This window comes from Panthera pardus, unplaced genomic scaffold, assembly GCF_024362965.1.
Source record: "Panthera pardus isolate Hobbes unplaced genomic scaffold, ASM2436296v1 HiC_scaffold_12, whole genome shotgun sequence".
Classification (NCBI taxonomy): Eukaryota; Metazoa; Chordata; class Mammalia; order Carnivora; family Felidae; genus Panthera; species Panthera pardus.
In genome coordinates this window covers 19,169-156,252 of record NW_026526677.1, presented here as the reverse complement: position 1 = coordinate 156,252, position 137,084 = coordinate 19,169, and the positions used below count along the sequence as shown (strand labels likewise).

Below are 137,084 nucleotides of genomic sequence, written 5' to 3'. Positions count from 1 at the left end.
CCTTTATCTGATATGTATATGTCATTTGCAAATATCTTCTCCCATTCTGTTGGTTACCTTTTAGTTTTGCTGATTGTTTCCTTGGCTGTGCAGAAGCTTTTCATTTTGATGAGGTCTCAGTAGTTCACTTTTGCTTTTGTTTCCCTTGCGTCCGGAGACGTGTTGAGTAAGAGGTTGCTGTGGCCAAGATCAAAGAGGTTTTTGTCTGCTTTCTCCCCGAGAATTTTGATAGCTTCCTGTCTTACATTTAGGTCTTTCATCCATTTTGAGTTTATTTTTGTGTATGGTGTAAGAAAGTGGTCCAGGTTCATTCTTCTGAATGTCGCTGTCCAGTTTTCCCAGCACCACTAGCTGAACAGATCATCTTTATTCCACCGGATATTCTTTCCTGCTTTGTCAAAGATTAGTTGGCCATATGTTTCTGGGTTCTGTATTGTGTTCCATTGACCTGAGTGTCTGTTCTTGTGCCAGTACCATACTGTCTTGATGATTACTGTGATGCCTCCTGGTTTGGTTTTCTTTTTCAAGATTGCTTTGGCTATTCGGGGTCTTTTCTGGTTCCATACAAATTTTGAGATTGTTTGTTCTAGCTGTGTGAAGAATGCTGGTGTTATTTTGATAGGGATTGCATTGAATATGTGGATTGCTTTGGGTGGTATTGACATTTTAACAATATTTGTTCTTCCTATCCAGGAGCATGGAATCTTTTTCCATTTTTTTGTGTCTTCTTCAATTTCTTTCATAAGCTTTGTATAGTTTTCAGTGTATAGATTTTTCACCTCTTTGGTTAGATTTATTCCTAGGTATTTTATGGTTTTTGGTGCAAATGTAAATGGGGTCGATTCCTTGATTTCTCTTTCTGTCGCTTCATTGTTGGTGTATAGGAATGCAACAGATTTCTGTGCATTGATTTTATATCCTGCAACTTTGCTGAACTCATTAATCAATTCTAGCAGTTTTTTGGCAGAATCTTTTGGGTTTTCCATATAGAGTATCATGTTATCTGCGAAGAGTGAAAGTTTGACCTCCTCCTGGACGATTTGGATGCCTTTTATTTCTTTGTGTTGTCTGATTGCTGAGGCTAAGACTTCCAATACTATGTTGCATAACAGTGGTGAGAGTGGACATCCCTGTCTTGTTCCTAACCTTAGGGGGAAAGCCTTCAGTTTTCCCCCATTGAGGATGATATTAGCGTTGGGTCTTTCATATATGGCTTTTATGATCTCAAGGTATGCTCCTTCTATCCCTACTTTCTTAGGGTTTTTATAAAGAAAGGATGCTATATTTTGTCAAATGCTTTCTCTGCATCTATTGAGAAGATCATGAGGTTTTTGTCCTTTCTTTTATTGATGTGATGAATCACGTTAATTGTTTTGTGGATATTGAACCAGCCCTGCATTCCAAGGTATATATCCCACTTACTTGTGGTGAATAATTTTTTTTAATGTATTGTTGGAGCCGGTTGGCTAATATCTTGTTGAGGATTTTTGCATCCATGTTCATTCAGGGAAATTGGTCTATAGTTCTCCTTTTTAGTGGGGTCTCTGGTTTTGGGATCAAGGTAATGCTGGCTTCATAGAAAGAGTTTGGAAGTTTTCCTTCCGTTTCTATTTTTTGGAACAGTTTCAAGAGAATAGGTGTTAACTCTTCCTTAAATATTTGGTAGAATTCCCCTGGAAAGCCATCTGGCCCTGGGCTCTTGTTTTTTTGGCAGATTTTTGATTACTAATTTGATTTCCTTACTGGTTATGGGTCTGTTCAAATTTTCTATTTCTTCCTGTTTCAGTTTTGGTAGTGTATATGTTTCTAGGAATTTGTCCATTTCTTCCAGATTGCCCATTTTATTGGCATATAATTGCTCATAATATTCCCTTATTATTGTTTTTATTTCTGCTGTGTTGGTTGTGATCTCTCTCCTTTCATTCTTGGTTTTATTTATTTGGGTCCTTTCCTTTTTCTTTTTGATCAAACTGGCTAGTGGTTTATCAATTTTGTTAATTCTTTCAAAGAACCAGCTTCTGGTTTCATTGATCTGTTCTACTGTTTTTTTTGTTGTTGTTGTTTTGTTGTTTTTTTTTTTTTGGTTTCGCTAGCATTAATTTCTGCTCTAATCTTTATTATTTCCTGTCTTCTGCTGGTTTTGGGTTTTATTTGCTGTTCTTTTTCCAGCTCCTTAAGGTGTAAGGTTAGGTTGTATATCTGAGATCTTTCTTCCTTCTTTAGAAAGGCTTGGATTGCTATATACTTTCCTCTTATGACCGCCTTTGCTGTGTCCCAGAGGTTATCATGTTTCTTAATGAAAGTGCCTTTTAAATCAGAAAAAAAAATTATAAACAAAAATACATTTATACCGTTGTTTTACATTTCCAAATATAGTTACTTCTATGGATGCCTATACTTCTTCCTGTGAATTTGAGTTAGTGTCTACTGTTCTTTAATTTCAGCCTAAAGAACACCTTTTAGTATTTTTGTAGGCCAGTTCTGCTAGCCTAGAATTCTTTCTGGTTTTGTTTATCTGGAAATGTCTGAATTCTCCTTCACTTGTGTGGCTACTTTGGCTGGACATAGAATTCTTGATTGACTGTGATGCATCATGCCACTGCCTGCCGGTCCCTGTTGTTTGGATGGGACATCACTTCTGGTCTTCCTGAGGATCCTTATACAGGATCCTCCATTACTTCTTTCTTGGGGCTTTCAAAATTCTCTGATTTTTCTCTCAGGAGTTGATTGTGTTGTGTCCAGGCCAGATTTCTTTGCACTTACCCTTTGTGGGCTTGTTGCACTTATTGGATATGTTTTTTACCACATTTGGTAAGTGTTCAGTCCTTACTTCTGCCTCTCTTCTATCACTCCTCTCCTTAGGGGATACCCTTATGCATGTGTTAGTATGCTTTACGGAGCCCTCCTCCTTCTTCTTCTCCTCCTCCCCATCTCCCTCCTCCTCCTCCCTCCCCCATCCTCCCCTCTTCCTCTTTCTCCTTCTCCTCCCCATCTCCCTCCTCCCCCTCCTCTTCCTACTTCTACTCCTCCTCTTCCTTCTTCTCCTCCTCCTCCCCATCTCTCTCCTCCTTCTTCTCCTCCTCCCACTCCTCCTCCTCCCCCTACTCCTCCCTCCTCCTCCTTCTTCCCCTCCTCCCTCTCCTCCTCCTCCCTCTCCCCTCCTCCTGCCCTGTCCCCCTCCTCCTCCTTTCTTCCCCTCCTCCTTCTCCTCCCCCTCCTCCTCCCTCCTCCCCTTTTTCTTCTCCGTCTCCTTCTCTTCTCCTTCTCCTTTTCCTTCTCTTTCTCCTTCCCTCCTTCTTCCTGTTTCTCAGGCTGGATAATCTCCATTGACTTACTTTCAAGTTCACTGACTCTTTGTCTACTGCCTCTATTATGCTGCTGACCTCTTCTGTGAAATTTTCATTTTGGAGGATACTTTTCCACTCCATAATTTCTATTTGTTTCTTTTTTGATGACTTGTATCTCTTTACTGATATTTTCTATTTGGTGAGAGTTCCTGCCCATACTTTACTTTGTTTGATATGGTTTCTTGTAGTTCTTTAAACAGATTTCAGATAGCTGATTTATAGTCTTTTTTTTAGTAATTACAATATGTGGAGTTCCTCAGAGACAGTTTCTTTCTTTTTTAAAATATTTTCTTTTAATTTTTTAAGTGTTTATTTTGAGAGAGAGACAGAGAGAGAGCAGTAGAGGGACAGAGAGAGGAGACACAGAGTCCAAAGCAGACTCCAGGCTCTGAGCTGTCAGCACAGAGCCCAACCCAGGGCTCGAACCCACAAACCGGGAGATCATGACCTGAGCCGAAGTCAGATGTTTAACCAACTGAGCTACCGAGGTGCCCCTAAATATTTTTTTAATGTTTATTTATTTTTGAGAGAGAGAGATAGCATGAGCAGGGGATGGGCAGAGAGATGGGGAGGCACAGAATCTGAAGCAGGCTCCAGACTCTGAGCTGTCATCACAGAGCCTGATGTGGGGCTCAAACCCACGAACTGTGATATCATGACCTTATAGCCAAAGTCAGATGGTTAACTAACTGAGCCACCCAGGCACCCCGCTCAGAGACAGTTTCTATTGACTACTTTTTTCCCCTGTGTATCAGCCATAGTTTCTTGTTTATTTGCATTTATCGTGATGCTTTGGTTGAAAACTGGATTTTATTATTTCTTTTTCACAAAAATTGGACTTTTAAACTAATATAATGTGGTAACTTGGGAAACCAGATTCACCCCTTCCCCAGGGGGGCTATCTCCCCCTTTTTGTTGTTATTATTGCTGTTGGTACTATTGTCTGAAGCGATTCTGTTAAGTCTATTTGCTTTGTCCTCTACGACCACAGATGTCCCTGATGAAATCTGTGGTGAGCTAATGTTTGGACAGAGATTTCTCACACTTCTGGAGCCAGTAGGGCCCCTGTCTTTGTCAGGAGCCCTGGGAGCATGCTGGAGCCTGCCTGGCTCCACGTTCACTTCCTCCTTGAACACAGGTGAGAGTGTGGAACCCTGCCAGGTCTTTCTTGAACATGAACATAACCCTACCCATGTTCCTGGCTTCTAGAATCCTTGGAATATGTTGGAGATTTTGTTGATTTCTTTCTGTTTTTTTTTCTCCATTGAGGTGAAATTCACATAACATACAATAACCTTTGAAAGTGAACAATCTAGCAGCATTTAGTGTATTCACAATGTTGTGTAACCACCACCTCTCTCTAGTTTCAAAACTTTTCATCAACTCCAGAAAAACGTCTTATACCCATTAAGTATTCAGTATCCACTCCCCTTTTCTCCATCCCCTGATAACCACTAACCTGCTAGAAAGGTCTCCATGGAGTTGCCTGTTCCAGAGACAGCACATAAAAGAAATCATACAATATGCAACCTTTTGTGTCGAGCATCATGTTTTTGAGGATTTGTCCCTTTTTATGCTGAATAATATTCCAGTGGGTATATGTATCATGATTTGTTTATCCCTTCATCTGTTGTTGGGCATTTGGGTTGTCTCCACCTTTAGGATAATGCTGCCATTGTCACAGGTGTATAAGCTTCCTCTTGGGTAATTACCTAGGGCTGGAACTGCTGGGTCACATGGTGACTCTATGTTAGGGTTAATGGCAAGGGTACCACTTTACATTCCCACCCACAGGGCATGAAAGTTCTTGTTCTTTCACATCCTCATCAACAGATGCTATTTTCAGTTTTACTGGTAAAAGCCATCCTAATGGGTATGAGGTGGCATCTCATTGTAGTTTTGATTTGCATTTCCTTAGTGAGCAGTGATGCTGAATATCTTTTCATGTGCTTGCTGATCATTTGTTTATCTTCTGGGGAGAAGTGTTGGTTCAAGTTCTTTGCCCACTTTAGAATTGTTGGAAGTTTTCAAAAGATCTCCTATAGACATCTCGTCCCCCAGCTTCTCCTCTGAAGCTCTCTGGTTACCTTACTGTCTGCCCCCTAATACTCTGTGCTGCCTCAAGCAGCCATGATGTTAAACAATTAATTGCTCCTGAAGTTTTTAAACAAACGTCCAGGGAGAAAATGTGTTCACACTGTGCAAATTCTGAGTTAGTCCAGAAGAGAAGACCACTGTGACTAGTGTATCCCAGGGCGTCATCACAGTGCTCAAATAGCGCCAAGTCTCTGGAAAGAAACTCCAGACTTCTTTCCAGGTGCTATGGTCACCTGGGAGGTTTGGGGGCTGTTGGATTTTGTGAAACTGGGCAAAGGCAACCTCACTAACCTGGCCAGCAGGGGGAGCTCTCGCCACCACCCCCACTCTGGGCGGCCCTTGGCATTCCCAGAGGAAGAAGGGCACCTTGCTTGTGGTTTTGACATAACTAGCTGTCCTAGATTGCAATTCTCTGCTATTTTGCTGGTAAAATACTGCTAGTTTTATTTTTAGGGTCAGCATTTTTAAGTTACCAAAGGGTTGGTAGGAGTGGTTGATGGGATTATGGAAAGTTAAAACACCACAAAGTTCACTGTTCTTATAAAGATTCAGATTTTCTTTTATTTTTGTTTATTTATTTATTTTGAGAGGGAGAGGGAGAGTGCACTAGCATGGGAGGGGCAGAGAGAGAGGGAGAGAGAATCCCAAGCAGGCTCTGCCCTGTCAGCACAGAGCTCGATGTGGGGGCTTGAACCCACAGACTGTGAGATTGTGGCCTGAGCTGAAGTTGGACACCTAACCGACTGAGCCTCCCAGGTGCCCCAGATTCAGTTTTTTTCTTGATTAGATCATACCCAGATAGTGCAAACATTTTGCTAATTTCCAGAGTCCTAAAATGTTTTATTCTTACAAGTTTTGCTTTTGCTCCTTCTTTTACAGCAGAGAGGATTTGGAGTGGAAAGTGTGTTTTACTTAAGCATTCTAGCTGAAAGCACCCTCTATATGTTTGTAACCGTGTCCACCTTCAAATAACAGGTACTGCTTCACTGATGGTGCAGGGAACTCATACGATGTGTTCCTAACTCCTCCCTCCCATCCCTCAAAACATTGCCATCATTCATTTTGCCTTGTTTATGCAATAATAACCAACTATTGTCACCACGGTCACCGTAACCTAGGAGCTACTCTTGGTTTTAAGTTTATTCATTTATTTTGAGAGAGAGCGTGCACGTGAGCAGGGGAAGGGGAGAGAGACGGGGAGAGAGAGAATCCCAAGCAGGCCCTACACTATCAGCACGGAGCCCTATGCGGGGCTCGAATTCACGAGCTGCAAGATCAAGAGCAGAGCCGAAACCAAGAGTCAGATGCTCAACCGACTGAGCCACCAGATGCACCCTCCCCCCCCCCCACAGTAGCTACTCTCAATTTTCATTCAACTAAGAACAAGAATTAATGTTTTATTTTACCTTTGTTTATTCCTTCTCTGAGGTACTTTCTTCATGGAGATTAAAGTTTCTAACCTATATAGTTTTATTTCTGCCTGAAAATTTTCTTTTAACATTTCTTACAGGGTCTGCTAACAAATTCCTTGTTTTTGTTTGAGAAAATATATTTCACCTTCACTTTCGAGGAATAATTTCACTATATGTGGAATACTCCAGGTAAACGGATTTTTTTTTCTTCTTTCAATGTTGTCTTTTCTATAGATAAGGTGTATTGGTTGTTTATCTGGCTGCTTTCAATACCTTTGCACTTTGAATAGGATATGTCTTGGGCTGGGTTTGTTTTTTTTTCCCATCCTGAAATATCCCCTTGTAATGCTTCTCCCCTTAAAGTCTATGTTGTCCAGTATTAGTATAATAATTTTTTTATTTTATTGTTTATATTTATTTATTTTTTTTTTATTTTTTTATTTTTTATTATTTTTTTTTTTAATTTTTTTTTTCAACGTTTTTTATTTATTTTTGGGACAGAGAGAGACAGAGCATGAACGGGGGAGGGGCAGAGAGAGAGGGAGACACAGAATCGGAAACAGGCTCCAGGCTCCGAGCCATCAGCCCAGAGCCTGACGCGGGGCTCGAACTCACGGACCGCGAGATCGTGACCTGGCTGAAGTCGGACGCTTCACCGACTGCGCCACCCAGGCGCCCCTATATTTATTTATTTTTGAGAGGCAGAGAGAGACAGAGTACAAGTAGGGGAGGGACAGAGAGGGAGACACAGAGTCCGAAGCAGGCTCCAGGCTCCGAGCTGTCAGCACAGAGCCTGACGTGGGGCTCGAACCCACGAGCCGAGAGATCTTGACCTGAGCCCAAGTCGGATGCTCAACTGAGCCACCCAGGTGCCCCTCGACTTTTAAATGGAGTACTCCCTCAATTTGCATTCAATATAATTATTATTATTTTGGGTTATGTTCCTTATGGTCTGCCTTTTCACATTATGTGTATTGTTTCATTTTAGCTTGTATTTTTAAATATGATTTTAGCTATTGCAAAATAATGCCACTTAACAAAAGCCTCAGTAGCGCAGGAAGACACATTCACTTCTGGTGTACCACACCGTGGGTCAGTAGTCATGGCTTTGCCTTAGGGTTGGTGCCGGCCGGGGGCAAGCCGCCTTCCTAAAGCATGTGGTGGCTACAGCAGAGTTGCAAGAGGGCAAACCCCATACATAAACACTTTCAAAACACTGCTCACTTCGCATCTTTTGATTTTTCATTGGCCAAAGCGTGCCCTGTAGCCAGGGCTACGGCTGGGAGACCCTTCAAGCCTCAGACAGGACCGACATGGGCCTGAGAAAGGCCCCGGGGACAAGCATGGGAACAATCTGGGCACCAGAGCAACTCCCAGGCCCCGCTCTCATCCCTGCCCTCACACCTGCAGCTCCCAGCCCTGTGTGCCCAGACTGCGGGCCAGGGGACGGCACTTGTGGGCGTGGGGAGTCTGTCAGCAGCAGCGAGCAGGCTGCACGTAGCGCGGAAAGGGCTCAGGTGGTGTTTATGGACACAGTGGCTCCGGACGGAGCTGAGAGAAACGAGGGTCCGCACGGGAACTGATCCAACTGTGAAGGGCTGAAGGGGCTTCAGCCTCCCTCCTGACGGGATCTGGACCCAATGTGAAGAAGGACCCACAGGAGCCATGACCCACGGGCATCGAGCAGTCACTTGGAGAGGGAATAGCTGGGCTTCCTCACATTTCCATCCACAAGGAGAGCACAGGCGTGTTTCACCTACATTTTCTCAGCGTGTGGAAGAGGTCTGGGACTGCTAAGATCTGAGGTGTTTCCCATTTTGTTTGGGCCTTGACATGAAGCTGGCTCCTACATTCTCTCCTCTGTGCTCCAGATGAGCTGATGTAATTGAACCTGTGGAAGCATTTTAATCCTGTGTACCGTGTGGCCTTAGCATGAGGCTGCTCTACCCCCTGAGTTCCCAGAGCCGCCATCTGGAAGCTCGCTCCGGTTCCTGGGTGGAGGTGAAGATCTCAGACTGCCTCTGGGCACAGGGCGGGCTCCCGGAGCCCCAGCTTCCCCAAGCACCAATGAGTGGGAAGGAGAAAATTAGCGAAATCTCACAGAGAGTCTGTTTTTGCCGATTCTGCAGGTACGCCTCCTCCCATGTTCACCTACATTTTGGATAATTAGCCTGTAGGTAGAGACAGTCAGTTGTATGCTTAACCAAAGTTAAAATTTTAAACGTAAATAAGGTACATTTTATGTTATATACACTTTACCACAATAAAAAAATTCAGTTGACTTTGGCAGTTTATTCATTGATTCAGTGGGACGATAGATTTTGGAGTTCCTAACAATTTTCCTGCATGATTTAATTTTAACAACAACTGTGTTTCACAATTGGGACAAAAAAATCCCTTGATATTTAACAATCAGCTCTTACAAGTTGGTAGGAGCTAAATGCAACACACTTCACTACAGGACATTCATCAGGCCATAGAAGACTCATAATCAGGGACCAACACATTGACATCTTTGTGCTTGCCTCTAGATCCCGGGCAGGAGCAGAAGGATGGGTGTCGGGCATCGGTGGTAGATGACATGGGGTAGTGTAAACTGTTTGATCTGGAATGTTCCGCTCCATCCTCTAATGCATTGGTGCTGGGCCCACTCAGAGCTCTGTCTGACTTGGCAGGTCTTGTACAACCCTGCTCACATGGGCAACTCTGCTGCCAGGTGACCTGGTGGCCCACGTCCCCACCTGGCTGGCCCCACCACTCGATGGCTCTTACCCAGAAGGCCACTGATCCAGTGCAAGGATGAGCCAACCACCGTTTATTTCTATTCCCTTTCCTGGCATGAGGAGTGGAAGAAGCCAGTTGGGACGGCCTGGGGCCCACTGAGAGTTTTGATTTGGGTCAAGACCCCTTTAGAACTTGGCTTCCATGTGCCCTCATGCAGTAACATTCTGCCAGTTTGTCATCTGTCATTCTTTTTGTCATTTTTTTTGTCCCTCTTAGCCCCCATTTTGTTGCTTTTACGTGTTTTGGCTGGTGTTTACACTGACATGCACAAGTCTTAGCTGCTCAGTTTTTTTTTTAATTTTTAAATGTTTTTATTCACTTTTGAGAGAGCAAGAGAGAGAGAGATAAAGCACAAGTGGGGTAGAGGCAGAGAGAGAGGGAGACAGGGGATCTGAAGCAGGCTCTGCACTAAGATATAACTGATATATCCCTTATGACTATACACGGAAAATACTCAATGAATTTCTAGCACTCCGAATCCAGCAACATATCAGAAAGAGTATACGCTGAGACCAAATGGGATTTCTCCCAGAAATGTAATGATAGTTTAAGAAGTAAAAAGCAATTATTATATTCCTCAAAAAATTAAAACAGTAATAGCATGTGATCCAGTAAGTCCCCTGGGATCCCACCGGGTACTAACCCAAAGAAAATGAAAACACTAATTCAAAAAGATACATGCACCCCTACGTTCACTGCAGCATTATTTACAGTAGCCAAGTTACGGAAGCAGCCCAAGTGTCCATCTGTAGGTGAATGGATAAGGAAGATGTGGTGTGTATAGATGATGGAACATTCCACAGCCATAAGAAAAAAGAAATCTTGCCATCTGTGAACATGGGTGATCTAGAGGGCATTATACAAATGAAATAAGCCAGACAGAGAAAGACAAATAGCATCTGATTTCAATTTCACTTACATGTAGCAGCTGAAAAACAAAGGAGGGGCACCTGGGTGGCTCAGCCGGTTAAGCCTCTGACTCTCGATTTCAGCTCAGATCATTATCTCACAGTTTGTGAGAGTTTGTGTCAAGCCCTGTACTGACAGAGCAGAGCCTGCTTGGGATTCTCTCTTTCCCTCTCTCTCTGCCCCTCCCCTGCTCTCTCTCTCTCACAATAAATAAACATTTTAAAATATAAATAAAAGAAAATATTTTTTTAATTCATTTTTTGAGAGATAGAGCGTGAGCAGGGGAGGGGCAGAGAGAGAGGGAGACACAGAATACGAAGCAGGCTCCAGGCTCTGAGCCGTCAGCACACAGCCCAACCCCAGACTCCAACTCATGAACCACCAGATCATGACCTGAGCCGAAGTGGGACACTTGACTGAGCGACCCAGGCACCCAAATAAAAGAAAATCTTTAAAGAAATAAAATAATAAAATAAGATAACATACAAATGAACAAATAAGCAAAAAGCAGAAACAGACTCATAAATACGGAGAACAAACTGATGATTGTCAGAGGGAAGGGAGGTGGGGGTGAGCAAGAAGAGGGAAGGGAGGTGGGGGGTACAGGCTTCCACTTATGGAATGAATGAGTCACGAGGATGAAAAGCACAGGATAGGGGATACAGTCAATGATGTTGTCATATGTTGTGTGGTAACAGATGGCAGCTACACTTGTGCTGAGCCCAGCATAATGGACAGGCTTGTGGAATCACTATGTTGCACACCTGAAACCGGTTAACATTGTGTGTCAACTCTCCTTCAGTTTAAAAAAATCAATCAGTATAATACTCCATATTAAAAGAATGAAGAAAAAACACCATGTGATCATCTCAGTTCCTGCAGAAAAAGTATTTGACAAAATCCAACAACCTTTCCTGATAACACACACACACACACACACACACACACACACACACACACACACAAAACTAGAAATAGAAAGGAAATTCGTCAACCTGATAAAGAACATCTATGGACAACTCACAGCTGACGTTACACCCCATGGTGAAAGACTGAAAGCTTTTCCCCTAAGATCCAGAACGAGGCCTCATCCTGGCTTCTTTTTCAGGTTGGGCACATCGGGTCCAAAGAATCAGGGGCTCCAGGCCCAAATCAAACTCTCAGGGGGGCCCCTGGAACTCCCCAGGAGGGAGGCAGTTTCCACTCCTCAGACGAGTTACCGGAAAAGAAAGAAAGGGTGGTTGGCTCATCCTCACATTGGATCAGTGGCCCTCAGGGTCAGAGCCGTGGTGGTGGGGCCAGCCAGGTGGAGACGTCTGCAATTGCACCCCCCCCCCCCCCACCGGGAGACAAATAAAGAACAGTGTCTCATCCCGAAGGGCAGCAGAAGTCAGTGCCACCCTCGAACCTAACGGGTGCAGCGGTGCTGGCCCCCACCAGAGCCCCATTTCATTCACCAGTCTGACCCCCAGACCCAGGACCTTGGCAGAGACAGTGGAGTGCTGCAGACCGGCCCGGCGGGAGCCCCGCGTCAGCTGCTGTGCCAGATGTAGACCCAGTCGTCCTCAGGGCTGGGGTGTGTGGACAGTGACCTGCCCAGATCTCTAAAGACGCACACGGGCCACCAGGTGGCAGACCTGCCTACCACGAGCAGAGCAGAGCAGGGCTGTCTTGGCCCCGCCAAGTCAGCAGGGATGCGTGAGAGGGTGGAGGTGGAACGTTCCAGATCAAACGGGCAGTTTGCACCACCGTGTCACCCACCACTGCTGTGCACGCCTGTCCCTCTGCTCCCACCAGGGCTGCGGGGAGAGCCCCTGCGAACCAGATGATGGAAAAGGACAATTTCCCAGCCTGGTGCTCCAGGGGTCAGCTCAGTGTGAGCAGAGATCTGGACAGAGCTGGGGCTTGTACCCACACCCATCCAGGGTGTCCTGCGGTCTAATGCTCTACATACCCCCTCGCTCAAGGGTGTCCTGAGGATCCATGGGAAGGGAATGGTTCCTGGGAGCACAGCTGCAAGCCAGTTACTTTCTCTGGGCCCTTCGCTCAGAGGGTTCAACGCATTCCCGGTGTGGTTTCCTTCCCTGTTCTCAGTCTTCAGCCGGCACCTCCCGAGGTCTCAGAGTGTTGACCCCGATACACGGTCCCATAATGTGTATCATACTCCATGTTGGGTATGCAGGCTCAGGTCTACCAGTAACACACCTCTCCCCAAGCTGCCCACTTGAGCAAGCAGAGCAGAGGCGAGATCCAGAAGGTAGCCACCAGATCAAAGAAGTGTATGAAGTGCTGTGTCGCCGTGGGTAGACTACACGGGGTAGGATACAGGGCCCAAGGGCAGGCCTGGTGGTTCTGCCTTTCCACACATACACAGCCTCCATCCTGCTACCGTGGGTTCTGTGAGTTCAGAGGTTCCGTTTCCCAAAGTGGGAAAGCTTCCATCACGTGACCCAACCAGCTACTGTTGACCTACTGGCTCTAGATGCCACATGGACACCGGTTTTCTCCCAGCAGGGCCACAGACAAGGTCCCGGAGATGAGGGAGGGCTGCTGCTCCACATGGGGGTGGGGAGCACGCCCCCTCTTGCCCAGTTTTGACGGTAAATGGGCATGTGCAGCACTCCTGCCCCAGGAAGAGTGTGGTGACCAGGCCCCAGGTCTGCCAGAGAAGGGCTCACATCACACAGTCATCTGCTGGGCCTAGCAGAGGTGGTGGCCGAGGGTGAGGTGAACGTGGGACGGATTCCAGCGGAGAGAGATGGCTTTTGTGTGGCCCTGAGACCAGCGGCGGCAGCAGAAGACAGCCCTTTCCACTTACCTCCTTCTGAGTCCCCCCCTAGGATGAGGGGACTACTGAGACCCTGTAAAGACCGCCCCAGAGCCTGTACCAACACCATGATGCACATTCAGACCCACTATGGGGAAGGAAGGGCTCACTGCCCCGGCTTCTGGGGGGGTCACACCTCCTCTGAGAGGTATCCTGCTTCCCGTGTCCAATCAACACAGTGGTGTACACACGGGGCCCTCTGCCCTGCTCCGGACATCTCGCAAGGGCCACCCGAGCTCCAGAGAGCCTGAGGGTTAGCTCCGGGCTTCACTGTGGCTTGGCTTCCCCTTCTCCTTCTGCCCTACCCTGCTTCAGCCCCTCCCTTCCAAGGGCTCGACCCCAACAACGTTCCTATGAAGCATCCTACACACAGATCTCCTTGGGGTCTGCCTGGAACAACCTCGCAGGGCCTTAGCCATTAGCTATTAATCAGCCAATGGCCATTAGCCATTGCAATGACTTCGGATCTCACTGGGAGTGAGGTGGGAGCCACCGCAGTGTTCTGAGCAGAGGGAGGATGGGACCTGTCTTCTGTTGTAACAGGATCAGTCTGGTTTCGGTACTGAGAAGGGGGGGGGGCGGCGAGTGTGACCTGGTCTCAGAGGTCATTCATCACAGGGTGATGACACTCGGCCTGCCCTGGGAGACGGGCCACATGGACTTGGTATGGGTGACAGAGGGAGAAGGGGGGTAAGCCAATGCTTTTTGCCTGAACAGCTGGCTAAGCAGAGCCCCCGTCACCTGTGCTGGGAGACTGGGCAGAGGGAGAGCAATGGACTGAATGTGTCCCCCACAATTTATTTGCTGAAATCCCAGTGCCCAAAGTGATGATATCACGAAGCCGGGGCTTTGGGAGGTAATTGGGTCACGAGGGTGGGGCCTCATGATGGGATTGATGTTGTTATAAAAGGACCCCACAGAGTCCCTAGCCCCTTCCAACACAGGAGCACACCGTGAGAAGTTGGCCATATTGCAACCCGGAGGGTGGTCTCCCCAGAATCTGTCCACACCGGCACCCTGATCTGACCTCCAGCCTCCAGAAGCATGAGGAACAAATCTGGTGTTTATGAGCCACTCAGTTGGTGGTACTTTGTTGTAAGGACTCCCACTGATGAAGACAGGAGGTTGGGGGACAGGAACCTCTGGTCTCTTGAGGAAAGGTAGCTTGGAGACCTTTCTGAAAGCCCTGTTCCCAGGGTCGGCACTTAAGCATTGGAGTGGGGGGGGGGGGGGTGGGTTTCAGCAGTGAAGTCTGGTCCTGTGATGAAAATGCAGGTCATTGGTACACAGGTGGCATTCGGGGGGTTGCTGGACCCTCCAGAGGGAGAGCAAAACAGACCCTGAGCTCATACCTCCAAACTTCTGAGGACTTGTGAGGACAGGAGCCTTGGAGGCTGAGAAGCAGCTGTGTGCCCACCAGGGGAGAGGGTTCACTGCCGCACGTGAGGCAACCATAGGGCCGGTGCTGGGGCCTCCTGCATGCCTGACCCCCTAGCATGCCACAGCCCCTCTTCCGTCCCCTTGTGGCTCGTCTCCTCCCGCGGGTACATGGGCAGCGACTTCTGTATTCCACCCCCCCCCCCCCCCCCCCCCCCCCGCGCCGCTGGACGCTGGCGGCCCGAGGTGAGAGGGCAGCGCCTGAGCTCTGGGTTCTGGGGATAGAGTCCAAGCCCGGGGGTCTCCAGCCCGGCTCTGCAGCTGAGGCGGCATCGCGCCCACCCACAGCCCCGAGGTGGCAGCAGTTCCGAGGGGCGGGGTGGGGGGGGCGGTCTGCAGCCGGCGCTCGCCCCTTCCTTTCCGTAGCTCCGGGGGGCTCCCGGGGGCGGGGGGGGGGGGCGGGGGGACGGGGCTCGCGCGGGGAGCGGGGACGGCAGGGGGTGGGGGGCTGCCGGGGTGGGGGGGCGGGGGGCGGGGCGGGGCCGCGCTCCCGGCGGCGCCGGGCTGTAATTTGTCGTTATATTTAGCGGGCGGCGCCGGGCCGGGCCGCGGGAGGGCGGCGGCGGGGCTATAAGCGGCCCTGGGCGCCCACCCTCGAAGCGGGAGCCCGAGCGAGGAGGAGACGGCGCTGGAACCCATGGACACGTCGTACCCCCGCGAGGACCCCCGGGCCCCGACGCCCCGCAAGGACGGCGCCGCCCACACGGCCCTCACTGTGGGGGCGCCGCGACCCCCACCTCGAGACCACCTGATCTGGTCGGTGTTCAGCACCCTCTACCTGAACCTGTGCTGCCTCGGCTTCCTGGCGCTGGCCTACTCCATCAAGGTGGGCTGTCGGGGAGGGGTGGGGCTGGGGGGGCGCTCTCCGGAGGACCTGAGGGGCTCGTGGGGGGAGGGGGTTGGCGGAGGGGGAGCCGCTTGTCAAAGGGCCACTCCATGAGCGAGGCGCTGGACAAGCTCTCCACCTCGTGAGGGCTTCTCCTTTGAGGTCCCTCAGTAAGAGTCTGTCCTGCGGGGGGGGAGGGTCTAGTCCACGCAAAAGAACAGAGTTGGTGGGGGCTTCCCAAGGGCTTCTCTTTCATCAGTGCTTTCCCCACGCCGAGGGCTCCTGTGAGCAAAGCCCACCCCCCGGCTTCGCTCCCGCGGGGCGGGGGGGGGGGGGGTGTTCTCGGCGTCCAGGGACTCCCCACCCACAGAGGGTCCTTGGAGCCCCACGCGGGCCTGGGATGGCTTCTGGGTCCACAGCTGCGGTGGGAGGGGCAGGAGGCAGGGCCCCCAGCGCGTGTAGAGACCCGGCCCTGCCACTCACTGGTCCGCAGGCCCGAGACCAGAAGGTGGCTGGAGACCTGGAGGCAGCCCGGCGTTTTGGCTCCAAGGCCAAGTGCTACAACATCCTGGCCACGATGTGGGCGTTGGTACCCGCCTCTCCTGCTCCTGGCGCTGGTGGTGACCGGTGCCCTGCACCTGTCCCGGCTGGCCAAGGACTCTGCTGCCTTCTTTAGCACCAAGTTCGACGACTCGGACTATGACTGACAGGCTGGGCCTTGTCCTCCTGCTGACCCACGGATCCTGACGCCAGGACCACCCCCCCAGGGGCTGCCCCAGGGGCTCCACCCTGACCCCCTGGAAACCTGACTCCGCCACAGGGCCTGATGCCCACTCCTCCCACCCCAGCCTGGGCACCTAATGCTGACCCTGAAGAGCCCTCATTTGGACCCTAGTGGCCTCACTCTAACCCCAGTGGTCCCCGTCCCCCTGACTCCTTGCCCCCAGGCGGGAACCTCCTGCCCCACTCACCAGACTCAGCCTGGATTTCACAATTAAAGCGCCTGGTTCTGGACAGTGCCTCCTGGGTTTCTTGCCGGGGTGAGAGAGGGTTTCTTCCTGAGGGGAGCTACCCCAGGGACCACCCAAGCCACCCTCCCCCCTGGACTGACCTCAGCACGATGGCAGGGTGACCTGTTCTGTCTGCTGGGCCCCAACTGTCCCCTTCACTCAGGCACTGGGTGGCTTGTGGCTTCTGGGGTGGAGGCCCCAGAGTATTTTAGAATGAAGTTTGGGAACTCAGGCTTTTGATCTCTGCTGCCCTGCCGGGCACTGTGGTTTAGCGGCCCCCCTTCCAGAACACGTGTGCCCTTACCCATGTGTGTGCACGTGTGTTAAGTGGGAGTCCCTGGGAGGACATCTTGGGTCCTCGCCCTGCATGTTTCTGTCAGTGGGTTGGGGGGAGTCACTCTGTCTGTCCCTGTGGCCCCTGCACTCCTCGCACTCTGAGAAAGCTTAGTCCCCACGGTGGGTTTCCTCCCTCCTGGGTCAGTGGGGCTGGACACAAAGACACACGAGCACACAGGCATGTCCTTGTCACCCATGCACACACTTATCACACAGACACACACTTGCGTGAAGGGAGGAAACTGGGAGTGAGGACACTTTCTGGGCATCCTTGGTGTTCCCCCCTTCCTGGAAACCAGCGGAGCCTGGCAAGAGGAGGTTGCTAAGCACATGCACACACCCTGTGTGGCTGGGGATGAAGTCCCTTAGGCCTCACTGTGGCCAGTCCAATGACAGGGCAGGCTAATTGCAGGGGCCTTAACTGCCGGGCGGCTCAGGGTTTTGAGCACCCCACCCAGGGTTCCTTCCCCACCCAGGGAGCCCCCTTTGCCTACCCATCTGCCTGGGCTGGGTGTGGGGTCTGTCTAGCTGCTGTACTTGGAGCCTCAGAGTCCCCTCTTCTCCCGTGATAGCCGACAACTCACCTAGCTGTCTCCACAGTGTGCCCGTAGGGATGGTGTCCTGGCGGCATGCCAACAGCAGCCCAGCTATAAGCTGGGCATGTGCGGCTCCGAGCCGGCCCCTGCAGTAGGGGTGTGAGCAGCCTGGGGCCTGGCCCCTGCTGGGTGCCGGTCCCAGATTGTGCCAAGGACAAGGGCAGCGTGCCAGTGATTGGACCAGGAAGGAGAGAGCGTGCCGACCCTGAGTTCCAGGTTTGGCCCAAGAAGGGAGTAACCTGTGCTGGGTGCACAGGTTGGGAGTTGGCATCAGCTTGCACGTGGCCAGGTTGACGTCCCTAAGCATGGGATGGTCTGCTGTCCCCTTTGGTCATGGGGGAAGGTCACCAGCAGCCCTCCCTATCCCCAGACTGTCTCCTGGCGAGGCTGAGGGACCCTGACCAAGTTTAGGCAGTTGGCTGCCCCGGGGCCTTGACCAGCCATGCCAGCACATGGGTACTGTCACCCTGCCACGGCCCCCTCAGAGGGTCACCTCACTATGTGTACAGGGGACTGCATACATACATGGCTTACACACACAGGGCCACCTACCGCCCCACCTGATGTCTGCGCCCACATCTGGCTCCAGGGCCGCAAAGATAAGCATCTGCTCTGCTGGGACAGTCCCCAGCCACCCGACATCAGCAGATCCACTCTGGCCTTTGCCACACAGCCAGCAGTTGAGGGAGAGGCTGTGGGCAGCCAAGCGAGCCCCACCAAGGTGCTGGCTCTGTTCTCTGAGGTCACGTACCCTTGGGAATCAGCACTGCCGTGCGTGCAGCTCTACAGCCTGGAGGCCACGCTTCTTCCCATGTGCTGCTCCCTGCAGTAACCCAGAGATGAGCCTCGGGATCCCCGACGCCTCCAGCCACCCGCCTTCCCCCCCCTCCCTCACGTGGCTCTGTCCCTCACAGCTTGTCTGCCCTGTGTCTGCTTCTTGGAGAACCTGCACTAACTCTCCACCGAGAACAGAGAGCGCACAGGGGTTTGCCAGAGCGAAGTGAGCGTGAAGGGGAGTGGCTGGCCCAACTGCTTGCTCTAAGTGAGCAGGTCCCTGCGCCTCTCGATCCGACCCATCCATCATGCAGCCCTTGCTTCCAGAAGGAAGGAGCGTACCAGCTTCTGAGGGCAAAATTTCTCAGCACGCAACTTTAATTCCTCGGGCTCTCACCAAGACTGTGGTGGCAGATCTCATCTCACTCTTGAGAAATTCCCAAGGACCCAACGTGGGAGTGCCAGCTGGGGGGCTGAGGCCCCAGGGGGAGAGGCTGAACAGAGCCTCGGGCAATGGGCAGCCCGTCAGGACAGATGGGCCCAGGCCTGTGGCCTTGAAGCCATGCACACTTGGCCCCAGTTCTTCTGGCTGGTCAGAGGGAAGATGTGAGGTCTCGCTCTGCAGCCCATCCCCCTCTCTTCTTGGCTGAGGAAAGGCCTGTGATAGAGACCATCCAACCTCACCGAAGTGGCCCAGGGGCTGGAGCAGCCAAGGACTGAGGATGCGGAGGGTCCACGACAGCCTGAGAGCACCTCGACCCCACGGTGCCCGACCCCATCTGTCGGACACACCAGGTTCCTTTTTGGTCTGCAAATGAGAATCCTGAGGGATTCTGAAGGGGACTGAGCAATTCTGCCTCATGCCCCACCCCTGCCATCCCTCACACTGAGGCCTGCACCTGTCTCTGCCTCCTCGGCAGAGAGGAAGCCACACCCCCAACCCACCCTGAGGCATCCTGGGGAAGGGACAGGTGCGGCAGGTGTCAGCCACAAAGGCAGGCACAGTAGTGGCTGAGGGGGCCATTGGGGGAGGGGCTCAGGCTGGAGGCAGACCTTCTTAAACTTTGGGCCAACGAATTCAGACTTTCCCTGGAGCCTGTGAGCCTGACTGCTGGTTGGAGAATGGGCAGGAGGGAGGGACTCAGCCGACCAGGAGGGTGTTGATGAGGGTGCAGCCAGCTGGGGGCGCCCACAGAGGGAGTGGGCAGATGGGAGGACCCGAGACGTCCCTGAAGCCCTGATCAGTCAGGTGCAGTGGCCAAGACAGCGCCAGGGCAAGGGAACTGGTGGGGGTTGGAGGACCCAATGGTGTCCCACAGGGGGTCCTGTGGGTTCTGGGGCAGGTGTCTAACGTCTTCCAAAAATTCTCCTAGGAAACTCTTGGAGAACAACTTGCTGCCTCTGCTTCCTACGAGAGTGACCTCTGTATCCGTCCAGCTGAGGAGGGAAAGGAGACTTTGTACCCTGCAGGGGGAGGAGGGCATTTTGAATGGGGGGTTGCCCTGGGGAGGTGACGTGCTCTGCACCCTTGGGTGAGTCTGGGGGTGGCGGCCTACCTGGGAGCAGGGGGAGTCGAGTGTGTGATGGCCACAGCTCAGCCTCCAGCAGGGGGGCCCAGGGCCCTGCCCGGGTTTTAACCTCGATCGTCACTGAGTCCTCGGAGAAGGAGAAGTCAAGCTTGTTCCCTTGGTAAGAGATGCCGTAGATGCGAACCCCAGAGACCTCTGCCAGACACATGGGGTCGAAGGTCATGCCAGCCCCTGTGATCCTGGGGGGAGGGAAGAGTTTCATGAGGAGCGGGAAGGTAGGGGGCTTCGGATGTTCTGTCAGAGCTGCACTCACCTGAACCCCGTGAATCCGAAGAGTGCTGCCTGCAGGAAGCCCCCCATACCCGTCAGGAAGTTCACAGCGCCGGACCCATCTGCATTCTCTGTCCACACCTGCCCATGGAAGGCAGTTGGTGCACTGACTCCCAGGACACGGGCGCCACGAGGCTGCTGCCCCTGTTCCAGAAGGGTCCTGACCCTGCGGTGACTCCCCCGTCCCAAGGCTGGGCTCCCACTCCTACCGCCAAGGGGCCCGGGGCCCGGGTGGGAGGCAAGTGGGGTCAGCTTGTGAATTGACCTTGAAGGGCTCCGTGATGTTGGCAAAGCTCCTCTCCAGGAGGTCCTGCGCCCGCCGTGGCTCCTTCAGCTCCATCCAGCCCACCGCAAACATGCTCTGGGGCCAGAGGTCAGAGGTCAGAGAACACGCTGGGCTGAAGCCCACTGCGTGGGGAGGGAAGACAGAAGCTAGTGAGGACCGCCCCTCCCCCACACCCTGCAGGCTCCTTACCCAGGTCATGGCAGGGCCCTTTGGGGACGTCACGGCCTCATAAATCTCTAGGTTTTTCCTGCGGGTATGAGGACTCAAGTGGAAAGGGATGGGGTATCCCAGGAGCACGACATCTGCCTGCTTCACCTCCTCTCCTGTGGAGGGACAGGTGCTGCTCACGGGGAGACAAGCTGGTGGGGGCTGCTCAGTCAGGTTGGGGGCATCCAGTCCCGTGGAGGGGGTGGGGAAGGGGCCCCAAGGGAGCTCCAAGTACACTCACCAGGCTGGTACCCGTCAAACTCAGGGTGGAAGTTCCGCCTCGGGTCGAAGGGCACCTTGATCTTATCGGCCACCGCCAGCCATTCACTGGGGACAGGCTGAGCCAGGTCCTGGGCCAGGGCAGCCGCAAAGCGCAGGCTAGGGGTGGACGTAGGAAGGGGGGCTCTAGCCTTAGCCCTCCAGGCTGGCTCCCTGCACGTGGAACTTGGGCAGGGGTCTTGGGTCTGACCTGTTCTGGACCAGGACGTTGGTGTACGCCGAGTTGTCGACCCCCGGATGGTACTCGTCGGGGGGCATGACTCCTGGGCACACAAGTGCAAGGAGGTGCTCAGCGCAGGGTCTCGGGGATCTGCCCCCGATGCCGGCGGCCAGGGTGCGGTTGGCACCATCGGCGGCCAGAGATCACACGCTGAACTGAAGAGCATCCCCCTGGCCCACCAGTCTGTGGCCACCCACCCTCCCTGCCGTGGACATCCACGCCTCCCCTCCCCCATAAGCAACCCCTCCCCGTGACCGTCCCCCCCCCCACCCCCGCCGTGCCCTCACCCTTCAGGTGGTACTTCTCCTCCTCAGGGCTCCACTCCACACGGCTACACCAAAACTCGGCCACGGCCCTGACGACGTCCCAGCCACCAGCCTCTCGGAAGAGCTGCAAGTCCTGGGAGAGCGGGAGAGGGTGGGACAGAGGCCACGCCACCCACGACTGTGGTCCTCGCTGGTCCCTGCATGTCTTGTCAGTGCCCACCCTTCTGAGTGCCCAGCAGCGAAGGTCTGGCTCCAGGCAGGAGGTCATGGCCACGTCAGGGGGCTGGTCATACATGCTGACGCCTCACCTGGGTGGCGTGGTAGTAAAGCTGGAAAGCCAACACCACAGCTCCGTTTATATGAATTTCCTGGGTCCCATAAATGTCCTCCGGACACACCTCCAGACCAGAGCCCGCACTCTCCCAGGCAAACTTGGCTCCCTGAGGAGTTGGGGGGATGGAACAGACTTGACTGTTCTGGGCGTGGGGACACAGGGGTAGTCCACCATTCCCAATACTCGGCCTTCAGCCAAGGAGAACAGAGGGGGCACTGACTGTCCGGGTGCCCTCACGGGGGCCTGCAGGCTCTGAGTGCCCAGTGTGTGCCCCTATCATAGGCCAGGTGGCTTTGCCCAGTTTCCCTTTGTGCTGACCCTGGGCCAGGGCAGTAAGGGGACTCTAGGTGAGCCCCGGCCAGGCTGTTCTTGCTGCCTCTACGGCACAGGCTGAGGGGTGCTGTGAGCCTGTGTAAGAATCTGGGAAACCCAGCCCCACCCAGAGAGGAACCTGAGGTGAGGGGTGCAGGCCTAGGAGGGATGTGGGGACCTCAGGCCCTTCAGGGGGCCCTGTAGGGTGGGCACCCAGGTCCCCCTCACCTGGTAGCCCAGCCTCCGGGCATTGTCTAGGGCCCCACCCAGCGTCCGGATGCGGTACTCCAGGAGGGCCCTGGCGGCCTCTGGGTGGAACATCAGGATATTTGGGAACATCCAGAGATCCTATGAGCACAGCCAACGGCCCCTGGTTCAGGAGCTCTCGCTCCCTTCTCTCTCCCGTCTGCCCACACTCTGCCCTGGCCAGAGTCAGCACTGCTCCATGCCGCCTCCCCAGCAGCCCCTCTGTCTCCTTCCGGCTTCTTCCTCTGCTGCCCACCCTGGCTCCATCCTGGGCCATCCACACCTGCCCATCCCACGGCCCAGTCTCCAGGCCGAACGCTCCCCGGGCCCGGCGCAGCACTTCCCCTCCCCAGCAGGCCTCTGGGTCTGCCCCGGAGCTCAGGCCAGAATCTGGGCAGGGGCAGCCTGGATGGGAGCCTGCTCTGTGGCTCACTAGCTGCCTGACCTAGTGAGTGACTCAGCTTCTCTAAGCCTCACCAGAGTGGGCCACAGCATTGGCTGCTGAGGGGTTAGCACCCTGGGTCCCTCCCGTGCCCAACGTCCGCCAAGTCCCAGCCTCTCCTGGCTCCCACTCCTGTCTGAGGCCTCACCCTCTTCTACCCATGCTCCACTCGGCAGCTAGACTACACCTCTGTCAGTGTCACTCCCAAGTTAAAGTCTCCATGGCTCCTGCAGCACCGCCACCACCCCCCCCCCCCGCCCCCCGCCCTGCAACTGCTCCTCTTGCCGTGGTGAGAGCCCCTGTTGCCCTGGCCAGATGGCACACACCCTCTGAGCTCTGGTGTTTGTACCTTCTGGTCCCTCTGCCCGAATCACTCTTTTCCACCAAAGTCCTGTACGTCCCACCTCCTCCAGGAAGGCTCCCCTTCTGCCCTGGCCTCTGTGCCTCTCCAGTCACAGCCCCCATCCCAGGTAGGGCAGAGACAGCAGCCACGCCTGTGCCCGCAGCCACGGGATCCCCCACACCCATGTGCTGCCCCACCTGTGCATGCTGTGTGTTGGGAGGTAGAACAGTACATACCTGGTCCCAGAAGACATGGCCCCAGTAGCATTCCTCTCGGCTCCCATTGGACAGGCCCCCAGGGCTGAGGCCATGGCTGGCGTACCCTGGGGCCCCCGGCTGGGGCAGCGCACTGAGCAGGTAATAGAGGGCAGCACGCAGGGCCTGGCGCAGAGGTAGGGGCCCCACCACGTCCAGGCCACAGCCAGCCCAGAGCTGGGCCCAGGCCTGGGCGTGGGCAGGGTACAGAGCGGCCCCCGCCTGCAGCTGCAGGGCCTCCGTGAGGCAGGCTTGGGCCTCCGCCTGGCTGCCGCCCACCACGGTCAGGAACTCCCAGGTCCGGTCTTCTTCGCTTTCCCCGAGGGTCAGGGCTGGGGGCACTGGTGTCCATAGCATGTGTACCTCCTGCTGCGGCCCCCCAGGTTGCTCTGGGGTGAGTGTGTGGCCACAAAGGTACCTGCAAGAGTGCGGCCACGTCTAAGGGACCAGCTCCCTCCTCGGTCTACCTGGCCAGCCCTGACGGCCTCCTCACCGGGCTCCCTGGAAGTCAGGACCCAGATGCAGGTGAAGGTCCGGGCTTTCTGGGGAGAAGGTCGACTGCAGCAGCACCGTAATGGGCCGGCTCTCCCCGGCCACGCGGGTGATGGACACACTGAAAGCCAGGACGTGAGGCAGCGTGCGATGGGCGTAGAGGCGCTGGGAGGCCCGGAAGCTGGGGCCCTCTAGAGTGTGCAGAAAGGAGCCTGGGGAGGGGCAGAGGGGATCAGGGCAACTCACATGCCCCACTTAGGACCCCCGAGGACAGTTACCAAGCTACCAGCCCCTCGGCAAGGTGGATCCGCCCTCTGAGCCCCAGCTGCCCCATCTGGGAAGCTACAGGTGCACAGAGGGCCCCACGCGCCAGTGCCAGCCAGGTCGGGAGGCCGCCAGGGCTGACTTCTCTGTGAGCCAGCATCCTGAGTTAGGAGGTGCTGGGATGGGACTGCTGTTGGTTGCCGCACTCACCTCGGGTGTGGGGGAGCGGGACAGTGGTGGCTACCTGTATTAGTGTCCAGGGCAAAGGTCTCGGTCAGCTGATTTCCGGTCTCTGCAGGGGCCTCCAGCTGGACGTTGAGGGGACTAGGCAGAATGGCCCGGTGTGTGTCCCCACAAGCCCCATTGTACACGCCGCTCACATGCAGCGTGTCATGATACACACGCGTGCCCAAGTATGTGTTGGTCACGGTGGCCAAGAGCCGGGGGTCACCGGGCAGAGAATGGGCACTGAATATGGTGGGGTCCTCGCTGGCATCCTCCATGGAAAGGCTTGCTCAGCAGATTGGCCTGGAAAAGGGGGAGTCAGGGGCCCCCACAATTGGCCGGCCTTGTTCCCTCTTCTGACTGTAAACCCCCAGGCACCCGCTGGAACTTGGCAGATGCCTCCCAGAGCTGGTGGGAGGGGTGTGGGCCACCCGCACTCAGCCCTGCTTTTCCATAGCCCTTACTTTTGAGCCACCCCTGGAAACACCTCCAACCCTGAGAGACGCTCAAACCCCTGATGCTGATCTCCAGAGACCCAGTGAGTCCCCAGATTCCCACCTTCAGACCTCAATTCGAACCCTTCCAGCTCTCTCCAAGCCGCGCCCCCACAAGCCCAGACCTGTTAGTGGGGAGCTCGGAGGCCTCAGTCTTCCGGACCTGGGGGAGGGGCGCCGTCGCCGGGCGGGGAAGCGGCCCGAGCTCCGCGGAGCGGGCTGGGGAGGAGGGTCTCCGGGCCACGCCGCAGCCGGCGTGTCCCCAGGCCCCAGCTCGCTCGGCGCCGCCCCTTCCAGGCCGGAGGGAGAAGTCGCAGGCGCCGCCGTCTCGGCCGGAAGGCCCCGCGGTCCCCGCCCCCGGGGCCCCAGGGCGGAGCAGCCGGTGTGCCGACCCGGTGCCCCCGGCGCGCTGGCGGGCCTCCCGGGGAAGCTGCGCGGGCCCGCACAGTTTGAACCCTGACCTCAAGGACGCGTGGAGGGACGGCTGTGAGAGGGGCAGGGGCCTCTGGTGTGCGATCGCCCCTCGCCGGCCGCGGCTTCCTCCCTCCCGGGTCTCCCCTTCCGGGGAGTGGCGCGGGTGGTCCTCCTCCCGCAGAAGTCCTTCTCTTCGCTCGCTCCGGCGCTACCTCATGCCCTGCCCAGCCCGTCGTACCCCCCGTCTGCATCCCCCGCCCGGGCCCTCTAAGGCGGCTAGGCCACGGGTTTGTCTCCTAGCCTCTCTGGCCCCGCGCCTGACCCAGATGTCTGTGCTCGACCCCTGGGCCCAGCAGGAGATACTCAGAGCCAACGTGTGCCTGGAAGTCTGCTCTTCCTGTGGCCTCCCCCGGTGTCGGCGACGGGGACTCCACCTGTCCAGGTGCTCAGGCCCCCGTGGTCCACCCTCTCCACTTCTGCCCACAAATCCTATTGTTCTCCACTTTCACGGCTTGTCAGCTCCATCATCCCCACTGCCACCCGGCCACCTCTGAGAGCAAGCCCTCCTCTTGGATGGACAGTGCACACGCCCTACTTATGCTCCGCCCCATATAGCCCTTGTTAACACAGCCACGGCCACCCTGAGAGTGCCTTCTGCTCAGAAGCCTGCAATGGTGCCCGCCCCCACCCAGAGGGCAGGCCAGCTAGCATCCCTGACCACCTGCTCCCCACCGGCCCCCCTCACACCTCTGCTAGGCCACTGCTGCCACTGTGGCTTCCTTGCTGCCTCTGCAACAGTCCAAGCATGTGCCCTGTTATGGACTGAATGTTTGTGTGCCCCCAGATCATCCATTGAAATCTAATTCCCAGTGCGACCATTTTGGAAGTGGGGCCTCGGGGAGGTTATTAGATCAAGAGCTGTCAAGAGTGGGATTAGAGCCCTTATGGGCAAAGGCCTGAGACCTAGCCCGCTCTTTCCACCATGTGGGGACACAGCAAGAGGAGAGCGCTCTGCAGAGGGGAGGAGGGTCCTCGTCAGACACTGGGTTGACTGGCACCTTGGCCTTGGACATCCCAGCCTCCGGAGAAATGAATTTCTGTGTTTGGGAGGCCCCCCGGTTTGTGGTGTTCTCTTCCAGCAGCCTGAGTTGGCCAAGACACTCCTCTTCATGGCTTTCGTACTGTTCCTTTGCCGGGAACACTTTCCTTCGAGGTACCCTCAGGGCTTGATGCCTCACTTCCGTCCTGTCCTGTCCTGTCCTGTCCTGTCCTGTCCGTAAGAGATCCCTCCCTTGTAACGGGAAACCCTTGGCTCCACGGTCTCCTCCCACTTTGCCCTGCTTTGCTTTCCTCCAAGCATTTGTTGGTGGCCGTCTATACCTGTTTACTATCTGTCTTCCCGCCAGTTTCAGGAAGGCAGGGATTTTTGTCTGTTTTGTGGAATGAATGACTGGACTTGAACTATGATTATGGAAGGAAATTTCCCCCTAGAAGTGAAGGGGCTGACTCCCATGCTTCTTTCCCACCTGGACTGGGGTCCCAGGAGCTGGCTTAGCCCTGCACCGTTGAGCAGAGAAGACCTGAAGATTCAGGGCCTGTCTGCTTCTCGCCCTGTCCATCAAAGACAGGCCTCACCTCAGAGCTCCCTGTAGTAGGCTGTAGCCCTGAGTCTCAGTTTCCTCATCTGGGAAATGGGGAACACAACCCCACCCCACACAGATGGATTGGGGACCAAAGGAAAGATTGTGAGCACCTGTTAGGATGCTTGGCCGCATGCAACACAAATCAACACCAAAGAATCCAAAGGAGAATGTATTATCAGCACATGGACGTGGGGACAGGCTGCTTGCTGCCCCTTCCACCACAGCTCCTACCTGGAGTCCAGTCTGCTGTGGTCTCCCCCCTCCCCTGGTCTCCATCTCTGAAGACCTGGGCAGTAAATGGACACCACTGGGCTGGCACCACACAGCCTCGGGGATGGCTTCACTTCCGATGCCAAGACCCAAGTTCCTGGGGAGGAATAGTGACCTGCCTGCCTTTGGTCAGGGGTCAGCCTCTGCTTGATCCCTTGTGGCCAAGGGCAGAGTCGTGGGGCTGTGAGGCCCACAGTGCAGATGGGGATGGGATCGGTGAAGGAGTTGCTCTGAACTGAGCACACCAGGTCAAGGCCAATACGTGGCAGAGACTTGATGACTGGGAGCTGTCAGCGTTATTGTTGCTGGGGGTATCTGCAGGGTGATGGCTAGGGGGCCCCAGGAGAGGTAGGTGGGTGGAGCAGCTGGTGGGGGGGTTGGGGTAAGAGGGCTCCCTGGGGGTAGAGAACAGAGACAGAACCTGTGCCCAGGGTATGGGGGGAGAGGCATGTCCTGGGACACCTGTCCCTGACCAGGTAAGGGACCATGTGTGTCCTTGCCTCTCACCTGCCTGCCCAGGGCCCCTCAGATTCAAAAGGGCTGCCCAGAGCAGAGAGCAGCATCCTCCTGCCCTTGGGATGAGGACATCTATTCCACAGGGCTGACTAGAGTCCTCCCCCTGGCATTCAGGGCCTCAGAGGATACAGGTGAATCCCGTGGGAGGCTTAGGGGTGACTTTCCAGCAGTGGGTGTGTGATGACCAGACCTGGCTTTGCCTTCTTCACCTCCCGCAGCTCCTGCAGTGACTGTGCGCTCAGCTTCACAGAGGTCAGACTGCAGCCATGTGTACAGGACAGAAGTGGGAGTCGGTTGGGGAAGCTGAGGTCAGGGCTGGGGGGACAGTGACAGGAGAGCAGTGTGGGGGCAGCGACGGGGCTGTTAGCCTGGGCTGTGCCAAAGGCACGCAGTGACAGAGGTGGTTAGTCGGGGGTGTCAGAGGTTGGGGAAAGAGGTTAGGCGGTGGGGGCCAGAGCCCTTGGGGGAGTAAAAAGGTGTTGGGATCGTTGGCCCAGACTTGCCATGGGCCCCAGATGACAGATGGACATTTGGTCTGGCAAAATGGTTGAAGCCGAGGGCTGGGGCTGGGACTTTTTGGAGCATGGGTCTCCAGGGGCTGGGTTGGAGTGTGGTCACTCGGGGAGCCCCGGGAGGAGTTACTCTTCAGGGTCTAGGGGACGTCCCCAGGCACCCAGCCCAATCGTTGAGAGGCTGAGTCCCCATCCCCCTTTCTGCCCCTGGGTCTACCTGAGGGTCTGTAGGCGGCATCCTGACTGCTGTAGGACTCTACACAGGTAGGTTACCATGGGTTCCGGCAGCTGGCAGTCACTTAGATCCAGGGTGGTCAACGCGGAGCTCTGGCTGAGCGCGCCGATGAGGTAATGAAGCGCCTCCTGGAGGGTGGGCTGCTGCACCCTGGGGGGGGACGGCCACCCTCAGAGGCTACTGCCAACCGCTCCCCTACCGTACCGTGTCCCTCCCCCTCGCCCCCACCAGGTCAGGCCCTCACCTGAGCTTCCGCACCCGGCACTGGGGCCAGGCCAGGCCCTCACTCAGCACCCGCAGGCCGGCCTCGCTGAGTCCGTTTTGCAGGAGGCCCAGCTCAGTCAGGGCGGGGGCCGCCCGCAGGGCCTCAGAGAGGTCTCGGCAGACAGAGTCAGACAGTTTGCAGCGGCACAGCCTGTGGTCAAGAGCACATGTGTCTGTCTTCAGTCCCCTCGGCCGCTTTACTGTCCCCACCTCTGCAAACTGCCCGCTCCTTGGGCGGCTGAGGCTCTGTCTGGAGAGGCGCTGGCTCGACAGGAAGTTTCCCCTGTCCTTTGTTACCCACCACACGTGTCCCTGGGGAGCCTCGGCCACATGTGCCTGTGCATGCTGGACTGCACTCCACTTTTCCTCAGGGCACTATTCTCTACCAGCTGTTGGATGAGCCAATGCGGATCTTACTGTCAGCGTGTTTAACTGCACGCAGCTGAGCATCGGGTTAAGGTGGCCATGGTTTATTCATCCAGCTGGTCCCTAACAATGGGGAAGTGGGTGTTGTTTCCACCTTTGCTGCCATTATAAATACTGCTGTGATGAACACCACGCATTCAGTTTAGCGGCAGCATTGATGGGCCAAACGCGCCGATCACCTTCTTGGCTCCCAATGTTTATCTTCAGGTTGCTGGAACATCATACCAAGCGAGGTGACCGTGTCACCGTGGCCATAGGCTGTGCCCCTCTCACTGTGCCCCACCAGTACTGGCTCCTACAATTTCTCTTACCTTCTGCTTACTTGGTGATAAGGTCACATACTCAGTGTTGTGCACCCACTGCTACATTAACTCTCATACCAACCCTCTGAGGCGGAACCTTCCGTTCCATAGAGGAGGAAACAAGTTCAGACAGACTGACTTGCCCAAGGGCTCGGAGGCAGGCAGCCTGGACTTCAGAGCCTGTGCCCTCAACACCTCCCTCCACTGCTTGTAAGAGCCCAGAGGAACTGCCCATCATTTCCCAGTAGCAACTAGTAGCCTTCCTTCAGAAGGAAAATTTATTCTGGTCTTCTTTACCTTCCCACCCCCAGAACACTCAGCAGCACCATGCTTCGCACTCTAACGGGGCCAAACCCTCCTTCCTAGCCCCGGGCCACACCGCCTCCTCGCTCCTCTGCGCTACGTGGGCAGAGCCCATTGGCCCCAGCACAGAACTCCAGAGGCCACAGGCTCTCAGCCTGTCCCCTCTGCCATGTCCAGACAGGGCTACCCCTCTGCCCCTGCCCAGAGTACCCTGCTCTGCATCCCTCCAGGGGGGCCGTGGGGGCCTGGTCACTCACGTCAGGCTGCTCAGACCGCAGTGTTGGTCAGTCATGGCCTCAAAGAGCGAACGCAGTGGAGAGGCCTGGGTTTTTTTCACGGTGGCTTGTGAACTGCCAGGAGAGAGAGCAAGGTGAAGCCCACTTGTCCCCTTCCAGTCCCCACCTCTTTCCTGTGGCCCTGAGTGTCAGAGCTGCCTCCGCTCTCCACCTCAAGCTGAGCCGGGACCCCTCCGCCCTCTTTGCTCCAAACCCAGAGTGAAACCACTCATCTGTGGCCCCGTGCAGCTCCCGCTGAAGCAGTCTGCCTGAGTCCAGTGGGGGGCATGTCACCCACATCCCCTGTGGGTCTGTATTGCACCTGCAGTGGGCATCCCCAGCCCCAGCCCATCAACGTCCTGACATTCATTATTTCAACAGATGCGGAGCTCTGGGTCAAGTGCTGGGTTGGAGTTAAGCACACAGAAGACTTAGCCCTGAAGGAGCTCAGGGTCTGGCGAAGGGTAGACATCATGGCATACGGTGGTCGGTGGGGCACTCCTGGGGCCAAAGGGGTCCCAGGCCAGCTGAGGGAGGCTGGGAAAGCATTGAGGATAGGCAGCCAACAGAGTGTTCTGGGTGCACGACACAGCAGGTGCAAAAGCTCAGGGCACAGCCGGAGTGGAGTATTCCATGCTAGGAGGTTTGCCCTGGATGTGGATGGCTGGGGGTTGGCATGGCAGGACAGGGGGGGGAAGATGGACCATAGGGAGCCGCCTTGCAAGGGGGTGGGCATGACCAGCCCTGAAGTCCTGCTCTCCTCTGGGGGGACAGGCTTCCCCTGCTCAGACGGAGACTCGCGGGTGCACTGGCACACGCGCCCCCCTGCCCCCGCCCCGCCCCCTCCCCCAGGGCCTGGGAACCAGGACAGTCTTGCCCTGTAGACTCACGAGCTGCCGCCCAGGCTGCCGTGCAGTCGTTTCATCAGGTTCTTCTTCTTTTTCTTCTCGTGTGTGGGGGCCAGTCCACAGCTAACCAGCCGCAGGGCCTGCCCCTCGGGGCAGCACCTTATGCAGTAGCTCAGGACCACCACATCCATGCGGCTCAAGCACACCCGCTCCAGCGCCAGCTCAGGGAGGCCACGCAGGGCCTGGCTCACAAAGGCGCCCTCCTGAGTCTCGTACAGGCAGTACAGCAGCTCCAGCGCGTAGTTGAGCTCGCCCTCCTCCTCTTCCAGCTCCTCCCTGCCCTCCGGCGCTTCCGTCTCTTGGGTCCCCTCCGGTGCCGCCCTCTGGTGGCCCTGGTCCTGCACCCACCGCAGGACGTCCTGCTTCACGCGCTCTGAAACCACGCAGCCGAAGTGGCGCTCGATGTCGCGCATCCGCTCTGTGTTCAGCAGCCCGAAGAGGAAGCGCGTGGTGAGCGCGAGGTGGCCGCGCAGCTCGGCGTTGCCCCGCAGAAGCGCCCCGACGCTGTCAGCCGGTGCCCGGTCTCCCTTGTCATCCAGCAGGTAGGACAGCGCGGCGAAGAATTCCTGGAAGCTCTGGTCCATGAACTGGTAGGTGACCTCGGTCTCCAGCACGCCCGGCAGCTCTTTCTTGCTGAGAAACAGCCTCTGGATTTTAGAGCCGCGAAGTTGCAGTCTTTCCAGGTCCTTCTCGGCGAACTGCGCCCTGTGCCCGAGGAGGCCTTCGCGGGCCAGGCGGCACAGCTTCCGCAGCTCGCCCTGCACCTGGGGCCCGTCGGCGGCGGGCGCCGAGCTCAGGAAGCTGGCGACGAAGAACAGGTACACGGACGTGGTGGTCTTGGAGGTGCGCGACAGGTCCTGGCCGAGGTCGAGCTGCTGGCGCAGAACCGTGCACACGATCCAGCACACGAAGGGCACGAAGCACAGCGCGAACAGCGTCTCGTTCTCCTTCACCGAGCGGTAGGCCTGCTCCGCCAGCCACTCCTCCCGGAAGAACTTGTGGAAGTACTTCTTCTTGTCTTTGTCGGAGAAGCCGCACACCTCGGCGCACTGCGGCGAGCACAGGCGGCTCTGCAGCCTCCCGGGGGCCGTGGCGCGGGCGGTCACCAGCAGGCGGGCCCCGGGCAGCAGCGTCTTGCCCATCAGCCCGCTCAGCACCCGCGCGCCCTCCGTCTCCTCGAAGGGGTCGGTGCAGGGCGCCGCGTCGGCGGGCGCGGGCGGGGGCAGCTCGTCCGCGCCGTCCAGGATGAAGAGCAGGCGCTCGGCGCGGGCGAGCATGAGCCGCACGGGGGCGCTGCGTCCCGGGCACTGGTCGAGGATCAGGCCGGCCAGGCTGCACGTGCCCGGGCGCTCCAGCAGCTCGCGGCAGGGCAGGAAGAAGGCGAAGTCCACCTGGCCGTGGTACAGCTTGCCCGCCGCCCAGTCGTACAGGATTTTCTTGGCCGCCATGGTCTTGCCGATGCCCGCCGGGCCCTGCAGCAGCACCGTCAGAGGCCGCTGGCCCTCTCCGTCGCGGCCGAACAGGCGGTTGAAGGTGTGCGTGTCGGAGCGCCGCGCGCGCTGTGTCTCCCGCTCGTCCGCGGGCCCCAGCGCCCCGTCCACCGACGCGGCGCCTTCGCGCGCGATGAGCAGTTTGGTGAAGCGCTTGTTGATCTTCACGGAGCGCGCGTTCCTCTCCTTCACCTTGGCATGCTGCTGCAGGACGTGCTCTCTGTACTTCTTCTTGTACTCTGGCGGCGGGGGGGGGGGGGGGGGGGGCGTGTCAGCTGACCCTCGCCCGCCGCCCCAACCCCCTGGGCTCAGGTCTCAGCGCCCCCCCAGCCAGCCTTGCCACACAACTCTCCCCCGGACCGGCCGTCGGGAATCTCTGAGCGGTGTAAAGGACCCTCGTGCTGCAAACCTGGGGGTCACCCCCCACCCCCCGCCCCCGCCCGCCGACAGAGACCTACCGGACACGGAGAGCAGCGAGGAGGAGCTGGGGCCGAGCCCTGGAAGGGAGAGCTGTGGTGAGGCCCTGCCGAATGTGCAGGGGGCTGGGGAGGGGGGGCGCAGTAGGGAGTTGGGGCTACCCCTCAAGAGCGCCCCGGATCCGAGCCCTGGGGCCCCTGGATGTGTGGGTGGCGTGCTCTCGGGCGCGGGGGAGGGGGGCGCGCCGGGACTTTTCTGGGGAAGCGGGAAGGATGGCGGCCGAGGCCCAGACTCTGCCTCCGGCGGGAGCGAACGGAGGCGCGGGGACCCTGGCGACCCTCCACCCCGCGCTCACGCTTCAGCCGGTCCTCCTTGAGCTGCTCCGCCACGTCGCGGATGTCAGCCCTCTTCAGAGTCTTTCGGGTCACGTCCAGCGCAGGCTCCGGCCCGTAGAATTGGATCAGCTCCTCCGCGAGGTTCAGCGCGTCCGCGCCCTCCAGCCGCCCCCACGGGATGCTGCGGCCGTCCTGCGGCGTGTCCCGCAGCTTGTGGCGGAAGCGCTTCAGGTGCTCCTGGCTCAGGTTCTCGAACGCGCGGTGGAGCAGCTCTCGGGCTGTGGCTGCACGGAACTCCGCGCTGGGCGCGGTCGGGCCGGGTCAGCACGTCTGCGGCGACGGTGATCCCGGCCTTGCCCCGCCGCCCCCCACAGCCTCGGCCCGGGCGTCGGGGCACCCACGACGGGCAAAGGCTCAGATGAGCCCCCATCTCCCCAGCTGACTCCAGGCCAACGTTTGGTAGCACCCAGCCGGGAGAGAAGTTCTTCCCTCCCAGGACCTCGGTCGGGGGCGGGGGCGGGGGCGGGGGGGGGGGGGGCAGTGTGGGGGCGGGCGGTGCTCTGCCCCAAGGCTTTGCCTCTGACGGCGCTGCCCCTGGTTGTGATAGAGGTCACTGGGGGCAGGCGCTGGCCACCGCTGACCCAAGCGCTGGGGGACCGCCTGCCCGCCCTGCACCCTCCTTCCTGTGTTCTTCCACACACCTGGCCAGGCCGGCTCAAAAGCCTAAGATGAGGGTGCCTACAAGGGCCTGTGCTCTGCCCTTTCCTCCCTTCTTTCCCTTCCCTTCCTTGGGAGCCTGGGCGGAGAGCCACACTCACCACCCACACCGCCCACTCTGCGAGCCTGAGTTCCCCATCACACCCATCTCACTGCACCCTTTGGTGGCCCAGGCTGGGCACCTTGCACCAGGGGCCGAGTCTGAGTCCCTGGTGGGGAACAGACACCAAGGGTGCCTTCTGTGTGAATAGAGTCCCTAGAATCCTGAGCCTGGGAGATACTGGGGGAAAGCTGTGGATCAGCTGTGTGAAGCCCCAGGGAGTGGGCAGAATGAGGTGAGGCCCCCACAGGCTGGGGCCAGCCGCTTCCCATGTGACCACCCTGAAAGCCAGCACTCACCCGGACTGGAAGTCCTCTGGCTGGTCCATGGAGTCTGGTCCTTAGGACTGGCACTTAGGGGCAGGTGTGGGGATCAGAGAGGTTATTTATCTCTCCCTAGGTTGATTAGAGCCGTGTTCTAGGGGAGCTGTCCAGCCCCACCCATGCCCCAGACCCGAGTGGCCTAGCTCAGCCAGCGCCCAGATGTCAGTCCACCAGTCACCAAGCTCCCAGACTCGGCACTGGACGCACTCCCCCTTTAAGAGTTCTGCGTGCTGACCTTTGATTTTCCTCTAATCCTTGTTTCAGTTGGTGTTCTCTGAGAACCCATAGGGCGTGGCAGTGAGGCACAGCTGTGAGCAGGTGCCTGCAGAGTAGGGTGGATGGTGTGAAGAAAGGGGCTGGCTCAGAACTAGGCCTTCAGCTTGAAGGCCTCAAGGTAGGTTAAATTCTGAAGGCAGGAGTGAGGAAGGGCTTCTTAGATAGAAGGGACACTGGGAACGAAGGAGGGACTTGCACAATGTTATCGGAAAGGAAGCTGTCATGGGGGAAAGGGAAGAGTTGTGTGGCTTCCCAAACCTGGCTTGAGCAGGCTGATGGGAAGAGGTTTGGAGGTGAGGAGTGTGTGTGTGTGTGTGTGTCTGGGTCTGTCTATGTGGCCACTTTATACTGTGTTTGAGTGAATGTATCTGTGGTCAGCTGAATAATAGGCCCCAAAGATATCAGGCCGTAACCCCCGGAATCTGTGAAGGTCCCCTCACGTGCCAAAAGCAGCTTTGCAGATTGAACTCGGGGGCTAGAGATGGGACGATCGTCCTGGGTTACCCAGGTGGGCTGTAAATGTCATCTCAGGTGTCACACGATAGAGGCGGAGGGAGATTTGGCCCAGGAGAAGGCAACGTGACTGTGAAGCAAGATGCTAGACTGCTGGCTTGGACGTTGGAGGAAGACGCCATGAGCCTAGGAGCGCCAGGAACAGAGCACTGGAGGCTGGAAATGCGAGGTGAGGACACACCCTCTAGAGCCTCCACAGGGAGTGTGGCTGAACCAACACAGGGAACTCAGCCCAGTGACACTGATTTTGGACTTCTGAACTCTGGAGCTGTGAGAGAATAAATGTGTGTTGTTTTAAGCCACCAACTTTGTGGTATCTTGTTAGAGCAGTCATAGAAAATGAACACAGTATCTCTCTGAGCATTTCTGTGAAACTGTCTGCAAGAACAGGTGTTCTGGAATATTCACTGCCTTCCACCCATTGTTTTTAATTAAAAAAAATGTTTAATGTTTATTTCTGGTGGGGGGGGGAGAGAGAGAGAGGCAGAGGGCAAGTGGAGGAGGGTAGAGAGAGAGACAGAATCTGAAACAGGCTCCAGGCTCTGAGCTGTCAGCACAGAGCCTGACGCAGGGCTCGAACTCAAGAACCACAAGATCATGACCTGAGTCGAAGTCAGACACGTAACCAACCAAGCCACGCCTTAAAATTTTTTTTTTTAATGTTTATTTGCCGTAAGCCATCCCTGTGTTCAGTCCTGCTTCCACAGGAGCCTTGAGAGCTGCTCCCTGGGGAGAGAGCCCAGAGTCCTGGGAGCCTCTATTGCCCTGCCCCCTCCACCAGGAGGGGACCCACAGAGGCGCCCATTTAGCCCTAACTTTTTTTTGTTGTTGTTGTCTATTTAAGACAAATAGATCCCACGTCTCCATGAGGAGGGCTCAGGCTTTCAGAGGTATGGATCTGTTTAGCCACACTCACACCTTCCCCAGGTAACCCCCTCCCTCTCTTCTACTCCCTGAATTCCCCCCTTGACTGCCCTCCACACCAGGCAGCTGCCTGGACAGGGCAAGGTTGGCAGCAGAGAGGCTGGAGGGGCTGCCGCCAGCACACGACGGTGGCACTTTGTGCTTTTAAAGGATGTTTGTGAACATGAATACATCTCACTGTTCCCACAGAGCCAGAGAGGTGGGGCCAGTGTCCAGGCTTTCTGTGTTGAAGCAGCCTCAACCGGGTCCAGCCCAAAGCAGGGACAAGACCCTCACTCCGGACCATGGTGTGGGTAACACCCAGCAAAGCAGAGGAGTGGACTGGGTCTCCTGGGGGTCAGGGTCCTGGGAACAAGCCCTTAGCAGAGTTCGGCCTCAGCTCTGGGAGAGGTTGGGGTGTACGTGTGTGACTGTCGTGAGTTCTGTCTGGGGTCCCAGCTCCCTTGACCTGCTGGCTCCTGACTTAGCTTCTGCAGCGTGCTGGGATTCTGCACAGGCAAAACAACAGCAGATGTGGGCGTGTCCAGGCTTGCCTGTGGACAGACTGTGGGCCCTGCACAGCTCGGTGGGCATTGCAGGGCCCTGGGTTACAGCCTCACGGGCAAAGACCCCAGTGTGCCCCTCGTGGACGCCTCACTGAGCCCCACTCCAACCCTGAGGCACTGTATACACGTTCCTCCAGGCAGAGAGAGATGTCCCACATCGGCCCATGCTGTGTTTCCCCTAAATGCACATTCACTGTCCCTCTCCACAGTATAATTTCTCAAAAGCAAGTTCTCTACAACTGCACTATCTCCTTTTCATTATTACTTCAGACAGAAAGTGTCACCATCAAGAGCACAATCTCCTAGCCAGGCTGTCGGGATCAAATCCTGCTTCCACCGTCCAATAGCTGGGTGACCTTGGACACTACTTAACCTCTCTGTGCTTCCGTTTCCTCATCTGTAGAATGGCATGGTAAAGGCACGTCAGTGCTGAGGGCAGAGAGGAGAAAGCTGTAAGGCAGGTGCCTAGCCCATTCTAGGCACTGGCTATCACCACCTCTCAAGTTCTGTGGAAGGCCGCTCACAGTTTTCTGTGTCACCAAGAACATCCCAATTTCTAAATCCACTCCAGGTCTGACCGTGAACTCTTCCTTGAAAGGCATGCTCTTTTCCTTTTGTCAGAGGAACTGAGGGGGCATGTCAGACAGAGGGAGGGTGTGCATCTGCCATAACCAGCATGGGAGGGGCCCTGAGGCCGCCGATTTGGGGATGTCAAGGTCATCCCCATACCCTAAGATGGACCCTCCGTGAGTGCACTCTGTACCCCATAAACTCTCAGCCGCTGCTGATAACAGCCCTGGAAAAAGCTTTGATGATGGGAGCCAGTATCAGGGAGCCTTGCCACAAACTAAGCCACGGAAGTATGGGGATGAGGAGGGGACATTGGGAGCAGGTGTACGGGTGCAGGTGGGGGGTGGAGAAGGCCAAGAGAGAAAGGGAGAAGCAGGTGAGAAAAGGAGATACAGGTGGCAGCGTGGCCAGCAGTGATACTGGACTTATGTCACCCCAGCTTCAGCTGCTGAGCAGGGCCACTCCCAAGGGCACAAGTTTTGAAATCTTGAACAAGTAATTAAGACTGCATTGTGAAATTCCTCAAAGGTCTCTCGCACAGGGATTTTGCCACCCAGGAAACCTTTGATCATTTCTTCCTCACTCCCACATTTTGTCCTCACGGCAGCTGTGAACGAGGTCTCTCAGGAGTTGTCCACACTGCCCACTCCTTCGGGGCCTCCTGTCCCCTTAGTTCTCCTGCCTTTGAAAAGCCTCGCTCTAGAGCACTGGTGCCCTCAGCAGAATGCTTCCTCCTTCCCTGTTCTCAGCATTCCCCTTCATATCTTGACCTCAGAGAAAGAACCATTTCTGGAGGAATGGGTAAGATGAGGAAAAAATGAACCTATAGCTGACCCCCTCCTCTTGTGCCAACAAATTCGATAACTTGGATGAAATGGACAGATTCTTAGAAAGTCACAAACACACTGACTCAAAAGAAACAATCTGAATAGATCTACAAGAAGTAAAGAGATTGAATTAATAATATAGAAAAATTCCCATGAAGAGAAGGCCAGGCCCAGATGGCATCGCTAACGATTCTGTCAAATATTTAAAGCATTACTAACACTCCTTCACAAGCCCTAACAGAACATGTAAATGAAAAGACTATCCCTCCCCCCCCAATCAGTAAAATAAGGAAAAGAAAAGAATACCTCCCAATCCATCCTGTGAGGCCATACTACTCTGATACCAAACCAGGCAAACACATCGCAAGAAAACTAAAAGACCAATATCCCTGATAAATATAGACACAAAAAAATCTCCAACAAACTCCTAGCAAATAGAACCATCAATGTATAAAAATAATTATGAACCGTGGCCAAGCGGAACTTACCCCAGTAGTGTAAGGTTGTCTTGACATTCCAAAGTCAATTAGCGTAACAGGGGAGTCCTCTCTGTACCCACCCAATAGGAGCTGGCCAGGTAGCCTGGATGGTTCTCACTCCCCTTTTGTCTGATGAGGGTTCTCATTGCAGTGAGTCTGTTCCTTTTATACCCTTGGATGCTGGGGGTTCTGGCGGTGGATGTCCTGTCTCTTAGCCTTCAGAAGGTCTGGTGGCTACGAGCTCAAGACCAAGGAGTCAGCAGGGCTGGTTTCTTCTAAGGCATTTCTCTCAGACTTGTAGGTGGTTGTAGGTGGTGGTCTTCTTCTAGGGTGTTCACAGGGTCTCCCATGTGCAAAATCCAATACAGATTTTAATACATCCTCACCTACTGAGGGAAGGAAGATATCCAGCCCCAGCCCTCTCTAGCCTTCCTGTCTCACTCAAAGAAGAATTTTGAAAGAAGGCAGAGGGGAAGAAAACACTCACCTTACCAAGAGAAGAACAAAGATATGAATTACATCAGATCTCTCTTAGAAATCATGCAAGCAAGAGGAGAGTGGAATGAAATATTTAAATTGTTGAAAGAAAAAAAAATCCACCTACCTAGAATTCTGTATCCAGTGACATTATATTTCAAAAGTGAGGGAGAAATAAAGACTTTCTCATATAAACAAAAATTGTGGAAATTTGTCACCAGAAGACCAGCCTTGAAAGAAATGTTAATAGAAGTTCTTTAGAGAGAAGAAAAAGGACGTGGGTCACAATTCAGCTCTACATAAAGAAATGAAGACGACTGGTGAAGGGACAAATGAAGGTAAAATAAAATATTTTATTTTTCTTATACTTAACTGATCTATCAGTTTATTCAAGATACCAATAGCAATATATTGGATGAATATAGCTCTTGAGTAAGGGAAATGTGTGATGGCAATGTTATAGGGGATGGGGGTGGGCCGGAATTAGGGATACCCTGTTGTAAGATACTTGCACTACTGGTGAAGTGGTATCGTGAAAATATATGAAAGCAGATTTAGATTAATTGTAAAGGTAAATTGCAAAATCTAGGGCCACCACAAAAGCATTTTAAAAGAGTATAATTGATATGCTAAAGGAAGAGAAAAATCAGAATAATATAAAAATACTCAAAACCTGAGAAGCCAGAAAGAGAGTGGAAGGAAAAAAGAACAAAAAAGAGAGACAAAGGCATCAAAAGAGCAGACAGTCACAAAAATGGTAAATACGAATTCAACTATATCAATAATCAGTTTAAATGTAAATGACCTAAATGCCTATTAAAAGAGAGACTATCAGAGTAGACAAAAAACATGACCCAACCCTGTGTTGTCCACAAAAAACCCACATTAAATATAAAGACACAGATAGGTTAAAAGTAAAGGGAAAGAGAAAGACACACCAGGCTAACACTAATCAAAAGAAAACTGGGTGGGTGAAGGTGGCCAAAGGTACAAATTTCCACTTATGAGATAAACAAGCACTAGGGGTATAATGTACAACACGGTGACTGCCACGAACACTTCTGGATGGCATATATAAAAAATGGTGAGAATAAATCCCTAAGAGATCTCATCACAAAGAAAAAGGTTTCTTTTCTTTTCTTTTTTTCTTTTCTTTTCTTTTCCTTTTTTCTTTTCTTTTCTCTTTTCTTTCTTTCCTTTTTTCCCCCTTATTTTGTATGTACGTGAGATGATGGATCTTAACTAAACTTATGTGGTGATCATTTCACAATATGTGTAAATCAAATGATTATGCTGTACACCTTAAACATACAGTTTGTAAGTGTGTCAATTACATCTCAATAAAACTGAGAGAAAACTGGAGTAGTTTTATCAACTTAAGACAAAGCAGATTTTAGGACAAGGAAAATCATCAGAGATAAAGAGGGACATACATAATGATAAAAGGGTTAATTCTCCAAGTAAACATAGCAATCCTTGATGGGTAGGCACCTAACCAGAGTGTCAGATACCTGAGGAAGAAACTAATGAATTTCAGGAGAAATAGATGAATCCAGTTTTACATTTGGAAACTTCAACACCCCTCTCTCAGAAACGGACAGACCCATAGTTGGACTCAACACCATCAATCAACTGGATATAGTAGACATCTATTGACTACTTCCACCACCACCAACAGAACACACATTCTCCTCAAGCTCATGTGAAACATTCATCAAGATAGACCACATTCTGGGCCATAAAACATGCCTTAACGGAATTAAAATAGCAATCAATAACAGAAGGTTATCCATAAAATCTCCAAATATTTGGAAATTAAACAACACACTGCCCAATAACACAGTGGTCAAACAAGAAGTCTTAAGAGAGTGTTTAAAATATTGCTGCCTAAATGAAAATGAAAAAAAAAACTTATTAAAATTTGCAAGATTCATCTAAATCCATGCTTAGAGGAAAATTTATAGCATTGCATGCATATGTTAGAAAAGAAAAATGTGGGGCGCCTGGGTGGCGCAGTTGGTTAAGCGTCCGACTTCAGCCAGGTCACGATCTTGCGGTCTGTGAGTTCGAGCCCCGCGTCAGGCTCTGGGCTGATGGCTCGGAGCCTGGAGCCTGTTTCCGATTCTGTGTCTCCCTCTCTCTCTGCCCCTCCCCCGCTCATGCTCTGTCTCTCTCTGTCCCAAAAATAAATTAAAAAAAACGTTGAAAAAAAAATTAAAAAAAAAAGAAAAGAAAAATGTTCCAAAATCAATAATATAAGCTGCTACCCCGAGAAAATAGAAAAAGAAAAGCAAATTAGATGCCAGGTAAGCAGAAAAAAAAAAGAAATAGTAAAAATTAGAGCAGAAATCAATGAAACTGAAAGTAGGAAGTTAGTAGGAAAAAAAATCAAAGAATGAAAAGCTATTTCTTAGAAAAGGTCAATAAAACTCATAAGCCTCTAGTAAGACTAACCAGGAAGAAAAAGAGAGATAATGTACAAATTATTAATATCAGAAATAAAAAAGCGCCATCACTACAGATCCTATGGACATTAAAAGGATAATAAAGGAATATTATGAACAGCTCTATGCTCACAAATTTGCCATTTTAGATAAAATGGATCAATTCCTTGAAAGACACAATATACCAGAACTCACACAAGGAGAAGTAGATAGTATGACTATGTGTGTATCTACTAAAAAAGTTGAATCACAAATTAATAATGTTCCAAAACAGAAAGTGCAAGGCCCAGATGTGTTCACTGGTGATCTATTAAACATTTAAAGAGGAAATGATAACAGGTCTACAATCTCTTCCAGATAATGCAAGCAGAGGGAATACTTCCTAGCTCATACTATGAAGCCAGCATTGTTTTAATACCAAGACCAGACAAAGACATTACAAAAAATATTTTTTTGAACAAATCTCTCATGGACATAGATGCAAAAATCTTCAACTAAATATTATCAAATTTAATCCAACATGTGTAAAATTAATTATACACCACAAGCAAGTAAGATTTACCCACATACGCAAGGCTGATTTAGTATTAAAAAATCAATTAGTGTAATCTATTACATCAACAGGCTAAGAAAGAAAAATCACATCATCATGTCACATCATCAAATACGGAAAAAATATCTGATAAAACCCAACACCAATTCATGAGAAAAAGTTTCAGCAAACTAGGAATACAGGGGAACTTCCTCACTTAATAAAAAAAGATCTGCCAAAAACCGTACCACTGATATCATACTTAATGGTAAGAAAGCAGATGCTTTCCCTCTAAGACTGGGAATGAGACAAGGAAACTCTCTTTCACCACTCCTGATCAACCAAGGAAGTCTTAGCTTATGCAATAAGACCACAAAAGAAAATAAGGGTATACAGATTGGGAAGGAAGAAATATACTCTTTTTTTCCCCCACACATGACATTATTATGTAGAAAAGTCCAAAGATTAAAAAAACTCCTGGACCTTGTAAGCAATTATTGTGAGGTTTCAGGATGCAAGGTTAATATATATGAGTCACTTGCTTTCCTATACACCGGCAATGAACAATTGGAATTCGAAATTAAAACATAACATTTACATTAGTACCAAAAAAGGTAAACTACTTAGGTATAAATCTAACAAAATATGTACAAGATCTGTAGGAGTTGAAAGATTACGTGCACACAAAAGCTGCACACAGATGTTTATAGCATCTTTGTTCATAATTGCCCAAACTCGGAAGTATTTGTTCTTCAACAGGTTAATGAATAAACAAACACTGGGACATCCACACAATCGAGTGTTGATCAGTGATAAAAAGAAACAAGATATCAAGCCATAAAAAGACATGGGGGAACCTTCAAGGGTATTTCTAAGTGAAAAAAGTCAGTCTGAAAAGGCTACATATTATGACTTCAACTCTGTGACATTCTAGGAAAGGCAGAGCTATGGAGACAGTAAAAAGACCAGTGGTTGCCAGGAGTTGGGGGGAGGGAGGGATGAATAGGAGGGAACAGATTTTTATGGTGCGTGACACTATCGTGGTAGACACATGACATTATGCATTTATCCAAACCCACAGAATCTTCAGCCAAGAGTGAACCATAGGGGCACCTGGGTGGCTCAGTCAGTTAAGCATCCGACTCTTGATTTTGGCTCAGGTCATGATCTCATGTTACAACATGGAGGTGCCTTGAAAACATGTTGCTCAGTGAAAGAATCCAGACACAGAATGACAAGTATTGTATGATTCTACTTGTACGAAGTGTCCAGAACAGGCAAACCCACAGAGATAAGAAGTAGATTAGAGGTGGCCAGGGGCTAGGGGAGACTGGGAGTGACTGCTAATGGGTAAGGGGCTTCTTTTTGGAGCAATGGAATGTTCTAGAATGGACTGTGGTGATGCTTGCACAACTCTATGAATATACTAAAGACCACTGGATTATATACACGTTAAATGGGTGAATTTTATGGTATATAAATTCTATGTCACTGAAGAAGTTTTAAAAACATTAATTCCAGTTTGCAACCTCATAAGGGGTCTTCTAAGCAGCCTTCGTTTGGTGAGCACATGTGGTGTGGGTGAGCCTGGCTCTGGACCCCGTCAGCTCAGGGTGATGGATCCCAACAAGGCCTGAGCAGTGAGGGGCAGGGCTGCCCCCTCCCACAGCCACCTTAAAGGACCATGTCACCACAAGCCCGTGGGAAGTGAGAAACATGAGGGCACGTCCCCTCCCTCCAAGGGGGAGGCCAGGGTTTGCACGTGTCACTGCCACTCACTCTCTGGGCCACTTTCTCGCGGGGCCACACTCAGCTATAGGGGAGTTTGCGCCATGCGCCCGGCCTAAATCTCATGACTGAAGACACTCCAGCCTGAGTTTGTTCTCCCAAAAAGTTATGATTCCAACCCACTATTCCCCTCATGTAATCCAGGGACTGCTATGGCCCACCCTGGGTGAACTGCCTCCAGATCCAGCAGCTGGTCGTGCTGGTGCTGGTGTTCCCTGGCTCAGGTGCAGGACGATTTCAGGTCGAGGTGCCTCGGGTTATCTAAGTTAGGTTCAATTCTCCAAGAATCCCCTAACAAGACCCACATTCATCTGAATAGCCTCATGATTCAGGGCTCACACCCAGTCCAGAAACCATCAGTTCAGCCTGGAAGCCTCCAAGAAACAGTGTTGTTCCATGTTTCGGCTTCTCCGGAGGAGCAACACAAGGGTTTATGCCCATCACTGAGCAACCTTTTTCTTGAAGAAACTCTTTGGGTAATTTCTCTCTCTGCCTGAAGTTCTAAGCTCAGGGCAGTAGCTGAAAATTCCCCTCTGGTCCTCTCTCCTCCACTCTCCTGTCCGAGGCCCCCAGAACCCGTTCTGTCCCGTTCACTTCTGCAGCCCCTCCCTCCCTCCTCTCACTGCCCCCTCCCCTGCATGCTGACACCCACACTCCTTCCCTGCTAGGTCTCTCTGTCCTTCGACTACATTTCTCTTGAGGGGCAGCACAGAAGCCCCAGCATCACCACACCTCCAGACGCCCCTCCCAGCAACCTTTCCCACACAATTGACCTCCTGGAGCCCCAAAGGGAGTCAGATGTGGCAGGCCCTGCCAGCTGCTGGCTCAAGACCCATTCTGCCCTTCTTCCCCACCAACAGAGCCCCACTTTATGTGGGCGAGTCACGACAGTGTGAATGTGCTTAGTGCCACTGAGCTGGGTGAAGACGGTACTTTTTACGTTGTGTGTATTTTATCACAGTTTAGTGAGACAAAGAAAGTGAATGTATCTATCATCCGATTAATTATTAGCACATTCTCCCAGATGGGTCAGGAAACATGGTCTCTGTTGATCTGGGAAGGGCTGTTAGCAGGTCCTTGAGAATAGCAATGTTATCTCTCCTTGGCAGAATGGGGCCCATAAAATGTTATCAGGTTTTTCACCCACTGACCCTTACCACCTTCAGAGAGCAGGTGTCTGCCAGGTGCCTGCCCCAGACCCGCCCCGCGCCCACAACCCCCCCCCCCCCCATCAGAGCCTGGGCTGGTCAGAACCCTGGAATCCTCCCCAGGCCTAATTAATCATTGCCTTGCTGACAGCTAGTGGGGCGCCTTCCACCAGCCTGGGGGCTCCCAACCTTTGGCCACAGCACCCGCCTCGGGGAGGGAAAGGCAGCTTTCTACTCTTGCCTGGCTCCCAGTTTCCTGCTGCTCTCTGCTGGCGGAGAGGTCTTGCCCTCTGTGGGCCTTCTGTGGGCAGGGTTTGGTGGCGAGTGGAGGGTTATGGATGGGGTACAGCTTTCTTATGAAAGGTGGCCTGGACCCACAGTTCTAGGGGACAGACCCCACTTCGTTGCCTCACCAGAGGGATGAGAGGGGGTGCCCACCTTTGCCAAGAGAACAGGAAGCCTGGCAGAAGCAAAGAGCTGGGTGACCCCTGAAACATAGAGGCAAGAACCCCTTCCTTGAGAGCTTTCATGGCTGCTGAGGCCATGGAGGGGGTAGACACAGGGAAGTTCCTGGGGCTTAGCTGCTGCACGTGGGGAGCCCACCCAAGGCCTCCTCCTATCGCAGACCCGTGAGGGGCCCCTGCCCCCACCTAAGGATTACATGCTGCCTGCGGTGAAGGGCGGATGGCTCACCCCCTCCTCTCCCACGACAAGACCCACTATGTGACTCGCGCAAGCACACAGACAGCGGATAGAGGTACAGCACTCTCTGCCTCCTCTGCTCAAATGACACTCCCCAGAGGCCACAGGCCCCTCCTGCCAGGAGGGTCTGGCTCTCCCAAGTCGGGGTCAGAATCTCAGGGAAAGGGGACATGTGCAGTTTGAAGAAGCTATGTCAACATTTCACCATGCTATTCATAACAGGGGAAAACCACCCATGTGGCAAACCCCAGAAAGTGAAGCTTGACATAACGCTTGTGGCTTGTGGGGGCGAATGGCAGGAAAACACTCCCCTAGAAGCTGTCACTGCTCCCAGTTGACACCTGCCATGACAGGGGCATGACAGGGGCATGTCTTCTCCTCAGGAGCTTGGTGGAGGTGGGGGACAGTCCCCAGAAGCCCTCCCCGAACCCTCAGCAGCCACCCTATAGCACAGCTGGGCCTGTCTGCTGTCCCACACCCACCTCCTTGCTTCTCTCTTCTCCCAAATAGCCCAGCTCTGAACTTGTGCATCACAGCACATCACCTGCCACCCTATTTCCAGGGTCCACTAATCTCAGGCCCTTCTCCTTTGTTTCTTTGACATTTTAACTGCTGGATCACTGTCTTCTCAAATTCACTCCTGTGTAGCTTTTGTTATTTCAAAGTCAATGCACACCATCTTTCCAGTGCCTTTTCCTCCACCATTTTGGCCTCTCTTCCCACGGTCCCATCTTTGGCCCTCAGCCCTCAGGCCCCTGGTAACCTTCAGACTGAACCCACAGCTGCTCCCACAGTCCCTCCCCCACCCCCCAACCCGGTCCCCACAACCCTCACAATGCACCCCTCACCCCCCCACCTTTTCACAACCCTCACAATACCCCCTATCCCCACGGCCCTCACACTGCCCTCCCCCCATCCCCAGGTGGCTCCTCCCAGCCCTGTCCCCACTGCCAGTTCACTCCCCATGGACTACTTCACCTACCAGGACCTCCGTGCCATGAATCCTATGCCACTGTCCCTTGCCCCTCGTGTTCCCTGCCCCCCACGCTCACACCCCACGACAGTCCTGGACCTCTTCTCCCATGGTTCTCATTCGGCAAAACTGTAACTGACCCCACGTCTGGCCAGTGCCACTGAGCACCCGGCAATTATTGAAAAGTAATCTAGTTTAAAGCTCTGATAGACCCACTCACCGTAGTGACCAGGAGCCTTGAGGGTCACAAAGCTCACTTCGTGGCTCACTGGCCCCTGGCTCCTCACCTGTGCTGACCCTGTGCACCTGCGACCCTCACCTGCTGTGGTGGTCACATCCCCACCTGCCCCAGGGCTGGGCTCCCGCAGCCTTTCTGACGCCCTTGCTCTTCTGGGTCACCCGCCAGCAGGCAGATGCTCTGCTGATTCGCTCCTCCCCCTGCTGCAAACACCCCCTCCCCCCCGCACCCCCCCTGCACCCCAGTCTCTAGGCGGAGCTTCTGTGTACCTCCCCGCCACCTCCCCAGGCTCGCCCCCCTTCCGCTTTGTGCCCTCTCCCCTGGCTGCCCCTCCCCACTTTCACTCCTCAGACCCCCACCCAGATTCGTGCCTTTAAACCACCCCCCCAGGTGAGTTTCCGCCCAAACTCCACCCTCTCTCCTAAACTCCAACCTCAGCCCACCCCCGCGTCCCGCAATTTCAGTCGTGTCCCAAAGCGAATTCGGAGTCTTCCTCCCAAAGTGTGCTTCACCTGTAACCCTCGCCATCTCAGATGTTCCGGTCGCTGGGCCAGAGCCCCGGCTTCGCCCTGGACCCCTCTCAGTGTCCAACCCATCGTGACGTTCTGTCGGTTCCAGGACCCCCCCCCCCCCCGCCCGACCCCCACGCTGCCCTTCCTAACTCCAGCGGCCTGTTGCCGGAGCCCCCGCACACCAGCCACAGTGGGCTCGTGAAAGCCCACGTGAGGTCACACCCTTCGGCGTGGTCCCCCACGTGCCCCAGAATGGAATCTACGGGCGCCTCCGCGGACCTGCGCGCTGCAGTCCCACCCGAGCGGGCCTCTCAGATGGGGACGCGCGCTCGCGCCCCCCCCCCCCCCCCCCCGCCTCCGCTTCCTTCCGCCTTGGCTCACGCGCCCGTTCTCAGTGACCAAACCCTGCCTGCGGGCCGGCCCTGGTCACTGGCGCTGTCCCCCACGTGTCCCCCACAGAGCGCACCCCCCTCTAGCACGCCGCATCCCTCAGTACTGCTGCAACCACTCCCGCTCGTCGCCCCGCGTCGGGACGGTGCGTCCCGCGCACGCGTGCTGAGCGCCTGGAACGGGGCCCGACACGCAGTAGGCGCGCACGCCGCGTGTCCGAGCGCGGGAGCGCGCACGCCGCGGCTTCCAGCAGGCGGAGGCCGCGGGCGGGGGCCGCGGTCTACCGAGTTGGCGGCTGTCGCTTTCGCTTTCGCGGCTCGTCCGCGTGTGTCTGTGACCTGCAGCTCGGTCCTTCTCAGAGCTGATTAGTCCTCCATTGCTGGGTGTGACTTGCTGGTATTTTCCGGAGAATTTTCGTGTCTATGTTCATGGGAGAGATTTGCCTGTGCTTTTTAAGTTTTTAAATCAATGTCCTTGTCAAGTTGGATGAACAAGGATGTGTTTGCTTCACTAAAAACAATGGTTTTTGCATTCTCTGGGAAAGTTTGTGCAAGGTTAGTACTATTTCTTTCCCAGAAGTTTGGCAAAATTCACCAGTGAATTGGACTGGGGCTTGAGTTTTCCTTGCGCTAAGGTTTAGGTAGAATTCACTGGTGAAGCCATTGGAACCTTAAAATTGTTCTTATTTTTCTTCTGTTGGTATGTTTCCTCGCTACTCACTGTGTTGAGAATTTTTATCTCAAGTGGGTGTTAAATTTTGTCAAGTGCTTCTTCTGCATTTGTTGAGATAATCATATAATTTTTATCTTTCATTTTGTTAAAGTGGTGCACCATACTGCTTATTTTGGATGGTGAACCACCATGGCAGCCCCGGAATAAATCCCACTTGGTCGTGGTGTTCGGCCCTTTTAACGTATTGTTGACTTTGGTTTGCTAATACTTTCTTAGCATTTATGTTTTGAAGGATTTAGGCTTCTGTGTTCATCATTTTTCATTATGGAAATTGATTATTTGTGTCTTCTTTTGTCTTGAATAGTTATACCTGAATGGTTTTTGGCTTTGTTAACCCTCTCTTGTCCATTTATTTTTTTAGTCTTATATATTTCTTTATTCCTTTTACTTTCTTGGAGCTTAATTTGCTATTTTTCCACCTAAATTGTTGAGAGGAATTCTTAGATCATTGGTTTTCAGTTTTTCTCCTTTTCTTTTTTTATTTAAAAGTTTTTTTTAATGTTTACTTATCTTAGAGACAGTGAGACAGAGCACAAGTGGGGGAGGGGCAGAGAGAGCCGGAGACAGAACTGGAAGCAGGCTGCAGGCTCTGAATTTTCAGCACAGAGCCTGACGTGGGGCTCGAACCCACGAACCATGACATCGTGACCTGAGCCGAAGTTGGACACTCAACCAGCTGAGCCACCCAGGCGCCCCAGTTTTTCTCCCTTTCTAATGTATATATTTAAAACCATAAATTTCCTTCAAGGCATGAGTTAGCTACATCTCACAAGTTTTCATATACTGTATTTTCATTATATTTTATTTTTCATTATTTTTTATTTTTAAATGTGTTTTTCATATATCCTTTTTCTTTTCTTTATGTTTACTTTTTTATTTTTGACAGAGAGAGAGATAGAGCATGAGTGTGGGAGGGGCAGAGAGAGAGAGAGAGAGAGAGAGAGGGAGACCCAGAATCCAAAGCAAGCTCCAGGCTCCAAGCTGTCAGCACAGAGCCCGACGCAGGACTCGAACTCACGGACCGTGAGATCATGACCTGAGCTAAAGCCAGAGGCTTAACTAACTGAGCCACCAAGGTGTCCCTCTTTTCCTTTCCCCTCCCCTCCCCTCCCCTCCCCTCCCCTCCCCTCCCCTCCCCTCCCCTCCCCTCCCCTCTCCTCTCCTCCCCTCCCCTCCCTTTTCCCTTTCCCTTTTCCCTTTTCCCTTTTCCCTTTTCCCTTTCCTTTCTTCAACCATTTAAAAATGTAAATAAACATTCTTTACTCACAGGAGATACCAGAATAAGACGTGGGCTGAGTTTTCTCAGGCTGTACATAGTTTGTCAGCCCTTGAGATGGCATGCAGTTTCTTGCGCCCAGCTGGGCTCCTTTCCTCAGTGTGTGAGACTCGTCCATGCGGTAATGTGGCTTGGTAGTTTGTTCCTTTTCTATTGCTGACTAGTATCCCATTGTGATGTGATATGGTGTATGCTTTTTAACTTGCTTTGTTCATTTAGTAACCAATGTGTTTTGGACATCTTTCCATGCTGGTGTACGTAAATATAGTTCATTCTTTTCACTGTCATCATTGTAGAGATGTACCACAAGTTATCTAACCAGTGCCCTGCTAATGAAAACTGGATTATTCCCATCTTCCCCTACTATGACATTGCTCTATGAAACAACCCGATGCATGAAAATGTGTACAGTCAGATCAAGAGCTTATTCATGTCACTTCCACTCAGAATCATGTGGCCAACCCTAACAGCAGGAAGGGGTGGGAAATGTGCTGGGAGCCGATCCATCCAGCCTTCCTGATGGCACAGCCCGGGCGGCCGGCGGAAGGGCAACGCACAGCGACCCTGCGAATGGGAAGCTACTGGTATCCCTCCTCTTACTCATCGTGGCCATCCCCGTGGTCCAATTGGCACTGATGATTCAAAAGAAACCCATGGAGGCAAACTCGGGGATATTTTCTGGGGATGACCCCCAGGACAAAAAAGAAACCTTATACCCAGCCGGTGCCACCCCCGCCTGCCCGTCCCCTACCTAAAGGAAGGATAGCCCCATATGTTTCCCAGCCAGGGAGGGGGGCACACGGGTTCGAAAGCCCCACTCCGGCAACAAAGCAATGTCTGTATGGGTACGAGTTACTCCAACCCCTAGGCCCACTTGGCCCCCAGGAGGCATTCCAGATGGTAACTGGACCTGGTGGGTTGAGGTACAGAATGGTTCATTAGTTCCCAGGTATACGTTGTCTCTCTGGGAGCGCACAAGGCGTGGGTTCCCAGCCCTCTTGGCTCCCTCCAGGCACCCCAGACCAAAGCGAATACTTTTGTTCCTTCTACCGCAAACAGTTCAAAGGAACAATTAAGAAGTCATGTCCCTGTAAACGTTCCACTCGAGGTGTTGAGAGCTAGATGACCTTTCATGAAAATAGCAAAGCAAAGGCTTTATAGACTATAAATAAACGTAGATACATAATGAAAATAATATGAAGAAATTAATCGATAAGCAAAGGCCAGGAGGGAACGTTACAAGAAAATAACCCTGAGGTTCCTTGATGGGCGATTACACAAAGGAACGTTTTTAGAATTAGGTAAAGCCGAGAAGCGTAGGTGACGCACGCTACAAGGAAATTGCTAACAAATATAACGCCAGGTTTGCCACAGTAAAGCGGCCAGTCGGACACACTGCTGTCGTGTCCATTTGTTATTTTCGCCGATGCCGTTCATCCTTCGGGAACCCCTGGACCTGCTGGGGCTGGACTCCGGCAGAAATGCAGTCCAGCGGTGTACCCAGGAAGACAGTTTGCTACATTACTCATTAGAATTTTCTGTTGAGTTGGCTTTCTATTACTATATACTTTGGGGATACACATCTGTCTCCCATGCACCCCTCTGAGGAACTACTTTTCCAGCTAGAGCACCATGCTGTTTGCAGTTTCTTTGCCTTTATTCTTACAGACTCTATTGGGGTCAGTGCCTTTTCCCCACTCCCTTCAGTGAGATTGTTTCATATATGTAGAATATGATTAGATTCTTCTGTCACATACTGCATTCCGTCCTGGGAGTCCCTGACATCCTAATGATACTTTAAAATTTGCATACGTTAGGGGCACCTGGGTGGCTCAGTTAGTTAAGCATCCGACCCTTAATCTCGGCTCAGGTCATGATCTCATGGTTCGTGAGTTTGAGCCCTGCGTCAGGCTCTGCACAGACCTGCGTAGAATTCTCTCTCCCTCTCTCTCTGCCTCTACCCTACTCATGCTCTCTCCCTGAAAATAAATAAATAAATAAGCTTAAAAAAATAAAATTTACATACATTAATGTTCACTCTGTACTGTGAAGTTCTATGAATTTTGACAAGTACATGTCATGTGTCCACGACTGCCCAGGTCTTGGTTTCTAGTGCTAGTCAACCAATAAAAGGGATCAGGGCTCTTGGCTTATTTCAGGACTGGGGCAGAAAATATGCGAGATGAGCCTGGAGCATTTTATCATGCGAGCAAGTAAGGAAGTATCCAGAACAAACAAATTAAAAAAAAAACGAGCAAGCTCCATCCTGATAAGGCTATGTATGCTAACAGGACACAGGAGCCAGAAGAAGGAACTCTCAATGCCAAACCTGGAAAAATTTGAGCAACATAATAAAGTAGTATTGATTATAATCCAACACATAAAACAAAGCCCATGAGTTCATACTGATATAAATAACCGAATAAACAATAACACGTGAATAAAAATAAAAAGTAATAATAAGTGGGAGACAATATCCCAGGCAAAAGAATTAAAAATAACTCCTGCAGATACTCCACCCTCAGGAGGTGGCGCTCTTCACGCGCAGGCTGTGCTGAGGGACCTCCTTCCAAAGGAAGCACAGGATGGGAGGGGGACACTGAGCAAACCGCGGTACAGAAACCGACCAGCACACTGCAGCCCAGCAATCCGGGGCAGCATCACGGTGGCAAGTCAGGTGGATCTTGTGTACCTCTGACATGATGTGATGAAAATGGAACTTTGCCTCTGTGGTCATCCTCCCAGACCCCGTAGCCCCAGCCTAACCACGAGGAAAACAGGAAAACAGCCTAACCACGAGGAAAACAGGCGTCCTACAATATGCCTGAGCAGTCGTCCTCCAATCTGTCAAGGTCATCAAAAACAAAGAAAGTCTGAGAAGATGTCACAGCCCCGAGGGGCCACAGGAGACATGACGACTGAATGTCATGGGGGTCCTGGGTAGGGTCCAGGGTGAAGTCCTGGAATAGGAAAAGGACATTAGAGGGAAACTGAGTAAATCTGAATAAAGTGTGGACTTTACTTAGTTTCTGATGATGCACCAATCGTGTCAGGGTTCTCCAGGGAAACAGAATTAACAGGATATAGATGGTTATAGATATAGATTTATTATAAAGAACCGGCTCACATGATTGTGGAAACAGAATCCCCAAGATCTGTAGCCGACAAGTGGAAGACCCAGGAGACCTGGTGGTGAAGTTCCATTCTGAAAGCGGCAGGCTTGTAACCCTAAGAGAGCTGATGTTTCGGTTTGTATCTGAAGGCAAGAAAAGACCCATGTCCCAGATCAAACAGTCAGGCAGGAGGAGGGAAGGGACAGCATTAATAAGAAACCCACAGGGGGTCCTGGGTGGCTCAGTCGGTGAAGCGTTCTGGGCTCTGTGCTGACAGCTCAGAGCCTGGAGCCTGCTTTGGATTCTGTGTCTCCCTTTCTCTCGGCTTCTTCCGCTGCTCACCTGCTCGAGCTCTCTCTCTCTGTCTCTCAAAAAATAAAACAAACAGCAAAACAAGGCTTCAACTGATTGAATGAGGCCCACCCACACTGGGAAGAGTTAGCTTCATTCAGTCCACTGATTCACATGTCAATCTCATCTAGAAACACCCTCAGAGACACATTTGGAAAAACCTTTGATTGAATGTCTGGTCACTGTACTGCTCATTCAAGTTGAGACATAAAAGTAACCATCATTTAAGATGTTAATAATAGGGGGACTTGGATGTGGGTTATATGGGGACTCTGTACTATCTTCAGAATTTTTCTGTAAATCTAAAACTGTTCTTAAAAAATTACTTTTAAAATACCAGAACAATTTGAGGGGTTCCTGGGTGGCTCAGCCAGGTAAGCATCTGACTCTTGATTTCGGCCCAGGTCATGATCTCGCGGTTCTTGAGTTTGAGCCCCGCTTGCGCTCTGTGCTGACAGTGTGGAGCCTGCTTGGGACTCAATCTCCCTCTCTCTCTCTCTCTCTCTCTCTCTCTCTCTCTCTGCCTCTCATCCACTTGTTCTCTCTTTCTCAAAAGTAAATAAATATTTTTAAAAAATAAATAAAATGCCAGAAAATTTTGAAATGAGAGATTCTCTTGCTGACCTTGAAGTAGCAAACAGGATGTTGTGAAGTACTTACAGAGGGAGTCATGTGGCAAGGATCTGAGGGAGGCCTCTAGGTGGTGAGGACAGTCTCCAGCAGTCAGGACCTCAGCCCTACCCCCGCAAGGATCTGGATCCTGCCAACAAGCAGTGACCCCGGCGGAGGACCCTGAGCCTCAGACGGGAATCGTGGCCCTGTGACCCCTTGATGTCAGCTGGTGAGACCTGCGCGAAGGACCAGCAACCCACACCTGGACAGCTGGCCCCGCAAACACGGAGACAGTGAGCGCCCTGTCCTGAGCTGCCAGGTTGGCGACGATTCGTTACACGGCAAGAGAAACTTACATGTCAGGTAACGATGGAATGAAATGTTCCTGCTGTTATCATCAATGACGTGTCTGGGCTGCATTAGGCATCACTTAATATGGTGCGCATTAGAGAAAAGAAAGTGTAATAAAATTTTATTTTCACTGCCAAAGGTGAAAGGACAAAACACCTAAAGGGCTTCTCTTCTGGCACAGTTTTGCTGACTGTGTTAGTCAGGGTTCTACCTGAGAATCAGGACCAACAGGGTTTGTGTGTGTGTAGGAGGAGAGATGGGGTGGGGAGGATTTACTTTAAGAAATTGGCTCCTGTGATTGTGGAGACTTGGTAAGTCCAAACGGTGCAGGGTGGGCTGGCAGTTTGAGTCCAAAGGCCATCTGCTGGCAGTTCCTTCTTGCTTGGGAAGGTCAGTTTTTGTTGTTATGGCCTTAAATTGATTGGATGAGGCCCACCCACACCACCGAGAGTAATCTGCTTTACGTAAAGTCCACCCATTTAAATGTTAATCTCGCCCAAAAATCACCTTCACAGGGACATCCAGAATAATGTTGGACCAGGTATCTGGGTGTCATGGCCCACTTGAGCTGACACATAAAATGAGCGATCACACCAAGGACTGTGGGGGTGTGAGCTGCTCACTGCTGAGCACCAGTGTCTCTGTGGGTGTATCCCGCATTGGGTGGGCCTGAGAGCTGAGCTTCCGGGGAGTGAGTGCAAGAGTGGGATGTAGGAAGAGGCAGCTGCCCCCCCCCCCCCCCGCAAGATTCTCTACCCCTGAACTACAAGTTTTCAGCAAATCCTGTTCTACTTACTTAGTGGAAGTGTGTTTTTGTAGATAAAAGGAAAGGGCTGAGTTTTGCAGCCTGGGTGAGATTTATTTAAAAAAATCTTTAATGTTTATTTATTTTTGAGAGACAGAGCACGAGCAGGGGAGGGGCAGAGAGAGAGGGAGACACAGAATCTGAAGCAGGCTCCAGGCCCGGAGCTGTCAGCACAGAGCCCGACGCGGGGCTGGAACTCACGGACTGTGAGATCATGACCTGAGCTGAAGTCGAATGCTTACCCCACTGAGCCCTCTCAGGCAGCGGGGTGTACATTTAGTTTCGAATGAATAGCATGAAGCGTCCAGTGTTTATATAACATAAAATGGTTCTCAAACTTGTCTGTGCATCAGAATTTCCTGGGAAGATTATTGTAACAGGCCACTGGGACCATCACAGAATTTTTTTTTTTATGTTTATTTTTGAAAGAGACACACAGAGAGAGAGAGAGCAAGTGGGGAAGAGGCAGAGAGAGAGAGGGGGACACCGAATCGGAAGCAGGCTCCAGGCTCTGAGCTGTCAGCACAGAGTCTGACAGGGGGCCTGAACCCATGAATCGTGAGATCATGACCTGAGCCGAAGTCGGACGCTCAACCAACTGAGCCACCCAGGTGCCCCTAGAATTTCTAACAAGTTCCCAGGTGATGCTGATGCTGCTGGTCCAGGGACCTTACTTTGAGAACCACTGTTTTATGTGATGAAATAGATTTCCAATGCAAGAAAAACAATATGCAAATGTTTGCGTGCATGTGCATTTTTTTCTGGGTCCCTGAGGCTAAGAACCTTTGTCTCGCTGTCAGTGCCTCTCTGGTTTCTCCAGCAGCTGCTGTGGTTCCGAGTATGGACACAGGGTGGTGCCATGTGCCCACAGTGTCTACCCCAGACCTTGCAGGTGGCCTGGCAGCTTTGAGAGGGAGGGTGTGCATGGGTGTCCCCAGGGCAGCAGGGACAGGTGGAGGGCAGAGATAAGTACATGCTGGATGTGGCTGGATGAAGGACACGAGGCTGAGGATTCGGGAGACAGAGGTACTTCTGTGTTGCCTTCGGGAGCTCTTCCTGATGCTACTTCTGTCCAGGACAGGCCAGGGACAGGCCTGGCTTGTCCTGAACCCTGGGCCCGCTCCCTCTTCAAGCCATGGTTTCTCCTGCTGTTACAGGGGATTCATCCAACCCTCCAGCCCTCAGAGCCTTTTACTTTGTTGTTCAGTACGACCCCCCACTTGGCCACCACGCCCTTCTCCATGGGTTGTCTCATTTCCTTCCAGGTGGAAGAAGGCAGCCCAGGACACAGGGCAGTGCTCTGCAGAAGCACTGTGGCCCCAGAGCAATGAAGGCAGAGGCCATGCCAGGCTCCCCACCTCTGGTAGCATCTGTGTGGGGTCGGGGCGGCAGGGATCTGTGCAGGGTTTGTTTTGAACAGGTGGTTCTTGGGACTAAAAACCCAGTAAGGTTGAGGCCTGAAGCCCACCGCTACAGGTGGTGGAATCCCTGGAAGCTGCGTGAACACAGAAGTGAGGGAGACAGGTTTGTGCTCGGAAAGGCTGGGAAGGTTAGGCATGGAGGGTATGGATGGAAAGGAGCTGAAGGCGAAAGCTGGTGTAGCATGAAAGTTTGAGGACATCTCTCTCCCTTGGAGGGCAGCCCCAGCTCCCCTGTCCCAGCCCTCACCAGGGCCTTTCTCATCTGGTGCTGGGCTGCCGTCCTGCAGCACAGTAGCACACGCCCCCCCCCCGCCCCCCCCCCCCCCCCCCCCGCCACCGCCGTTACACCCCTGCCTCCTGAGCTGGGAAGGACGGAGAAGGCCTTCCTTACAACCACGCCTGGATGGTTGGGGACAGCAGGTCTTTTCTGTGAAAAAAGAAACCCCGTAGGCTGGATGATTGATCATCTGACCCGCAGCCTTATTCCTGACTGGACCTATAATTAAAGGTTTAGGTGGAAGGGATTACTCTAGAGGAGGGGCAGAGCCCCCCACGGCCTAAGGCTGACATCGGGACCCAGCTGCTGGAGATAACATTCAGGACACACGCCCGCCTCCAGCCTCCAGGGACTTGGCTCCTCACTGGAAACCAAGGCACAGGGAGACAGTGGGAGGCGGGGTGGGGCGCCCAGAAAAGAGCCCCACGGTTGGAACGAGGGTGGTTTCCGGGGAAGGACAAAAGCGAAACTAGGATCCTCATGCGATGTATTCAGATCATCAACCCACCGTGTGTAGACAAACGGATTGGGGTGTGATCATACCTGGTGGGGACGGTGACCGCAGCCGAGTCTGGGGGCTGAGGGACCGATGTGGTCAGATGGCCTGCTGCTTGTCGGCGACTGGCCTGTGCCCACACTGATCAGGTCTGGGCTGTGACCTTTACTGCCGTCCACAGTAATCAAGGTCCTGCTGACAGTAGAGTAAAGCCCTGCAGTTTCCCCTCTCAATCCAAGCCGATGCCGGCTGTGACGTGAGAACTACACCTGTCCTCCCGACCCCATCCATCCAGGCCCCGCTCCCATCCCTCCTTTCCACACCCCAACCTATCCTTCCAACATTGACTGAAAATCTGCCAGGCCCCAACAGTTCTGTGATGAGCCCAACAAAGTCCTTGCCCTTATCGGGCTTGTATTCCAGCTACATAAGCAGACCACCAACCAATAAGATGTGTCTGAGGAGAGGTCGTTTGAACAGGGCCTGACTAATTTGGAAACGTGAGGCTGAGGCACCAGTGTGGGTGGGAGTGAGGTGTGGCTGGGACCAGGCAGGCAGTGGTCAGACCCTTTAGGCCTTGGAGGCCATGAGAAGGAAGTAGGTGGAGTCTCTGGGGGGCGGGGGCGCTGAGCAGTGGCAGTGGCAGGCCCTGGTTGTTCCCGAAGGGCTGTCCTGGCCACTGCGTGGGACAGTCTCAGAGGACACATTCAAGGTTGTACAGGGGGAGGGTGGGGTGTGGTGATGTTGGTGACCTGGTGTGGAGCGTGAGCACCCGAGGGAAACAAGGGTGGTCTCAGACATTTGGGCTGAGCAGCTGGGAAGGGACAGGGTGGGGGACTCACTGCAGAGCCTCAGGAACCCCACCAAAGAGGGGGTAAGGGTTGGCGTCGGTACATCCTAAATATGGTGACTGATAAGCCGCCAGGGTACAAGGCCAGATGAGGCGTGAAGGTGGGTGGAGAGACAGCGAAAGTCCTGGGGCTGTCAGGGGTCACGCAAGATCCGGACAAGGTGGAAGGAAGAGCAGAGGCTCAGCATCCAGCAACCTAGGAGAGAAGGGCTGGAGAGGCCGCTGGGGACTTGACCTTGGCATGTGACCCCCTGGGGCTCAGGGCCACGGCACTCCTGGGCGATGGGAAGTGGGGTTGAGCAGCGGGTCGTATCTGGTCACTTCTGTTCTCTCGGAATCAGCAGCAGGGTCTCCAGTGAGGGGGGGGGGGTTTGTACAGAGAGAAGGTGTGAAACAATCTCTCAGTAGAACAGATTTGCCAGGAGATGTTTGCTGTGGGAAGAAACAAGTGACCCATTCTCTGTAGAAGGGAAGAGAGGCAGGGAGGCTCTGAGCTCACACAGGGCTTGTGGGTGGGTTACAGGCCCACTACCCCAGGGTTGGTGGGCAGCGCGGACCCAGGACATTTGGCCCTGGGAGCCTTTACCTGCATGTGGGCCAGGAGGCAAGGGCCTGAGTGTTGCCCACCCCCCGCCCCCACGCCACCTCCCCGTCCCCGAACTGGCGTGCACAAAGTATCTGCTGATCTACCGTGTGCCATGACTAGTGCAATGATGGTGCAATGGTGACTGTCTAGTCTCGGAACAAAGCTGTCAGCATTAGTGACAACGCCACTGAAATCAGCAGCCAGGCTGCTCTGACCCACCAGTGCCGCGCGCAGGTGGAGTGGGGCTGCATCGGTCACGGACGAGGAGGCTGGGCAGCTCCGCCGGGAACTCCCAAGTTAAGAGAACTTAAAAATAGCTCTATGCACCGTCCTGCCAGCTGACACCCCAGATATTTAAGGCTCACTCTGAAATGATGTCACTTTTCCATTCTTGCGCTCCCAAATTCCCTGACTTCCCTGGCCCTGCTTCTCCGAGCGCCTTTCTCAGAGGAATGAAGGCCTTCTCCAGGTGATGTCTGCCTGCGCTACACAGGGCCCGAAGACCTCGGGGGCCACGGCGGGGGCAGTGCCGGCAGCTGCCGGTCTGCGCGCTGGCTCTCCCCACTTCTGAGCGGGCGTGCTTTCTGCCAAAGCACCACGACGGGAGCGGACAGCTGCAGTGCTCCCTGCCCCCTCCCCCGGAGCTATAAAAAGCCCCAACACCCAAGTGAGCAGAGGACACGCCGAGCAGACGTGCAGAACTTTGCTGGACACGAGGAGCTCGGCTCAACGGCCATGCTGAGGTTAGCCTCCGCCAGCAGGCTGCTGCCAGCCCCCCGGAGCGGCTGGGTGCTTCCCAAGGCACACGTCTCCGCCAAGCCAGCCAGAACACCCACTTCTCCCATGGTAAGAACCTCCAGGGCAGCCGGGGGGCTGACCCGAGCAGGTGGAGTGGGCAGTCCTGCGCTGTTGTGAAGATGAGATAGGTTTGGGGGCAGGGCACAGAAGGCCAGGCTGGTAGAGGAGAGGGGGAATGTCCTCTCAGGGGTGCAGCTTCTGGAGGTGATCCTGATGCTAGAACTCAGTCTGTGTCCGGGACAGTGTCCTCACTCCAGGAAGGGTCCTTGTGGTCACTACCTGAAGGCCAGGCTCCCAAAGCAGTCAGCGGAGTTAGTTAGGGGAGGGTTTGTTCTCAGGCCCCGACTCGCCTCCTGTCAAATGAGGGGTGCTAACCGCTGAGCTTGAAGGGCGCTCAGTGTCTACTCTGGCTTCACCACTACTGAAGGGGAAGAGTGGGCTGCCTGGAGGGTCAGGAAGCACACAGGGGAAACATGCACCCCAGTCACCCTGGGGCTGCAGGAGAGCAGACAAAGACCTGTTTTCAGCGTCAATAAACCAAGGTCTAGAAGGTCATCTGCCCAAGGTCAGACCGTGGGTGTAGCCTAAGGGCCCAGCTCTGGGCTAGCGTCGCTGAGGCTGCTGGGAGGTGAAGCCAAGAGGAAGAGTCCAGCCTGGCATCTGACTCTGTTTTAGGAACAGGGAGCGATGACCGGGCCCAGGCTCTCCTTCCGGAGGAAACCAAGTGAAGGGGACACGTGGCTGGTTCTCCAGAACCTGGCTCCAGGTGTGCGTGCACACACCTGCACACAGAGCGCAAGGGGTCCCCTCTCCTCCATCCAGGCTTCTGAGCAGGACCACCATTTAGGGAAAAGGGCCCTGCCGTTGTTTACACAACCCGAACCTCTTCCATCCTGCACAGCACCAGACATGCTCTTGTCTCCTGGTAACTAGACGTGAGGGTGCTTGTCACGCAAGGTCAGAAGTTCAAGGTCGAGGGACACATGGCCTGGCCAGGCAGGCTCTTGGTGGGGGGGAAGGGGGCTAAGATGAGAGGTCCTGCTCCACAGAGACTGGAGCCCAGGGCTGCTAGCCTGGTCTCCGCAGCAGCTGTCCAAACTGATGACTACAGTGGTCACTGCTGGCACCCCGCAGGCTTTTTCCATCTGACGCACAGGAAGTCTGGGGCTGGGCCAAGGGTCCCACCAGAGCAGAGGGGGCGGGGCAGGATGCCTGTAACTCTGGACCTGCTGCTCTGGTTAGGACCCGGGCACAGAGGGGCAGGTAACAGCCTTCCTCTACGACCTGGGAACGACCCAGTGCACTCACCCGTGCTTCCCTCACCCAGGAGCAAGCCATTGGGCTCTCGGTGATGTTCCTCAGCTTCCTGATTCCTGCAGGCTGGGTCTTACACCACCTGGAGAGCTACAAGAGAAGCTCGGCAGCATGAAGGCTCTGTGGTTCCAGCTCCAGGCACAGGATGAAAGATCGCATTAAACCCTTCCCTTCACCTGGTGGTCACTGGTGATTCTTCTTTGTGTACGAGCACCCCCGCCCCCCGCACACTCAGCACGGGGCTGAGGGCTGGCTGGGTGGGCATCGGGTGAACACCATGTCTGAGCCACAGCAGACAGGACTTGCTCTCTTGGCCACGGGGCCCACGACCCTCTGCGCCTGGCTCTGCCCTGTGCCCTGTGTGTGCAGAGACGCCCCTTGCCCGGGGCAGGAGTGGGGGGCCGAGGCCCACTCCCCACCGAGCCCTATCTCCCATCTCCCGTGTTTTAATCTCTCCAGGCCCAGGCTTGACATCAAAGCTAAGACCGAGGAAACGAGAACCACAAAAAGGACAAAACAAGTGCGTTTATTACAGGAACATTCTCAAACGACACCAGAGATATTCACACAGGTGGATGGGATGGAGACGAACTTCTGAGTGGTGTCCCCACGCACTCAGGGTGGCGCCTTCTCGCTCCTCGGGGCACGTGCACGCTCGCGCCTGCCTGGTCACCAGAGACTGGTGACCCCTCCCCACTGCGGGCTACAGGAGACCTCCACAAAGGAGGCTTCTATCTGTGGCCACGCACCCCATCGGTGACAGTCCTGTTCTCACAGCAGGAAGAACAGTTCCCATTCCACAAACACAACCCCACCCCCACCCCCTTTAAATGCAGATGGCCTCAGCTGCCACCCACGGGCCAGGTGGGGGCGCTAGGTGAGGATGTCGTGGGCCTGGTGCTCTACCAGCATCTCCATGCTCCTGACGTCGGTGCACCAGAACTCCAGGCGGTCCTTCATGCCCGCGATCTGAGGCAAACCAGGACCACACGGTGTTAGGACACTTGGGAGTCACAGCACCTGACGGGGCAGCTGTACGTTTCCAGCCAATTCTTTAGGGCGGCACTAATAAACAGGGCATCGGAGCTGGGGGAGTGGGCTACGTGAGACGGGATTATCCCAGTCAATTCTTATCACCAGGACATTAAAAAAAACTTGCATGAAAGAAAACAGGCAAGAATAGAGGAAATCCACAGGATTAAATTTAAAGCAAATACGAACAAGATGGATCTGAGCTCAAACCACAGAACTAGGAACGCATTTGATCAGAGCACCAATGTGAAGATTAAAAGGCAGCATCAGCACAACCAGCCCTGTTATTATGATAAGCTTTTAAGTGCAGGGTTCAAACCCCAGGCTTGCACTAAATTGGGTTCTTTGAAAAACCCTCAGTCCCTACAGCAGTAAGATATTCTCTGAAATCCCTTTGTCAATACCGCTTTCTTCCTAAATGGCTGCCATCCAAGCGAAACTAAGACAGCACAGACACAATCCAAAACACCCACAAAGGTGAACTAGGTATTCCAATCACATTACCTGTTGCAAATCCAACACGCGGGGCTGCACCCAGGTCATGTGAACCCGCTTATCCACTTCATCAATACTGCCTTTCACCAGCCCCACTGAGAGCGCCTTCATCACCAGCAACTCCACCTGTGCAGAGAGGGGCTCGTGTAAGACACCCCGAGGCCTGCAAGTACACCCCAGCCGGCCCTGAAATATGGGGGAACAAGACACTGTCTTTTGTGGTCTGGAGTCTAGGGAGCCGTGCTCACAGGAGCCCTGACCCGCCCAGGTAGCAGCTGTACCACTGGACCATCCTGAGTCCAACAACCTGTACCTCGTTCACGGTGATTTTAGCACTTTTGGCAATTTCTTCAAAAGTGAGTTGTCTGTGATTGGCAGGTCGTGTGAAAGTCATCTGAAAAAAAATTTTTGCTTGTTAACTACTTTTCCAAATAGAAATTGTCAGAGAACTGACTGATAGGAACGTTTTTGTCAATACTTGCTCTGAAAACCTAGATCTTATTAGTGAACACTAAACTCTTCCTTTATGTTAGTCGTGTATCTCATTAAGAACACGCTTTCCACACTTAGCTTACGGCAGTCGTTCACACAGCGAGCGGTTCCTGGGTGCCTGCTTACCTCCATGAGGCACAACAGCTGAATTTTCCTCAGAAGCTGGGCTTCATTGGCAGCCAAGTCAGGCTGTAAAGCAGAAAGCATCAGTTACCCAACCTGGGCTTTGAAATTCTACAACAGAGCGAACAAAAGGAATCTTTGCAGGTCCAAACACCTTACGCTGAAGATCACGGAGGCTCACTTTTCTTAGGAAACCATTAGAAGGTGCACCCCGGAAATGTCATGCTCCCACACAAGGCATTTACGAGGTTTACAGACACCAGGGGGCACCTGGTTTACAGACACCAGGTGACTTGGCACAAAGAAAGGCAGGGAAGGACCCATCCTGTGCCTGAGCAGGTCCAAGTGTACTGCCTGCTGCGTCAGCTCTGTGTAAGGGGAGCCTCTGAGGAACACACTCCTTACGCTCCAGGGGCTTGTTCTGAACTGAAAGAGCAGGTTATTAATTTATAATGAAAACCGGCCTTATCACGAGAACCATGCCCTCTGCGTGACCTGTAGTCACCCTACAGGTAGGTCACAGGTCACTGCTGAGCACAGAGACAAGAAAGGAGAAGGGGTTACCGGATTCAAACATTTAGGAACTCACACCCCAACACAGGCAGAGCCAGCAGGGAACTGGACAGGTCAGGCTCTTCAGAAAGAGCCCACTCACCCCAGATGGGCTCTTGCTGCCTAGACAGGTGCCGCAGGCACACGGCTCTAGTTTTCTTAACTTTCTACGGCTAGCCATCTTTCTTTCCAATTTCTTTCAGAGATCAAAATACAGACTACTACAGTTAGGATCGACTGGACTTGCTTTCTGCCTCTTCACAGTCCGTTTGTATCTACTCGGCTCTGTTATGTGAATTCTACAAGTTTATTTTGAACTTTGAGAAAACTGAAGCTTTAGAAAAGTACGAAACAGTAATACAACCATGATCCCTATCACTATGAACATTTTAGTAATTTTGCTTCTCACAGTTTCACTTGAAAAAGAACAAACTGGGGCGCCTGGGTGGCGCAGTCGGTTGAGCGTCCGACTTCAGCCAGGTCACGATCTCGCGGTCCGTGAGTTCGAGCCCCGCGTCAGGCTCTGGGCTGATGGCTCGGAGCCTGGAGCCTGTTTCCGATTCTGTGTCTCCCTCTCTCTCTGCCCCTCCCCCGTTCATGCTCTGTCTCTCTCTGTCCCAAAAATAAAAATAAAAAATGTTGAAAAAAAAATTAAAAAAAAAAAAAAAAAAAAAAAAAAAAAAGAACAAACTTACTATTAAAGCTCAGGTCCTTGTTAAACACCTCTCCTCCCTAATTCACACCTCCCAGAGGCTCCACTCCTTGCCCGGCACCCTCTCCCCTGCTACCTCTTTCCCTCTGCATTGACTGCCCCGCCATCCCCTGCACTGACCCCTTCCTCACATCAACTGCTTCTGCCCTGCACAGACCGTCCTGCCTTCCCTCACCCTGGGTTCTCCCCGACTCTCATCATTCACTCACTTGAGCCTCACATACCCTACTGCAATTCAGCAACATGCTAAAAGCTTCCTTTTCCTCTGCTGAATATACTCTTCTCATATTCTTCCCTTGGCTAAATTCCACTCACACCTAAGGTCAGACACAGAGCGTGGCTTCTTTGGGGCAGTCCTCTGTGATAGCCCTTTCACCCAGATGACACTCCGCTATTCTATCAGAGTAGCTGAGTTACTACTCTAATTAGCCACTTAACCATCTGCTCTATGAGAGCAAGACTGGCTCGTCTTAGTCTCCTGTCTCCCCAGCGGCTGGCGTGTAGAAGGTGCAAGTCAACATCTGTTAGATAAACAGACACAAGGAAGGAGAGCCAGGAGCATGTAGGAGTGCTCAGCCGTCCTTCCCATGGCTGACCTGCTGGCCCCAGGAGGTCTTCAGGGTCTGGAATCTCTCTACGTTGCCACTGTTAAAGGCATAAAGGGTGTCAATCAGCCACTGGCGGTCGGTGTTCCTCAGTGATTCCAGCACGGGGTGCATGAGCTGTGAGGACGAGACAGTTAGCTGGCAAAGAAATCAGTCTCCCCCTTGTTAAGAAATCTGTGACCAGGGTCCACTTACGAGTTCTCCAAAGTTAAAAACTCCCTCGCCAAGAAGTCCTGCTAGTCCCAGCGTGAAAGCTCTCTCCTGCTGCTCAGACACTACGGCAACAACACATCTCCAGTGACACCCCAGTTACAAGAATCAGTCCTGTTTGGCTTTAAAACTCTCATAAAAAAGTAAAGAAACCATTCCCTGTAATGGTTATATCACAAAGCCTTAACGTTAGTCGTCTCTTTTAAAGTACCATATCAACTCAAGTTATACCTGGAACCACATACACAGGTTTTGTGGGAAAGACATTCATTCACTTATTTCTACCTAAATAAGTGAATCGATTTACATTTTCAGCTCATCTACTTCCTGGAGTAGCAGGTTCCTTATACCTCTTGTTTCCTATGGAAGTGATACCTCTCATTTATCTTAAAGTCCCCTCATTCAGCCTCTTTTCAGACTACAATCTTCCTTTCCCATACAACAACTCCCTATTCTCTTGACCACATTAGCTGTGCTTTCCAATATATTTTTCTTGAGCTGCAGGAACTGCATCTACAAACTGCACTAACATCTTTAGGCGTCGCTGGTCTCCACAGCTTCAATGGTGTACTGTGAGAAACACCCAAGAGGCTCAAATTTCTTCTTTAAACACATACTCCTCGCACTTTCCCCAAAACTCATTGTTCATTTTGCTTTGCAAGTGATTTTCGTAAGTAAGTTATTCCCCTGGGTCTTGTGCGGTTTTTGGAACACGACTCTCAGGTACAGGGTGGCGGCGCACCCTTCGTGCTGTAGGGGTCGAGGGACTTGCATTGCTGCGCTTCTCACCAAGGCCTCTGACTCAGAGAGCTGGGAAGACTGGGGAAGGGACGGTGAAGGGCTATAGGGTGCAGGCTCATCTCAACTCAACGCTGAAGGCAGACACCTGTAAAAACTAACGCTCTCATGGCTCTTTCCAGCCTATCACCACGTGGGCTTTCCTCAACAAGGGACAGATACACTGGAGGAATTTCTGAGGCCTGCTACCACGCCCCGAGAGTGAGCTCCCACGACACGGACTCTAACGGCCCCATGTTACCTGGAAGATCCTTGATGTCGACACAGCCTAGAAACCGCAGAGCATCTTTGTAGTAGGATGCGTGGTTTCCGATTGTTTGATAGTATTTACTAGAGAGATCGTAGAAACGACTGTGAACTGATGTCACGCCAGGGAGGTTGTTGAGCATCTCTTCAACGTCTTCAATTGTCTCCTACGTGCAGGAAACAAGATCACCTTTCTTTGTAACTTAAGACATTTTTAAAGAAATGTATGACGAGATGAAAAGCATAAGCCACAAAGATCGATAGATTTGAGTACATTAAAATGGAAAACTTCAGTTCACCTAAAACACAGAAAAAAGAACAAAGACAAGCTATAGACTGGGAAAAGATATTTACTGCACACGAAACCCACGAGGGCACAGGACCACAGCTATATAAAGAACTCTTACAAAACAACAAGTGGCAAGCAACACAGAAAAAATGAGCAAAAGAAAAGATGTTAATGGCAATTTACAGAAGTGGAGACATGAATGGAGTGGTCAACAAACTACCAGCAATCAAGAAATGCAAATTAAACCCCCAATGAGATGGCATTTCACCTCCATCAGATCGCCAAGAATTAAGTGGTCTGAAAATACCAAGTGTCGAAGATACGGAGCTCTGCAAGTGCTCGTACGGTGCTAGGGGAGTGCGAGCTATCTTGGAGAAAAGTTTGGCAACATCTAGTAAAAGTGGAGGGTATACACCTTACACCTGTAGCCTCAACTCCAGGCATATGTCCCGGTGAGATTCTGCCCATGTACACAAGGAACCAGGCATAGAAATGCTGATAATTAACATCACTATTCGCAGTAGAAAAGAGAACCTTGAATCCCTTCCATAGGAAGGAGACTGGATATGCAGGCTATGAGACAGTTACACAGTGAGATACCAAACAGTAAAAACGAATTGGTCCCAGGCACCGACACGATGACTCAAACCTCACACTGAGCCACCAACTGAAAACAATACTACACATCACTTAGACCTGCACGTGCCCATCTAGTGAGCATCAGGAAACACACAAGTACGAGTAACACCAAGCACGTGTGCGGGAGCACTGCTGGTGCAGGAGCGTGCACGGGGGCCCAGCAGCTCCATTCCTAGGTTGCTTCACTCCCTGGCTGGGCAGGGCACGTGGATGCCCACGACAGCATTCTTTATAGTACTTTATGGATTTCAACACGCCTTAAATATTTCAAAGCAAAATGTAGTAAGTATGAATGCAGGCTAGGACTGGGCAGGAATAAGAAACAGTAAGTACAGGGACACCTGGGTGGCTCAGTCAGTTAAGCCTCTGACTTCGGCTCAGGTCACGATCTTGCGGCTCGTGGGTTCGAGCCCCACATCAGGCTCTGTGCTGACAGCTCAGAGCCTGGAACCTGCTTCAGATTCTGTGTCTCCCTCTCTCTCTGCCCCTCCCCTGCTCACTCTCTGTCTCTCAATAATAAATAAACATTGAAAAAAAAATTAAAAAAAAAAAAAAGAAACAATAAGTAGTATTATTTTAGGGCAATGAGAACATTAACACTTACCCTGATATTTTCTTTAATATTATGGTTACCAAAAAACCCCAAACCAAGACCAAAATAAACACATGTAGTCTCTGGTTCAACAAAGAGGACTGACCACATAAGTTGGTCTTACTGCCACTCCTATCACATCTGTCTCCCAAATTGCACTAAAATTAAAATAAAAAAGAGACGGGTGGGGTGCCTGGGTGGCTCAGTCGGTTGGGCGGCCGACTTCGGCTCAGGTCATGATCTCGCGGTCCGTGAGTTCGAGCCCCGCGTTGGGCTCTGTGCTGACAGCTCAGAGCCTGGAGCCTGTTTCAGATTCTGTGTCTCCCTCTCTCTGACCCTCCCCCGTTCATGCTCTGTCTCTCTCTGTCTCAAAAATAAATAAACGTTAAAAAAAATTAAAAAAAAAAAAAAAAAAAAAAAGAGACGGGAAACTTAACAACGATGAGGAGGCAGAGAGGGTGGAGGAGCAGCGTACGATATGACCCGTCATGGTAAGTGGGCCGACACCCGGAGAGTGAGAACCTGGGTGCCGTGGACAGTCTGAGGCTGTCTGGATGCGTCCTGCTGACGGCTGTGCTCACCCAGGACAGTGCTCTTTCAAGGGGAACAGGCCTCGTACCAGCAAGTTACCCTCAATAGTTGTGAAAACCAAAAACTACACACACAGAGTAATAGGGCAAAGAAGTGAAATGTCCACAATGGGAGTGTGAGGGAGGGGTAGAGGAAAGTTCTTTGTGCTATTTTTGCAACTTTTCTAGAATTTAAAGTTACTTTAAAAGTTAAAACGGAAAAAAGGGGCTTTTCTCCTATAGCCCCAAACAACTTTTTATTTATTTATTTTAAATGTTTATTAATTTTTGAGAGAAGGTGAGCACAGCAGGGACAGAAAGAGAGGGAGACAGAGGATCCAAAGCAGGCTCCATGCTTTTAGCAGACAGCCCGATGCGGGGCTCAGACTCACGAACCACGAGACCTGAGCCCAAGTCGGACGCTCAACCGACTGAGCCACCCTGGTGCCCTTTAAACAACTCTTTAAACCAAAGAGAATGTCTTATGGCAACCTTACCTTTGTAACCTGTAGGTCCCCGATGTTTAATTTTAGAGCTCCGATTGCAGTTTTACACAGGATCACTGCCTCATCGCTACTTTTCACCTAAAGACGTCAGAAACAAAAGAACCTGAGAAGTGTGGACAGGGGACTAACAAAGCACGGCCATCTGCGCACTGGCTTAACTGACATGATTAGAGACACAGTAGTCTCTAAAAGGTGTGCACAGCGACCACAGACACAAGCTGTAAGTCACACGTATTCTAAAAGTCTTGGCCCAGGCTTCACATTTACCTTTTCACGAGTCTTTTCCAGAAAAGTAAGAGCCACATTGGGATCTAGAAAAGGCAGAACAATGTCAGAAGAACCACCAACATAGTATCTTTAGAGACTGGTTCCTACCAGTGAGGACACTTAGGTAGGATAACCTTTAGGGTTAGACCACAAATATAATAAAAACCTAACTTAGAATCTGGTATTTTCTATTGAAATGTAAAAGTTCAATTAACTTACATTTCAAAATAATTTGAATTACCACTTGGATCTGCTCCTTTATGAAATAAAGTCAGACTCACCAGTCATCTGTCTAACTACATGAAGAATGATTTCTACCAGGGACAAAGGATTCACCCTGAAATAAAAACCACCAGTTTTTGAGTGTCAGTAGTATCAATGTTTCCATGTTCAAAGTCAAAAACTGACAAAAGTATTTTACCTGTGTTCAAATTCACTGATGAAGTTTTCATAAAGCTGTGGAACCAAAACATGCAGAGTAATTACAGGATGTCTTTCATTCTGCAAAATCAAACAACCAAAATGCCCACCATATAGCAGCCATCGCAGAAATGTTTGCGAGTTGATAGGAGACCCATATTTGGGCTTATTAATCACGAATGGATTACTGAAGACAGCTGTGCTTTTTTTTTTTGGAATTAGATACCTGACCTATAAGGATCTCATAAAGACCAATTCCTATATTCTTTCTCCAAAGTACTCTAAGCAAAACAAACTATCTGTTTAAAAGATTCACTAACTTTCAGATTTTAGAGGATTTTAGGCTATATTGCCAAATTTACAAGCCATTCAGCAAACACTTGATCACTTACTCAGACCTTTTGCCAGGTACTGCAGACACAGAATATGTAAAATAAAAGACAGGCTTTCAAGGATTTCTGGCTGAGGAGAGCAGACTTGTAAACAAAGAACTGGCAATATTGTGAGTTTACAAGCGAGGAAAAAAACAGCACACAGGTGGACCAACCCAAAGGAGAGGTTCCAAAAGTTATTCCAGAAATGGTGATAACTGAGTTTTAGGGAAGGAAGAGCAGTTAGAGAGGTGAACAGATTTGGTATGGGGGAGGAGGCAGTTGGGAGAACATTCCAGCAGGGACAAACGTGTAGAAGCACTGAAGAAAACACTGCGCATGTGTTAGCAGCACTCTGATGGACACAGAATGGAAGGCACTGGGGCTTGTCCTTGCCCTGAGGTCAAACCTGAACCAGTGGAAACACATGATCACACTTCTGCTTTATAACAAGACTGGGAGAAGGCGGGGGGAGGGGGGGAACAGAGTGAGGGGGCAACGGCAGTTAGGGTGGACAGAGGGTCTGAGAGGTTTGCTGGTCACAGGGAAGGGGAGCTAAATGACTTCTGTGCTATGGCTGGGTAACTGGGCAAACGGAGCACCCCATGTGGGCAAAGTGGGAAGAGGGAGCCTCAAGATGAGGTCAACTTGGATAAGTAGAGTCCACCGTTCCTCTGGGTTATGAAGACAGAAAGATGGAAATGTCCCCGTGAAAGAAAATGTGGGTATATGCCCACACACTGTGGAATATTATTCAGCCATAAAAAGAAGGAAACCCTGCCATTTGTGACAACATGAATGAAACTGGAGGGTGTTTTGCTTAGTGAAATAAATTAGACAGAGACAAATACTGTATGACCCACTTCTAAGTGGAATATTAAAAAACTGACCTCATAGATACAGAGAACAGATTGGTGGTTGACAGAGGCAGGGGGTTGGGGGGTGCAAGAAATGGGTGTGAAGGTGGTCAAAAGGTACAAACTTCCAGTTATAAGAGAATTCCTGGGGATATAACTTATAGTATTGTAACTATAGTTAACAACACTGTGTTGTACGTTTGAAAGTTACTAAGAAAAGCAGATCATAACAGTAGCCATCACATGGGGTGCCTGGGTGGCTCAGCAGGTTGAGCATCTAACTCTTGATTTTGGCTTAGGTCTTGATCTCACAGTTTGTGGAATCGACCCCGTGTCAGGCTGTGTGCTGATAGCGTGCAGCCTGCGTGGGGTTCTCTCCCTCTTTCTGCCCCTTCCTTGCTTGTGCTCTCTCACTCTCAAAATAAACTTAAAAAATGTCATCACAAGAAAAAAAAGTGTGAGATGGATGTTTAGTAGACTTACTGTGGTTATTTTCCATATAAACATATACCAAATCATTACGTCGTATACCTTAATAATAAAGAGCAATATGCCAATTATTTCTCAATAAAACCTGGTGCGGGGGGTATGTGTGTGTGGGTGGGAAATGTCCCTGAAGCAGCCAGTGAGTTATTTAAATCTGGCACCCAGCAAAGAGCCATCTAAATAAAATGGCTTTTTCATTACAGAGGACTATTTTAAAGATATCTTCTCCAGTAAGAGAGTATTTTCTACTTTTCTGATACCCATTTTAATTTATGGAATTACCTAAACCACAAACCCCTCCAAAGAAAAAAGAAACTCAAAATTACTACTGGTGACTGCAAATTCATGAATACTATCTCTCTGAAAGTTAGCTGGGCTGGGTCCCAACAATTTTTAAAGGTTTACTTGCCCACTGAAATAGTAAACTCAAATCTGCTGACCTAAGTGTTACGTTACCATGGGGTTGAGGAAATATTTTGCTCCGGTTAGAAAGTGATTTAAAGACAAGAAAGCAAAGGTTGGAGAGGAATAATCATGAATGTCCATTGCTATGGTATAGAACCTTAGGAAACAAATTGTAAGATAGCTCTAATTTATCATTTTTTCCACATAATCCAGAAGACAGAATGCCCAGCAAAATCTTTAGGTTTACAGATGAATATAAGTTCCTTTGAGTAGTAAAATGTCCAATTGGCAGATATAAAACACAGGAAAATCTTTAGATCCCCAGTCGTGGAGTCAGAAGGTGGTAAGCTTCACTGTAAACACATATAAAGTAATGTATCCAGGGCAAATAACTCAAGTTATCATGAACTACCTTTTCGTTTCCATGCAGGCATAAATCTCGGATTCTTTCAGAATCCAAGAGAAAGGCATCAAAGAGAAAGATGTCAGCGAAAGATTTCCAAGAGGAAGAAACTACCAGTGAACAACTGGTGGGGGTTTGTCAGGGAGTGTGGGGAAGGCTGGGGCAGAGAATATTTTTCTTTCCTTTTTCTGTTGTCAAATGCTAAAAGTGCTACACTACAGAGGATCCCCCCAAACCTCCCCACCTCCAAGTGAAGCAGGAAAGGGGCTCGATCTTCCACACGACCCAAGAGAAAGCCTCTGGGCAAGCAAGCAGAATCAGTGGGAGTGGAGGAAGAGGTGCGATCAACCGTTACCCGTGAGATTCCTGCGGTTATCTTCCACTACGTCCTACCCTACCCCCCAAATGATTCTGAACTTTCTATTTCTGAATAAGTTTCCAAAGGCCCAGTAAGATACAGGGCGTGCTATGCTATAAGACGGCATTTTAAGCTGGGATTTCAGAAGAAGCGAGACTGTGTTTGAAGTCTCTTCTACCACTTGTTAGCTGTGATATCTGGCAAATTACTCAATCCCTTAGTGTTAGCTTCTACATCAAGTAAGTAGGATTATCTCCCAAGCTGTCACGAGGAATAAACGAGTAAACGTACAAAGTCCTTACGAGACTACCCGACGTACAGTGACTGCTGAATAGTTATAGTGTGTTACTACCACAAAGCCCACCTATTATTTTTAAAAGTCCTTGAGCAAGTTTATATAGTCTGACCTAGCATGGCAGATCATTTACCTTAATGAGGCCATCTCCTTGGGCAAAGCACGGGTCCTGCACAAAATCAAGCACCTGAAGTGTCAGCTGATGCCACAACCTGAAAAACATAAGGCTCTTAAGACCTACGAACCAATATCCAGTCACAGACACCTTCAGCCTTGATGGTCCTATCACATAACGCATATTAACTGGTTTCTATTTGTAACAGGAAGACAGCTAACACAGATGCTACTAACCCTGAGTTCCTCTCTTGGTTCTGCTGTTCAAAGGTGATGTCACCCTGGAGAATATCTTAGATTACCTCAAAGAGTTATTGTGAGCTTTGACTGAAAACAAGAATTTGGGATCACACATATATAAGCTGAAATCCTGGCTCTTCTACTTAGTAGTTGAGCACCTCAGGGAAGGAGTTCAGGTGAAATTGTTTCCTCCCCTGTAAATGGGATGAATGAAAGATTAAATGGGCAACTGAAGGACACCTGGGTGGCTCAGCTGATTCAGCATCCGACTCTGGATTTCGGCTCAGGTCATGATCTCAGGGTTCGTGAGTTCAAGCATCACATTGGGCTCTGTGCTGACAATGCAGAGCCTGCTTGGGATTCTCTCTCTTTCCTTCTCCCTCTGTTCCTCCCCCGCTTGTGTTCTCTCTCTCTCTCTCTCTCAAAATAAATAAACTTAAAAAAATTAAAAAAGCAAATGGGCAAATCAATAAACCCTCTGGAAACACGACAGTACATTCGAAACCAAACTCTAATTTTTAAGAATGCACAAAAAAAAAAAGAAAAAAAGAAAAAAAAAAGCTTTGAAAAATACAAAGTGCAATTATTTGCCAAACACTCAGAATTTTCTCTCAAAAACGCTAATAGCAGAAGGCCACCGAACATCATGCAAACATGTATTCATTTTCTACGTAAAAGGCATTATGCTCAACGCTAGGGTTCTTAACAGGGAAGTTATCACAGCAAGTGTGCTCTCCTGTGGAACAATGCTAGCAAATTATTCCAGTCACTTAAGAGGTTAGTGCTGAGCAACGGAGAATTTGTCATAAAACTCATCTCGTTATAAAACTCAAACTCAGAGCTCTTCTTAGGGGCACAAAGCCCAAGATGAAGTGCAATGGCAAGTAGGAACCGGGAGTGGGGAGAAGCGGCTGAAAGCAGAGTGCAACCACTTGCAGAATCAAAAGGGGAAAACACTAAAACTGCACTTGTTCCTGGTTTATCCGCTGCAGACCGCTGAGAAACGGCACGGACGCCGTCGACTATACGGGGCAAGTGCAAGACACCAGGATCTGTTACTCGGAACGGATGGCAGCCTGACCCTGAAACGGTGTTTGCTTGTTTGACTGGAATCAAGAGCGGAAAGCCTTCAAAACCCTGAACCCTTTTCATAAGAGCAGGGGAAGGGAGTTCAGAAACCCAAGTCCCAGCCCCTGAGTCAGGAAGGCAGGGAACCCTAGGCCCCAACACTGTGCCTATGGCTCTGCTCCTCAGTCCTCGGGGGCTGTCACCCCGTCTTCCTCCACAGCCTTGCCGCCCCGGGCTCCTCGGCGCACCTCCCCGGCCTAGCCTGCCCCCACTCTCCCCACACGGGTCTGGGCACCCTCAGTCCACAAGGTCCCGTCCCTCCCCGGCAGCCCCCTCGCTCTCCCAGCACTGGGGCCCGGGGCCCCTCGGCTGGGCGCTCACTTCTTCGTGTAGAGCTCCTCCAGACGGTGCCACACGGCGGCCTGGCCGGGCCCGGAGCTCTGGCTCTGCTGCAGAAAGCCAGGTACGTCCTTCATGACGGCAGGAAGACCCTGGGACAGCCGCACTTCGGAGGTGTCAGCGCCGCGGGGATGGCCACCGGAAATGCTCACTCACTTCCGGCGCCGCGTCGCGCGAGGCAGGCCGGGAGCGTCCCCGCGGCCTGCGGCGCCCGCTGGTTGTCAGGGTAACCGCGCCCTTGCTTTGGAAGAAATTCTCTGCAGGGTTTGTACCGGATTTCCCGCGCAGCTGGCTGTGCCCTTGAGTACGAGGGCCTGGTGGCCCTGTCATGGAGGGCCATCGACAGGCTTTGTGGCCTCGGCCTTTGTGACCAGCAGTTTCTCGTCTCAAACGGGGACCATAATAACAGTAACTTCCTGGACTAAGTGTAAATGTAACTCCTGGCGGTAGTAAGCGCTCGCCAAGTGTCACCATCACCCTCCTGATTGAAAACGGCGGGACAGCAGGTTAGAGAAATGCAGGCTCCTGGTTTGGTGTCCAGGGCCAGAGGCGGGAGCTCAGCAGGCTAGGAAGCCGCCCCCACCTGGCGTCCATCCCAACCTGGGCTCGCGGGGAGGGGCGCGCGGCGGAGGCGGACACGTGGCCCTCGGGGACAAGGTCGCGAGCGGGCGGCGGAGCAGCTGGGACATGGCACGGTGGGTTCGGCCTGCTCTTTGCGCCCTCAGGCTCTGGGGCCCGGCAGGTGAGTGGGCCTCGGTCGGTGGGCGCGGGCCGGCAGCCTCTGGGGTAGGGCGCGGCGGGCGGGGCCCAGGGTGGGGACGAGCTCCTCCGCGCAGGCGAGTGGCTGCGGTTCAGTGCCCGGCGAGCGCGGGCGTCGTGCTTTCTCTGCGTGCGCGGCGGGGCACTGCAGAACCTGAAATGTCAAGTTCCTGTTCACGCAGCTCAGTGGATATTCCAGAGGCCGCCGTGGCATGTTTCTTGTTTCTTCTCACGGGATTAAAAAAATTCTTTTAATGTTTATTTATTTTTGAGAGAGAGAGAGAGAGAGAGAGAGAGAGAGCGAGCGCGTGCGATTAGGGGAGGGGCAGAGATAGAGACACAGAATCCCAAGCAGGCGCCAGGCTCGGAGCTGTCAGCACAGAGCCTGATGCCGGGCTCGAACTCACCAATGGCAAGACCATGGCCTGAGCCAAAGTCAGATGCTTAACCAACTAAGCCACCCAGGCGCCCCTTCTCCTGCGTAGTTTTGATGTGTATAAGCAACACTTGTGTGTTCACAGTTGACACTTTGTACCTTGCCTTTTATATTTAGCAATATGTCTTGGGAGTTACTTTCATCTCAAAAATAAACGCTTTCTCAGTCTTTTATACTGATCTGTAGAATTCCTTTTTTTTTTTTTTTTGTTTTTGTTTCTTTTTTTTGTATGACTTTTTATTGGAACCACCAGATCTGCCCCAACGAAGAGCTCCCCAGGCCCTGTCGCGCCTTACAAGAAAGGGCTTAGGGTCAAGGAGGAGGGAACTGTTGCTCCTGTGCCCACAGAGGGAGGTCAAGATCTGGCCTCCGCTTCTTGGTGACCAGATTCCTCCCACTGCCTGTCCCTGCTGGGGAAACTGAGGATGCACCGCCCTGCCCTAGGTTGGGGGTGGGATCTGTAGAATTCCATTCTATTGATGCTTCATAATGTATTTAATAATTTTCTTATTTAAGCGGTTTGTAATCTTTAGTTATTAGGAATAATGCCGAGGTTCATTGTTTGTACTCACTTTTTGGATAAACTCCTAGTAGTGGAAATCCTGGGTCTAAAGATATATACATTTTTATTGTTCCCCATGCAGTAATTGTACATTTTGGGATCTTTGCTGTTAACCTTAAAAATAAAATGTTAGTTATTGCCAGCAAAATGGATTTATTCAGGAATAGCAGAGAACTCCAAATGTAGACTAGAAAGCTATGGCAAAACCATAGGCAAGTCCTAGGCACAGAGGAGAGAAATGGTGTTTTACAGAGGAAGGGGGATGGGGCTTGGGAAGTCTGTTACAAGCAAAAAGTCCTCCGAAATAAACTGGGAGCTGGAGTGTAGCGCTTCTCATTGGCTGGGCTGGGCTGGCCTCTCATTGGCTGGGCTGTGATGGTCCCTCATTGGCTGGGTTGTTGGGGGAGAGGGAGGGGAGAAAACCCTCCTTCCTCACCCGGGGCTGTGAAGCCCAGGTTTTTTCCCCCATTGGGAATGCAAAGGGCTGCGGGGAGTGACGGGGTGGGGGTGGGGGGAGTGAGGGGTGCGTGTGAGAGCTCCTCCTGTTGGTCTCCACCGCGTGTTAGTCAGGTTTCCTTTACATCATTGCCTAGATATTGAATATACATACGGGAATGTCTTAAAGGCACACAGTTGTTAAGAAACTAACTTAAATGCCCAATAATGAATTAATACTTAAGTAATGGTACATCTACTTGATGCAACCTTACACAGCTACTAAATGTTGGTGAGGAGTTTAATAGATACCCAGGGGTTTTTCGTTTATCCAAGAAACCTTTATTGTACTGGCCAGGTGTCCCACCAAAGTAACTCAGTTCTGACTCTACCTGCCTGAAGAAAGCACCACAGGTGAAGGACTCAGTCCCACAAGCCCGCCCCCAGTTCAGACGCCAATCCAGGTTGTCTCCTGTGCTTCTGACTCACCAGCTATTAATTGGTTTCCGTGACCCCCTCCTCTGGTTCTGTTAATTTGCTGGAGCAGCTCCCAGAACTTGGAAGACAAGTTGACTTAGTAGATTGCAGGTCTATTACAAAGACTATTAAAGGATCTGAAGGAACGGCCGGATGTAGAGATGCATAGGGTAGGGTGTGCGAGGGTCCCTGGACCCTTCTGCACGTGATTCACCAGCCCGGAAGCCCGCAGGACCCCCTCCTTTTGCGTTTTTACGGAGACTCCAAACCCTCTAATCATAGTTGGCTCCCCCTGGCACCCAGCCCCCATCCTTAGGGCTCTTCCAAAAGTCTCCTCATGGACACAAACCCAGTTGTGGTGTAAAGGGGCTGTTTATGCGGAACAGGACACCCACTTCCCCCTCGTGGCTCCGAAGGGACTTCAGGAACTGAGGACGGGAGACCAACTGTTGTAACAAAAGATGTTCCCTTTTCTCTTAGAGACTCCAAGGGTTTGGGGATGAAGACCAAAAACATATTTACTATAAATCACAATGTTACAACTTTAAAAAAAAATTTTAACGTTTATTTATTATTGAGAGACAGAGACAGAGCACGAGCATGGGAGGGGCAGAGAGAGGAGGAGACACAGAACCTGAAGGAAGCTCCAGGCTCTGAGCTGTTAGCACAGAGCCCGACGTGGGTCTCGAAGCTACAAACCCAGCGAGATCATGACCTGAGCCAAAGTCAGATGCCCAACCGACTGAGCCACACAGGCGCCCCATATTACAACTTTTTAAATTCCTTTTGTATTTCTTATAATCAGTTGCATTTGGGAGGAATGTAGTAAATTTTTTGAAGGAAGACTGTAGGGGAAGAGTTGTTTTAGATGCTGTGTAAAGTGGGGCGCTTAATAGGTAGAGCTTGAGCCAGATGATTTTCTTTTCTTCCCGACCATCTGGCCAGTTTTCTTTAGAAAATTTCCTTTGGAAACCTCCTCAACTTGCACTCAGAAGAACTGCTTGACAGGTGCTTTCATGCAAGTCTCCGATGCAGCAGACCGTCCTTTAGGGTCTGTGGGCATCTCTGCAGGAGTGTGGGGAGGAGGGGAAGCACTGTGTTCTCTACTGTATTTTCTGTACTTTCTGCTGGGAAAGATCTGCTATAGATCTTCTTAATAAGCAAGACTGTAAAGAATCATTTCCTGCTCTTGACTTGAGCCTCTGAGGCTCAGGGTGTTTGAGTGATGATGGGACATCAGAGCCAGGGCTCTGATTCTCCTTTGGGTGCCCTCAGCTCTGCACGCTTTCCTTTGTCATGTTCCTCGTTCTCTTTACGTACCTTTTAGAAATCTGTTCTTTTGAAAACCAAGATGATGCTTTGTATGCTGGGAGAGGCAACGACACAGAGGCAAGTGGACCATGAGCAGCAAGCAAACCCCTGACCCCAGAGTGGAGTGTGCAAGCCAGCACAGGGTCACTGCAGGAGAGGAAGGGGTGTCAGTCTCCCTAAAAGGAGCAGGAGCCCGACGAGGGCAAAGTGATTGCTCACGGGCGTTCAGCAGTGGCTTCATGAAGGAGGTGGCATTTGGTCCTGGCCTTGCTGTGGGAGATTTGGACATGCTGAGGTGGAGAAAGGTCATTCAGGCAGGAGCTGATTTTAGGGCATATACAAGAGCTAGGGAGTCGGTTGTTTGGCTGAAACGGGGGGGGGGGGGGGTTGGTATATAAGAGGGCATAGTGGGGGCTGAAAGTGTCACTGGGGTGGGTATGCTGTGCTAGGGTGGGGAACAGAGCTTCAGGGGAGACCTGAATTGGTTTCGTAAGGAGCAAAAGAACACAAAGACAACACGCAGGAGAGTAAGTTAGGGCCACACTCCTAGAAGATACACTCTAAATTGTCCTGATGTGTATCTGAGGTGTGCTTTTAGGGTGCTTATTTCTTGCCTGTATCACAAAAGAGTAAAAGAAACACTCTCAGTTTCCTGTTTTTATGTCTGTATTCACGTTAGGCTCATCACTCGTTTGGGGAGGGTTGTCGGTTCCATCTGTTGAATCTCTTTTCCCATCAGGGTGGAGGAGTCTCTATACGGAAGTCAGAGATGTCCTGGGGAAGGGTCATCAAGGGCCTTCCCCTGGAAGAACAGACGCGGTGGCCGCCAGCCTTTGGGGTGTGAGAAAGGCGTCCTGTGCAGTGGGGCTGGCAGCCCTGAACTCTGGGTGAGTTGCCAGGAGATGTAGGAGTCATGCAGCTCGGTTAGACGCCAAGCAGGGGCCCGAACAGCAGATCAGTAAACCCAGGAGGCCTTACCAGGCCCATATGAGGTGCGGCTCTGGTGCCCCATATTTCCCACAGCTGCAGCCTCGCCTCAGTGGGATGTGTTCAGACCGTGCTACTGGCTTTGTGTTAGTTGTATTGCTTTTTTTTCCCTTCCTGTTGCTTTCTGAGCGTCCAAGTCCTGAGGCCTCGCTGGAGCCTGTGATTTGTTTATTGTGTCTGGCTCTTTTTTCCTATGGGAGACCATCTCCTATTCCTAATACTTAGCCCTGTGAGTGTTTTGGCTCCTGACTTCTGCGGGTGACTTGAGAAGTCTTCTGGTGCTTTGCAGAGAGAGCCTGGGCTGAGTGTGCCCACCCCCTTACCTTGGTGGTGGGGTTCCTTTGGCAGCTGCATAATATGAGCAGCTTCCTGAACAGCTGCAGACGTTGAAGATCAAGTCTCTGTGGCAGTTTGAATCCCTAGCTGCCAGGGCATGTTTCTTTCTGGAATGGTCTCTAGAACCACTTTTCCTCCTGATAAGATTCGGTGTAAAGCCTGGGACATTTAGCTTTCTTTAAAGGTCACTGCCTGTTTGTCACATCTCGGGTATGCTACAGTGTATGGCTCTGCAGAGAGCATGTCCAGAGCCCCCCACAGAGCCCCCACACCTCTGGTGAGCAACCCTCTTCTTTTCGCACTGGCATTGGGTAACAGGAGTTAAGACGTGACACATTCCTTGTTTGCACAGGTCTGACTAACCTGATTTTTTTGCTCCCAAAGAAGTTTTGATTTTTAAGTTGAGACTTCTTTCTCTTTCAGCCCAGTAGTCATCGATGATGAGAAAGTGATCATCTGGGGGGACAGGAGGGAAGTGTATGGTCGTTCTCCATGGTGGGGGTCATGGCAGGGCTAGCATGAGCTTGACTGTCACAGTCACCTGGCCACTCTCCTTTTCTGTCAGCATTACAGGTGGAAGAAGACCTATATCTTCTTCTGCTAGTGCCTCAAGCATCTTTGGAAGCGGAGGCAACGGCAAGGAGAAGCTTTTTCTCCAGGACATAGCTGAGCTGATTCGAGCCGGAGCCTGCCAGAAGGCAGTGGTCATGGTGGGGGCCGGCGTCAGCACGCCCAGCGGCATTCCGGACTTCAGGTGCCCTGCAGTGCCTAGATCCTCCCTCACCACCCTGGTCCGCTGTGCGGCCCGCCTCACGGGGCTCAGGGCGTCTTGCCCCTCCTTGCAGGTCTCCAAGGAGCGGCCTGTACAGCAACCTGCAGCGGTACGACCTCCCATACCCTGAGGCCATTTTCGAGCTCACTTTCTTCCATCACAACCCCAAGCCCTTTTTCGCTCTGGCCAAGGAGCTGCACCCCGGGAGCTACAGGCCCAATGTCATACACTATTTCCTCCGCCTGCTCCACGACAAGGGGCTGCTTCTGCGGCTCTACACACAGAACATCGATGGGCTCGAGAGAGGTGAGCTCTCCACCTGTCCACGCCTCTTCTTCTGCAGGGACTGCTTCTCCCCTCCCCTGTGACTCATTTCAAGCCGGCTTGTTTTGCCTTCATCCCTGACAGAAATGTCCACTGTGTCTTTAAGGGCCACTGTCGGGACCTCGTTGGTGGACCTGATGTCTTGGCATACTTGTTGGGCTATGGGTTTTGGATAGAGCCAAAGGTGACGATTGAGAGCTTTAGTTTGCTAATCTGATACGACGATTTCTTTTTTTTTTTAATTAAAAAAATTTTTGTTAATGTTTATTTATTTTTGAGACAGAGACAGAGCGTGAGTGGGGGAGGGGCAGAGAGAGAGGGAGACACAGAATCCAAAGTGGGCTCCAGGCTCCGAGCCGTCAGCACAGAGCCCGACGCGGGGCTCGAACTCACGAGCCCCGAGATCGTGACCTGAGCCGAAGTCGGACGCTCAACTGACTGAGCCACCCAGGAGCTCCAGTGATGATTTATTTTTCAAGAAATTTATTGTGAAATGTTTTGAGCACAGAAAAGTAGAACGTAACGAGCCGTCACGTCCTCCTCACAGCCAGTCCTCACTTCATCTGTGTCTTCTTTCCCCCACGTTTTCTCTCACCCCGTTATTTTGGAGCAGATCCCTCACATCATAAACTTAATCTGTAAACAATCTGTAAGTACTTCAGTGGGTAACTCTAGAAAATAAAGATTTAAAAATCATAACTACGATATCATAACTACGATATCAAAGAAATCGCTATTAATGCCTTAGAATTACCAAACTCTGTGTGTAATGATTTCCTGACTGTCCCGAGGGCGGCCACAACCAGTGATTCACAGATCGTACTGGCTGCTGACCGCATCTTAGAGAAGCATGGCTGAGCCTTTCTCTTACGGGCAGATTCCAACGAGTGCTGACTCTTAGTGAGCCAGCATCCGCTCGGCCAGGCTGCAGACATCTGGTGATTTGAAGAAAGTAGTCACCTCAACTCCAGGAAAATAATTCCTTGCCAGAAGGATTCTGCAGCTTGCAGCCCCATAGGCAGCAGTGGAACCCCTGTGGGGGCGACCTCTTCTTCTGGAGTCGCAGCAGGCAGGCCCGTGCGAAGGCGCGAGCTCTGGCTTGTGGGCTGTAGCGTATGGAGGTTTAGGACCATGGCGGGGATAGCGGAAGCCACTTGCAGCTGGGACTGTCTGTCCGCCCACAGCCCAGAAGCTGACAGTGGGAACAGACAACTGTCATAATAAGTTACCTCTGTTTTTCTATAGTTTTTTGGAAACTGTCTTTGTACCGTTTTTTCACTTTTACTGGGTATCTGTAGAATAGAAAATGTTTTCCTAGTTATTAAATATAATTTTATCTGAACTTACATCAAACTTGTTGACAGGCCTCATTTTAACCTTGGTTTGGCTCCATCGGTGCTCATTCTGGTCAGTGGGGCGTCATCTGGAGGTGGTGGAGGCAGGGACGCCAGGCTTGCACGAGGGTTGTGACTGCCTCTGGGGACCTGCCAGGCTCAGAGCCATGCTTGGGGGCCTGTGCACCCACCCCAGAGCCAGCAGCACTTTGCTTTGGCTTGAATTTCAGTGGCTGGCATCCCTGCCTCCAAGCTGGTTGAAGCTCACGGATCCTTTGCCTCTGCCACGTGCACTGTCTGCCGAAGGCCCTTCCCAGGGAAGGACGTTTGGGTGAGTTGTCATGCTGGCAGTTCTCTCCCTTCTGCACTCTGCGGTGGGAGTGATCCGGAGAAGTGACGTTTTAGAAGCATTGTATTAGAAGAACAACAGAACAGTAATGGTGTGAAATGTTTTTCTTTATTTTTAAATTGGAAAAGTAATATATGCCTGTCAAAAATTAAGAAATACGTGGGGAGATAAGGCATATGTAGGGAAATGGGGAAAATGGATTTCCCTTCGGCCGATTCCTACAGCCCACTTTAACAGTTTGGTATGTAATGTTACAAGCCTTTAAAAAAAAGGGGAGGGGCGTGGCACCTGGGTGGCTCAGTCGATTAAGAGACTGACTCTTGATTTGGGCTTAGGCCATGATCTCATGGTTCATGAGTTCAAGCCCCTTGTCAGGCTCCGTGTGGAGCCTCCTTGGGATTCTCTCTCTCCCTTTCTCTCTGCCCCTCCCCCACTCCTCTCCCTCCCTCTTTCTCTCTCACAAAATAAATAAATAAGCTTTAAAAAAATAAAAAAAGGTATATATAAACATACATGACCATATCTATGTACCTACAACACACAGTGACCAATTTTTTTTTTTTTTTTTTTTTTTTTTAGCTACAGGATTATTAACCTTAATCTACAACCTGCTCTGTTACAGAACAAAATTTCATGAATTTATTGTGTCAGTAACCACAGCTCTGCTTACTGTTTTTAGTAACTAGAGTAATACATTTAGCCATTCACCTACTGTGGGACATTTTTTGATGTTTCTGATTTTTACTATTAAAAATAATGCATCAGTGACACTCATGCTTATACCCTTGTGTACTTCTGGCAATATTTCTGTAGGATGGGTTTCTCAAAGTGCAATAGGACAAGCTGGAAAATTTTAAATAAAGATGAAGGTCTGAAATATTGATGAGGAATAGGGCCTTGTCTTTTACTTTTCGATGATGTGAAATTCACATAACCGTAAAATTAAACATTTTTAAACCTGTTTTTTTTTTAAAGTTTATTTCTTTTTAAGAGAGAGAGAAAGAGAGAGCAAGAACAGGGGAGGGGCAGAGAGAGAGGGAGACACAGAATCCAAAGCAGGCTCCAGGCTCTGAATTGTGTGTACAGAACCTGATGTGGGGCTCGAACTCACAAACTGTGAGATCATGACCTGAGCTGAAGTTGGATGTTTAACCAACTGAGCCACCCAGGCGCCCCCGTAAAATTAAACATTTTAAAGTATATAATTCATTGGCATTTAATATATTTACAGTGTCGTGCAAACACCACCTCTGATTCCAGAACATTTTCATCACCCTAAAGGAAAACCCTTTACCCACTACTCAGTCAGTGCTTCCCAGCACAATCCCTGGCAACCACTGATCCGTTTATTGTCTCCATGGTTTTGCCTTTTCCAGAATGTCAGAGTTGGAATCATACAGTGAGCAGCCTTTTCAGACTGACTTCCTGCACTTACTAAGATGCATTTACATTTCCTCCTTGTCTTTTCATGGCTTCATAGCTCATTTCTTTTTAGTGCTGAATAATATTCCCTTGTCTAGATGGACCACAGTTTATCCATTTATGTACTGAAAGGCACTTTGGTTGTTCCTAAGTTTTGGCATTTATTAATAAAGCTGCTATAAACATCTGTGTGCAGGTTTTTGTGTGGATATAAGTTTTTCAACTCGTGGGTAAATACCAAGGAATCTGCTGGATTGTATTGTAAGAGCATGTTAGCTTAGTGCCTTCCAGTGTAGCTGTACCATTTTGCATTTCCACCAGCAATGATGAGAGCAGCATCTGGTGTTGTCAGAGTTCTAGAGTTTAGCTGTTGAGATAGGTGTGCGATGGTATCGTATCGTCTTATGCAACTCCATGATGACGTAAGTCATGGAGTATCTTCTTTAAAAAAAATTTGTTTTTATTTTGGAGAGAGAGCATGAAGTGAGGAGAGGGGCAGAGCGAATATTAAGCAGACTCCATGCTCAGCAGTGTGGAGCTTGATGTGGGGCTTGGTCCCACGACCCTGGGATCATGACCTGAGCCAAAATCAAGAGTCTGATGCTCAATCGACTGAGTCACGTAGGCGCCCCATGGAATATTTTTTCAAATGCTCATTTGCTACCTGTATATTGTCTTTGGCGAGCTGTGTATTTAGTTCTTTGGCCCATGTTTTAATTAGGTTGCTGATTTTCTTGTTGTTGAGTTTTAAGAATTTTTTGTGTATTTTGTATAGCAGTCCTTTATCAGAGGAGGATATCCTTTATCTGTGGAGGACAGGGAAAGACCAAAGAGGTGACCACTCTAGGTTTGTAGGTGGCAGTTTATTTAAAAAAAAATTTTTTTTTTTAACGTTTATTTATTTTTGAGACAGAGAGAGACAGAGCATGAACAGGGGAGGGTCAGAGAGAGGGAGACACAGAATCTGAAACAGGCTCCAGGCTCTGAGCTGTCAGCACAGAGCCCGACGCGGGGCTCGAACTCACAGACCGCGAGATCGTGACCTGAGCCGAAGTCGGACACCTAACCGACCGAGCCACCCAGGTGCTCCTGTAGGTGGCAGTTTAGTAAGTAAGAGAACTTATGTGCGAGGCTCCTCCTGGGCAGCAGCAAGACAACCAGATCCCTGCACCCACCTCCACATCCGACAGGTTTATAATGAGGCCTTAACTGGGCTCGGTCACGTCTACTGTGCACATCACCACCTCCAGGCTGTGTCCTTGAGCAGTCTCTGGGACAGGGAAGGCAAGTGGAACCCGCGTTCCAAGGACGGGGGGGAGGGGGGGGAGTGAGGAGCTCCCAGGTGCCGGGTCCAGACCATAGGTCAACTGGCAGTTTTGTCTTTTGATGACCTTCCCCAATACTCAGTGGTGATTTCTTGCAAGTATTCTAGCATCTTCCCAAAACTTAGGCATCTGTTTCTTTAAATCCCTTCCAGGATGTTCCTATTAGGATGCTTTCATCCAGTGTTTGGCCTGACCCTCACCAACACGCATGTGGACCCATTGATATAAATCTGAGCACTCAGATTAGTAAATTTGAATAACTATGTTAAATTCTTCAGCAAATTTATGGAGTCTCAGTCACTTTAGGAAACTCTTTCACTATGGCTCAAAACTCAGCCTTAATCCAGGCAACGTAAACAATGGGGTGTTCTTTGGGACCCCCAGCAGAGTTAACTGTAGAGGGGTGGGTAGTAATAGGTTTGGGAGAGGAGGGGTGAGGAGAAGTTTGGAGGGAAAAGGAAGCTCAGCAAAAGGGCTAGAATGAGAGATAGGTAGAGGGGGGTTGGGGACAGTGAGGAGAGAAGAGAGGGAAACTGTGCCAGAGGTGGGGCCTGAGCGCAAGGCCACCCCACCTGTCAGGAGACAAAGAAGATGGGGAGGGGACAAGGCCTCAGAAGCCATGTGGACATCTTTCAGTTGTTTGCCTGCCTTGGTTAGTTTACAAATAGTATTTTGCAAAAAGGCAGACTTTGAATCCAGAAACTGTTTGGAAGCCTCAAGGTATCAATGAAAATAAGCATCCAATTCAGTTTTGACAATTTTAGAGCCCATGGCTGTCCGATTGAGTTGTGAGGAAGGGAAATTTGGGGAGCTCGAAAGTTCCCCATAATGGCCATTGAAGTTGTAAATTGTTTTTTGTTAAGTTAGTCCATATAAGAATGCACGTGAGGAGGGAGCACAGTTTTTAATCATGGAACCGGCAGGGCTCCCAGAAGAGTGGGGGCAGGGGCACCCTCAAAGCATTTTGATCACTGGGATCCCATTTCCCAGAGGCTTTTCTCCAGAGCCAAGAGGAAAATTCCTGAACAGCACAGCCCCAGTAGGAATAGCCGGGCTCTAGAAAGGAGTCAGACAAAGGCCACATGAGTACTCTCTGAAAGGATGAAGCCTTAGGGCAGGTCCTGAATAAAGTCTGGAGAGCTCAAAACAGAGAGTGAAGCACAAATCCAGGAGAAAACTCACATTCAAACCCCAGGGTTGGTGAGGAAGCAGTGAGCCCAGCTGGCGCTGAGGGTGCTGGCACCTGTTTGTTTGCTCACCAGCCTCAGTCGCTGGGTGGGGTTGGGGATGTGTGTGTGCGTCCTTCCTGCATCCCACTTCTGACACCTAGTAATGTTTTCCTTAAACATAGCCCTTTCAGTTATTTTACCAGGGAAATGGGTTTATTCAGGAATAGTTGAAAATTGCTATTTGGGACAAGCAAGCTATGACAAAACTGTAGGCAAGTCCAGCCAACAAAGGAGAGGGACATTATTTGATGGAGAGGAGGGAGGGAGTTTGGAGAGGCTGGAGAACCAGGTCATGGAGTTGATGTTGTCTTGCTCGCTGAGTCACTGGAGTGGTTGATTTGATGTAGGGGAGGTGGTGCATTTCTTCCCTGGTTGGGCCTGTCATTGGTGGTTCTCTCCTGTTGAGGGTTCTTCTGTTGGGTCTAGTTGACACTTCTTTGTGTGATTGATGGTGAGTGGTATGGCTCCTTCCAGCCTCCTGAGTCCACATTAGCAAGGTCTCCCTGTATTAATTTTCATAATGCTCAGCTGTTTGTTGAAGAGGAGAAATTTGGTTGGCTGTGCTTATGTGAGTCTGCTTCTAGGGTTTCTGGTCTGGTCCTTCACTAGTGCCACAGTCTTGATTCCTTTTTTTTTTTTTTTTTTTAAGTTTTTATTTAAATCCAGGTTAGGTAACACACAGAGTTATATTAGTTTCAGGTGTGCAATATAGTGATGAAACACTTCAATACATCGCCTGTTGCTCAACACGAATGTCCTCCTTAATTCCCATCCCTTATTTAGCCCATCTCTCAAACCCCTCCCCTCTGGTAACCATCAGTGTGTTCTCTGTAGTCAAGAGTCTGTTTCTTGGCTTGCTCCCCCCCTCTTTCTCCCTTTATTAAGAGCCATCTTTTATTTATTTGTTTTAAATTTATTTATTTATTTTGAGAGAGAGAGCACACTTGACTGGGGGAGAGGCAGAGAGAGGGAGGGAGGGAGGGAGGCAGGCAGAGAGAGAGAGAGAGAGAGAGAGAGAGAGAGAGAGAGAGTCCCAAGCAGGCTCCATGCTGTCAGCATAGAGCCCAATGCGGGGCTCAAACTCACAAACTGTGAGATCATGACCTGAGCTGAAAACAAGAGTCAGATGCTTAACCAACTGAGCCACCCAGACACCCTAAGAGCCATCTTTTATTTTATTTATTTATTTATTTATTTATTTATTTATTTATTTATTTATTTAAAATTTATTTATTTTGGAGACAGAGCATGAGCAGGGGAGGGGCAGAGACAGAGGGAGACACAGAATCAGAAGCAGGCTCCAGGCTCTGAGCTGTCAGCACAGAGCCTGACGTGGGGCTTGAACTCACGGACTGTGAGATCATGACCTGAGCTGAAGTCAGACGCTCAACCGACTGAGACACCCAGGCGCTCCAAGAGCCATCTCTTAAAGTGTGTTGTGATATCTTCCTTGGTTCATTTTCTATTTGTGTTACACAGGCCGAAGTGATGGTGGACAGGATCCCCCGCTGTCCAGTCTGCACTGGCATCGTGAAGCCCGACATCGTGTTCTTTGGGGAGACGCTGCCCCAGAGGTTCTTGCTACATGTGGTTGATTTCCCCATGGCAGATGTGCTGCTTATCCTCGGGACCTCCCTGGAGGTTTGTCCGCAGGCCCAGTGGTGGGCTGAGTGTGTGGGGAGGAGGCTAGGAAGATAGGGTGGAAGAGGTGGGGCTGGTGGGCCAGCTCCGGATGCTCTCAGAGCCCCCTGGTGTCCCAGCTTCAGAAGATGAATGGGTTCATCTGGTGCGGAAGCACAGGTATTCCCGGCCTAGGGAGTGGAAGCCTGGGCAGAATGGAGAGGAGGGAGGATGCTCAGCTTTGGAGGTGCTGTCAGTGTGGGTGGGGCACAGCATGTGAAGGGAAGGGAGAAGGGAGGGGTGTGGACAGGTAGAGAGGGACAGACTTCCCAGGCCACATCACAGAGGCCAATTTTGTGCTAGAAGCAGTGATAGACTTGAAAGGATGGGACCAGGGACATAGCTTGTGCCTCTTGGGTCAGAGAGAGATCGCTGATGAGTGGGATGGGGACTGAAGCAAGATGTCCAGGAGGGCTAGTCCTCAAGAAGGCAGGGCTGTGGGCACAGTCAGACCACGTGACTGAGAGAGGGCAGGGAGAGGGACTGGCTGCACCAGGGACAGGGGAGGGAGTGGTCTGGCTGTCTATGGGTCCTCAGGGCATTGGTTGGTAAGGAGGAATTTAGAGGGAGGGTGCCGAGCTCAGTTCTGCACATGTGTGTTTGAGGTGCCTGGGAGACACTCATGGACACATTCCAGAAGCTATTCTGCATCTGGATCTGGAGCTCAGGAACTTTGTAAAGGAATCAAGAGCAAGAATGAGACCCTGCAATGAGCTCTGCCTAATTGGATGTAGGCAGCAAGGGCCAGAAGGGCCAGAAAGGCCTGTATTCAGAGCCCGGGCAGCCACGGAGGCCTAGAGTGGTGTGCCCGCTGTTCCAGTGCTTTGGACAGACACAGTAAGATGGTGTAAGCAAGTGACACAGTTTTAGATGACAGCAGCTGGAGAAGTAACAAATGGGACAGGAAGGCTGGGAAGGGTTGTGAGCTGGTCGTGATATCGACGTGGTTGGTTTGCACGGCCGAGTCAGGAAGGTGACCTTGGAGCTGAGGCCAGGGAGAGGCAGGTGTCAGCTGAGGGTGTCTGGCAGTGGAAACTGCCCGTGACCAGCAGTGACAAAGGTCTGACCTCCCGACCCTGTGGGTGCTGTGTCATGAGTGTGCCATGGTGCACGGTGAGGTGGTGGGAGAGCCAGTAGAGGCCTTGCAGGTGGTGTCCAGGTGGCGACGGTGGTTGGCCAGGTAACGCTGCAGAGGGCGTTGGCGCCCAGGTGTTTAAAGGAACACTGGGTGGGAGAGTGTGGACCCCCGCAGGGCTCCGGGCTTGTGACCTGAGTGACCACAAGGATGGAGCTGGTTTCCTGAGACTGAGAAGCCTAGTGGGCAGGTTGGGGGATCTTGGCCTCCGGCACACTGATTCGAGGGCTGCTTTGGGCTGTCGAGTGGATGAGGGCGGTGGGAGGTGGATTCCTGCATCTGGAGTCCAGGAAGGAGCAGAGGTATGACCTGGGCTGGCGCAGTGAGCAGCCGGAAGAGCCCAGAGCGTGGACAGACCCATGATGCCCACCCTGGGCCTGGTTGGAGGGGTGGGCCTAGGGGACAGGCAGAGGGCCAGGGCCATGGTGCCAGCGGCATGTGGTGCTGAGTCTGGCTGCCCTGTGCTGGCTACTGGTGATGGACATTGGGGCCACCAGCCCTCCCGTATTTTTTAAGTGAAATGAAAATAGCCTTTCTCTTTGATTCTAAAAGTACCACATGCTTGTTTTTTTTTTTTTTTTTTTTTTAATTTTTTTTTTTTTTTCAACATTTATTTATTTTTGGGACAGAGAGAGACAGAGCATGAACGGGGGAGGGACAGAGAGAGAGGGAGACACAGAATCGGAAACAGGCTCCAGGCTCTGAGCCATCAGCCCAGAGCCTGACGCGGGGCTCGAACTCACGGACCGTGAGATCGTGACCTGGCTGAAGTCGGACGCTTAACCGACTGCGCCACCCAGGCGCCCCACCACATGCTTGTTTTAAAAAATGTACACATTAGGTAGAGATGCAGAGTGAATTAAAGAATCTCTTCTGTTCTACCAGCACCGTGAGTGTTTTGCTGTGTCCTCACAGGCTTCTGCGCTGCACAGATGTGGTGATCTTAACCAGAAGTGCAGAGAGACCTAGCTTGTCAGCACCCCTAGTGTCCCTGACAAATGCCGATACAAGGTTCCAGTCGGGAGCCCCAAAGCAGAGTGCTTGTCTGTAAGCACTGAGCAATCTGCAGTGTGGCTTAGACTTTATCTCATATGCCGCGTGGAGGAAATATTAATGCACTTGGTTATGGATCACCCCTCCGGATGTCACTGAGGTGTGACATAATATATGGTATATAAATCATGTGACGTTTTCTAAAATGTGAAATATTCTGAATTCTGGAACACACCCAGATCCAAGAGGTTTTTTTTTTTTTTTTTTTTTTTTTTTTTACTTTAGGGAGAGAGAGTGCACACAAGTGGGAGAGGGGCAGAGGGAGGGAGAGAGAGAGAGAGAGAGAGAGAGAGAGAGAGAGAGAGAGAGAGAGAGAATATCAAACAGGTTCCATGCTCAGTGCAGATCCTGACATGAGGCTCGATCCCATGAACTGTGAGATCGTGACCTGAGCCGAAATTAAGAGTTGGATGCTCAACTGACTGAGCCACCCAGGTGCCCCTGAGCCCTGAGAGTTTTAAGATAGGGATGACAGATGTATGACAAAATTTATTGTTGATGGGCAACAAAAATAATAGATATTATATTTAAAATGATGTAGTGAATAACCACATACACATTTGCACATTCATGTGAGTACTTTTGTAGCAAAGAAATATTGAGAAGTTGCTTTCCAGAAAGATACACTAATTACATTGCCACCAACAGATGTGGGCCATTTTCCCACATCCTCACTGACAGCAAACATTACCTGTCTTTAAGTTTTCATCCATCTGATTGGCTAGAAAGAAATAAGTGTGTATGTGAGAGAGAGAGAAAGGGAGGGATATTTAACATGTCTGTAATTAAGAGTGAAGTTCGTCTTTTCATGTTTATTGATCACTGTGTTCTCGTTGGATTGCATATTTGTATCTCTTGTCCATTTTTCATTAAGTTATTTTCTTAGTTGGTCTATAAATTAGCAATATAAATTCATTAAATAAAATGTTTATAAATTAGTTTAGCAATTAGAAATATAAACTATTTCTCACATGTTGTAAATATTTTTGCAGTTTGTTTATGATGATAAAGTTTAAAAAATTATTTTTCTGCATGGTATTTTTATGTAGATGACAATGTGACAGTATTACATGGTCAGACCTGTCATGAGTTTCCTTTGTCTGATCTGACTTCACTATCAGGCCTGAAAAGTCTTTCCCTACCTTTACTTATGAACCCTAAACTTTAAGAACTATTTTGTTTACATTTAAACCTTTCACTCATTTGAAATTTTTTCAATGAAGGCAGGAGTTGAGCATTTTCGTCCCAGATAATGAGGCAGTCTCAATACCACTTAATAATCTGTTTCTAATTTCTAATGGAAATTTCACTTGGAAGCAGCATGAAGAAGCCCAAAGTCACCGAGTTAGGACTCTCTGGAGGTCTGGATGGTGAGGGCTGTGGAAAAGTGGGGCACCCTCTCTGCTGGGCATGTCAGGAGCCCTCTGTGGGGCCAGGTCCTTGCTCCCAGGGAGCGTGGGTGGCCCAACCAGATGCTGCTGGGAGGAGGGTAAGGTGGAGCATAGTTGCTGGAGCTCAGATGTGCCTGGGCAGAGAGACCCACAGAGGCCAGGACATGTGGGAGGCGGAAAGAGCGACGCAGGCAGGAGGGAGGCTCGGGAAGGGAGGAACCCAAGCATGGAGACCAAGCTGACAGTGTGACGGGAAGAAACGAAATAGGTGGCGAGTTTTCCCTGTACCCGAGGTCTTACTGTCAGTCTGTGTCCCGAGGGGCTCGGAGGGTGGGCACTGTGCTCCTCACTTCTGGGCAATTTTTCAGGTAGAACCTTTTGCCAGCTTGTCTGAGGCCGTGCGGAGCTCGGTGCCCCGACTGCTCATCAACCGGGACCTGGTGGGGCCCTTTGCTTGGCGTCCTCGCAGCAGGGACGTGGTCCAGCTAGGGGATATGGTTCACAGCGTGGAAAGGCTGGTGGAGCTTCTGGGCTGGACAGAAGAGTTGCAGGACCTCATGCGGCAGGAAGCCGAGAAGGTACGGACTGTGAGCGGGTCATCTCCAGGGCTGCCTTCCTCACTGCTTGGGGGTCTGGGCCCACCTGGTGTGGAACCCTGTCTGGCTAAAACAGAACTAGCAAATACTGGCTGTTAACCCCGTACCGGCCGCTGCCCAGGGCCACCTCCGTGTGGACATGAAGAAGGGATGCTAGATGCCTGCTCTCCACTGGCAGAGCCGTGACTTGGTCCCGGTGGACTGGGGTTGTCCTCGCATCACAGAGCAGCATTGCCTTTTGTCCCTAAAATAAAGCGGCACCAAGCAGCTCCAGGCCAAGGTGTGGCTCTGAGCCGAAGTTTGAGGAGCTGAAGTCTGTGCCTGTGCGGTGTGGGATGAAGCCCACCTCGGGGAGGCTTTCGGGAGATCATCAGCGTGAGAGCCGTTGGCCTGACAATGTGCTCAGGGTAGAAGGCCAAAGACCCTTGGTACCTTCCAGGTTTCAGACCTGTAACAAGTGAACTTACAGAAAATGCAGTTTCCCATAAGAATCAGCATGTGTAGCCTTGATGTGAGAGGTTATTTTCTAAAGGAGGCAGCATGAAGCATTTGAAGTCCGTTTGTCTCACAGAGACAATCATGTGACAATGCCCAAAGGGGACGGGGCAGAGGTCTGGGGACAGCCTTACTCTTCAGCTGTGACTGCCTCAGGGCTCAGGGCCGTGGGTCAGGCCTTCCCCTCACCTCCACTGGCAATAGCCCCAAGCAGCTGGTTTCTTACCAAGTTGAACCCAAGAGAGAAGAATAAGGCTTATTAAGGATAGGAGACTTCACACGATTTCCACACGCAGTGGACACGATGGCCACGGTTTTTTCTAGCCTTCCCCTCCAGAGTTTGGCTCTAACGGCTAACACGTAGGCTGGCGTCACTCGTCATCTCAACTGAAATACCAGTTATGCTGCTCGGTCGTTTGAGGGAAGCTGAGAGTGCAGGTAGCACTGAAGCGTGAGAGGAGGGTAGGTGCCCTGGTCAGACCCGCCCGGCCGCTTCCTGGCTCTGGCGTCCCACTCCCATACAGGAACAACACTAAGTCACGTGGCCCCGGGGATTTGACCTGTGCATTTTCTGGTCTTACAGAAATCTATGTAAAGTGGGTCCTGGTCTTAGGGGTTTATGTATTTAAAAAGAGGTGCCATCCAAGAGTAAACGTCAAGGGACGGGCTGCAGTCCAGTTTAGGTTGCTTTGCCAAATAGTGCATAATCTTTTTTTTTTTTTTTTTTTTTTTTTCAACGTTTTTTATTTATTTTTGGGACAGAGAGAGACAGAGCATGAACGGGGGAGGGGCAGAGAGAGAGGGAGACACAGAATCGGAAACAGGCTCCAGGCTCCGAGCCATCAGCCCAGAGCCTGACGCGGGGCTCGAACTCACGGACCGCGAGATCATGACCTGGCTGAAGTCGGACGCTTAACCGACTGCGCCACCCCGGCGCCCCCAAATAGTGCATAATCTTGAGCACGTGAGCTCCAGAACATTTCACATGGTCACTTAAATGAAGCCCTCCATTTAGCCACCCAGTTTTGCCCAGCCCTGCTGGCATCATGTTACTTTGGCTCAACAGCAGCATTGGCAGAGGCAGAAAAGCTTTTGTTTTATGATAGTTCAAACCCAGGCCCTGAGATCTGCAGGACTGATTTCCCTTCCTTGTGTTCCAGCTCAATGGACGGGACAGATAGGGTGATGGCTGGTCCCCCCACCACTCCCGGGACCAGAAATGGTTCCGTGGAGTCACTGCCCGCCGCTAAGGAAACAGTTTTGGCCGAACTGGAACCTGCGGCCTAAGGAAGAATGAGGCTGCCCAGGTCATGAGCTCTGTGCCGACCGGTCGTGTTGTGCTCACACCACAGGCCACCCGTCATACTGGCACCTTTCTGCTGTTGGGACTCTTCAGTCTGCTGAGGCTGACTGCAAAAGCTTTGACAGCTTGAACTCAAACAGACCAACGGAAAGCCCCGACTGGATCAGCCATGTGTCCAGGTCTCCATCTGAAGGGCTTGGCATCTCGGTCTGTTAGAAGGACCCAGTCTCTGGCTGAGTGGCCTTAGTCACTCCCAAGGCATGGTCCTGGGTCCCAAGTAATAGAATAGGGTCCTTGAGTATGTTGGTCTCCTTAGTAATGTTATTTTTAATTAAAGAAACTTTATTCATTTCTGGCATGAAATAAACTCTTTGGTCTCCTTAAGGGAATACAGGTGTTAACAGTGGCTGTAGAAAGGGGACCTTGAGGGGTGTGTGGGCATTCCTCCCACTAGAATAACCCAAGGATGGAGAACATGCCCCTGGATTCCCCCTGGAGGTGAGCCCAGTGCCACTTCCCACGGAGCACCAACACCCCTCGCGGAAGGGCGTCAGGCCATGTTCACCTGCTCCGGCATCTAACCACCCCGTCCCCACTCTCCACCAGGCCTTCCCAATAATGCCTCTAGGATTGACATCTAAGTTATGGAAGGCCTTAAGTCATTTAGAAACCTTGGCTGGCCCCCAGCCCGACATGTTCTCAGGCCATACTTCCTGCGCCTGCACAGGCCCCTTCTGCTGGGGTTGCCCCAAGGCCCAGCATGGATAGCACCTCCAGGCACATCATCCTGACCCCTGGCTCCCACCCTGCGTGTGCTCCCTTGGGCACTGGTGCACCACCTGCCGCGCATTTAAGAGAGTCCTCAGAGAGGGTCTGGTGGCCTCCACAAGAACAAAAGACATGAATGATGATCTAGGAAAAGGACTGAATTCTGAGAACAATGAAATTAATTCCTCACACACATTCTTGCTCGAAACTCTTTATTCCAAGATATTTCAGTGATGCTTTGTGGTACACGACAGAAATCCAGACTTGTGGTTTTACGAGGTGCGTTTCCCTTCGTGTATTTGTCTACGCCAGTGGGAAGCCCAGGATTCCACTGTCACAACCAGTGAGAGCTTGGCTGCTGTGGACACTTATAGCAGAGTGCTGAGCGAGGACCAAGAACGCACAGGAGGCTCCCAGTCCTGAGCTCAGTGGGGACAGAAATAGAGCATACCTTGAAAGTATGTTTCTGACATTAGAATACAGGGTCCTAGCAAGTTCTTTTCCTGTCAGCTGCAGCGCCTGCCTGACACAGAAGCTCTGGGCCGGTATGCCAGCCCTGGACATGCTTGCCTGTGCATGTGCCCATGCTCAGCTCCTGCCCCCAGGCAGCAGCCTCTGCACACATCCTCTTGGCACACGAGACCACCTCATCTGTGGAGATCATGGTGGAGTTCCCAGAGTTGCAGCAGGACAAGGCCCTCATAGTCCTAAAGATAAGAAATTGGACCAGAGACAAACCATTAACAGAACTTTGGAAGTAAAGAGAAAAGGGTCTCCAAGCATGGCTTCCCTGGGTCACAGTCCCAAGGCCATCTCTGGAAGCAGCACCAGTTCTGAAGGGGGAACAGAAGAGTGGGTGTCCTCAGTCGGGGTCTGAGTCGGGTTCCGAGGAGAGCTGCCCTTCCATGGTCTCACAAATGGCATCCTGCAGGGATGTGAGCTGACCCCGGGGACTCATCCCCATAGGCTGGATGACTCTGTGCCTGTGGGGGAAAAGCATGGTGGGGAAGGGGCACGGCATGTGGGGCAGAAGTCGGGTTCACCCCTGGCCAAACAGGCCTGAATCCAAACTGCTACCCAGTGGCTTTGAGACCTTACGCACTCTAGAATTCTTATTTCTCCAGGTCTCAATTTTCGTCATCTACGAAACAAATGTAATACCAACCTCAAGTCTAATCCTTTCCTGGGGCATTTCCTGTTTCCGACCTTAGTAACACAGCCTTGCTAAGCCCAACTTTAACCCCACTTCCTGGCGCTCACAGGACCGGACACGGGTCCTAGGCTTCTGTTCTCCCTTCTCCCAGCTGTAGGCCCCTCCTTGACACAACACGTACCTGGAGAGCTTGTCAAACATGTTCACCAGCTTCATGGCCTCATGTTCCTTCTGCTCCTCTGTCATGCCCTCCATGGGGTTGGGCGGTTCTTCCTCCACCCTCCCGGTCACTGGGTTTATGCTGCTTCCCAGGGGAGGGATTGTGGGGAACGCATTAGCGACTCTCTAGGACAGGAGGCGGCTGCATAGGGTGGGTGGAAGCAGGGCAGCCACAAGAGGGCTCTTTCCAGGAGCAGCAAGGACCCCAGCCCCTGCTCGGGGGATATCCTGGTCCCCCGACTGCCTGGCCCCACTCAGCCCACACTCACAAAACATCCTGACATCAAGACAGGTTACTTATGCGACCAGTGCCTGACTCCCCAAAAGTTCAGCCATCTGTCATCTTGTCCCACCCACCCTGTGAGGCCATATGGGTGTGGGAACAGGGGCCAGGGTGAGTGAGGGGAGCCGAGGGTGTAGGGGCACACACCTGGCCTTGGCTTCTTTGTACTCCTCTGTGTCCGTGTCCTCGTCCTCCGAATACTGGCCCTCAGGCCGGCCCCCAGCCATGAGGCCCCTGGCAGCCAGGAGGCCAGCAGCGTTCCCGTAGCCCGTGTACTTGATGAATCGGGGCACTGAGAAGCAGGGCAGAGATCAGTGTGTGAGGTGGCTGGGAAGGATAGGCGCTGGGCCAGATCCTGCCACTCACCACTCTCCGAGCACAGGACAAACAGGAACTCGGCTGCCACTCTCTTCACGTCAGTATCCAGGTGCGTCATGAGGCGAACAAGCTTGTTCCGCAACAGCTCCCCGACCTCGGGCCGCGTCCTCACGTCCCGCAGTGGGGGCAGCACCTGGGGAGGCAGCCGTCCCTCAGCCTGGGCCTGCAGCAGCTGGGGTCTGTAAGCAGGGTCCCGCCCCGGCCCCTGTGCCCCATACCTGGGCCTTCAGGAACTTCCTTGCAGGGCGGTGCATGCGGGCACACTCCGTCAGTACGCTCAGCACGGGGGCCACGCTCTCTTTCAGCCTGTGCGTCTGCAGAGGAGCCTCTGTCACTGGGGCTGTGCCCCCACCTGACTTGAAGTGGGGGGGGGGGGGCAAACACACGCACACCAGATGGTCCTGGCAGGAGGCGCTCAGGAAGAGGCCTTGCCCTGGTTAGTCAGCTGAGGGGCCAAGACTGGGCACATTCTTGTGAATTTGTGTGAATTTCAAGAGGGCCACAAATGGAACTTAACTTAGGATGCACTCACATGCTCTGTGCCCTGGGGCAAATAACTCATCTGCTCTCACTTCCTCGCCTACGTACCAAGGTTGCACGGGAAATACAGAGCACTCAATTATTAGCACACCACTGGCACATGACCTGTCCTCAGAAAACAACAGCCACAACACAAAAAGAAAACCTCTACTCTGTGGGCGTCATGGATCCAGAGAGCTCCCGTCCTTCCCCGGCCCTCTCCCTAGTTATGTCCCTGGACCCCAACCCCAGCAGCAGCAGCGGTAGGGACAGTCACAGCCATCACATCCAATGCCAGGCGTTTGTAATCCAGCTCACAGCATATGTGCGCAATGTGGGTTCTGGAGGTGTCCATCTAATCCCACTCCCTTGCACTCTGTAGCTTGTGTGATGTCTGCAAGCTCCCAGAGAAGCTGGCCAGAGGTCTGGCCAATGTCCTGTGTGCAGGCCCAAGAACCAGGGAGCCTCTGGCTCAAGATGCCTGTGGGTCCCTGCAGGGATGCTTGTTCCCACGGGCCACCTGTGTGCAGCAACACTGAAGTTCTACAGTCACAAGCGAGGGCTGGGGACTTCTCAGATCACTCAAAAGAGAGCCACAAAGAGATCTAAAAGGTAAGTACTTTGTTTTAAAACTCGTGATAACCAACGAAATGAAAACCTTCAAATATGTGTGTGAGGGTCCCCATATTTCTCAGGGAGGAGGAGTCTGGTGGCTGGACCACAGAGCAGATGGAGAAATTGCCTGACTCACACTGTCAGGCTGATCTCCACTTACCAGTGGGTACCGTGAAAAAGCACGGACCACAGCTGCTGGGGAAAGTCAGAGCCACCGAGGTACCCACACAGTAGGTCCCTCTGCCCACCTGGTGCAGACGCTTTTCTAGGAAGCTGAGGAGGACATGAATCACATCCATGTTTGCTCCCAGGAACTCCAGGGAACCTTCATGTGGCTCCAGGGTAAGAAGGACGTCCAGACACTTGAGGGGCAAATTTCCCAAGAGATTCACTGTGTGGCTGAAGACAGATGGGGGAGAGGGGCTTGGTAAGTCTGGTCCCCCTGCACAAGTACAACCCTTGGTGCCCCCTGCAGAGGCCACATGTGATGTGAACTAGCGTCCAGGGACTTAATGGCCAGCAAGAGGCCAGAACTTAGAGTAGGACTAACCTCAGAGGCTCATCCCACTCAGTGGGGTGAGTTCCCAAGGAAAGGGGCACCCTCTGTCTGGGTTGAAGCACCACAGACACTCTTGAAAGCCAGAACCTGGGGGCGCCTGGGTGGCTCAGTCAGTCAAGAGTCCGGCTTCAACTCAGGTCACGATCTCACAGTTCGTGAGTTCAAGCCCCACATCGGGCTCTGTGCTGACAGCTCGGAGCCTGGAGCCTGCTTCAGATACTGTGTCTCCCTCTCGCTCTCACCTCCCCTGCTCGTGCTCTGTCTCTCAAAGATAAATAAACGTTAGGAAAAAATTAAAAAAAAAAAAAGCAAGCCAGAACCTGCCTAAACACAGGTCATGGAGAAGAGAGATGAATAGCCACGTTGCCCTGTAGATACCACACTGCCTGTTGCTACCACCCAAGTTCCAGGGACACGTTCCCGTCCGCAGATCCAGACACTTGTCCTGGTCACGTAGTACTGCAGAGACACACTGATGTCTGGTCCCAGCCAGACAGATGAAGACTCTCTAGGGTGGCGCCTAGCCCACAGCCAGAGCTGGGAAGCGCTGTTCGGACACGCGAACACACTTCCCTTCCATCTCGAGAGGCTGCACCCTCACCCGTGAAACTCTTCTGTGCGGTCTCCAGCAGCAGCGACCATCATACAGTGCCGCAGAATAGTCCCCAGGTGCCGATAAAGGGCAGCATCTTCCTGACCAGAAAGAAAGGTGTTCTTGTGAGAGGAAGCACCGCTCCAGGATCATGTGCAGAGACCATGCATCTCCTCTACTTGCCCTCTTCTACTCTACCTTGAGAGTGTTTCTGGGATCAAGAACGTCACTAAGTCCTCTCGGGATGAAGTCACAGTGTACTCTAGCCACATGGTCACGGCCTCATGGTGGAAAATCTCCTACAGCCTCCCCACGCACCAAACGGCCCTCCTGCTAGGCTGGAAGAGCCAGACATGCCCTCCACCTCTCTCAGAAATCTTCTCCAAGGCTCCCTGCTCAAAATGTGCATCTCCTTGCCTCCTCCCGATAAGCTAAGAGCTCCACCTGCCCTCTCCCCATCTGATGCCCAGAAACTCGCCAGTATTCCTACAGGCAGACAGATCCAGGAAACGTCCACACTGCTAAGCTCTACCCACGGACTCAGGTCAGCCCTCACCTCATCCACTTCCCTCTTAATGGAGTCAAAGGTGATGTTGAAGAGCACTTTGAGGATCTCCATGGCCCGCTCAGTCTCCTGGGGAGGAAGGAGCTCGGGAGGGCCCCCATCAGGGGTCATTCCCAGTGTCAGCTCCAAGGCAGCAGTCAGCAGGCGCACCCCCTGCAACTCCTGAAACAGCTGCTGGCGCGCATCAGTGCGAAGTGCCGTGAGCAGGAAGAGGAGGCGCAAGTCAAAAAACTGGACTTCGTGTGGGAAGCTGCTCTTGTGATACAGCCCCACACGCTCTGCGAGCCTCACCACTAGGCGGGCTTCTGCGGCCAGCACCTGTGCCACCGGGCTGCTGAGCACGAGGTTGCACAGGCACTTAAGGGACTCGAGTACAACGTCCATGTCCAGAGGCTCAGGGACGGACCCCTCCAAGGCGATGCCAGCATAGGAGGCAAGTGCCTGCAGGCTCTGGCGGCTGGTGAAAGGCTCCAGGCAGCTGCGGTCTCTGGTCAGGATGCGGATGCTCTGCAGCCAGGTGACGCGGCGGGACGGTGGCAAGCCCCGCTCCAGAACCGCGACCAGCAGCTCTGCCAGTCTCTGTGGGCAGGAAGAAGAGCGGCTCCACCAGGCCCCTTTTCCCGGGACCTCCCATCCCTTCCCCTTTACCCCTCGGTCAGCACCCACCTTCCTGTCCTCCTGTTGGGCATCATCAAACGTGAAACTCTGGGAGTTCTGCAGAGAGACCCAGGGGCTCAGGGGCACAGATCCACACCAGGCAGGACCCGCGCTCCGTGGATGGGAAACCGACGGCGCCCCGCCCCACCCGCCCAGCAGCCAGCGCACCCGGACTCTCTCCCGGTAGCAACTCCTCACCGACTCGGCGCCCCGCCCGCCGCGCTCGCGCCCCACCCTGCCCCACCTCTTCTTTCGTGTACCACGTTCACGGCTCTCGCTCACCTCCCGGTTGTACGTGCGCAGAGCCTCCATAATCACATCCTCCTCTCCCGTCTCCACAGCATCCGCAACCACCCGGGGCTCCATGGCGTCCCCGGGATACCGCGCTGGGCGGGTGGGAGAGGCTTGGCTTTCCCACTCCAGGATGAGCCCGCTCGCTCCGCCCTGACTCGCCGCGCGGGGGAAGCCGGGATAGGGGTGCGCGGCGCCGCGGGGCGGGGCCAGGACTGCGCGCGGGGGAAGCCGGGACCGGCGTACGCGGCGACGCGGGGCGGGGTCTGGGTTGTGCGCCGGGGAGGTCGGGACCGGCGTGCACGGCACCTCCCTCGGGGTTGTATTAGGGCTGCGCGCGGAGGAATCTGGGATGGGCACGCGCGAGGCTGTGGGGCGGGGCCGGGGCTGCGCTGGGAGAGGCCGGGATGGGCGTGCGTTGCGGCTCTGGGGTGTGTCAGGGCTGCGAGCTCCTTAAGGTGGCGAGACCTGGACCAGCTGACTGGAGCTTGAAGATTTTGCCCGGAGTTAGCTGGGGTTTCAAAGATCCTACTCGGTGATCGTCCGACTTTGGGGCCGAGTAGCCTCCGAACCTAACAGGGACCCCTGCTTCTTGGACTGGAATTCCCAGCAGGCGAGGACCTCAGCCCGCCCTACCAACCCCTCCCATCCACGCCCCTCTTGATGGACCGAACGAGTGGAAGTCGAGGGGAAAGTCCAGGTGGAAAAGAAAGGACTTTGCAGCCCGGAGACCACCTGATGTAGTAAACAGGGGTTTGGGTGCCTACTGCATGCGAGGTCTCTGCTTTCGTAGAGGTTGTGTTCCAAAGGTGAACACAAGGAAACACGGACAAATAAGACGCCGATAGGCAGCCATAGTCCTGTGATTTAAGAAAAAAGGCGGAGAGCCTGGTGGGCCGCAAAGGGATCTGATGAAATGCCACTTTTGGAGACTGGACGATAAGAAGTGATCTGGGGGAAGGTCATGCAAAACAAAAAGAGCAGATGGGAATGGTCGTGGTGGGAGAGAAGCAGACCTCCTTGAAGCTTAAAGAAAGGGGAGAGTGGGGAGGGGTCAGGATGAAGGCAAAGCATTATTTTGTGCAGCAACTTCCTGGGTGTGTAACCCAGACACAGTCTGGCCTCGACTCAGCTTCCTCTTTTGAAAAGCAGAGATGGTAGAAACTGTCGTTTCAGTGTGTTGTTAGGAGGAATAAATGACACAGAGCAAACGCTCCAGTAGGGTGGGGAGGTATCCACTGTGCAACAAGCCTATGTTGAGTATCTCCTTCGCACCGCGCCCTCAGCGCCCGGGTGCAAAGGCAAGCGCCCGGTTCCTACTGTCCCCGCCCCCCCCCCCCCGACCCTTCGTCTGGTTTATTTTCCTTCAGAGTGCTTTCACCCCTGCATCTTCTGCAGCGCCCGCTCGCCCCAGGCCTTGATCTCCACTTTGTGCCACCGGCAGTAACCGGGGCCGGGACTCCCACCGCAGCCTGGCGGAGGCGGATGCCCATTGAGACCCTTTCCAGCCTATCTCGCCTGATAAAGGGCCTGGGAGCGCTTCCTACGGAGGACCTGACCCCGCCTTCGGCGCGGTTGGCTGGTAGTAGTGTCTGTCAACGCAGTAATTGCCAGGGGAAAGCACCAACCAGCAGGCGGTCCCCAGAGCCGACGGCCCGTCCCCTCCCCTTGTCCGGCGGCGGAACAGACCTCAGGCGGGTTCGGCTCCCATTACGTCACCCCGGCGGCCGGACCTCGGCCGGAAGTCGGCGTGCCCGGGCGGAAGGGGCAGGGCCGCAGGGCCCTTCCCGCTGCTGCGCCACGTCCGCGGAGGCTGTGGCTGTGCGGTTGACGGAGACCCCGGCCGGGGGCGGGAGCGATGGCTGACTGGGCGCGGGGTGAGCGCGGGGGAGCGAGCCGGATGGCGGCGCGGCCGGCCGTGGACGATGCGGCTGCCCGCTGAAGCCGCCTCCGCCCGCCCCTGCCCCGCCGAGTGGCCGCGGCGGGGAGAACTGCCGGCGGGCGGAGCCAGGCTGCGCGCGGGGGGAGGGGTCTCTGGGGCCCTGCAGGTGCTCCTGACCCTGCGAGGTCGTTCTGCCTGGGGCCTCTGGCGGGCCACGGGCCACAGGTCCCGGAAGCTGGCGTGGGAGAGGAGGCTTTTGCGTGGTGGGGTGGCCTAGGCTGGCCCGTTTGCCCTCGGGGAAGCCCCTGTTCTCATCTGGGATTGGGATGCTGATGGCCTGTGTCGCTGGGCTCTTGTAACTGTTAGGGGGTTAACGAACATGAAGTGGTTGGCAGGACGTTAACAGCCTTTCTTTTGGGGTTTGTATTCATCAGTGATTCCTAAGGCTGTGCCTCGGTGGCATATTAAGGCATCCTGGCCGCCGCAAAATTGCACTCCGAACTTGGGGGGAGATGGTTCCCACCCGCCTGATGTGACAAATTCAGCATCACTAGTCATGGGTCAGGGCGTCCTGTAAGGTGTGGGGTGTAGAGGTGAGCAGACCTAGGGCCTGCACTCAGGATCGACCTCAGCCCCCACTTTTGGGTGTTGGGAGCTTTGCGAATTTGTTTCCTCTTTGGTCACTTGTCATCTCTTCAGAACCCAGTTCATGGGCCATCACTGCCAGGGCCTTTCTGCTTCCCTCCTGGGTGCTCTTCCTGCCAGAACTAACTATCCCATATATCCTTATGATGCCATCTGTGGAGGGATCATGCAGGTTCTGTGACAGTATCAGAAAGTGCTAGTAGGACTGTACCCCTTTGGGGTGCCTAGATACGTTTACAGGACACGTGCTCACATGACAGGTGCTCACACGCACTATCCTTTACACAGCCCGTCACGTGTGACGTCCATGCACTGGATCCCGGGTTAGGGTTGGGCCCGCTCAACAGATGTGAGCTCAGTCCTCTGAGACTTCCAGCATGGCTGGGTGGGATTGGAGTGAGAGCCCTGAGGCCACAAAGGGCTGACATGCAGGGGTCAAGGGCAGTGCTCACAGGTGGATGCTCCCCCTCAGACTCTCCCTTCTCGCAGCTCAGAGCCCCGCCGCTGTGGAGGAGATTCTAGACCGGGAGAATAAGCGGATGGCCGACAACTTGGCTTCCAAGGTCACCAGGCTCAAATCGGTCAGTGGTGGTCGTCCCTTCACCTCCACCTAGCACCCTGGAGTGGGGACCAGAGGGAGGGTAGAGGCTGGGAAGGGTTTCACGTAGTTCCCATCTTCCTTGTCTCATTCATGGCAGCGTTCATCCGTGTGAGGTCCAGGGGACACCTGAATCCTGATCTCTGCTGGTGGTACCGTGTCTGGCAGAGTTGTTGGCAGGGTCTGCTGGTCTTACGGGGGGTCAAGCGCCATCCAGTGTCCCTTCTCTGGCCTGACCTTGCCCCCTCTGTGTCCTGACCAGCTGGCCCTGGACATCGATAGGGACGCAGAAGACCAGAACCGGTACCTGGACAGCATGGTAAGGGTCTGCAGTGTGCGCGGGCATCGCGGTCAGCTCTGCCCCACACCGCCTGCTGTGCAGGCTCCCAGCGTGCCTGCAGCACCTGCGTGTCGGTCGTGGAGATGCCCCCCCCCGTGTGACTGTGCTGGGATTCCTCCCTCAGGACTCGGATTTCACAAGCATGACAGGCCTGCTCACAGGGAGTGTGAAGCGCTTTTCCACAATGGCGAGGTCTGGGCGAGACAACCGGAAGCTTCTATGTGGTATGGCCGCAGGCCTGATCGTGGCCTTCTTCATCCTCTCGTATCTCCTGTCAAGGGCAAGGACATGAGCCACTAGGAACTGGCTTCTGTGAGTGCCTGGGGCAACCAGGGTCTCCCCCTGCCTGGTGTCCTGGGCTCCAGAAGACCTACGTACAAAATACTCCTTTGAAACGATGATCGTGGCTTGGGAATCTTTTTCCTGTGTGACTGGGAGTTCGTGGCTTCCTCTGACCCTGTGAGCTCATGTTGGCCGGTCCCATGTGTGTAAGGCTCTCTTTCCCTTGGAGAAACCAAGGCCCAGCTCTCTGTACTATTCCGGGTGTTAGAGGCTCTGGCAGAGCAGGTCTGACCTGAGCAGCTGGGAATCCTGGACATGGCTACCTGTGGCTAGCAGCCTTCCCCTGTTCCTTGGGGCTTTGGCGTTTTAAGGCTCTGTCCCATCCTTGTCTCTGGGTCAGGCCACATCTGAGGTCTGAGGTGCCTGGAGCTGACACAGGAAGGGGGTGTGGCTGTGAACTTTGAGCACCATTTCTCCTCAGAGATGGCTGATACTCTTGGCTAGGGCTGCTGGGCATGGGTAGATCAATGTTGAGGGTTCCGCCCTGAGGCCTTGCCTGCCCTCCGGACCCTCGGGAAAGGGCAAGGGGTCGTGGATGAAGGAGTGGACTGCAGCCTTGGCTGGAGGCCCTGGGCCCTCCCAGTCCTTCTGGATCTCACAGTCTTGTATCCAGGAGAAGAAACTCCCCATTTTCTCAGGATTCGAGAGCTACCCAACACCAAAGGTGTATTTCCGCGAGACCAGACCTTTAGAAGCAGTTCTGTCTGGCATTTCAGAGTCAGGCAGTGTGTGTGTTGAGGGGGGCACCTTCTGTGGGTCAGGACAGGAGGCTTCCCTACAAGGACTCTCTTCGTAGGACCTATGGGTCGCTTCTGGAGTGTCAGCAGGCAGCTTCCCATCCACCAAGCGAGGCCCTTTGACAGTGAGTACCACCTTACTGTGGGGACGCTTAGTTATTCTCACATCCCTCTGCAGACTGCCCTCCATGCCCACCCACCGTTCGTTCCCTGGGCCCTCACTGCCCACTTGGCCAGCCCCATGTTCACACAAACCGAACCACAGGCCCAGCTGGACCAGTGGCATCTCACCCGCTGGTGAGATGTGGTGAGGTGTCGGCACCCATGCTTGTGCACAAATACATGTAAGAAACGATTCATTGGCTCTGTGTCCTTCCCCGTCTTCTGTCATGCCAGGTACTCCCCTTACTCCCTGAAGACTGTTGGCGCCCTGTCCGCCTCCTTGCCCGGGTCACACACGTTGACCACACGTCAACTCTCTTGGCCCTACGTTGCTCTGGTCTCCAGCCCTGGGCACTGCCCCTGTGGCACTGATGCCTGCCTCCCCTTCCAGCAGGATTGGCCTGTATCCTCATGTGGTCATTCCATTGTACCTGCTGGCCCTCTCAGCCTCCTGGAGGAGGAGGATCCCACCTTCCTACTTCTGAGTGTTCTGTTCTGACTGCCTCTGCTCCTCCAGATGCTCGTTTCTCATCCAGTGAGGTCGGCTTACATGCCTCCGTGTCTCTGGGACTTCACTGTTTCCCCTTACTCCCTGGCATTCTCAGGCTCCCGTGGTCCTGCCTCCCTTCCCAGTCGCCACACTCTATGGCTTTGACTTAGTCCTCTGCTCATCTCACCTTAAATCTTGCCACGGGGGCGTGCCCACTGGCCACTGTGCTGGCAGCTGCCGAGGGCACTGCAGACACACCCTCACCCTGCATCCCCCACTCTGCCTGGGTTTGTGGTGCTGACTTCACTTTCTGAGAACATGCTCCATTGTGGGAGCCACACCACACTAAGCGAGCTGTGCCTGCTCGTCCTGCCATGGCAGGCTAGTTTCCATTCTGCACTTGGGTGGTCTTGCTGAGTGTTTTCTGCTGTCTCCCTGAGACCTCCAGCTGTAACGTTCTCTCCTAAAGTTTCCATCTCTGCTTCCAGCTATTTTGGGGTCTGGGTTTTAGTTCCTTTCTGATTGACCTTTTGGTCTCTCATTCTCGTTGCATTGGGATGGATTCCGTGAGGGGGGCCTGGCAATTCTGCCAACCTGTCAGAGGCTTCACCCTCTTCCTGCTCAGCCTTGTGCACTCAGCACCTACTTTTGTGCATAGGCGGGGTTTGCTGATGTTGGTGCCTGAGACTAGTAACCCAAGAAGGACCCGGGGACCCAGTCTGTGCCAAGGTAGCTGCCAGGCTCTATCCCGCAATTCAAGGACAAGGCATTTACCAATAAAAATTTGGAATAAACAGTTTCATGATGAAGTAAACACTGTCTTTGGTGTCCTCATTTCTTTGGGTGCTTGAGAGTTTCATCTGTAACTGACTCGGTCCACAGACAGGCCATGGACACTGCTGGTCCAGACCCCACTTCTTCCCTCTCTGGTTCTGCCTTGTCCCTGTACCCTCCCTCCCTCCCTCACTTGGCCCCTGCCGCCCTAGGCAGGTGGTCACAGGCTTACCACTTTCTCTGCCAAGTTTCTGTAACTCAGATAGGGTGGTGATAGTATTACTCCCAAGGGTTAGATGAATAAATGTGAGGTGCTCAGAACACCGAACCTGACGTTCCTGCTGGGCCAGGGTCAGCAGCCATATTGTGCTCTGTGTGGCTATGGCTGGCAGGCTCACGGGGACAGCAGGCAGGACCACCCATCTTGAGGTCCTCAGCGACCTCCCCAAGGTCAAGGTGAAATCCAGACTCCATTCCTCAAGGCCTGGCCTTAGACTCCAGGCGGCCTCTAGAAATGCCTGTTTTGGGCCTCACTCGGATACCCCCTTCCTGGTCCTCGTCCTCTTGTGCTTCCTGTGTTGCCTTTGCTGCATAACAGATCACCTTAAAACTTAGTCACTTATAGTGATTTTTGTCTTTGGATCACTGTGGTTGGAATTTGAGACCCGCACGGTGGGGACAGCTCTCTGCCTAGAACATTAAGGCTTCAGCTGGGAGACCCGAGGCCAGGGCTGCTGTCACCTGAAGGCTTGCTCACATCCCCGCTGGTTGATGCTGGTGTGAGCTTGCGGTCCAGCTGTGCTGGCTGCCTGGATGTTGATGTGGCCACACCACGTGCTGGGGGCACACCATGGTGTGAAGTGAGCGAAGCGAGGGGGATACACAGGCAGAAGCTGTTTCCTTTCTATGTCATTGCCTGGCGTCAGGAGTCACAGTATCACTTTATTCAGGGTGGTCACAGGCCCTAGTCCAGATTCAAGGTGGGGACCCAGATCTCACGGTTGAGAGTGAGTCATGCAGGCAGAAGACCACAAAGGAGGGGATAGGTGCTTGTGTGACCATCCCTGGAGTGTACGACGAAACGCGAGGTGAAGGGCCCGAGGCAGAATTAGGAGGGTGGGCGCCCGAGGGTCCCAAGCCCTCCTCTGCTCAGACCCCAAGCCCTGGAAGCCAGGGTAGGACCCAACAGCCTGTGTTGGGGGGGGCGGGGGCGGCTTTCTGAAAAAGCTTGATTCTACTGTCAAGACAAATCCATTACTAATGGGATCTGTGGTTTATTAAACATGTGGGCACAGCAGGAAACAAGATTAGCAAATGGGAAAGCAGCATAGAAAAAATAATTGGTCACAACTGTCCAAACAGGTATGCTCTGCCCTACAGGGCCAGGCTGGCCACAGCCCAGCTTGGGGAGGAGGCGTCCCTAGCCCACGGCCCAGATGTGGGAACATGATGTGCAGAGGCTGTGGGTGATGGGGTGCGGTGGGGGCCAGGGCTATTCCACATCCACCACGAGGGGCATCATGTAGTCAGAATGTTTGATGCCGAAGGTGACGATGGGGGCACAGGGCTTGGTCACTGTCACCTGGGGAGGAGAGGCTGTGAGAGGCTCTGGCACCCCTGCCCCTGCCTGACAGGTTCTGCCCTCCCTGGGGTTAGAGCTGCTGACAGTGGCTTCACTGTCCTTCCTGAGCCCTGGGCTCAGGACCAGCGCCAAAGCCACACTACTGGGTTTGGTGAGTGTTCTGCACACTAACTGTCACTGGTGTCTAGGGAGGCAGGACCTGCCAGCTGGGGAAATGGTATGTCAGGAAAGCCTAGCATTCTAGGGATGCATGGACACTGTGCCCCCCACAGACTCACAGGCCCTTCCCCCCCACACCCACTCTGGGCTTGCTCCCCAACTACTCCTCTGGCCTGTGCCTCCCCCTGCAACCAGGCTGTGCCCCTGCTGACTTCACATCCCCGAGCTGTATCCCCCAACAGCTCAACCACACAGGTTGGCCTGTGTTCCCGGCTTCCCAGGCTGTGCCCCATCACCCCCTCTGAGTGGTGCCCCTTCTCCCCCCCACTGGGTTGTGACCACCCCTATGCCCTCTGGGCCATGTCACCATCCCCACTCCCTCCTCACTGTAACTCCCCACCCCTCACGCCACCCCTCTGGGCCCTGTTCTTCCTGGACCTTCTCAGGGCTGTGGGCTCCTGGTCCTGGCTTGAGGGTCTTGTCCCCTGGGGGCTCCACCCGGGCTGCCATGGTGTATTGTGGAGCCTTGAACTTTGTCACCTGCACATCCGTCTGGCGGTAGGCTGCAGGACCTGGGGTCTGGAAGGTGAAAGAGGCTCAGACAGGCTTGGCCTGCCAGGACACGTGACCCAAAAGGGTAGGCGGCCAGCATTGGACAGTGCGTTTCAAGCCTTGAGTCACTGTGTGTCTGTGTGTCCAGGGGTCCCTTCTGTCTCCAGACAACAGTCACACTGTGGGATGACCTTCTCTGTGTGGGACGTTACTCCTCTACTGAAGCCTCACCAAGGCGATGACACCTCAGTGTGTGTCAGTCCCAGGCTTGTCCCTTTGGTGTGTGCAGGAGAGGCCCCTTTGCAGCTGGGGTTCTGTCCTGTGGGATTTGATGGCCGTGGGCTGGACTGGCGGGTCAGCAGTGCTGTGAAACCACTTTGGAAGTCTCCCCAGGCTCCTCGACCTCCTGAACACATGGCCACCTCAGGGCCTTTGCACTGGCTGTTTCTGCAGCTGGAACCCTCCTCCCCCAAATATCTCACATTTTACTCCTCTCCTTCTTATTTTCCTGCATGCCACCTTATCGAAGGCTGCTCCCACCCTCCCTGCAGCACTCCATAAATCCCTTCCTTGCTCCACTCCCCCGGCACTGTCGCTATCTCCGTCCTTGTCCATTGTCTGCCCTTCCTCATCCCCGGAATGTAACCTGGGGGTGCAGGGGACAGGATGGTGCCATGCATGTGGCAGACACCGGAGGGTGAAGAGCTGATAGGTTTCACTCTGATGGGACTGGGTTCTGGGGAGGAAGGGCCAGATGGACTGTCTCTGGGGGATGAACAGTGCTTTGCCTGGGGCGGGGGGGGGGGGGGGACCCTTGCCTTGTGAAGGTCGTCACTGAAGCTGCCCAGCTTGCTGCGGCCTTTGATGGAGAAGGAGGGTTGGGACGCCTTGCCAACGGTGTGGGGCCCCATGACCACAGGCAGCATGTAGGCGGCAGGGCCTGTGGGGCGCACAGGCAGCGAGTCTCAGTTGGACAGAATCCTGCCTGCAGAGTCTCAGCTCCTTTCCTGAAGTTTGCCACTTCCAGGAGCGCAGCCATCACGTTACCTGTCTCACCTCCCCCCCCCCCCCCCCCGGGTCCCCACCCTGGTTGGATGTTGGCTGTCAGGGCTGCTGCACACCTGGAGTGCTGTCCACTTGGAAGGTCTTGGTTCGGGCAGAAATGGAGTGGCTGGGTGCTGAGTCAAACACGTGCTTGGCCGATTTCTCTGGAAAGTAGTCACCTGGCTCGGGAGAAGAGCGGGGGGCGTGCCGGGAGGGAATGGTGACCGAGATTGGTTAGGGGTGTCCCGGAGTTGCAGGAGTGGGTGGGACAGGTGCAGCTTTGGAGGGGGAAGGGCAGAGTCTGGTGTGGGCCTGGTGTGGGGACGTAGGCCAAGAAAAGCCCAAGTTAGAGCCGGGCTTGAGGGTCTCCGAGGGTGCTTTGGGCCTGATGGTGTCCCTCAAGAGGAAAAAGAGGGGACAGGAGAGCCAGGATGCCTGTGCTCCTTCACACCTTCACCTGGACAGGGTGCAGTGGCCGCCAGCAGGGTTGGGCAGGTCTGCAGCTGGGCCAGGCTCACTTACCGGGGCCAGGGGTCATGATGGTCTTGGTACAATAGCGCCCCAGGATGGAGTAGGCAGGGCCAAGGTCCTTGCCAGTCCTCAGTATCTTGGGGTTCACGCTGTAGCGGGGCCCCGGGGAGCAGTTCTCCGCCAGGAGCATGGGGGCCCCGCGGAAACTGTAGGCTGGTGCACGCAGCTTGGTGGGTGTGTGCTTCACAAAGCCTGTGGGGCAGGGGTTCTGAGCAGCCCGGAGTAAGATGCCATCCTTCTCCCCACCCTATTGACCCCAGAGGGGTTGATGGGCTGGGAGTCAGGGATGAGCCCCCAGCCTTCCCAATGCCCTCCCTGCTCTGAGCCTCTCCAGGCCCACCCCCTGCCCCCACACAGACCCTCCTTAGGCCCACCTCAAACTTTCCCCAGACCCGCCCCAGACCCACCCCAGGCCCATCCATGCCCTCCCCAGACCCTCGTCAGACCTCCCTGACCCTCCCAGAACCTCGCAGACCCGCCCCATGCCCTCCCAGACCCTCTCCAGACCCTCTCCAGGCCCATCCCAAGCCCACCTCAGAGCTGGCTTCTGCCCCTACCTCAGTCCCATCCCAGGCTCCCAGGCTCTTACCCGTGGTGGGTGGAATCAAGTACTTGGGTCCTGGGCTGCTGTAGAGGGCCATGATGGGCCCCCGGGGGCGATGGGGCCTCCAGGTGCCCACCCATACTTCCTCTGCCATGGCTGGCTCTGTCCATGGATGGAAGGGTGACCAGGTGCTGGGAAGTCCCAACTCCCCACCCTATCCCTGTCTTGTCCCCACTGGTGGGCAGAACTGCAGGCCACAGCCTCCTCAGTAAGGTCTTGAGCTGGGGCCTACACAGAGGTTATGCTTGGAGCAGTGGGCTTGCTCTGCCCTCACCAGCCTCCAAGAGGAGGAGCATTAGACCCTCATGCACAATCTGGGAAGGGCTGTCTCCTCCAGCCTCACTGACCACACTTCCCTGGCTCTGCAGGGGCTCTGGGTAGGTTCCTCCTATTCAGGGGATGCTGGGCACCACTGGGCAGGGAGTGGTGGGCAAAGGTGGAAAACTTCTTGGCTGAGGCTGTGCTGTGGGGCAGGGAGAGGGCCACTCCAGAGGGGCCCTTACCTCTTCAGTCCAGGAGCTGCACTCAGAGCAACCTATGGACCGGGCCTCCTTGGCGGTCGTCCCGTCGCACTGGCCTCAATGCCAGGCAGTTCCCAAAAAAGGGGCATGGAAAGGAAGGCCTTTCCCTCTCTCTCCTCTTCCCAGGGGGCTTGGAGAATTGGGTGGGGGTGGGGAGAGATCCTGGCCCCTGAGCTCTAGAATGCAGCTCTGTGGGACAGCAGGTTCTAGATCACTATCTGTATGATGAAGACAATGGCCTCTGCCCAGGGGACCCCCACCCTCACCAGGCATGGCTCAGGTCAGGACTTTGCTCTGCTCCTCACTATGGTGGGTAGGGCAGAGGCTTGGAGGGTGGGAAAGGGACAGTGAGGTTCTGTACTGGAAGGTGAGGCCACAGGGCCCAGAGCTGGAGTGGCCAGAGAGCAAAGGTTGTGAGGGGCAGAGATGAACCTAGTCAGCCTTGCTCCCAGTGAAGACCACTGATCTGGGGAAACTGAGGCACAAGAAGGCTCCAGCAGTTGGGATCCTGGGTGAGGGTAGGGTCAGCGCTGGTTGGGGAGTTTGGGGGGTGGCGCTGAGCTGTTGCCCTTCTGCGGAACCTTTCCAGACCCTGCTCTCCCTCCTGTGCCACTGCTGGCCATGCCCACCCCTCGACCACGGGTGTCCTCAAGACCAGGTGCACTTTCTTCTCCACTTTGTCAAGGTTCCTCTTGGGGGTAGGGCTCGGGTCTGCACGTCTTCCAGACAGACTCTTTCCTTGGGTGACTTTAGGGGGAATGCTTTCAACCCCTGGACCTGTGCCAGGTATATATTGTGGATATTTATTGTCTCGGAATGACAGTCTTCAGACGCAGAACGCCCCCAGCCTGACCTCCCAGTTCTAGCCACATCGCCGGCCTGGGGCTCTTTGCCCTGCCTCCTCTGACGCACTGGTCCTGCACCCCACCGCTGCCTCTGTAGCCCTTCCTGCGTCCACTCCCCTGCCTGTCCGTCTTGCTCTGTCCGCCTACATGGGGGTCTGGTGGTTCTGCCCTCTGTGTGGGGTTACTTCTACGTGCATGCTCTGCGGATGTGACCCTGTGTCTGTGAATCCGCATATCCATGTGGTTGTGTCCCTGGCTGTGGGGAGAGACAGGAGCCAGAGCCTGAGCTGCAGGAGGCTTTATTGATTGAACAGTTTTATAAATTTACACGCAGAGAAGTGGTAATGGGGCAGTGTGGCCATTGCTGCTGGTGTAGCTGGTCCTGTGGCTGCTTGGAGACATGACTGGGGTCCGCTATGCATCATCTTGACTGCCCAGCACTTGCACCTGGAAGGCAGACAGGTGTGGGCCAAGAGGGCTGGGGGGTCCCATACTGGTGATCGATAACTAGAAAGCCCCATCCTGTTGGGCGGGTAGGCTCAGGCCAGCCCCTGGAGGACAGTAGGCTCTGGCACACTTCAGCCAGTCCCCTCCTAGCAACGGCGGAAGTGGTGCGTACTTGTATGTGGGTGTGCCATATGCATGTATGTGCACTTAGGGGAGGCTGAGGCTGCTCTGGGGGATTGAGGTCTGGGATGTCCACTTCTGCTGACTGAGGCAGGTCAAGGTGTCTGTGGGGTGGTGGCTGTATTGGGGTGATAATCAGGAGTCATAGCATTTGGTGGAGGGCTAGTGGGGCAGGGCTGTGTGTCCTGCTGGGGCTGCAGACCTTCAGGGAATGGGGTGACCCCCCCCGCCCCCCCCCCCCAGCCTTGGTACCAGCAGTTTGACCAGCTCCGCCTTGTGCACAGGCTGTAGACCATCGATACAGGACTTGAGCTCCGTCAGTGCTGCCTTGGCATCTGCATTGACATCGTACTTGCCAAGAGGTCCCTCATATAGCTCCTCTGGGGACCCCACCAGCAGCGTTTGCAGGAAGTCCATGAAAAAGTCACTGTTGTCATCCCCGATGGCTAGCCCTGTGAGGTGGGGGCAAGGTGACACCGGCACAAGAGAATTCCATTCCAGCCCACCCCAGACCTCCCAGCGCTCCAGCCTCGGTGGTGTCCAGACCTTCTGCATCAATGCCCACCTCACTTGCCCCAGATGTGCCCCCATGATCACCCTGCCTCACCTCCCCCAGGTCTTACTCCATAATACCCCCTAACTCTACCTGGCCACAGACCCCTCTTGTCACCCCTAGCCTCGGCAGCGTCTCCCACTCTGGGGTTCCCTGGCATTACTAGGGAAGGGGCGGCAAGCCCCTAATGTGGCTGGAATTCACCCTCTGAGTGAGGTTGGCTGACCTGGGGCTTGGAGGGTTGGGGTCAGGCTGGGCTAGGTTGGTGACATTGGGCTTGGTGACGCTAGGGCTGGGGCAGAGGTTGGAGCTGGGCTGGGTGGGGACTGGGGTTGGCGGGAGCATCGGGGGCATCTGCCCACATCTGTGTTCTGTGATGGAGGCCAGTCGGGCACCTAGGAAGGCCGCCGCCCATCCTTGTGAGGGGCCTAGTGCCTGGGTTTTAGCCCCCCAGGTTCCTGTCTGCCCCCACACATGGGCCCTGCTGGAAGCACACAGACTCACCGCAGGAGCAGAGCAGGGTGAGGGCCACCAGCAGGAGGGTGCTGCTCCCCTTCATGGCAGGTAGCAGAGCTCCCTGAGGAGCTGCCTCTGCAGGCTTTATGCCCCACAGGCGGCACCTGGCCTGGGGGCGGGCCCAACCTGCCTGTCAAGACCTTGGCAGTGAGAGCACAAGTTGGGCAGCCAGGGGTGTGTCCTCACCCTGGGCCCCCATGGGTGTCAAGGAGCAACAGGCTTAGGGTGCTGTGTGAGGGGCAGTCGGCTTGTGGTTGAGTTGAGTGGACGTGGGAGAAAGTCAGATGTGAGGTCGGTGAGGAAGAACAGTGGGGGCTGGGGCATCACGGGCCTCCGGCCATGCCTGGCTTGTGGCTGAGGGTGACAGGTTCTGGGGTTGGGCTCAAGCCTTTCTTTTTGGCTGGGAATCCCTGCTCTGCTCAACATGCCTCAACATGCCACTGGGGCAGGGGTAGGGGACTTCCTGGGCCTGAGAGTCTGGGTAGTGGGAGATGGGCCCAGGGCTGCAGGAGGCCCGAGTGGATAGCAGGGTCCAGGGGGTGGAGGTCGCCTCAGAGGGACTGAGGGGAGAGGATTCGGGCCACGCCTGGGGACTGGTGGGATTGTCCCATCACGGCAGGAAGCGAGGAAGGGTCACCCGAAACATATTTTCCTTCTATGGCAGGCGAGCCCCGGGAAGTGTAGGATTCGGGGGAGATGGTTCTATGTTAGAATGGAGATAGGAGGCTGAGACACCTGGGCGGCCAACCAAACGGGCCCAGGAGCAGCTATTCCTGTGTGGGGCCTGGCCCCTCTGCTGTCCCCTGCTGCCACCTGGTGGTGACTGTTGGCATCCTGCTGGACTGGCATGCTCACCCTCAGGGTGCCCGTGAGGACTCAGGGGTTTAGCCCCTGGCCAGCCCTGGGGGCTCCTCATTCAGACTTTGGCGGGAGGTGTCGGGGAGGCTTGATTACCATGGTGACTTTGTCGCCCTGTCCCTCACTCACCTCCACCTGGTCCTGAGTCTGTCACAGACACCAGACCCTTGTCCTGTGTCCTCCTGAACACAGCTTCTCAGCCACGCAGGTGCCTGCAATTCTCTTTGCTGGCACACAACAAAATCCAGAGATGGTCTAACCTGTTCATACACGTAATTCCAAAAATACAGGACAAATAATGTGTACTGAGATCACCTGTAACAAAACAATGTGGCTGCCATCAGTGAGACTGTACTCAAGGCAATGTGGAGCCCCGGTCCCCAAAGGCCCCAGGGGTCGTGGCTTCTGGGATGGCCACTTGGCAGCCTAGTGGACACACAATTTTACATTAGTTTCAGGAGTACAACATAGTGATTCCACAATACTCTTACTCAGAGCTCCCATCTGTCGCGTACAAAGTCATTACAATGTGACCGGCTCTATCCCCTGAGCTGGGCTGTGCCCATCACCATCCTTCACTCACTGGTCTCTGGCTGCCTGTTGTGTCACCTGGGTGGATGTTTAAAAGTGCCAGCCCCGGACTTTGACGTAGCTCAGAAGCAGTGTCCCCGGGGGTACCACCTGGGCTTCTGTCGTTCTGAATCCCTCCAGATGATTCTGACAGTCAGGCTGGGCTCTAATGGAGACCAGTCCACCCAGCTTTAATCCCTCTTCTTCTCCGTTTTCCTCCCACCTCTCCAGAGTGTTGTCCTGCTGGAGGTGGACTGGGTACCCCTCTGGCTGCATTTGGATCGTGGCTTTTCTTCTTCCACAAACCCCAGCCCCTGGAAGCACAAGCTGTTAGCAGTTGCCCTGCAGCCTTTCCTGGGCAGTGTCGGCGACAGAATCTCCAACCATCTCACAGTTGATGAGGACTTGAGCAGTAGAGTCAGTCTTGCTCATTACCGATCGTGGTGACTTTGCTTGCACATACCTAATCCACCTAGGTTCTAACCCCCTTCTCCTGGCCACCTCACCCTTCCTTCCTTCAGTCAGCCACTGCCAAGCTCATTCCCTGGCCTCCACAACACCAATGGCTATGTTCCTCCATTTCTACTTCAAGTGCCCTCCCTCTGACTACGTCCTCTGTTCCTCAGCTTGCTGCCTCTGGTGCCCAGCCTGGCTGACCGTCACAGTGCACACACACTTCCATGCCCTGGATTCACGGCACCGCCATTACACCGCACCCCTCCCTTGCTTGCAACTGTGCTCCCTCCCCTGTCTCCCCTCCCCCTAGTGCTGGATGACTCCACCTCTCTCCTTCCACCTACCAACTCAGCCAACCTCTTGTCAAGACTTCCCCTTGGGTGGGTCCTTGGTGCTGCCCATGACTTCTAGGTCTCCAGGGTGGGTGTCCTCACATCCTTTGAGATGGCTGTTTATCACACCGCCCCTCTCATCTTACCTTCTGGGCCTTGACTTGTATCTCACTGAGAAACCGAAGAAATCAGAAGAGAAACTACACACAGTCCCGACACTGCATCTATGTCTGCCTTTCTTTGCAGGCATATATCTGTGTGTCTTCATGTCGTATGCAAGGCCCTGTCTTCACACACCAATGGCAATGCAACAAAGGCCTCCCCAATGGAGGACTTACTGCCCCTCTCTCTACAAATCAGGGTTTTATCTCTACCGCGTCATGCATGTCAGGATTTATTATGCTCTAACATCACGTGATTTCAAGCAAAATACAGCAAAACACAAGTGTCTCCTCTTGACACTGGTGATGGAGGCCTCCCCTTGGCCCTTCAGACTCTCGCTGCTCTGCCGAATCTGGTTCGGTGCCCCAGGAGGCTCCCAGCTTCCGTTTTCTGGTTGGGTTTGGCTAACAATTGGGGGCAAAGAGGTTCAGCATCCATTAACATCCTCATTGCAGCAGTGTCTTTATTTGATGGAAAATTATATTTAAAATGTTCAATCAAAAAACTCCACATCTTATTTGTTCATAAGGTGTTTGGTTACAGTTTTCACAGATGTGCAAATGCCAAAATAATACTTGTTAATAATGGAATTCATTATCACAATCTGCATGAGCCTCTGTTCTTCTGGTTTTTTATTTTTATTTTATTTTATTAATGTTTATTTATTTCTGAGACAGAGCACGAGCGGGGGGTGGGGGGCAGAGAGAGAGGGAGACACAGAATCCAAAGCAGGCTCCAGGCTCTGAGCTGTCAGCATAGAGACAGACGTGAGGCTCGAACTCACAGACCGTGAGTTCATGACCTGAGCCAAAGTCAGGTGCTTAACCAACTGAGCCACCCAGACACCCCTGTTCTTCTGGTTTTTTAACATTTATGCGTGCTCTCTGACCTTATGTGTCTTAATGAAAATGCATGGCATTCTGTTCTTGCACGGAAATATTAATATCTTTAAATATTGAGGATATTAGATAAATCAGGGAGTCAGACTATCTGATTCATGATGTTAATGAGCTGGGGCCACAATCCTTCATTTCTTGCCGAAACACTAGGAGCTCATCCTCATCAAGCATTCTCAGCTGGGCCCCTCCCCTTGATAACTACCCTATCTAAAAATGCATCACCAGTTGCTTATGATGAGCTCCCATTTTGTACAGAATAAAGAGAATAATCTTGAATTTAATGTGTCAGTTGTTAGGGAAGCCACAATTTTACCGCCTCTTTAAGCACACTGCTTGGGTCAGATGTTTTTCAGGCAAGACATTGTCATTAAAGAAGGCAGGGCTTTGACTAAGATCCTGGTGCAAGTTCATCATTCCAGGCAGCTGCTCCAGACCATTTTCTCACTGCAGCTGTGCCGTCAGGACTCGCCACACAAAGCTCAGACTCCAAACTACATCTGTTGGCAATGTTGCTGTGCGTGGTTCAAATTGGTTCAGAGCTAACAGTTTTGTTGGCAATGAAGCTATAAACAAATTTCTTATTTTGCATCATCATCGTATTCAAATGACACATGCATTGTGTCACCCATAACAGTCCATCAGGTCATGATGGAAAATCTTTTGGTAGTTTCATTTATTCTGACTTCTATCACTGAACTTCCATTTCACTAACCAGCTCCTTGATGTGCTGAGAAGTTGTGTCTTTGGAAAGTTGTGCCCAAGCTCTTTCTATGCCACACCCAATATTTTCAAGCGATGACTTTGGTGCTTCAAGCCTGTGACGCAGTCTTCCACGAACATGTCAGCCTTCATGTATACTTGTTTGGTAGCTTGGTACCAAGGTACCACTTTGTCAAGAACCTGAAAAGTACTGGTTTATGTATGTGAAATATTAAAAATCTGGTGCCGCCAGCTTCTCAACTTAATACTCTCTCTCTCAAGGAATTTGGTTTGGAACCAATTGACTTATGTTTTACCTGTGACTGTGGCTCCAGTGCCGATAGTCTCATTGCCTCAGCAGCTAGTCTGTCACCACAAGTAGCACACTGCAGTTTCACCCTTTTGCTGTTAATGAACATGGGACCAAATCAACAAGAGACTGTTCTCCCAAGTTCAAAGAACACGAACTCTGCCTTTATATCTTTGGGATTGTTTTAACTGTCATCATGCGATTCACTCTTCCTGTCCCATTCAGAAAAGCGGCACCTATTCTTGGCAGTGGAAATCTCAGTGAATTGTGCTTTCCTAAGTTAGTGTTAAAGTAGAAATTAAAAAATAGACTTGAATAAAAAGATAATTAGTTTAAGAGAATACAGAGATAAATCATAGACTGGGAGAAAATATTTACAGAGAGATATACCTGATAAAGAATTGTTATCTAAAATATACAAAGAATTCTTAAAACTCCACAGTAAGAAAACAACCTGGTTAAAAATTGGGCAAAAAGTCTAAATGGCCATGCCATCTAAGAAGATGTACAGATGGCAGATGAAGAGAAGTTCAACATCATATGTCATTAAGAACATGCAAATGAAAACAATATGAGATGCCCCTACACACCTGTTAGAACAGCCAAAATCTCAAAACATAGACAACACCAAATTCTCTAAGAGCCAGGGTCAGGATCAGGGTTTAGGGTGTGGTGATGTCTTAGGGTGATTATCTGGGCGGTCTTCAAGAAGACAGACCTGGGGTCCTTGGATGCTATATCTGCCAGGGACCCCTTCAGGGAGCCAGTCCAAATTGGATCTGACTGTTCTAGGTCTAAAGTTGCTGCCTGACAATGAGAAAGAATGAAATCATGCCATTTGTATCAACGTGGATGGAACTGGAAGGTATTATGCTGAGTGAAATAAGTCAGTCAGAGAAAGACAGCTATCATATGTTTTCACTCATATGTGGATCTTGAGAAACTTAACAGAAGACCATGGCAGAGGGGAAGGGGAAAAATTACTTACAAACAGAGAGGGAGGGAGGCAAACTATAAGAGGCTCTTAAATACAGAGAACAAACTGAGGGTTGATGGGGTGTGGGGAGACGGGAAAGTGGGTGATGGGCATTGGGGAGGGCACTTGTTGGGATGAGCACTGGGCATTGTATGTGATGAACCATGGAGATCTACTCCCAAAACAAAGAGCACATTTTACACACTGTATGTTAATCAATTTGACAGTAAATTATATTAAAAAATAAATAGATAAATAAAAAATAAAGTTGCTGCCTGAGAAAGATTTTTGGGGTTGTATGCCTCCACCCAGAAGGCAAAGCAGACTAGCCCTGGTTCCACAGACTTGTAGGGCACAGGCTGCCCTCTGCAGGCCGAGGGGGTGTGTAGTGTGCAAGCTGGGCGGGTCCAGGGAGCTGGAACAGGGCAGCTGTAGGGACAGGCCATGCCTGTCCCAAGGAGCTGATTATTTGGGGGCACCAGACATCTGCCTGATTCCAAGACTTATCCTACTCAAATGCACACATTTCCCCTGAAGACAGAGCTGGAGAAAGGTGCACTGCCTTGCCAGCATCAGACTCCACAAACTTGCTGGGGTTTCCTCTGATAAAACAGCTGGGAGCACTGATTGCTGTGGAAGTCAGCATCCCCAGCATGCGGTCAGTTCAGATGTGGGCTGACTGATGCCAGTTTAAATCTGCCACTGTGAAATGATTTTGGGGGTGCACTGCCTCCTTTCAAATGGTTATACACTTTGGTGGGGGCAGTCTGAACTCCACTGACTTGTTGGGTCCTGGATGCACCAGGCTGGCTGATCAGTGTGTACTGTGCACACATCTCCCACACAACTATTTACCCAGGGAATCTGTACAGAGAAAAGTTCAGGAGAAGACTGGTCTCAGGAGCGGGCAGTTGAGGATGCATGGAATCTACCCATTTCCAAGCCTGAACCAACACAAATGACCTATTCTCTTGAAGGCTGAACTGGAGGAGAGTGGACCTCTTTGTCAGGATGCAGCATGATTGACAGGCTTTGTTATTGTCCTATAAGAGATGCTTGTGAGACTTGAGGGTTGAAGAAGCAAGGGTTAGGGTTAGGGTTAGGGTTAGGTGTTATGGGTTAGGGTTAAAGTTAAGGTTAGGGGTTAGGATTAGGGTTAGGGATAGGGTTATGGTTATGGTTAGGGTTAGGGTTAGGGTTAGGTCCCAGGAGGCTCCAGGCACTGAACACACAGTGCAGGAGGGAGGGTCCCGGTCAGGATTAGTTTTTAGGTTCCAAGGCCACACAACTCTATGGGTCACTGGTAGGTAGGCCTCAGACATCCTCTTGGGCAGCTGTAGCCGGGCCTTGGGAATGATATGGTGATGTTCCGCGTTCCATGCCGAGTATTTTGCACCGATTCTCGAGCCCGTGTCTGTGTTGTTGTCAGACTTTGAAATTGCGTCCCCATGGGGAGAGAGCCTTAGCTAGGGTTAGGGTTCGGTCCGGGGAAGTCATCAGGGCCGAAGCGACTCCAGTTTCGTGATTTCCCTCGAGGGGTGAATTGAGGGCCCATGCGAGGGTGTGGGTCAATTGTAGGGTTAGTATTAGAAATAGGGTAAGGTTTAGGTTGAGGGTTATGGTTAGGGTTACATTTATGTGTACGGTGAGGTCCCAGGAGGCTCCAGGCACTGATGCCACAGCGAGGTGTGGGTCAGGTGTAGGGTGAGTGTTAAAGATGAAGTGAGGTTTAGGTTCAGGTGTATATTGAGCGTCACTGTTAAGATTAGCGTTTGGAGACAGAAGACTCCTGGCACTATACCCCTAGTAGGGCAATGGTCTCCCCACAGGGCTGAGTGGAGGGCTCTTGTGAGTGTCCCAGTCAGGCTGAGTTTGGGTGTCAGGGCCACTCCTCAGGCCTCATCAAGTCCCCTGTGAAGCTCCTTCTTGTCTTTGGTAATGACATGGTGATGTCCAATTTCCATGCCGAGTAATCCTCCTCTGCCTCTGGGCCCCAAGTCCGTCGTGTCCTCAGACTTAGGTATTGGGTCCCCATTGGGAGAAATCTTTCAAGGCTAAGTTTCGTTCCAGGGACATTGCCAAGGCCAAAGCGACACCAGTGCCGTTATCACCCTGGAGGGCTGAATGAGGGTCCATGCGCTGGTGTGGGTCGGGTGTAGGTTTAGGTTTAGAGTTGGGGTGAGGTTTAGGTTGAGCGGTATGCTGAGTGTCATGGTTAAGTTTAGGGTTAAGTCCCAGGAAGCTCCAAGCGCTGAAACTCCAGCAAGGTAGCGGTCTTCCCGGAGAATTGAGTGTAGGCCTCATTGGGTGGGCTGTTCAGGCTTAGTCTTTGTGAGCCAGGGCCCGTGTGTGTCCCATCTTCAGTTGGGCCTCAGGAGCCCCCTGGTGCAGCTCCATGCGGGCATTGGAAATGTCATGATGATGTTCCATGTTCCACGCCAAGTAATCCTGCACCGCTTCGGGCTCTTTGTTTGTGGTGTTCTCAGAGAGAGGAATTGGGTCCCTTTCCAGAGAGATCCTTAACTAGGGTTAATGTTCGGTCCAGGGACTTCACCAGTGCCGAAGCAACCCCATTCCTGTGTGTTGTGAGTGTTAGGGTTTGGGTTTCGGTTTGGTGTTAGGGGTTAGGGTTATGGTTAGGGTTGGTGTTAAGGGTTAGCGTTAGGGGCTAGAGTTAGGTTATGCATTAGGGTTGGGTTTAGGGTTATGGTTAGGGGTTAGGGTTTGGAGTTAGAGTTAGGTTTAGACGTTAGGTTTGGGCTTGGGTTAGGTTTAGGGTTAGGTTAAGGTTTGGGTTTGAGAGTTAGGGTTATGGTTAGAGGTCTAGGGTTAAGGTTAGGTGTTAGCGTTAGTGTTAAGGTTTGCTTTAGGTTTAGGGTTAAGGTTAGTTGTAGGTCTTGGGTTAGGGTTAGGGGTTAGGAGTTTAGAATAGGGGCTAGTGGTAGGGTTAGTGTTGGAATGTTACGGTTATGGTTATGGTTAGGTTTATGTTTATAGTTTTAGGTTTAGTGGGTAGAGTTAGAGCGTTAGGGTTAGTTTTTTAGGGTTAGAGTTATATGGTTATGGTTAGAGGGTTAGGATTAATGTTCGGGTCATTTCAGGTATGTTTACCTTTACTGTTAGTTAGGTAGGGTTAGGTTTAGGGGGAAGGGTAGGGGCACGGTTTAGCATTACGGTTATGCTTAGGGTTAAGGGTTAGCTTTAGGTGTTGGGATTTGTAGTAGTGTTAGTGGTAGGTCTAGGGCAAAGAGTAGATCTTGCTTGCATGCTCACTTTGAGCCGGCGGTGTTCATTTGTGGAAACCACCCTTCTTCTTCAAGGGGTTGTGTTCATACTATGGCCCCAGTCTCTCTTCACTGGAAGTTGTTCTTGCCTCGCCCCCTTTCAGCTTTGCTTTGGAGTGTTTCACAGCGTCATCCAGCCCTCTCTCGGTATGGTAGGATTACACGTACTGCCCCATCCCTTTTGGTGCATTGGGTGCGTTCTCCCATGCGACCCTCCTTGCCCTCTGCATGCAACGGTATCACCCATGTACCTCGCCACTGCTTAGATTGGCATTAGTGATGCCAGTATTAAATCTGATGTTTCATGAATGTCTCTTTTCACTCTCACAGCTGAAGGTAAGGGTTATGGTTAGGATTAATATTAGGTGTCAGTGTAAAGTTTATGTCATGGTCGCAATTCCCCCTTGGTGCGGGAGGGCTTCTTGAATGTGTCCCATCTGCACCCCTTTATCCATGATGTAGCAGTGATATTCCTTTTAATTCAGATGTTTTCTTTGGCGCCTGGGTGGCTCTTTGGGTTAAGCCTCCCACTTCGTCTCGGGTCATGGTCTCTTGGTTTCTGGTTTGAGCCCTGGGTGGCCTCTGTGCTGATGGCTCTGAATCTGGAGCCTGCTTCAGATACTCTCTGTCTCTCTCTCTTTCTGCCTATGCCCCACTTGTGTTCTTTGTCTCTTTCAAAAATTAATGTACCTAAAAGCATTTTCAATCCGATATTTCCTGGATGGCTCTTTTCACTTTCACTCTTGAAGAAGCAGGCGTCTGTCTCGTCCATTGTTCTTTTGTTGTCTTTGGCATAGCTGACGACATATACGACATTTCCCCAGCCAGCCTCTGGGGCCAGCAGCAGCATTTCTTCTACCAGCCGGACACCTCTCATCCACTGTAACACTGCATTCCTCTAGCGCATCCCACATGCTCCCGGAAACTGGGCTGTAACTATGGACGGTAGCACTGTCCCATAGTCTTCTGATGGTATTTCAGGAGGCTCTTCATTCACATCTTTGGTTACCTGAGTGTCTTCTGACATCTTCTTTCATTTTTCCACTAGGCCACTGCTACGACGCCCAACAGGGTACCCGAAGCAGAGAGGGATTCAGGAGCAGCCCAGCTACAACTTGGCTCCCACAAATGGTTGCCTTGGAACTCTTTATGGAAGAGGAGAAAACACCACCACCACCACCACTGTTTCATAACTTTGCACTGAATGTGGAGACAACAACTACCCACCCGCAAAAGGAAACTCTGGCAGGGTACATCTATCGAACCTACGGTGTTGGTCAAGTATTTTGGATCAATAAGTGAGGTTGTACTTTCGATTGGTAAGTGTACATCTAATCCCTTGGAGGGGATATTATTCTCTGAGGTCACCACAACCTAAATTGTTGGCCCATGGGGAGATGTGTTGTCCCTATTGGTTGTATTGATGTAGTCTCTTTAGGCCAGTGAATTAAAGTTCCATAGGGTCTTGTCCTATTCCCGCCTCTTCACGGGAAGGTCCATTTCACTGATTGGAAGAGACAGTAAAACCCTCATGTGGCCATTCATATGAGTCACTATTTAGGGAACAAGGGATCATGCTACCTTGGCACGGTCAGGATACCATGGCCATTTCACGAATGTACCTGGGCAGGCAGGCAGGGCCTCTAAACTAGAAATGCTAGAGGTGATTTTATTGGTAAACAGGTGGGGTTTGTGTTTGCTGAGTTCCTTTTACTTCTTTTCATCTTTCCCTGATTTCCTATCTGTGTTGGGTCAACAATGGTTTGATACGGACTTTACAGTTAGTTTATTTTGATCTTATTGTTAACTATCCATGGTTATCTGCTCTGATAGAAGCTTCTGCAAGGACAAATACTTCTTGTTGCACATACTAGCATTATTGCTTCTATTGTGAAATTCACCCAGTCGTAACTTAGGAGTTGGTTGTCTATTTTTGGTATTCAGATCTTAAGATCATATACCAGTGCCTGAGCCCTACTATGAACGCTCATCGCCACAGCCCTAACGACCACCTACAGTATGCGAATCATATTTTTTGCCCTTCCAGGACAGCCTGATACACCTCCTTGGCGATGCAGGGGTGTCATGCTCGAACCCCTCATCGGCGATGAACGGCTGTCATGCTAGCACTCCCCCATCGGCAAGGGAGTAGTGATGCCACTACTAAATCTGACATTTCCTGAATAGCTTTCATCACCGTCAGAGCTGAAGAAGCAGTCATATGTCACAGTTAGGGTTAGGGTTAGGATTAGAGTTAGAGTTAGGGGTTAGGGTAAAGGTTAGGTCACACTTACATCCCCCCTTAGGTGCGGGAGGGAGGCACTCATGCACCTTGCCACCCCTCAGCATGGGAGGGGGTCATCCATGTGCTGAGCCCCCCTCAGCGAAGGAGTAGTGATGCCACTATTAAATCTGATGTTTCATGAATGGGTCTTTTCACTTTCATAGCTGAAGAAGCAGCATCTCTTATGATGAGGGTTAGGGTTTGGATTACCCTGAGGGTTAGGGTAAGGGTTAGGTCATGCTTGCACCCCCTGTTTGGCAAGGGAGGAAGGTCACACCTAACCCCCGCGACCCTCGTTGTGGAAGGGTGTTCTGGCATGCACCCCGCCCCCCCCCCCCCCCCAAGAGGGAGTAGTGATGCCACTATTTAATGTGTCGTTTTATGAATGGCTCTTTTCACTTTCACAGCTGAAGAAGCAGGCATCTCTTAAGGTAAGGGTTACGGTTAGGACTGCCGTTCATGGTTGGGGTAAGGGATAGGCCATGCCTGCACCCTCCCTTGGAGTGGGAGGGTGTTCACACATGCGCCACGCCCCCCTCATCTCGGGAGGGTGTTCACCAATACGACCCGGCCCCCTTCAGTGGGGGGTGGGTGTTGACGTATGCGCCTGCACCCCTCTGGTGTGCAAGGGTGTTTACCCATGGGCACCACAACCCTAGGCGAGGGAGGGCATTTGCCCATGCGCTCTGCCCTCCTTGGCTCGGGAGGGTGTTCAGGTATGTGCATGAACCCCCCCCTCCCACCCCCCGGCGTGGGAGGTGGTTCACGCATGTGCCCTGCCCCCCTGAGGCGCTGGAGGGGGTCACCTGTGCACAGCGCCACCACTCAGCAAGGGAGTAGTGATGCCACTATTAAATCTGTCGTTTCATGGATGTTTTCACTTTCACAGCTGAAGAAGCATGCATCTCTTAAGGTAAGGGGTAGGGTTTGCATTACAGTTAGGGGTTAAGATAAGGGTTAGGTCATGCTTGCTCCCCCCGCCCTCATCGTGGAAGGTTTCATGCATTACCCCACTATCCTCAGCATGGGAGAGTGTTCACCCTTTTGCCCCGCCCCCCCGCAGAGTGGTAAAATACCGAAGCATGTGCTCCGCTCCACTTCTGCTGGGTAGGACTTTCACGCATGCATAGATCCTCCCTTCGGGACAGGTTGTTCGCACATGTGCACCACCACCCCTTGGTGAGGGAGGGTGTTCACTCGTGGGCACACCCCACCTCCGCCCGAGAGATGATTCATGTGTGTGTCTTGCCCACCTCAGCGTGGGAGGGTTTTACGCATGTGCACAGCCCCCCCTTGGTATGGGAGGAGGTCACCCATGCGGAGCGCCACCCTTCAATTAGGGAATAGTGATACCACTATTAAATGTGACGTTTCATGAATGGTTCTTTTCACTTTCACAGCTGAAGTAGCAGACAACTCTTAAGGTAAGGGTTAGGGTTAGCCTTACCATTAACAGTTAGGGTAAGGGTTAGGTCATGCTTCCACACCCCCTCATCACCGGAGTGTATTCACGCAACAGCACCGCCCCTCGGAGCAGGAGAATATTCGCGCATGTGCCCCGCCCCCTTCAGCGTGGGACGGTGTTCACACATGCGCCCCATCCCCTTCCACCTGGAAGTGCGTTCACGCATTCGCACATTTGCACAACCCCCCACCCCAAGGTGAGGGAGGGCATTGGCACATGTGCCCTGTCTCCCTCCGCATGGGAGGTGGTTCACACATGCTCCTCACCCCCTCGGCAAGGGAGGGTGTCACCCATGAACAGCGCCACCCCTCGGAGAGGGAGTAGTGTTGCCACTATTAAATGTGACATTTCATCAATGATTCTTTTCACTTTCACTTCACTGCTGAAGAAGCAGGCGTCACTTAAGGTAAGGGTTAGGGTAAGCATTACATTTGGGGTTTAGGGTAAGGGTAAGGGTTAGGTCATGCTTGCTCCCCCTCTCTGCACCAGAGGTGTTTCACTCATGCTCCCTGCCCCTCTTGGCACGTGAGGGTGTTCATGGGTGCGCACGGCCCTCCCTTGGGGTGGAAGGGTATTCTCATGCACAACCCTCCTTGGCGATGGAGAGCGTTTGTGCACGCACCCTGCCCCACTAGCGTGGGAGTTTGTTCTCGCGTGTGTAAGGCCCCCCCTCCTGGCAGTAGGGCATTCACCTATGTGCACCCCCCCCCCCCCCTTGGCATGGGAAGGTGTTGACCTATGTGCCTTGACACGTCGGCATGGGAGAATATTCACGCATCTGCCCTGACCTTCTCTGTGCAGGAGCGTGTTCATGCATGCGCACAGCCCCCAGTCAGTGAGGGACGTATTCACGCATGCGCACAACAACCCCTCCACGAGGGAGGGCATTCACGCATGCGCCATGCATCCCTCCGCAAGGGAGATGGTTCAAGCATGTGCCCCATCCCCACTTTGGCACAGGAGGGTGTTGACCTATGCACCTTGCCCCTTCAGCGCTGGAGGGTGTTCATAGGTGTGCACAGCCCCCCTCATGGCTGAAGTGTGTTCACGCTTGTGAACAACCCCGGCTAGGGGAGGGATGACGTTAACTCATGGGCCCTGCCCAACACAGGGGGTGGGGGGGGGCTGTTCACACATGTTCACAGCTCTCCCTAAAGGGAGAAGGGTGTTCACGCATGCACAAAACTCCTGCTCTGCGAGGTAGGGCGTTTCCACATGCGCACGATGCGCCTCCTCAGCGAGGGAGGGCGTTCATGCATGCTCCCTGCCCCCTACCGCAGGAGACTGTACAGGCATGTGCACAGCCCCCCCCGCCTCCCCACTGGCGGGTGCTCACACATGCGCACAGCCCCCCTCAATGAGGGAAGGCATTTGCACATGTGCCCCCCTCCCCTGGGCAAGGAAGGGTGTTCAGGCATGCGCAGAACCACCACCTCAGTAAGGGAGGCCGTTCACGCATGCGCCCTGCCCCACTTAGCACAGGCGGTCGTTCAGGCTTCTGCCTGGCCTCCTGTCAGCATGCGAGTCGGTCACCCATGCACAGCACCACCCCTCAGGGAGGACGTAGAGATGTCACTGTTAAATGTGATGTTTCATAAATGGTTCTTTTCACTTTCACAGCTGAAGGAACATGCATCTCTTAAGGTTATGTTTAGGGTTAACATTACCATCAGTGGTAGAGTAAGGACTTGATCAAGCTTCCTCCCCTGGGGCATGGATTTCCAAGCATTAGCATGTCTCCCTTTGGCACAGGAGCATGTTCACCCATGCGCCCAACCCCACTTTGGCACAGGAGGGTGTTGACCCATGCACCCCGCTCCCATATCGTGGGAGGCTATTCACACCCGCGCACTGCCACCCCTAGGAACAGAAGGGTGTTCACACATGTGCACAAACCCTCTCATTGTGGGATGGTGTTTGCGCAGGCGCCCAGCCCTCTCCACAAGGGAGATGGATCTCATATGCACCATGGCCCCTTGTCATGGCAGGGTGTTCAGGCATGCGAACAAGCCCCTCTTTATGGGGGGGGGAGGTGCTTTCGCGCATGTGCCCCGCAACTCTGCGGCGAGGGAGGGCGTTGACCTATGCTCCCTGCTCCCCTCGCCAGGATGGTGTTCACGCATGTGCAAAGCCCCCCCCCCCGCCCTCCACCCCCCCCCCCCCCCCCCCCCGCGGAAGGGTGTTCAGGCATGCCCGCCCACAGCCTCCACTCTGTGAGGTAGACCGTGTGAAGGGCGCACAACCCTTCTTCAGCGAGGGAGAGCGTTCGCGCTTGGCCCCACTCACCTCGGCGGGAAAGGTGTTCACACATGCACAGAACTCCCCTTGGCTTTGGAGGGCGTTCAAACATGCGCCCCACCCCACTTGACGCCAGAGGTGGTTCAGGATTCTGCTTTGCCTCTGGTTGGTGTGTGAGATGGTCACCCATGCACAGTGCCACCCTTCAGGGAGAGAGAGTGATGTCACTATTAAATGTGATGTTTCACGAATGGTTCTTTTCACTTTCACAGCTGAAGAAACACACATCTCTTAAGGTAAGGGTTAGGGATGACACTGCCATAAGGGGTAGGGTAAGGCTTAGGTCATACTTCCTCCCCCCTTGGTACGAAAGGTTTTCAAGCATTAGCGCGCCTCCCCTTTGGACAGGAGGGGGTTCACACATGCGCCCTCCCACGTCAAGGGAGGGGGTCACCGTTGCGCCATTGTCTCTGCGATGGAGGGGTGTTACTCATGCTTTCCCCAACCTCCGCGCGGGAGGGGATCACGCATGTGCCCCTTCTGCACCCCTTCATCGGGGATGTAGCGTTGATGTTCCTTTTAGGTCAGACGTATTTTGCGCTGCCTCGGCTGCTCAGTGGATTAAGTGTCCCACTTTGGTTCAGGTCATGGTCTCACGGTTTGTGGGTTCGAACCCTCGCTTCGCCTCTGTGCTGATGGCTCTGAACATGAAGCCTGCTTCAAATACTGTGTCTCACTCTCTCTCTGCCCCTTCCTCACGTGTGTTCTGTCTGTCAAAAAAAAAAAAATGAAGCTAAAAACATTTTAAAGCAGCTCCATCCGTCTACTTGTCTTCTTGTCCTATTCCCACCTCTTCACGGGAAGGTCCGTTTCACCGATTGGAAGAGAGTAAAACCCTCGTGTGGCCATTCATATGAGTCACTATTTAGGGAACAAGTGGTTATGCTACCTTTCCACGGTCAGGATACCACAGCCGTTTCACGAATGTCCCTGGGCAGGCAGGACCTCTAAAACTAGAAATGCTAGAGGTGATTTTACTGGTAAACAGGTGGGGTTTGTGTTCACTGAGTTCCTTTTACTTCTTTTCATCTTTACTGGATTGCCCATCTGTGTTGGGTCAACAATTGGTTTGGTATTGACTTTACAGTTGGGTTATTCTTATCTCATGGTTAACTATCCATGGTTGTCCGCTCTGATAGAGCTTAGGCAAGGACAAATATTTCTTGTTGCACATACTAGCATTATTGCTTCTATTGTGAAATTCACCAGGTCTTAACTTAGGAGTTGGTTGTCTATTTTTGGTACTCAGATCTTAAGATCATATACCAGTGCCTGAGCCCTACTAGAAGGCTCATGGCCACATCACTAACATCTGCCTACAGTACATGAATCATATTTTTCGACCTTCTAGGACAGCCTACATCAGCAATGCAGAAGTCTGACGCTTGCAGCCCTTCTGCGCCCCTTCATCGACCATGTAGATTTGTCACATCTGTGCCTCTTCCTGGGCCATGTAGGGGTGAGCCACCTGTGCCCCTTCATGGGCTATGTAGGGATGAGCCGCCTGCCACCCTTCATGGGCCCTGTAGGGGTGTGCTGCCAGCACCCCTTCATGGCCACTATAGTATTTGTACTGTCTGTGGTTTCAGGGACCCACCTGGGGTCTCCGGACATATCCCCATGGATAATGGGGAGCTTCTGTAGTCGTGTTCCTCTGCATTACATCTCCCCACAAGAACCTCCTCTCCAGATAAATATTACAGGATCAGGAACCACTTTTCTTTGCACTTTCTTCCTAGTGGAAACATCTTGCCTTTGCTTAGCACGGCCACTTTGCCCTCTCCGCCATCTCCTGGAGGTTCCCTTACCCTTGCACTGCTCTTCACTCACTGCTTTTGGGTGTGCTGTCTGCCTCCTGTTGCAGTCCTGCAACAATGGTAATTTGTACCATGAGTGGCCATGGAAACCACCTGGAAGTGGGACTCTGGGACTGGACTGCTCTTCTGTCTGGTAGACATACCAGTAGCTTCCTTGATGGCAGAAGTGGATACTGGTCATTGGTGGTAAGAGGTGATTTCCATTTGCTCACGTTACCACTAGTGCTTGTGTGGAGTGATGGAGGACAGCACGCTGGAGGATCGCAGGTGGAGGTGTCACTGTGGCCATGGGGGGGCAGTTACAGAGCCTGTCTGGGGTCAGTTTTGGGTGTCTGGGGTATACGCAGGAAATAGGGTAGTTGAAAGCAAGGGAAAAACATCAGAAAACGTATGGCCTCATGAGGTGAGTATCTTGTGTTTGTTGCCAAGAAAAGCAGCTCCCCCCTCTCTGAGGAATATAGTCATACCCCACCCCCCAGGACCCCTAGAGAAAAGGTTTCAATGGCTTCTCCTAAGACAATACTGTCATGACCGAGAGCAGTGATCTTCAGGCTCCACGTCTACCGTCTGTGTTTACTTCCTGGAAAATAGCGGGATTCCAGTGTACTCCAAATGGAGGTGTGGGATCAGGTCCACGCAGGATCATGTGCCCATGCAGGGGAGTTGCAGGGTATTACCGCTTCGCACTGGTAGGAGACAGGGGGACGAGTATGGGAGTGGGTTCAAAGAGTATTACACCAAAGAGGGTGACATACGACAGGCCAGACATGGATACACGGTTCTTCCTGCAGGAAATGTAATTTAATGTGTTGCCTGGAGAACTGGGAATGGTCATAATAATGACTCAATGGCTGCCTGCAGTCAACTAGGTTGAAATGCCAGAGCTTCCCTGACTTTCTCAAAGAAGGAAGACTCCAAAGTCCGAGGGAGATGGGAATGGGGGCCTGTTGTGTGCACACCTGCTCTTTTACCACAAACTTGGTAGCTTATTAGAACAAAATAATGTTCTCTCAGGGTTCTGGAGGCCAGGAACCCAAAATTCGCGTCACTGAGACTAAGGTGTCAGCAGGGCTGTACTCCCTTTGGAGACCCCAGGGCTCCAGGGGACAGTGTATCCCTTCCCTCTAGTACCTCCTGGTGGCCACCAACCTCCCTTGGCTTGTGACCACATCACCCCAGTCTGTCTCCATGGACACAGTGCCTCCTCTTTTGTCAAGTCTCCCTTTGCCTCTCTAAGGATGCTCGTGATTCCATCTACGGCTCACTCAGACAACGCAGGACTCAAGATCCTTAACTAGATCCCATCGATGGGAGTTAGATTCCAGGCATTAGGACTTGCTTTCTTTGAGGCCCATTGCCCAGCCTAGTACAATGTGTCCTTCCATAGGGAGACAGCCAAACCATGCTATCCCCATGTGGTGGGGTGATCACAGGTGAGCAGTGCCAGGGCACGCACTGCTGACAGACACTGCAGCAGGACCGAATCTCCGGAGAATTATGCCCAGAGGGGAAAAGCAAATCCTAAAAAGTCACATGCTTTTTGATTTGATTTGTATAATATTCTCGAGGTGACAAAATCATAGATATGGAGAGCAGATGAGGGATTGCCAGGCATCACAGAGGTGATGGGTGCAGGAAGGAGGTGGGAATGTCTGCTGTAAGAGGACAACATGGGAGTCCCTATGGAGGGCTCGATGCTCTGTTTCTTGTGTGCATCAGTATTGAAATGCTGGCCATGATCCCGTTCTACAGGCAGAGAGAACGTAGGGCATCTTTATCGTGTTTCCCAATCACAGACAGTCCCAGCAACCTCGCAGCTGCCCACCTTGGTACATCTATCCCCACAGCTCTGGATGGTGTCCCTTTACCACAGTTGAGTCATGTCCCTAAGGGAGGAAGCCATCTGTCATTAACATGTCTCCCACACCGCTTCCCTCTCTCCTGCACACCGGGGTTTCCTAGGGACCTGGCCATCCTTTGCACCTGCAGCTGTTTCTCCCAGCCCAGGGGGAGCAATCACTTCCCATCCAGCTCCACCTGTTTTGTCTTCCTACGCCTAGCATTGCACGTGCCGGTGCCTTCAGACCTTCCCTCGTTGTCTCTGTCAACTGAGTCTGAGTGGGCTTCCTCTCCCACTCGTCCCTAGTTCTCATCTCATTAATGAACGACACTCACATCACTGAAGCTCACAGTGAAGTCTCAACCCCCAGTATGTGGACTATGTGGCACCATTTTACAGACACACTTGATTACTCCCTTTCTTTAAAAATTACTTCCTTCCTCCTCCCACCACCCAGGCCGTGGCTCACCAGTGCCCGGTTGGTTGGTCCTCATCTTCTTCCTGCCCCCGATCTGCTTTCAGCCCACCCTTACTTTGGTGTGATCTCAGCCAGCTTCAGGCTTCTATCTACCAGCAGCTGGGGCCTCCAAGTCTTTATGCCCTGCCCTCAGCTCTTCATGTCTCCAGATGCCTGACTCCAACTGTGCACCACACAGGTGCTACCCTCCCCAGACTCTGCTACCTCCCTGAAGGCATCTCCACTTCCCCTCCCCTTGTTTACTGGGCTGCTGCCATACTGGCCCCTCCCTGCTCCCTGAGAATGTCAGGCACATACTCCTGCTTCAGGTATTTGCACTCACTTTGCTTCTCTCTTTCGGGAATATACTTCCACGTGCCAACATGACATACTCCCTCATTTCCGTCATATCTTTGCTCTGACATCACCTGCTTAGTGGACTCTCTGCTAGCTCTCTATCTAAAACTGAAAACTGCTCCTTCCCCTACCTGAACACCTGATATCTCTTCCCCACATTCCTTTTCTTCCGGGCCCTTGGCATCATCTGTTTTTCTTTCTTGCTTGCTGTCTGTTGCCTGCTTCAGTCCCTGCCAGAATGTTGGCTCCATGGGGTCCACAGACCAAACTAGCTTTGTTTAGGGCTGTTTCCTTAGGGCCCTGGAACAATGCCTAACTCCTTCAAAAGCTCAAACACCATCCACTGAGCAAATAAATGTTGGGATTTAGTATTAGTTTGCTGGGTCTGCCATCACAAAGTACCACAGACTGTGTGGCTTAAGCAACAGAAATTGATTTATTCCACTGAAAAAGCAGAATTAGTTAGTAGGTATATCTTGCTGCTCCTAGAGAGGAATTGTCCATGCTCCTGCCCGAGGCCAGACCCTCCAGCGTTACATTAGATCCCATTATATTCATGACCTTCAATTCTTTCCCCCTTCCTTAGGATGTTGGCAACTCTCACCTCCTTGGCATGGTCAACTTTCCCCTCTTGACTGCATCATCCCCCAAAGCATATAAACATGTTATTGTTTTTCCCCTAAGAAAAATATTCCTCTCCTGATCCCAAGGGTCATTCTTAGATACCATTCCATGTTTCTGTTCCCCTTTCTCTGCCAAAACCAGAGATACATTCATTTTTTCCAGTTTCTCTAATCCATGATCTCTAGAAGCTAGTCAAATTAGGCTTCTTTTTTTCAACGTCACCAAAGACCTCCATATTGCTAAGTCCCTTGGGCAATACTAGACTTATTTCTTTATTCTTGGTCTTCATCTTACTTGACCTATCAATAATATTTAGATCAATGCAAATGTTCACTGTTAGGGACTGAATGTTTATGTCCTACCCTAAATTTATATGTTAAAACTCTACTCCCCAATATGATGGTGTTGGGAGGTGGGACGTTCGGGAAGTAATTAGGATTAGATGCGGTCATGAGGATGATGTCCTTAGGGATGGGATTAGTGCCCTTGTAATGAGTTATGAGAGAGTCTACCTCCTTTCTCTGCTTCTGCCACATGAGGATACAAAGAGAAATCTGCACCCCAGAAGAGAGCTCTCACCAGAACCTGAACAAGATGTTCCTTGATCTTGGACTTCTAGACTCCAGAACTTTGAGAAATAAGTTTGTTTAGTTTATAAGCCACCCATGTGTGGTATTCTGTTATATTAATCAGAACTAAGACACTCTCCTTGAATCAGCTTCATCACTTAGATTGCAATATACCACATCGATCAAGTCTACCTCAATGTTTTCTTTGCTAGTTCCTGTTGTCTCCCCAAACCCTAAATAAATCACCAGCCCAGACCTCCCTGTGAACTGCCATCTCCTATTTTTCCACTTGATGCCCTTGCTTGTATGTCTAACAAACGTCTCAAACACATTATATTCAAAATCGTGATCCTCTTACAACCTTCTCATTCCAAAGTCCTCTTCTCATAGTAAATATAAATTCTGGGGCACCTGGGTGTCTCAGCTGGTTAGGCGTCTGACTTCAGCTCAGGTCATGATCTCGTGGTCCATGAGTTCAAGCCCCACATCGGTCACTGTGCTGACAGCTCAGAGCCTGGAACCTGTGTTGGAGTCTGTGTCTCCATCTCTCTGCATCTCCCCCACTCACACTCTGTCTCTCTTTCTCTCTCTCTCAAAAATAAATAAGGATTAAAAAAAGTTTTAAAAATATATAAATTCTATTTTTCCAGGTGTTGGGTTTTAATATCTTGGCGTTTTTTTTTGACTTCCCCTTTGTTTTATACCCTACCCTCATATCCAGTCTGTTAGCGGGTACTGTTTGCCATACCTTTAAAATATATCTAAATCAAACTCCTTTTCATCCTCTCTGAAATTACCACCCTGGACCAAGCTACCACCATTCTTCATCTAGAGCATTGTAGCTGGCTTCTCATTGTTTCCTGCTTTATCCCTCTTTGACTCATAATTTTATTATTATTATTATTTTTAACAGAGAAGCCAAAATGGTCCTTTAAAACTGAAGTATGACTATGTGACTCTTCCAATCACAATTCTGCATTGTCTTCCAGCTCTCTTGGAATAAAACCTAAAGTCATTACCCTGTGGCTTACGCGATCTTATATTATCTGCCCCATCTTTGCTAGTCTTTGATCTTAGATGCTTGACCTGAATTTTTCTTGCTTTATTGAGATATAATTGACAAATTACATTATGTGGGTTCAAGATGTACAATGTGATGATTTGGTACACATATATATTGTGAAATATATATTACCACAGTAAGGTTGGTCAACACATTCAACACCTCACACTGTTACCTGTTTGTGTATGTGGGGTTGGGGGTGGTAAAAATACTTACTCTATTAGCAACTCTCAAATACAGAGTACAGTGTTGTTAACCATTGTCTCCATGCTGCACAATCCCCAGAACTTACTCATCTTGTACTTGAAGGTTTGTGCACTTTGACCAACATCTTTCCATCCCTAGCCTTTGGCAATCACCAATTTGCTCTTGGTTTCTATGAGTGAATATGACTTTTTTAGATTCATAAATAAGTGGTATTATACAAGACTTGTCTTTCTCTGTCTGACTTATTTCACTTAGCATAATACACTCAAGGTCCATCCATGTTGTCACATATAGGAGGATTTCCTTTGTTATGGCTGAATAATATTTCATTATATATATGATATTCATATTACATATCATATATCCATATTATATATGATATATATCATATGATATGACATCATATTATATATATAAAACACACACACACATATAGATGGGTGTATACACACACACACACACACACACACACACATCACATCTTTATCCATTCATGTCTTGGCTATTTTGAGTAATGCTGCAGTGAACATGTAGGGGTGGATATCTCTTTGAGGTATTGATTTTGTTTCCCAAGAGAATAAACAGATTTGGTTGTACATCCAGAATGGGTTTGCTGGATCATATGGTAGTTCTATTTGTTTAAGTTTGTTTGTTTGTTTATGCCATCTCTACACCCAGCGTGGGACTCAAACTCATGACCCTGAGATCAAGAGTTGGGTGCTCCACTGACCGAGTCAGCCAAGTGCCCTGGTAGTTCTATTTTCAATATTTGGAGGATCCTCCATACTGTTTGCCATAATGGGCATACTAATTTATATTCTTACCAGCAGTGCACAAAGGTTCCCTTTTCTGTACATTCTTACCAACACTTGTTATCACTTGTCTTTTTTAATAATAAGAATCCTAACAGGTGTGAGACCATATCTCATTGTGATTTTGATTTGCACTTTCCTGATGTTAGTGATGTGGAGCACCTTTCATGTACCTGTAGGCCATTGTGTGTCTTTGGAAACATCTTTGGGAAAATGTCTGTTTAAGTTCTTTGCCTATTTTTAAATTGGATTATTTGTGGGTTCTGCTACTGAGTGAGTGATAGGAGTTCTTTATATATTTTGGATATTAACCCCTAATTGGACATATGATTTGCAAATATTTCCTCTCACTCTGTAGGTTCACATTTGATTTTGTTGACAATTTCCTTTGCTGTGAGATGCTCCTTAGTTTCATGTAGTGCCACTTGTTTATTTAATTTTTATTGCTTGTGCTTTTGGTGTCACATCCAAAAAATGTTGTCAAGACCAATATTAAGGGGCTTTTCCTGTTGGTTTTCTTCTAGGAGTTTTACAGTTTCATGTACAATATTTAAGTACTTTGAGTTAATTTTTGTGGCTAGTATAAATGTGAGTTCAATTTCATCCTTCTGCATGTAGCTAGTCAGTTTTTCCAGCGCCATTTATGGGAGAGACTGTCCTTTACCCATTATATATTCTTGCCTTCTTTGTTATAAGTTAATTGACCACATATGCGTGGGTTTATTTTGGGGCTCTTTGTT

General features: G+C 52.2%; 9 protein-coding genes and 2 long non-coding RNA genes across 20 annotated transcripts; 5 read left to right on the top strand and 6 right to left on the bottom strand.

Moving 5' to 3' along the window:
- Positions 1-15,311: 15,311 nt before the first annotated feature.
- On the top strand, positions 15,312-16,653 carry IFITM5 (interferon induced transmembrane protein 5). Its single transcript, XM_053899255.1, is given in 3 exon segments — positions 15,312-15,639; positions 16,133-16,231; positions 16,233-16,653. Coding segments are annotated over 3 exon segments (402 nt in total). The 5' UTR covers positions 15,312-15,450; the 3' UTR covers positions 16,347-16,653.
- A 2,062-nt stretch (positions 16,654-18,715) lies between these two features.
- Positions 18,716-25,892, bottom strand: PGGHG (protein-glucosylgalactosylhydroxylysine glucosidase). 3 transcript variants are annotated; one of them, XM_019437656.2, is made up of 14 exons: positions 25,340-25,892; positions 24,404-24,687; positions 23,897-24,107; positions 23,386-23,821; positions 22,347-22,466; positions 21,781-21,912; positions 21,494-21,605; positions 21,177-21,249; positions 20,949-21,085; positions 20,690-20,823; positions 20,480-20,575; positions 20,198-20,295; positions 19,912-20,123; positions 18,716-19,819 (listed from the first exon to the last, which is right to left on the bottom strand). In XM_019437656.2, exons 2-14 carry the CDS (start codon positions 24,660-24,662, stop codon positions 19,764-19,766), a joined length of 2,076 nt encoding a protein of 691 aa, XP_019293201.2. In that variant the 5' UTR covers positions 24,663-24,687; positions 25,340-25,892; the 3' UTR covers positions 18,716-19,763. The 3 variants fall into 3 exon arrangements, with proteins under 3 accessions (XP_019293201.2, XP_019293202.2, XP_019293199.2); XM_019437657.2 differs by lacking the exon at positions 25,340-25,892 and adding an exon at positions 24,943-25,324; XM_019437654.2 differs by lacking the exon at positions 25,340-25,892 and adding an exon at positions 25,004-25,323.
- Positions 25,893-27,088: 1,196 nt separating this feature from the next.
- Positions 27,089-34,420, bottom strand: NLRP6 (NLR family pyrin domain containing 6). The gene is made up of 8 exons (XM_019437653.2): positions 34,305-34,420; positions 33,209-33,489; positions 32,895-32,933; positions 30,929-32,675; positions 30,021-30,113; positions 28,713-28,883; positions 28,451-28,618; positions 27,089-27,979 (listed from the first exon to the last, which is right to left on the bottom strand). Exons 1-8 carry the CDS (start codon positions 34,331-34,333, stop codon positions 27,871-27,873), a joined length of 2,637 nt encoding a protein of 878 aa, XP_019293198.2. The 5' UTR covers positions 34,334-34,420; the 3' UTR covers positions 27,089-27,870.
- On the top strand, positions 32,879-35,419 carry LOC109259819 (uncharacterized). Its single transcript, XR_008421047.1, has 3 exons — positions 32,879-32,951; positions 34,593-34,722; positions 35,136-35,419. It is a non-coding gene; the product is annotated as an uncharacterized LOC109259819 (long non-coding RNA).
- Positions 35,420-57,978: 22,559 nt separating this feature from the next.
- On the top strand, positions 57,979-60,823 carry LOC109259798 (uncharacterized). The gene is made up of 2 exons (XR_002076766.2): positions 57,979-59,382; positions 60,662-60,823. It is a non-coding gene; the product is annotated as an uncharacterized LOC109259798 (long non-coding RNA).
- Positions 60,824-61,158: 335 nt separating this feature from the next.
- Positions 61,159-74,347, bottom strand: PSMD13 (proteasome 26S subunit, non-ATPase 13). Of its 2 annotated transcripts, none has more exons than XM_019437600.2 (13): positions 74,174-74,347; positions 72,504-72,582; positions 69,197-69,276; positions 69,057-69,112; positions 68,776-68,819; positions 68,500-68,586; positions 65,909-66,080; positions 64,855-64,934; positions 64,651-64,776; positions 62,794-62,856; positions 62,489-62,569; positions 62,185-62,301; positions 61,159-61,617 (listed from the first exon to the last, which is right to left on the bottom strand). In XM_019437600.2, exons 1-13 carry the CDS (start codon positions 74,266-74,268, stop codon positions 61,522-61,524), a joined length of 1,176 nt encoding a protein of 391 aa, XP_019293145.1. In that variant the 5' UTR covers positions 74,269-74,347; the 3' UTR covers positions 61,159-61,521. The 2 variants fall into 2 exon arrangements, with proteins under 2 accessions (XP_019293145.1, XP_019293146.1); XM_019437601.2 differs by having other exon boundaries at positions 69,197-69,231; positions 74,174-74,346.
- A 32-nt stretch (positions 74,348-74,379) lies between these two features.
- SIRT3 (sirtuin 3) lies at positions 74,380-94,291 on the top strand. 7 transcript variants are annotated; one of them, XM_019437602.2, is made up of 8 exons: positions 74,380-74,933; positions 78,911-79,058; positions 80,060-80,248; positions 80,340-80,572; positions 82,155-82,255; positions 87,729-87,890; positions 91,877-92,086; positions 93,760-94,291. In XM_019437602.2, exons 1-8 carry the CDS (start codon positions 74,879-74,881, stop codon positions 93,778-93,780), a joined length of 1,119 nt encoding a protein of 372 aa, XP_019293147.1. In that variant the 5' UTR covers positions 74,380-74,878; the 3' UTR covers positions 93,781-94,291. The 7 variants fall into 7 exon arrangements, with proteins under 7 accessions (XP_019293147.1, XP_019293148.1, XP_053755229.1 ...); XM_019437603.2 differs by lacking the exon at positions 80,060-80,248; XM_053899251.1 differs by lacking the exons at positions 80,060-80,248; positions 80,340-80,572 and having other exon boundaries at positions 74,384-74,697.
- Positions 94,292-94,865: 574 nt separating this feature from the next.
- On the bottom strand, positions 94,866-100,924 carry RIC8A (RIC8 guanine nucleotide exchange factor A). The gene is made up of 10 exons (XM_019437599.2): positions 100,493-100,924; positions 100,220-100,267; positions 99,545-100,132; positions 98,998-99,089; positions 98,086-98,236; positions 96,922-97,017; positions 96,692-96,836; positions 96,473-96,617; positions 96,005-96,124; positions 94,866-95,653 (listed from the first exon to the last, which is right to left on the bottom strand). The coding sequence occupies exons 1-10, from the start codon at positions 100,574-100,576 to the stop codon at positions 95,533-95,535; spliced, it is 1,590 nt and encodes a 529-aa protein (XP_019293144.1). The 5' UTR covers positions 100,577-100,924; the 3' UTR covers positions 94,866-95,532.
- A 1,302-nt stretch (positions 100,925-102,226) lies between these two features.
- BET1L (Bet1 golgi vesicular membrane trafficking protein like) lies at positions 102,227-106,511 on the top strand. The gene is made up of 4 exons (XM_019437604.2): positions 102,227-102,378; positions 103,518-103,609; positions 103,889-103,945; positions 104,091-106,511. The coding sequence occupies exons 1-4, from the start codon at positions 102,360-102,362 to the stop codon at positions 104,256-104,258; spliced, it is 336 nt and encodes a 111-aa protein (XP_019293149.1). The 5' UTR covers positions 102,227-102,359; the 3' UTR covers positions 104,259-106,511.
- Positions 106,512-107,711: 1,200 nt separating this feature from the next.
- On the bottom strand, positions 107,712-111,628 carry ODF3 (outer dense fiber of sperm tails 3). Its single transcript, XM_019437598.2, has 7 exons — positions 111,447-111,628; positions 110,929-111,045; positions 110,331-110,531; positions 109,886-109,987; positions 109,583-109,704; positions 108,651-108,791; positions 107,712-108,053 (listed from the first exon to the last, which is right to left on the bottom strand). Exons 2-7 carry the CDS (start codon positions 111,035-111,037, stop codon positions 107,964-107,966), a joined length of 765 nt encoding a protein of 254 aa, XP_019293143.2. The 5' UTR covers positions 111,038-111,045; positions 111,447-111,628; the 3' UTR covers positions 107,712-107,963.
- Positions 111,629-112,723: 1,095 nt separating this feature from the next.
- On the bottom strand, positions 112,724-114,048 carry SCGB1C1 (secretoglobin family 1C member 1). Its single transcript, XM_053899882.1, has 3 exons — positions 113,994-114,048; positions 113,189-113,388; positions 112,724-112,756 (listed from the first exon to the last, which is right to left on the bottom strand). Exons 1-3 carry the CDS (start codon positions 114,046-114,048, stop codon positions 112,724-112,726), a joined length of 288 nt encoding a protein of 95 aa, XP_053755857.1.
- Positions 114,049-137,084: the final 23,036 nt, after the last annotated feature.

Bases quoted from the DNA above. Each gene is read 5' to 3' on its own strand.
- PGGHG (XM_019437656.2), bottom strand. From the start codon at position 24,662: ATGGAGGATGCCAGCGAGGACCCCACCATATTCAGTGCCCATTCTCTG. The intron at 24,108-24,403 runs GTAGCCACCACT...GCCCCTCCCCAG, and splicing joins TGCCCTGGACACTAATACAG to GCTCCTTTCTGCACACTCTA. The intron at 20,124-20,197 runs GTGAGTGCAGCT...CCCTCCCCCCAG, and splicing joins TTCGGATTCACGGGGTTCAG to GATCACAGGGGCTGGCATGA.
- NLRP6 (XM_019437653.2), bottom strand. From the start codon at position 34,333: ATGGACCAGCCAGAGGACTTCCAGTCCGG. The intron at 33,490-34,304 runs GTGAGTGCTGGC...GACCGCGCCCAG, and splicing joins CCAGAGGACTTCCAGTCCGG to CGCGGAGTTCCGTGCAGCCA. The intron at 28,884-30,020 runs GTGAGTGACCAG...TCTTGACCACAG, and splicing joins TGCGGTCTGAGCAGCCTGAC to GCTGTGCCGCTGCAAACTGT.
- PSMD13 (XM_019437600.2), bottom strand. From the start codon at position 74,268: ATGAAGGACGTACCTGGCTTTCTGCAGCAGAGCCAGAGCTCCGGGCCC. The intron at 68,587-68,775 runs GTAAATGTGAAG...TGACGTCTTTAG, and splicing joins TGGAAAAGACTCGTGAAAAG to GTGAAAAGTAGCGATGAGGC. The intron at 66,081-68,499 runs GTAAGGTTGCCA...TCCTGCACGTAG, and splicing joins GGGACCTACAGGTTACAAAG to GAGACAATTGAAGACGTTGA.
- SIRT3 (XM_019437602.2), top strand. From the start codon at position 74,879: ATGGCACGGTGGGTTCGGCCTGCTCTTTGCGCCCTCAGGCTCTGGGGC. The intron at 79,059-80,059 runs GTGAGTTGCCAG...CTTTTCTGTCAG, and splicing joins CTGGCAGCCCTGAACTCTGG to CATTACAGGTGGAAGAAGAC. The intron at 82,256-87,728 runs GTGAGTTGTCAT...TGTGTTACACAG, and splicing joins TCCCAGGGAAGGACGTTTGG to GCCGAAGTGATGGTGGACAG.
- RIC8A (XM_019437599.2), bottom strand. From the start codon at position 100,576: ATGGAGCCCCGGGTGGTTGCGGATGCTGTGGAGACGGGAGAGGAGGAT. The intron at 100,268-100,492 runs GTGAGCGAGAGC...GTCTCTCTGCAG, and splicing joins TGCGCACGTACAACCGGGAG to AACTCCCAGAGTTTCACGTT. The intron at 100,133-100,219 runs GTGGGTGCTGAC...TCCTGCCCACAG, and splicing joins CCCAACAGGAGGACAGGAAG to AGACTGGCAGAGCTGCTGGT.
- BET1L (XM_019437604.2), top strand. The intron at 103,610-103,888 runs GTCAGTGGTGGT...TGTCCTGACCAG, and splicing joins AGGTCACCAGGCTCAAATCG to CTGGCCCTGGACATCGATAG. The intron at 103,946-104,090 runs GTAAGGGTCTGC...TTCCTCCCTCAG, and splicing joins ACCGGTACCTGGACAGCATG to GACTCGGATTTCACAAGCAT.
- ODF3 (XM_019437598.2), bottom strand. From the start codon at position 111,037: ATGGCAGAGGAAGTATGGGTGGGCACCTGGAGGCCCCATCGCCCCCGG. The intron at 109,705-109,885 runs GTGTGCAGCAGC...TGCGCCCCACAG, and splicing joins CCAAGTGGACAGCACTCCAG to GCCCTGCCGCCTACATGCTG. The intron at 108,054-108,650 runs GTCCAGGAAGAA...TCTCCTCCCCAG, and splicing joins GAGCCCACAGCCCTGAGAAG to GTGACAGTGACCAAGCCCTG.
- SCGB1C1 (XM_053899882.1), bottom strand. From the start codon at position 114,048: ATGAAGGGGAGCAGCACCCTCCTGCTGGTGGCCCTCACCCTGCTCTGC. The intron at 113,389-113,993 runs GTGAGTCTGTGT...CCCACCTCACAG, and splicing joins CACCCTGCTCTGCTCCTGCG to GGCTAGCCATCGGGGATGAC. The intron at 112,757-113,188 runs GTACCAAGGCTG...TCTGCCTTCCAG, and splicing joins CGGAGCTGGTCAAACTGCTG to GTGCAAGTGCTGGGCAGTCA.